Consider the following 144,179-nt stretch of genomic DNA (forward strand, 5'->3'; position numbering starts at 1 on the left):
GTGAATGCGCAACAAGGGATCTCTAACCTTCAAACTGTTTGAGGGAGAATACTCTATGATATGATTAAGAATCTCTAGCCAGAGTATGAATGAGATTTAGGAAAGTCGTTCCAAATCACATTCAAGGTAATCATATAAGCACACGAATTACATTGGATAGTAGACATGAATAAACTATCAAACCAAACAATGTGGTCAAGAGTATTGTATTAGAGAAAGACCGTATTGCATTTGTAATTCTAAACTGAATAGGTTCTCTACCTCTTCTGATTAGCTTGGGTAACCATGATATGCTGCTAGGTGTCACTCTTGGTTTGTGGAAGCCCTAAACTTGTATAAACACTAAAGGGAGAATTGAAAGTAAGTTTCAATTCACAATCGATTTGAAAGAGTTTTAATCGCCCACTGCCTCGCTAAAAGGAACCTAATGGATCGTACACCGTGTAAGGTGGAGATTGAAGAAACAATGGAGATGAGTAAGAATAATTAAATGGTTTAATTATTTATTTATGGCAAGGATTAATTAATATGTTAATTAATCAAACGAATAAGTTCGTTAAAGACCTCGGGATAGTTTTGGACCTTAAGGCCCAATGGGCTTCGAACGTCAAGCCCATTGACTTAAGTTGTATGACAATTTAATGAATAAAGATTCACAAAGGCCCAAAAGCCCAAATCCCTTATGTGGCCGGCCATGTGTGTTGAATTAGGGTTTTTGGTTCTTTAGGTCATTTAAAGAAGTGACTATATAAAGAACTTTATAGCCTAAAATTCATTAAGGGTTCTTTTGGAGAAAATTGGAGAGAACATGTCTCTCCCTTTTCTCTCTAAAGAGGCCGGCCCCCTTAGAGGGATTAGCTAGCAATCCCACTCCTCCAAGGTCACTCATTTCTTCTCCAATCTAACCTTGGTGTAGACACTTAGAGGTTCTCAATTTTGGGAACTTGGAGAACCATATTCTTCCATCCAAATCCATGGATCTAAGAAGCAAGGAATGAAGGCCCTCTCCTTGGGTGATTAGCCTTTGCTTATGCAAAGAGGAATCTACAAAGGTATAAATTTCTCAACTCACTTTGATTTGAGTTGAGTCTTGGTTCACCAATCTACTAGGCTTTGAATTTCATGGGTAATGCTTTGTTTTTGAATGCATGCAAGCATGATTCCGCCTTTTAATTGTTAAATGCATGCTATAGATGTTATTCAAATGAACATGTTTTTACAAAATCATCCTTCAAGTGGTATCAGAGCCTAGGTCTAGTAGTTGGTGAATCCTTTTGGGTTTTGTAGTTCATAGTCTTTGATTTAAAAGTTGTAATTGTTACAAGCTTTATTCTTGCTTCTTTGAATGTAAATTTTGCTAGAAAATTTGCCATCTCAAATGTTGTAGATGTAGTTCTTATAAGCATGAATATTGGAGCTAAAATTTGGTGCCATGTTTTTGGGAATTTTCGGCCAAATCCAAAGGGTGGATTTTTGGGTTCTTGTTTGACTTGTTAAAAGTGTTTTCAAGTAACTTTTGGAACCCCTATGTACCCTAGTTTGGTTATATGTTATTTCCCTAAAGTTTGAATGGTTTTGGGATGTTTTTGGAGTAAAAATGTTCATGGAAATTTTTTGGGTTTTTCATGAATGTTCTTCATTGTTCTTGACATTTTTGCCAAGAACAAAAAGTTTTGTGTTTTGATTCAAAGTTTTGATTTATTTCATAAAGTTTATGTTTTATGTTTTTCAAATGATTTAATGTGTTAGATATTTGATTAAATGGTGGTAGAAATAATGGTGAGTGTGAAAGGATTAATTCCCTTTCACACACACCACTTGCACCACTTGCTTGCTTTATGTCAAAACTCACAAATCAACACACACATCACTCTAATCCTTCTCCAAAACCGGCCCTCCCTCAAGTGGGAGTACTTTTGGGGCTTTTATGCAATTACATAAAGTTTTGATACTTTTGTGTATTTGCACTTTGGCCCAAAAGTTTACGTTTTTACGTTTAGGTCCAAAAAAGCTAAAGGACAAATTGTTTTGCTCCTTTAATGAAGTTTTTGCATTGTTTAAATTTTGGGTTCTAGTTGTAATTACATGAAGTAGTGGACTTTTGTGTTTTTACAAAGTGACCCCAAAAGTTTATGTTTTTGCAATATAGCCCAAAAGTTGTGGTTATTGCATATTGGCCCAAATTAGGTAGAGAACAAAATTGTTTTGTCTCTTTAAATGAGAATTGGATTTTCATTTCATTTAGCTCCATTTAAATCAATTTTATGGATACAAAAACCAAATGAAAATGTTGCATTCAATTTAATTAGTTAAAGTGTTAATTAATTAAAGGGTGATTATGAACCTAAGCCTACGATAATTGAGCTATGTGAAAGGCCGTTTCAAATTTGTTTGAACCATGGGAATGTGTAGATTAGATTTTGGTTGTAATTTGATTTGATCAAATGTTGTAAAAGAGCATAAGCTATTCTTTACTTTAAAGTAATTTGTTTTATGCAAATGTTGTAATGAGCATAAGCTCACCTTTACTTTGAAGTACTTCTTTCTTGCTTTATTTGATATGCATGAAAATGAAGTAGTTGGGTCCAACGCCCCTAAGACAACACGCCTTAATGTGATTAAACGTGTAACTAAAATCAATCACCATCCCTAGACCGAGATTCAACACTAGGCTCGTGTTGAATCTAAACAAAGGTTCATAATCATCCTAAGGCCCTAAGGCAACTATATAGTCCATCAATGAATGCAAACCTTATGTTAGTAGTATCATATACTCTTGCTTTAAAAACCGTTTTATAAGCATAGTGGGAGTATTATATACAACTAAAACAATCAAATGGACCAATAGTTGTAATAGGACCAAAATTGTTTTAATAAGATTAAAATGTATGTTTATATGTGATGAGGCCTAAAACCCTCAACCAAACCATTATAAAGTTGACAAGCGTGAGAGTGCTTTGAACACTCTTTCGTGGCCTTCCACCGTGGTAGGCTCCAATCGTTTATGACTTGTACACCGCCTTCACCCTATCATGGGGGAGTGCAAAGTGCATGCTTATACTCAGGAGGAGTCTATATACATACTTGATGAGGTGAGTGTAGGCAACGAGGATGGCCAACATCATATCATTGTGAGGCTATTCTTGAACCCCTTCACAAACTAAGCATGGTGGGAATGACTTAACTAAGTGCAATGGAGCCAACATCATATCATTGTGAGGTGACATTCTCTAGAGGCCAAATAAGATGGGTACTTGCAAGTGATGCAAATGAGTAAGCGTACTCTCTCATTATTATTAATGCTAGCCAACATCATATCATTGTGAGGTGGGCTTGGTAGTAGTGAGTCTCCCATACCCTACTAAGAGTTTCATCCAAAACTCTCGAATTCCAATGAGGGATATGGAATTTGCCAAAAATAGTGGGTGGTGCTATTTGATTTAAAGACCCGAATCAAATGGCTTAAAATCAATCAATTTATATTCGTTATGTATTTACTTACCATTATATTTGCAAACGCTATCCCACACTTGACAAATAAAAGCCGAATGTTTTAGTTTCCGGACTTGGTACAACAATCCCAAAGATTGTCTTAAATGGATTGTAGAAGTACCTAAGTAGTCTCATCCTCACAATCTTCCTATTGATAATGTATCATTGGAAGAACATGTTAGATAAAGTCTATCATAAAGAGGACAACACTTTTAATGTCATAATTCTTCAATTACAATTTGTTGTATGAAGAAATAAGAGTTGCTTTGAACAACCCTTAATCAATGCAAACATTAGTGCTTGTTTCTTTGTTACATGAACAAGGAACTTTAGAAGAAAGCACAAAGGCATGGACACTTAATGTGCCATGATTCTTCACTTACAAATTGTTGTATGAAGAAATGAGAGTTGCCTTGTACAACTCTTGAAAGTTTGTAATTATGTTTAGAACATAATGGTTAGTTGACAAAAATAGTCCATCAACATGGACTTATGATGATTTTGAATCATTGAGTGTTGAAGTGATAAACCACTTAACGAGACGGAAACTAGGCAAGGACTTCACCTTTGTGTCCCTATCCTAATGGTTCACTAAGTTTATTGTAAACTGTATGGTGAACAATAAACACATACTCCCCAAAATGTTTGATGTGTATAACACAATTGAAATAAGTTTCAAGAGAGATAGTCGGAGTTTAGGGACCATGACTAATGTAGTCAAAGGTGAAAGTCAAATAAAGAAGATAAAAATAACTCCAAGGGAACAAACTTTCTTTATGAAAGGATGGACATTGGAAGGGGTATTTGCAAGAAATGTCTTGCAAGTGTCAAGAACACACCTTTCGAAGGTGTTGTAAATTGTTCTTGAATAGTTCAAAATAGTTGGTTCTTCTACTTGAATGCTTGATTCCGTATTAGCAACTATGTTTTACAATCGTTGTAAAAGTGTGGCTAATAAGAAGTAGAAGATTAATGAGAGAAGAGAAAGTACTTCACATTCGAAACGTGAATAAAATATAGATCTCTGCGAAAGCAGATAGTACTTACTTCCTCATATGAACTACCAAAGAAATTGGAAAAACCAAAGATTGTCTTTACATTCCAATTTTAAGGAACTTAATTCCGTCACTATAGTAGAGATGGATGAATGTTTTGTTTGACAAAACATTGTTCTTTATTAATCAATGATTGGATTATAGTAATCTAATTGATTGTCTCTATAGTAGAGATGATATGGTAGTGTTAACTGTTTAGAATATAATGATGCTTAAAACCCAAAAGGTTGCAAGGTAGTGACTAATCCCGACTAAAGTTGTGATACCACTAAAACATAAATTACGAGTTGGTCATAGATGGATGCTTTGGATCGTTAGATCCGGATCCAATACCTTCTTGTTAAAATTGTATAGAGGCGAAATGTTCGAATCTTTATTCTTTTGGAAAGAAGAAAGAATCACAAAGTTGTTGAGGTTAATTCACTTAGATGTTAGTGGCATTTGACCACAAACATAATACTACTCATGTTGTATGATATTCACCGAAGATCACTCTCAGTTGGACTATAGTTTATTTTGAATAAACACAAGTCTGAATACTTTGCAAAAGTTTTCAAAGAATTCAAGAAATGTAAGTTGATGAGTAAGACGTCTAAAGTATTTACCTCCTTAGATTTGATCCAAGGAAAAGAAACACTTTAGATGAGTCTCCTTGAAAGATATCAAGGAAAGAAGCATCATAAGATAATAAATTTCTCCATTAAGGAGAAGAACGAACTCAAATAAGATTTAGTTCATTAGATGTTATCTATTACCCATATATAGGATATATACTTCTAAAACAATATGATTGTCAATTAGAAGATCTTCCAAATTTTACATGACTCCATAAGATGTAGTTGGAAAGAAAGACAAATCTCAAGCATGTTAAGATTTGGGGTTGTGAGCTAATAAGCAATATTTGTTTGATAACAATCTTGTGGGATATCCTTAAATTAACTTTTGGATATCGCTTCTATAAACCAATTAACAAATGTTGTTTTGTTGGGTAGTTCATTGTAATCCTACAATGTGATTTGCCTAAATGCAAATGAACGAGAGATAGAACTCAAAGAATGGGTTCTTCGAGAGACAAGAAAGTAATCAACAAATATAAACAACCTAGTTCCTATACCAAAAGCTCCAAGGTAGTCGAGAAGGATTTATAAACCGTCAAAGTTGAATGGTTTGAACTTTATGACTATGTCATAGAGTTGTACCTCTTAATTCGAAAGAAATAAGAATGAAAATCCTTATGACTACATTGAGTGTATATACGATATATACTCAAGGAAATGGTAAAGTACCATTTGACCCGAAATAATGAAACCCCCATAGCTAATTGGTAGCTTAAGGTGACTGCAATCAAAGAGAATGGTTGACTTTGAAGAAACCATCTTTGACGTAGTCTTGTTTTTCAATTAATTCGAAGATAGCTAGCTACAACTAAATGGTGATTCAATGTTTGGACATTATATGGGTTTCCGAAACCATTATTAAGATAGTCTTGATAATATATATGTCTAAAACTATGAATCACAAGACATATAAGTTGTAGAGATCCAACCATCATGAATCTAAGCAAGCTAGTGGGAACTATAAGCATCTTATGAGAAAAGGATCAAATCGTTTGATTTCTCATAAAGATGTAAATGAATCTTTTGTTTACTAGGTTTACAAAAGGTTAGTGGGAGTTAATCATGTTCCTAAAATTTAAATATATATGATATATTAATTTTGGAAATGAAAAGAATACTTCTTCTTTAAAGTTATGACTTTGAAACATTATATGAAGATAGAAAGTATATGGGAGATATAGTCTATATACATGGGATGGAAATCTATAATGATATATTTCATGATATAATTGGATTATATCAATCCCTAATAATAGACAATAGATGCTAGGAAGTTTCTCATATGATGATAAACTTCAATTAGAAGGACAGCTCTAGTGAGACTAAGAAGTTGCTCTTCTCAAAGAGAACGTACTCTTTGACTCCCAAAGAAATAATGCATAAATAGAATCCTTTATGCATACGCATAAAGGTGATTTATGTATTTCATATTGTATGAAAAACATTGATATGAGTTGTACCTAGAACGGTACAAGACGATATCAGTGCAAGCCCAGGATCAGAACCATGGCAACTGTCAAGTGAGTCCTTAAGTATTTAAGAAATACTAAAGGATAGATTCCTCAAAGAATGAGGAAGAATTAGAGTAACGTAAAGGAAGCGTAAATGTATTAGATTATGAATCTAATCCATCATTGGATGTTTCTTCATTATGAATGAAGAGATAATCAGATATCTCTTTATTATGACTAAAGAGATATTTGGATGGAAACATTAAAAGTAATGACTTTAGTATGTTCCATTATGAATGCAAAATATATATTGCCATATAGAAGCTTACAACATTATTGTTTGGATGGGAAAGTTCATTTATGACTCTCTATTCGGTTCCAACCAGAAAGTGTCTCTAGTGTACCGACACTACGACACTAATGGGGCGATAGCTCAAGCCAGGGAATCAAGGTCTCATCAAGATCCGAACTCAAATGAGAGACTAAACCACATGATTAAGAATCATGTATAATGGTGACGTCATTATTCTCAAGGTTGCTTCTATGGATAACATATAGATATCCATTGTCTAGGCCTACTATTCAGCCATTTATGAAATGACTACAGAAGAGGTATCATCACTGATGAACAAGCTGATTGGCTCTAGTGCAAGTGGGAGATTGTTGGAAATGTGCCCTAAAACCAATCATATGATGATACTTTACGGACATTTCACAAGTTAAACTAATGTAGTTTAAATATAAAGGGCAAAGATTATTGTTTTAAGCCGTCTCATATAAATGTTATATGTTTAAACGATAAGTCCAAGGAATATGTGATTGGGAGAATGCAATCTAAAGAAGTTAGATTCATGAGACCATTCTTTCGTATACATATCCTAAATGTTCCTGATCATAGGATTGCCAATTGGGCATTGACAGTCCGTTAAGATCAGTACGTGCTGTGTCTTCTCTCAATGAGAGTGACTAGTCTCGAGTCATTGGTGTGTGTGACATCAAGACAAGTACGTAGGTGCTCAATAGAGAATGAGTTCACTGAACACGATCAACGAAGAGTTCTCATATTCATGTCACATGAGAACTCATGATTGGGATAATGCAAAGTAGTCCTTTGACCTGAGGCATCATAGTTTTCTTGTGGTTAAGTCTTTGATCTTTGATTATGTCAAAAGTCACTCCAAAAGGAGGGTGTCCATGGCATAGTTGGGGTTAAGCCATTTAGCTATGGAGGCAAGTGAATGCGCAACAAGAGATCTCTAACCTTTAAACTGTTTGAGGGAGAATACTCTATGATATGATTAAGAATCTCTGGCCAGAGTATGAATGAGATTTAGGAAAGTCGTTCCAAATCACATTCAAGGTAATCATATAAGCACACGAATTACATTGGATAGTAGACATGAATAAACTATCAAACCAAACAATGTGGTCAAGAGTATTGTATTAGAGAAAGACCGTATTGCATTTGTAATCCTAAACTGAATAGGTTCTCTACCTCTTCTAATTAGCTTGGGTAACCATGATATGCTGCTAGGTGTCACTCTTGGTTTGTGGAAGCCCTAAACGTGTATAAACACTAAAGGGAGAATTGAAAGTAAGTTTCAATTCACAATCGATTTGAAAGAGTTTTAATTGCCCACTGCCTCGCTAAAAGGAACCTAACGGATCGTACACCGTGTAAGGTGGAGATTGAAGAAACAATGGAGATGAGTAAGAATAATTAAATGGTTTAATTATTTATTTATGGCAATGATTAATTAATATGTTAATTAATCAAACGAATAAGTCCGTTAAAGACCTCAGGATAGTTTTGGACCTTAAGGCCCAATGGGCTTCGAACGTCAAGCCCATTGACTTAAGTTGTATGACAATTTAATGAATAAAGATTCACAAAGGCCCAAAAGCCCAAATCCCTTATGTGGCCGGCCATGTGTGTTGAATTAGGGTTTTTGGTTCTTTAGGTCATTTAAAGAAGTGACTATATAAAGAACTTTATAACCTAAAATTCATTAAGGGTTCTTTTGGAGAAAATTGGAGAGAACATGTCTCTCCCTTTTCTCTCTAAAGAGGCCGGCCCCCTTGGAGGGATTAGCTAGCAATCCCACTCCTCCAAGGTCACTCATTTCTTCTCCAATCTAACCTTGGTGTAGACACTTAGAGGTTCTCAATTTTGGGAACTTGGAGAACCATATTCTTCCATCCAAATCCATGGATCTAAGAAGCAAGGAATGAAGGCCCTCTCCTTGGGTGATTAGCCTTTGCTTATGCAAAGAGGAATCTACAAAGGTATAAATTTCTCAACTCACTTTGATTTGAGTTGAGTCTTGGTTCACCAATCTACTAGGCTTTGAATTTCATGGGTAATGTTTTGTTTTTGAATGCATGCAAGCATGATTCCGCCTTTTAATTGTTAAATGCATGCTATAGATGTTATTCAAATGAACATGTTTTCACAAAATCATCCTTCATATACCCTATTTTTCCACAAGTGAAACATCCTCTGCTTCCTCTCTTACACTCGCCATAGTGACGGGTGTTACACATGCGACAAAACTGAACACTTGAACTGCTGGAGTTTCTTTGATTCTGAAAATGAGAACCACCAGCGGACCTGCCTTCTCTCTGAGGTGTATTGAAGTTAGAACCCCCGCTCGAGGATCCAGAGCTGTTTCCATTCCTTTTAAAATTTTGAGCCCTTCTCGGGCCAAGTGATGATCGCCCCCTGTTATTGTACCTCTGGACATTCCCGCCAACATCCTCATCGTCAGGAGCATTCTTTGAATCTTCAATCCGAAGCAAGATCTCGAAGAACTCTTGGTAAGTAGCACAGAGAGTAGAAGTTGCTATAGTACGCCATTTCTTACAAGTTCCCCTCTTAAACAAACGAAACATCTCTTGGGGATTAGCAGCAGTCTCAGGGCAATAACGAGATAAGTCTGTGAACCTTCGATGATACTCAGTGGCTGACATATTGCCCTGCCTCAGATCTGTGAACTCATTTTTCTTACTATCCAAATACTCAGGATGGACAAATCTGGTCTGAAACAACTGTTTGAAAACATCCCAATCTATAACATCTACTTCAGATAAGGATCTCCTCTCATGATCCCACCAAGATTCTGCTCCCATTCAAAAGAACCAGTTCGCTATCTCGACCCATCTCTCTAGGGAAAGATTACCCTGCTTGTGCATAACTCGAAAAGTCTTCTCCACATGATCGAACCATATCTCTGACTTCTCCAATCCCTCATTACCAAAGAAATCATTAATCTTCAGGCGAGATACAATATCCAGAGTATTCCTCGTGGTAGGATGGAGTGAAGACTGAATAGCAGTGGCGATAGCCTTACCAAACTACCCAAAGTCCGGAAAGTTATTCTCAGCTGGAAAATGTGGCTCTCTATGAGGTGGCATGGTTCTGACATAAGAAAACAAGAGTTAAAACACACTAGGAAGTGCAGGATTGTCTAAACAGATGCTTTGATACCAAACTGACACACCCCGACCTGGAAAGGTCGAAGCATGCTGGCCATCATCGTGAGGTGACATAACCATAAGGGTAAGTGATGCAAAAAGTGAATAAGATTAAAACTAATTAGAACTAAACAGTGAAAGAGTGCGCAATTCGTGGGTTGAACCCACTATAATTATTCAAAGTGTAATAGACAATGAGACTACATAAGAGTAGTCAAAGCAACCAAAGTACACTTATTACATCATAGTGATAAGTTCGCACGTCTAAAACAGAAGGAAATTTTAGAACTGCCCGGATTCCTCGAGTGCCATAAAGAGTACAACTATCTAGGTCCTGGAGGGGCGAAAAACAAAGTTCAGTGGGTCAGCAAAACAATGTTTATATGAAACCTTTATTTTCAAATATACTAACCCCTAGCCGTAAAACAAGTATAGTTTCCTTAAATATACTACTCAAGTATATAAACAATAATTCGATAACATTAAAGTAGTATAATAATCAGAAATATGCCAAGTAAATGATGTATCGAATGCCACAATAATACTCATGTGATGATCAAGTATAGCTAAGCGCTCATCTATCTAAGCTGACACACAAGTTCGAACAGATGGTTTCTGACACGAATAGGACTGGTGTAATTAATATGCTCTAGTACTACGATCACGTGAAGACTGGTGCAGAAGCACATCACATACAAGTCGGATTGACTAGTGCAATCTACCCGACATGACTGGCACCTAAACTTGGGTCCAAGGTGAGCGAACGGTGCGATGTGGACATACACGTGAAGGACTGGCCCTGGCCCTAAGACGAGTACTAACACCGGGTGCAGCAAGATGAGCATGTACAAATATGTATGAATGCCATGACAGTAATATCACAACCATATAGCAGCATTTATCACAATTTATATCACAATAATGATACTAGGCAATATAGGCATAAAGGTGAAATAAATACGCATTTATGGAAACTATAAATATGTATAGGTATAAAACAATTGCCCACTCACAAGTACGCCGCTGGGTCGTAGCCACCGAGCCTAGCTTGGCCTCGAAAATCCTCGGGATAAGTTTCCCCTATATGTGAAATAATTAAAATAGCATTAATTAAAGCACATAACGGAAACTTAAATAAAACCTCCATAGTTTGCTCAAACCTAGGCTTTAAATATATGAAATCGATTTACTCGACGACACAAACACACACGTGTGAACCACGCGCCTGCTGGAGGCCGGACGCGCCCTCATGCGTTGCCCAAAGTGGATTGCACAGCTTGCCCACACGCCCCACGAGTACACTGTACTCGCCTTCCTCGCGAAAATCTGCAATTTTTGCAAATTTTTTGCCCAACTTCCAGAGCTTCTAATGAGCTCGATTCTCAACCAAATTCACTTCTACAAAAGCCAAATTAAAGCTAGGAATGTGATCTACCGATCTCAATTCATAGAAAGTTCGAAAATAGTCCGAGTTAATCCGAAATTTGGTCTGAAAGTGGCCAAACGACCACAGTTACAAATTTTTCCAGAAGCTGAAATTTTTCTTCCTAACTTCCAGAGTTGATTTCTAACTCGTTACTTAACCAAACTCAGTGATTCAAAAGCCATTTTGAAGTTAGGAATGTAGAGAACAAGTTTGTACCTAGAAGAAGTCCAATTGTGGTCAAGGTTGACCAAAAAAATGGCTTGAAAGTGACCAAATGGTCATGGTTCTGGAATGAAAAACGCAGGTTCTCCTTCTTCTTGAGTTTTATGGGTAAAACCACACGTTGAAAACACAAACAAAGGATCAATAACAACCCATAGAAGTGAAATGAAGGTTCTAAAGGTTTCTCAAGGCTTACCTAAGCCATAAATGGCTTGAAAATCGATATGTCCAACTCGCCAAGTCGACCTTCCGAGTTGGTGAGTCAAACTCGTCCACACCAAATTTCATGGACATGGTTGTGATTAGACCTGGCATTCGTGTCGTGTTTTCCATGTTCGTGTCGTTTTCGTGTCATACCCGATATCGTAACGGGTCATGTCGTGTAATACCCGTTAAAATAAACGGGTAAAATGACCCAACCCGAAATCGATCCGATAATATTAACAGGTAATATGACCCAACCCGTTACCCGTTAAGGAAAATATATTTTAAACCAATAAATAATCAAATGAAAAACATAAAACTAAATAAGTATATACAGATCATATTGTCACATCTAAAACATAAAAACGCATTTTTCTTTTAAGTATATTTCACTTACCTAAAGTCTTTAATAGGTTTTTAATTAATGTAGAAGTGTAAAAAAATATAGAAAAAAATATATAAACGCTTGTAATGACAAGCTTTACAACTTTCATGAAGAGCTTAACTTCGAAATTCGCCACTATAATCATATAAATCATAGATCAAAATTTAACCGTTGATTGTTATTTACATTTACGCTTCATTGTTCTCATCAAATTTTGTTTTTTCAGATTTTGTTTTTTGAAAACTTGATCTACTAGAGGATGCAGGAAGATGAACGGTTTGGATCGTTGATATTATATTCAAAGTTTTACGGTTAGTGAAAATATTGCTTGATGTTTATAAAGTTTCTACAAATTATATGACATCGACTCATATTTCAGTTAACCGTAAATATCAAAACGTGATATCAAAGATCTGAACCGTTCATCTTCTTACATCCACCAGATGATCATGTTTTCAAAAAAGAAAATTTTAAAAATGAAATTCAGTAAGAAGAATAAAACGTAAATGGCAATCGACGGTTAAATATAAATTTAACGTTTATGAATTATAGTGTTGGATTTCGAAGCTGACCCCTTCATGAAAGTTGTAAAGTTTGTCACTATGAGTGAATGTATATTTTTTTTTACATTTTTTACACTTCTACAATAATTATTATTAATTTTATTAATTTTACCCTCAAATAAAAAACATTATTTGTGAAGGTTTGAAGGATTTTAAAAATCTAAACGATAATGTAAGTGTAACCATTATCTACTCATGAAGGAATAATGATGAATCACTAGTGTTTATATATTCTTTCACATTTTTCATACTTGTATGTATGTCTTTTTAGTTCTTACCGATACAATACTATATTAGTTTATTTTAATTTTGGACAACAACATGTTAAGTAAAATTTATCCTAGTAATGATAATAAGGAACTCTCATAATAAAAATAAATAATGAGTAAAACTTTTTTTTTAAATTTATATAGAATAATAATACAAAACTATATATTTAATATAGAATATATTGTATATATTAATATGGCTATTGTATTTTATAATAAATCTTTTAGTAATTAAACTTTAAAATTATCAAAATAAATGTTTTCTTAACGGGTCGAAACGGGTTACCCACGTGTTACCTGCGTGTATACCCGTTAAGAATCCGTTCTTAACGGGTCACCCGATAAGTTATCGTGTTGACTCGAAACCCGTTATTTTCATGTTGTTTTCGTGTCGTGTCAGAAACTGCCGGGTCTAGTTATGATCGTGGGACTGAGATGATCACAATGGTGTAATTTGTTTTTCACGTTTGAGTGTTTTGGTGTGGTTTTGTGATGGTTGTAGAGAGGAAGAAGAAGAAGAAGTTCGGCATGGTTGAGGGAGAAGAGAGAGAGCTGCTTTTCTGATTGGGGGGACAGAAAATAATGAAGGGATGGGATAGGTGAGAGTGAAATAATGAAGAGAGGTGCACGAGATGGGATAAAAAGGAATCCAATGGATAGGTTTTTAGATTTCCTACAATAAAAGGAAATCGAAATCTATCCGAAATAGATATTTTTACACTTTAAAATCTACACCTACCCGTACTAGTGTGTACAATTTAAATGCGATATCGAGAAATAAAAAGGAAAGCGATAAGAATAAGTCCACGTCACTTGCCAATAAGGGCATAATCGTCAATACACATACTCGGGGAGAAATTACATAGGAAAATTAGGGATGGATCGTCACAGTTGTGGGTGGATCATGATAGGTTTTGGAATATTGGTGAACGGAATGGGGTGCGTGTGGTCTCAGGTGGCGAAATTCGCCTTCTTTCCGCCATCTCCGCCGACCTACAAGATCTAGAAGGGGCAGCACGACAGCACCAACACGACGTTGTTGATGGCCGTTCTGCCTGTTAATAACTCCTTGGATGTGTTGTTGATTGACACAAAGCGGGGTGATGAGTCGATTTCTTATTATCTATTTTATCCTATTCTTAGTATATTTTGGTAATTATTTTGGTATAATTTTGATACTTTGCTTCATATTTTCAACATAGGACATTCGACTTCTTCAGGAACAAAATGTGCTCAAACAGACGAATTTTGGAGTGATTAAAATTGGAGGACGTTCTTGTGTCTCTTGGAATGTTTGTGTCAAAATTTCAGCAATTTCTATGAAGCGGTTATTTTCTGGCACTTAAATAAAGGAACAGTGCACATTGTTGGAAAGTAACGTTTTAGGGCTTAAATGCAGTTTTTGAAGCCCAAAATAATCTCAGATGGGTTCGTGGCCTTCTGGACAAGTGTTTAGAATAGTCCAAGCTTTAAATCTAGCTATTTTGGTCCAATTTTGGAGCTGATATGTGTCTAAAACGTGGCTGTGAAGGATTTTTGGCGAATTTCCAAGTTAATTTAGGATTATGTTTTCTAGTCTTATTCTAAGACCTTTTACTAGGAGGATTGAATTAGAGTAGTTTAAATAAGCCTTTTTGGCCGGCCCTAGGGTCTTCTTCTTATGCAATTTTTGGAGAGAAGATTTGGGGCAAAGCTTAGAGATTTCAAGACTTATACTTTCAAGGTGTTTTCATTCTTTTTCTATTTCAATAATGACTTTGTGATTTTTATTATGAATATGCGTAACTAATTCTTTTTGCTAGGGTGAGGCCATGATCCTTAGCAAGAATATGTAGTTTCTTTTTAATTTGCTTATGAATTTTTGCATGCAAGTTTTGAGTTGTTAATCACCGGTTAAAACTATTTAATTGTCTTAGTGATTCGCGACCATTAGGATATTTAGAAAAGTAATTTGATACAATTTTGGTGGAGAGCTGTCCCTAAAATTGACTAAGACTTCTTGTGGTTAATATGTGTAACTTGTTAAGATGAACGACACGTCTTAAGGGTTATATGATTGTTCAAAGGGTTTTTACAAAACTTAATGAGTCTTGCATGTTCACATTCGATTTGGACACCACGGACGGGTTACATATTAGATATACGTTCTATGTTGGAGGTTCCAAGCAGAATATACTCTAGGAAAATCTAACCTTCAAAATATGCATGTGTAATTCATAAGTAATTAGAAGAATTACATAGGATTGTTAGAGTGACGGCAAAACCCTAGTACTTTCTCACTTGAAATTCTAAAAATTGTTTCCTTCTCCTTCTTTAAAGTTGTAGTTTTTAAGTAATCTTTTTAAATAAATTCGTTTTTCTTAATTTAGGTCATTAGATCACCTCTTTCAAAAACTTTGTTTTAATTAATTAGTTGAGAATTGATTTCGCTTTGATCTTTTTAAATTAATCCTTGTGGGAAACGATCTTATTTGAGCCAATTATACTACAATAATTTTATTTCTCTTGCAAGTGTTTTAAGTATTTTTAACTGTTTTTGCTAAAAATCCTCACCGGGGAACAAGATTGTTGCTTTTTATTTGCAGAACCCTTAGAGCAGTTCCACCGTTGCTAAGGCACCTCTGGGCTATTCACTATTTAATCCACTCAGTGAACAGTAACTGCCCTTAATGAACAATAACTGCATTTTGCATCTCTACTCCTACATTGAATAGCTCTGACAATAGACAATAAAATATTAGTATTTTTTTTTAAATAATACAAAATAATTTTATTTGTAATTTTGGATAGAATTTTTAATCGGTCTCGTTGTATCATTTTCTATTAATTTTTTTTTCTTTTCACATGTTGCAGCACACTTCCAAAACCTTTGTTTTTTTCACATGGTGCCGATGAACCATTCCAAAACCTTTTTTTTATTATTTTTCTTCTTCTTTTCCCATGGTGCCAACGCACCATTCCGAAAGTTGTTTGTTTTTTGTTCTTTCTTTTTCAAGCTCAGCAGCTCTCTCTCACTTTGAGCTCTAGAGGCAGGGCCTCGGATTCAGACAACATCAGTAGCCAATCCGTGCAAAAATTCACAGTTTTTCCTTAGTTAAAATCTCTCTCTCTCTCCCAAAAACAAATCCCAAATCGTGCGATCTGGACGCGCGAGTGGAAGGAGGGAGATCGTGAGTGCGTGGAGGCGAAGGCATTGTGGGGTGCGGGAGCAACTGCGGCGGAGGAGGGACTGGATCTCTTCCATTTATCTGTGGGTGTATCATCAGTCTCGACGTTGCACTCCGACGAGAGTTGTTGAGTTCGAAGCCAGAGTTTTACATTTTTTAAATTTTTTATTAATATTTTAAATTTTTATTAATTTTATATTATGGCTGATGTCTTCTCAACCCACATCACATGACCTCCTGGCTCTTGGGCTGACAATTCCTGCCGGGCCTCGACTGTTCATGGGGCTGACATACGCTGGACCTTATCCCCCGGGCTATTTGGCTCTGTTCCATCCCCAGTCCGCCGGTAATACACCACGGTGGAACTGCTCTTACGCCCTCCTCACTCTGCTTTACTCGCATGACAATGCTGCTGACCTCGGCCAGCTCTATGACCTCTTTCTCCAGCTCAACCTCTCTCTGCGGGTCAATCTCATTGGGTCACTCTATCTCTCCTCTCTATCTCTCTTCTCTCTTCTCTCTCTCTCTCTCTTCTCTCTTCTCTCTCTCTCTCTTCTCTCTCTCTCTCTCTACACTTCTTTTTTCTTGTGGGGTTTTCATTGCAAACAACACTTGAATCATTTGCTTTTATTTACTGCCTTACTTTCCTGCAATCAAATCAAATCAATTTATTTATATACATTTGGTAAATAAATCTTTCTTTTGGGGTTTATATCTACAGCTATTACCTTTTTTCTTTTCTGTAGAGTCATTAATTTGTTTTCTTTGGATGGATGGAGACGCAGCAGCTTTACTTTTTTTATTTTTTTTTTATTTTTTTGGTTCTGTTGGCATTTTGTTGCTTGCCTTTCCGGCACTTCAGATATATGATGTATCAATATCATTGGGTTTCTTTCTTTTTATCTCTGAGTTAAAAAGGGAATTATTTTCTGTGATTTTTATTGATGAATTATCTGCATTTTCTTGACCAATCATCTGTGATTTTTAACCATTATTCACGAGAGTTGATGGAATTTTTTTGATGCAGGTATGACTATTCTGGCTATGGAGCCTCTACTGGCAAGGTACTACAATCGTTTTATGTGAAAATTAATTTACATGTTCCACCTTGTTATTCAAGTCATATGCCAACAGTTTGGGATTCATTTATCCTCGAGGAATCGGATATAACAATAGTTCCAAAAACAGTTCGGGATTCATTATCTTTCACGCGTGGTTTTAGCTGATACCATCATTAGTATGGCCAAATTAGCTAAATGTTGCATGGTATTACATATCTACATTCAATTATTTATATTAATGCATATATGTGAGTTGGTGGCCACAATAATTAACTATTGACATATTAGAGTGTGATTGATCTTCTGGATTTTGTTATTTTCTTTGGAAATTATGGGTTTCTGTCCTTATTATTGATCACTTTACGTGCGCGCTCACTATGTTAGTTCGGTTGTTCTAATTTTGCTTGTCATCTTATAAAATCTAGAATAACACATATTCGTTGACTCTTTTTCAGTACGAGTATTTACTTACGTTTTTTCTTCAAATGTAATCCAGCCTAGTGAAACAAATACATATGCTGACATAGAGGCAGTATATGAGTGCCTTGGGACCGAGTACGGAGTTAGCCAGGAAGATTTGATCTTGTATGGGCAGTCAGTTGGAAGTGGACCAACACCGCACTTGGCAGCTAAGTTGCCAAGGCTGCGGGGTGTAGTTCTGCATAGTGCAATTCTTTCCGGGCTAAGTTGCCATGTGAAATTCACATTCTGCCTTGACGTTTATAAGGTACGGATTATTTCTTGGGTAATAGTCTATTAACTATCGACTGTGCCATTTGTAACTTGTTATAATGATTCACTAATGTAGTGACGTCCTCATAGACTGTCAGAGCAACTCACTGAAGCTCGTTCTGTTCCTATTCTATGCTATTCGCCATTCTGATGGTGTGCAGAACTTCAATAAAATTAAGAAAGTGAAGTGCCCGGTGCTAGTAATACATGTAAGTATCTCTTGTCTTCTTGTAATGTTTAAAAATTATAATGCTCAAAGATCCCTTTCAGTTTTACCTTGTTTTTGTCAGTTCTACCTTGTTTTTGTCAGTTCTAATTGAAATTATATGAAACAAAACCATGTGAATGCATATTGTTCATATGCCTAAAACTCTAGTAAGCTAAATAGTTCTTAAATGCCTAATGAAGTTACACTTTCCTTCCACTTGAATCTCTTCATGCGTTCACACCATCATTTAATTGAAAAAGAAATTTAGTATGTATTTCCGTACCTCGCTGATCCCATGCCATTCAGCTGAGTACGGACCTTTTCTTCCCTTCAGTAAAATATGTCAATTCTTCTCTAGCATATTGTAATGTCTTCTTCCCAGAAACGCAACACTAACTGCCCTGTTTTTGGAGTTCCCGTAGCACCCTATTTGTCTGGTCAACCACTTTTCTTACTAGTGTGGGACTCTTCCTGTATCGGTTGTTCAAATTGTTTGGTATAATCTGAGCTTCTGTCTTTGTGCGACAACCCTCGATTTCAAAGGAAAGAGTGTATCTTTAAGTTGTACTTCAGATTTCTACCTCTTCCTCGTGTATGAGGCTTAATTTCCCGGTTGCAAGCCTGATTGAAGGACGTTGTATTATAAAAACGTAGCTCCTTCGGCAATGCACTGAAAATAAAAGCATGTTTGCTATCCTTCTTGGATCCAAGTATTTTTGTTTCTGAAACCAATGAGTGTTAAGTAATTCAATTAGATTCATCATTTTTTTTTTAAATTATAAATTATTTTCAAATGGAATACCAAACAACCTCTAAATAGCTTAGGTAGAGCCACCCCCAATTAGTCGATATTAAAATGTTTTTCAGTTGAGTTTGTGGACATCTTAAAATGCATTCATGTTTAGTCGTCGTTATATGGGAGATAAGATAATAGATTTGATTGGGAACCCTAAAATATTTAATACCAACAGAGCTTTGGTTGCAGATACGATGCAAGGGTCTGATACTGGCATATAGGATTGTCGTCCTGGTAATATAAAAGTATCAGAGAATGCATGGGAAGTAGAAAATTGTTGGTAGAAATTATGTGCATGGCTCTCAGCTAACTGAAGTCGCACGAAACTTTCTCCTGGGATAAATAATAAGTTGATTAGGGGTAGTGGGACAATTTGAGTGCATGTTTGTGCATCATTTAGTATGCCTTCCTGAGCAGGCATTTAGTTGGTAGGTAGCATCAATGAAACTACTATGAAAGCTACGACTTAAGGAACTTAGAAATGGAGGGTACTTGCAGTTAGGCACATCAAACATTCAGGGTTTTGGGGGGTATAAGTTGATAAAATCCGATTTCGTTATGATTTGTGAAGAATAGTATATTAAGTGCTTGATGAAATTTGAGGACTTAAAAGAAGGCAAAGTGGGGACAACAACAACAACAACCAAGCCTTATTGCATTAAGTGGGGTCAGCTATACGAATCCTACAAAGCCATTCCGCTCAGTTTTGCACCAAATCTTCCGTTAGCTCCAAGTACTCCATATCTTTTCTTATAGTCTCTTTCAAAGTATTCCTAGGTGTTCCACTACCCCTTTTGCCTTGAGCCTCCGACTCATAGTCGCATCTTCTAACCAGAGCATCTGTAGGTCTTCGGTTTACGTGTCCAAATCATCTTAACCTATTTTCTCTCGTCTTATCTTAACCTTGGGGTTTTCCAGATTAAGTCCAATTTCTGGTCTCTACACATCTGTTCATATATAATTGTTGTTGGCTCGCCATTGGTTGATTCCTTTATTTTTCTCAGCAACTATGTAGTCTCTGATCCCTGGCCATGTGTTAAATTTTCTTTATTCTTAAATTTCTTCTCTACGGATTTCCTTACATTTTCTCTTTAGAATATGCTAAAAACTCGATGAAATAACCTAGCTTCTTAAGCAATGAAAAACATGTCCAATTACTCTTCCTTTCCGTTTGCTCAATGAGAACTGTTGACTTGAGTGGAAATACTTGAAAAAGAGCTTTTCAAATCACTAGCAGATTAAACAAGCGAATTTTTGGACCTTTTGGCATCATTTGTTAGAAATGATTGACTTGGATACGTCTATTCACTATATTGAATGCATTTTGGATGACAACCTTCATATTTTGTTCAAGTTGAAGGTTACTCGGGAAGAAAAGATATCCCTGTAGGATTAAAAGGGACAACTTTTGTCTATGCGTAACCTTCAATCTGGACAAAATAAGGAAAATGTCATCCATTTCTTCCTTCAAAATGCTTTAAATATAGTGAATAGTCTTATCAAGCCAATCCTCTCTAACAAAAAAGGACAAAATTTAAGATTAGAATGGCATGCCTATTTGGGCCTTTTCTCTGTGGTTCTATTTTGATCAGAAAACTATAACTTGTTTGTCTAATCAATTATGAGTGTCCAATGAAGAAGGAGATGCTTCTATGTGTCTTACTTTATTGATAATATATAAGGAAAGTGCAGTTGGAATGATGGAACCGTAGGAAAGTAAGTGGTTGCGTACCTCATCAGAAAGGCCCGTTAAGACAACTTGGAGAGGATCCCAAGCGGGAAATATGCTGGGAAGAACTATGATACTTAAGCAAGGTCCATGAGTCTAAAAGTCACCTCCAGCTAGCTGGATTAGGCTTTGGGTTGTTACAACGTATATATTCTAGGTACACTTTGGTTAAGCAGATGAAATTATGGGAATGCAAGGGGTACGCTATCGACTTAGCATAGAGGTGCAAGCATCTGGTTTGTCCCCAAATTTGCTGAGTATTTGAAGGGTACATAGAACCAAAGCCGTTGTATCTATTAACCCGTGTTATTGCCCAACATTTAACAATGGAATCAGATTTAAGACCTGTCATCGTTTTGTGACTTTTTCCACCCTTAGTTTTTTTTTGTCCCTCCCTCATGCATTCCTCCACTGAATTTTCTTTGGTTGTTTACCATTTCTGTTTTGGCTCTCTGGTACATGTTCACAATCTTGGTACCTTTTAAAGTAAGTTTCTCACTATTTGTGTGCTGGCATGTGATTATCCGACAGTTGCTCTAACTCAAGGAAAAGGATCCTCTCCGGATCCCTTCCACCTGAGCCACCTGAGCGTAAAATCCGGGCTCTTGAAATTTGATCCAAAGGTTAAAGTTATTATAACTTTTAATGGGGCCCCCTGTTTTTAACTTTTAATGGCCCCCTGTTTTTAACTGTTGGATCAAATTTCAAGGACTTGGATTTGTGGCTCAGGAGGCTGAGATGAAAGGGATCCGAAGAGGATCCCTTTCCCTAACTCAACTAAACTTTATCTGATTTTGTTTTCTTATTATAATAACTTGAATGTGTCAAAAAAAATTCATCTACCAGGGTACAGATGATGATATCGTGAATTGGTTACATGGTAATGCGCCGTGGAAAATGGCAAGGGATCCATATGAGCCTTTGTGGATTAAAGGAGGTGGGCACTGCAACTTGGAGCTTTACCCTGATTACATCCGCCATCTTTGCAGGTTTATCCTAGGAATAGAGAACATAACCACAGAAATTCGTCTAAAAAAGATTCGACAGAATATGCATTTGCAGAAGAAAAGATCATGTGCAATTTGTGCAAGCATGTGTTGTAGAATAAAACTCTACCAACCTAAATGCCCTGAATGTTCAAGACCGAAGTGTCTAAAATTTCCTACATGCTGGAAGCCTAAGTGCATAAAATGTAGTTGGCGACCCAAATGCCCGAAATGTGCAGGACCAAGCTGCTGCTTTAGAAGCGTCACTGGCGATGCTGTGGTTGTGGTTTAAACGGGAAGCACGTTGGCTGACGGTAACAACATACAGGTTGATGGATGCTTACACCCAATCTTTTGTGCAGTTTTGTTAGAAACAGGAGCAAGTAGCTGTCAGGTTTTGATGGTACAATTAATTGTTTCTCTTGATACTGCTCTTTTTATTTTAGTTTGGAATTCAGACATTATATGAACTTACTTTCGGATCAATGGCAGAGGGTGGCAAACTCGGAACCTCTTCAAACGTCAGGGAAGTTAAGTACGACTAGACCAAAAGGTAGTTGGTTATGTGTACTTTCTTGAGAGACATTCGGTGGGTGACGAACTTAGAACCACTTGAAACGTCGGGAAATTAAGTAGATCTAGACCAAAAAGTAGTTGGTTATGTGTACTTGAGAGATATCCAGAGTTTAATATGATACATTTGTTGTAAAATAAACCAAAGAATCAAGCAATAAGCAAAAACACAATACACAAAGTTAAGAGTTCCTTCAACATAGGAGTACTTCTCTAGCAACGGAAGCTTTATTGAATTCCAACAAATACAAGAGAACTCACTAACTCAAAGTGCTCTTAAGCATTCAAACTTCTACCTCTCAAACTCCAATACAAAACCTCTCCCAAAGCCATCTATTTATGCTATTAGATGCCGTGAGTTTTACACAAAATCCCGTAGAATATAGGAAACCAAATTCTATACTAAAACTGAATCCAAACCAAACTAGGAAGTTGTACTTAATGATACCTTGTGTCCAAGATATACCAATCATACACCTTTCCTGATTCTTGTTCTAGTTTAGGCATGTTGATTTAATGCCATATCCAACAATCTTCACCTTGGTATAAAATCCATATCGAGGCATCCAACACAACAACAGTTTTCGTTGCTCCACCATTTTGCAAGATCAAACTTGCTTCAATTGCACCAAATTCAAGCAGTGCTCAAACTTGGTTGCATTAATCACCTTTGTCAACATGTCAGCTGGGTTATCTTCTATAGCAACCTTCTTGAGACGAATCTCATCTTCAGCTACCACTTCTTTCACACATACATCAATTTTCTTAATCCTTGTATGATGTACCTGATACCTGGCCAAGTAAATGGCACTTTAACTGTCATAATCTACATCCAACGTGTGTTGTTCCACACCTAAGTCTTCTAACAACCCCAGAGTCTAGATTGCTTCTTTGTAGCTTCAGCGATCGTCATGTATTCTGCTTTTGTGGTTGATAGTCAATTTATAACTAAAACGTCAACATAAAAGACTCTTTGTTTTTGGGTTTATGAAAGCTTTATGTTTTTAAACTAAACAGTAGCATAACATAAGTATATTTTGAAATCAAAAAGGAAAATAACATTTTATAATATGAAATTATGGGGTTTTGGCCGAAAGAGATTGATTATTGATTAACCAACCTCTTCAAACCCCACAAAACTTATTGGAAAGATGAATCAAATAAAAGGAATGAAAAGTCTAACCAAATAAAAGATTACTTCAACTCCTAGCACTTTTTCTCCCTCACTAGCCCTTTACAATTAACTATAAAGCTTTTTGTCTGACATTGCTATTATCGTTGATTCTCAGGAGAACTGTCTCCCTATTTGTTCAGGTTTTTGCTTCTTTTTAACTGGCTAAAAACTCAAACTAATCTTAACAATCCTGAGGCCTAACTCTAGACTCTCCACCTCCTGCTTCCATAGACTCCATAAGTTCTCCTGGAACTAACACTCAGGTGACACAAGCCAATGAGCCACCGAGCCACCAAAATTGGACACCTCCTACTTGCGAACAGTAAAAGGAGGATTCACCTAACTCCCACATGGTAACTAGATTGAGATGAAAAATCCTAGCAAATGAAAACAATATGTCTGATTTTAAATTCTTACGTGGCGGTAAGAGAGAAAAAAGTATGGAAATCACAAGCTCAATTGTACAGTCATAAGGAAATGAAAACAAACTTACCTCAGGAATTACTTGTTGGCTACTCCAATCTGACTCTATATAAGCAAAGAATTGTAGACCCAAAGACAAAATTTATCTCTTGCTTAAGCTTATGGGCTTGATCTTTCAATGCCCACTTGGGCCACGATGCCTAAAACCAACCCGAGGTTTAAAACGAACTTATTTGTTTGATTGATTAACATATTAATAATCCTAGCCATAAGCAATTAAACCATTTAGTATTTTATCATCCTTACTCAACTATGTATATCCTTCAATTATTACCTTACACAAATCATTAGGTTTCTTTTAGCAAGGTAGTGTGCAATTAGAACTCTTACTAATTGATTGTGAATTAAAACTCACTTTCAATTCTCCCTTAGTGATTATTCATCTTTAGGGCTTCCACAAACCATGAGCAACACTTAGCAGTATGTCATGGCTACCCAAACTAATCATATGAAGTTAGAGAACCTATTTAATTTGAGGTTACACAATACGGTCTTATTGTATTTCAATACTCTTGATCACATTGTTTGAGTGATAGTTAATTCATGTCTACTATCCAATGTGATTCCCTTGTCTGTATGATTACCTTGAATGTAATTTGGAATGACTTCCTTAATCTCATCCATACTCTGGTCAGAGATGCTTAATCATATCATAGAACATTCTTCCACAACAGTTTGAAGGTTAGAGATTTCTTATTGTACATTCACATGCCCACATGGTTAGCTTAACCACAACTATATTGTGGACATCCTCAAATGGAATGCCTTTAATATAGTCAAAGACTAAGGACCTAACCACATAACAACTATGATATCTCAGGTCAAATGATTACTTTGCACTATCCCAACTATGAGTTCTTATGTGACGTGAGTATGAAAACTCTTGGTTGATTGTGCTTAGTGGACACACTCTCTATTGAGCACCTACATACTTATTTTGGTGTCAGTCACACCAAATGACTCGAGACCAATCACTTTCCTGAAAGAGAATACATAGTATGTACTGATCTATTTGAATTGTCAATGTCCAATTGTTAATTCTATGATCATTAATGTTTAAGATATGTGTGTGAAAGAGAAAGGTCTCATGAATCTAATTTCTTTAGATCACATTCTCTTAATTACATATTCCTTGGACTTATCATGTAAGCATATAACATTTAATGAGAGGGCATTAAACAATAATATTTGCCCTTCTATTAAATTAGTTTAGTTTAACATGTGAAATGTCAGTCAACTATCATCTTATGATTGTTTTAAGGCATATTTCCAACAGAATAATAAAGAGTGAATCAGCATCGGCCAATTGACTATTATCTAAATCATGGTCAATTGCTCCACAAATAAAGTTAGTTGTCCAGAGCAAAAGGGCAGATCCTTAAGCAATTTAAAATAATGATTTAGGCGATTGAATTGGTTAAAGTAGAGAACAAAGGAAACGTCTTATCTATATTACAGTAACATGAATGCCAAGTTTACCTTCCAAGTATGCCCACTGTTTGCAGAATTGGCAAGAGCAAAGTCAGCATGCCCTTTTGCGAGTGAATATGATTCAATTCTCAATAGGTCATGGTCTTTGTAGTTGTTTTATGGTAGAGTTCATTGGGCGGGGGAATATGAGTTCACTCACAATGAAAGCACCAATTGTTGAAACTAAATTTGCGCACATTCACGGGTAAAGGAAAAACCCAGCAGGAATTTCCTATGATCTTTGGCAAAGGGAAAATGGTGTTGACTGGGGATGTGGTTGAATCTGAATAGGTCTGCGTGCATATCTGTGAAGGAGAATCAAACCCCTGGTGTAGTTATGAGAAAGAATGGTGTGATATGTTGTACATCGTGAACCACCCTTGACAAATAGCTTGTAGTGTGGCATTAAGGAGATGGGTTCTCGATGGACATGTCTATACATAGACAACGACGTGTATGCAAGATGAGCCTCTTTAAGGTGTAGAGAGAATATGTGTGTAATAGTCTTGTAGAGAAGATGATGAATCGTCCATTGTGATTGATTAGAGAATCTAGAGTTAAGTATCTTGATAAATACCCAGGCTAGAGTATTTATAGAGATCTTAAGAGTCTTTTTAGGGAAAGTAATCTACTTTAAATCGGGACACTTTCTAGGAGATACCCAATTCTATTAGGATTATGATTATGATTACGTGGCCTAATCCCCAAAATATAGTAATTTGACTTGAATTAGGGGTTTTCTTACTTGGGAGACAAGTAATATTCTCTATTACTTAAGTCTAGCATGCAGATTAAGGCTATCAGACTGCAAACTGCGCTACATGAGCTATAAGCATTCCGGCCATTCTTGCCACCTAAGGCGCCATGTGTCATGGACCTAGAAAATCATAGCTCACAACGTTGATTTATTTGCAATATCTCCTAAGACACGTTTGATTCTCTAAGTATTTAGGACTTGGTGCTGGAAACGAACTAAGGGAACTAAACATCTCCAAGTATTTAGGACTTGGTGCTGGATACGAAATCCGACCCACATGTCTAGATCGAAGTGTGTAGAGCGCTCAATTTTATTTACCATTTGAGGAAAAAAAACAAAAATCTTTGTTTGTTGTAAACATTGGTGGCTAACCACTAAATGATGTAATGGATGACTATATCAAGCACTTTAGAGCACTGTAGCTTAGCTGGCAACAAGGCAGCAAGCACTATCATCTGTGCCTATAAAAGGGAATGTTGAGGATGAGAGAAAATACGTAGAAGAAAGAAGTTCACGGAAGAGGAAGAGAAAAAAGAGAGGAAGAGGATATGAGATAATAGAGAGTCATCTTTGTACTCTTATTATTCCAAATTATAATGAAAACATCACTGCTATCCCAATGACGTACTTTGGTCACACTTACTGTAGAGGAATCTCGTAAATTTTGTGTCTTGTTTCATTTATTCCACTGTACACACTATCGATTTTACAACACGTTATCAGCACGAGAAGTTCTCGTCTTAGTGGAAAGCACAACGCCATAAATCCGATAAAGCATTATCTACCTTTCACCTCTGTTAGCTAAAATCTCACAGAATAAAAGGTATGTCCATTTTTCATCTCTCCCACCACGCCAGAAGCGCCCCACCGAATTCCGGTGAAAATTGAAATTTACGACCTGTAGTCGTCACGAGATAAGAAAACTCACCTGACAACTGGTTTCCAGAGATCCAGAAGAATCTCATCAGACTTGGAAACCCAAATTGCGTCGTTTTTTACGGATCTCGAGAACTCCCATGAATACTCGTTGTCTGAGATGGTGATGGCAGGACTGACTCCACACAGGCCTCCCTCTTTTGTACCTCCATAAACCCCACTATCATCTATGTTCCTGTATAGAGGTTCTTACTTCGCGATGCCATGTTCTCTAGGCCATGCAAAGAAAAACGAAGAAAACAAGGGGATGGGAAATGGTACAAGATGCGTATGAACCAAATGAGAGACCTTCTGGCTTAGCAGCTCCACCCTCTACCTTGAACTGTGAATGGTGCATGGCACCATGTGGAAAAAGAAAAAGAATAAAAAATAATAATAAAGTTGATAGTGGGAAGTTAATGGGACCATCACCATTATGAAAAGAAAGAAAAAAATATATATTTATTTATGTGAATGGTGTTGGCTTAAAATCCTTTCACAAGTTCTATTTACTTTAAAACAATTTATTTACTAGGGACGGTATTACCGCCTACTGTTTTAAGTTTTGATTTATGTGAATGGTGCTGAATTAAAACCCTTGTCACAAGCTTTATTTGACTTAAATGCAATTGATTCACTATGGCTGGAATTACTGCCTATTGCTTTAATTTAGTTATTGTACTTCTCTTTTATTACGATGAGTATATACAGGACCTGAAGTTCCTTGATCAGATTAGAACCTGCATTTTCTTGATCCTCATCATATAAAATGATTGGACCCGAAGTTCCATCATACAAAAAGATCGAGTATGAAGTCCCTTGATCCTTAAGATCAGGACATGAAGTTCCTTAATGAGTACTGTAAGTTTGAAGTGTTGCAATGCCTTAACTTAATTGTAATAAAAGCTATAAGAGTCTTAGTCTATAGATTATTAAATAAGGACTAGAAGTTCCTCATGTCCATACTCAAAATGGTTGAGTAGAAGCATTTATTAAGCGGATGAAATTGATTACTCGCACTCTGCTCATGAAAATAAAATTGTCAAGTTTTCTACATGGTAACATGTCATGATGCATTATTACTTTGGTTGAGACCAGTTGCCAACCATCAATATTTCTCAGTACAACTCATGTTTAGGCACCATCCAAACATTATACATTTACAAGTTTTTGGTTGTGTTATCTATATGCCTATTGCACTGCCACAATGTACTAAAATGAGGCATTATCGCAGATTAGGCATTGATGTTGAACACTATCTATCATTCAATATTTAGAACCCTTGACTGGGGATATGTTTACCGCATGATTTGTAGACTGTCATTTTGATAAGACAATTTTCCCGCCGTTAGGGGGAGAAAATATCGTTACAGAAGGATAATGAGAAAATATCATTCTAGAAGAATGATGAGAAAAGACCGTTCCAGAAGAACGAAGAGAATTTGTCTTACTTTGATTCACGAAGCAATCAACATGAAAATGAAGTAAGAATAATTGAATGATGCAATGATATATCAATCAAATGCCAGATGCATTTAATGATGCAACAAAAGTGATGAAATCACATATATTTACTGCAAATGTGCCTACAAGAATTGATGTCCTCGTTGGACAATATTGTGAAGCATCAAATGATTTATCTGTTGCACGCCTAAAGTGTGGCAGACCTTCAGACTCAAAAGGTTTAGTCATTTGAAAGAAAAAGAATATGGTACTACTAAACTATTACACTCCTGAAGCATAACTGCTGCATGCCAGAAGCATGATAGTCGCCGCATGGATATACGTTCCAAAAAGGACAATCCGCAGACATGGGAATGTTGATGTCTCATGCATGAAGCATGATAGACGTATAGGTTCCAATGACTCAACTCCTGGAAGTGGAGATTAAAACCCAAGCTCTATAACGCTCAAGAAGAGGTAATGATCCGCATTCTCTAAACTATGATTATCCTGGAAGAGATAGTATAATGTCCTTGAAGAGGCAATGGATATCTAAAAGAAATGAAAAGCTTTTATGCATGCGCATGCACATGAGAATATGTGAACACGGATTGATGATAACCAATGGTAATTTTGGTTTTACGAGTAACTAATAAATTCATCAATGAGCTATGTTGATATTGAGTCTCGTTCTTTTTCGTCAACAAAATTATTGGCCAAAATGGAGAAAGGCAATTCCATTACAATTTTGTAGGAACGTAGAAAAATGGACCTATATAATATAATACAAATAGCCAAAACATGTTGAACCAAGGAGGTTACATTGAGCATTTGTAATACAGTGAAATACACTCACATGATATGACACAAGGTTGTAAACAAGTTCATATGAATGAAGAATTATATATGAAGGGTTGTGAGTCACCCATATCATATCTCCATAAGTAAATCCCTCAATTATACATGGGAGCAAGTTGCGCTATATAAATTCCAAAGGAAAATGTGTCATGAAGTGAAGGAAATCCCTGAATGATTCAAATTGCTTGAAGTAAGCCCCGGAAGGGTAAAACATAAATTATGTACTCAATACCAATGGATGGTATAAATTGCCTTAGTAAGTACTATCATTATTATATTGTTGCAACATACTAAAATCTCTTGCAAGAGTCAATGACATTAAATTAGAACTCCTGAAGAGTTGATGATATTAAATTGAAACTCCCGAATAGTCTAGAAAGAATATTAAGTGTTGAGAGAAATATTGTCTCTAACTGCAAATCGAATAATATGCCAACACGAATCTTATCCATGATGTTTATGATATTAAAGAACCATATGGATTGAAGATTATGAGTTAAATACTCAAATAATGTTGACACTAAGAATAATAATTTATCTTAGTGAGGGTAAAGATAAATTGATATTTGGTCCAGAAGTACCACATCTTAGTAAAGTATATGCTTTATTGTATTTAGCACAATACATTGAATGAAATAAAGCTTATCTATTAATATCTCCTAGAAATTACAGATATGTGCATACACATGAGTTAAAACAAACAAACAGGATGAAGCCTTCACAAAGGTTGCTCATGTGAAACCTCAGTGCTCGGCAGTACCCCAGAAGGAGGAGGCACTGAAGATTGATCATGTGGCACCCTAGTACTTGGCAAAACACCAGAAGGGGAAGACATCAGTTGCTTTCGGAATTTAGCAATGAACCTCTGGTGATCACTTTGAATCTGACTTTCGAATTCCTGCAGCTGGTCGAGCTTTCTTTTCATGCTCGTCAAGTAATTATTTGCAAGCACATGTAACACTTTATTCTTGTGCTTGAGCCCTCTAATCTTGTTTAAGACTTGCCACCTCAGCCATCAATGATTCAACTTGGCGAGTTTGAGCAAGTAGGCGTTGGCCCATATTAGATATATAGCCCACACATTGAACACTGAGAGCCAATGAGTTTTGAACGGCCTTCTCATTAGACTGTTTTGAAAGGATTCTGTTATCTTTTGGAGTGAGAAGATTCCCAACTACCATAGTAGCGGTTATGTTATTCTTCATCACATAGTCCCCAATTGTAAGAGGATCATTAGACGATAAAAATGACGGGCGCCATATATTATCATGACGTTACTCGTCTATATCACTCCTAAGACTCAAATCTAAGCAAATGTTAGATGAACAAGCCATTTTCAGAAATGATGAAGGAAAAATAAGGTCAAATAAAATCTTAGAAGTGCAAGAAGGGGAAAATTTCTACAGGTAGCAACTTTTTGAGCATACTCTTGAACACGATTGATGTCTCTATAAAGGAAAAGGCAACAGAGCCATTTGTTCAGAGATCAAAGAAGCACTGCTCTCCGAATTTCAAAAGCCAGATTTTCCTAAATAAAGTTCGTTGGTATTTTTCAGACGCAATCTCAGCTTTTTCGGATATCACGTGCAACTTTGTCAAAAATCTCTGACAAAGTTGAAAACGAGTAAATCTTACTGTTCTAATTACACTACTGACAACAGTAAAGGCACAACACCACTACTTGCTATTGAAAGATCTTTATATATGTCGACCTTCGTTCTCCATAACAAGGCATACTTGCAAGAATACCTAACTCTTCCTCATCTTCGAGAATGCATCTTCAACAAAGCATATCGAAATACTCAGTTTTCTTCCTCTCCGAGAATACCTCCTCAAAACAAGTCACACCAAAATAAGAGTATCTCATATCATCAAGGTCAAAAGCAAAAGTATCTCATATCATGCTTTCTTCATGTCCTTTCCTTTGTCCTTGTTCTTACCTACAAAGACAAGGATAAAGAAAGCAATATGTCGGAACCTCCAATCAAACTTCTGGTAAGGAACTAACTGCCCGGAACCTTTGCCTGGTTGCTTACCTTGCATTGCTCTCGAGTATTCATCTTCAACTGTTAATATGATGTTGGCTATCATGGATGAGTCACTAATAAGTGATGAACCATCCAAATGCAAGGTTTGCATTCCATTCCTGCATCAGTGGACAAATACTACAAGAGAAGATGCCACACATGCATAGGGAAAAACCAGGGAAAATACCACTTATGCAAGGGGAACAGATAAGGCAAGCGAAAATGGTACATTGAAGCATGTGGAGACAAGCGCAACAAACACGTGCTGATTTATCCCCGACAAAGCCGAAGATCACTTGCCACGTGAAGCTCCTCATAGTCCAATTTCATTCAAGATCAAGCCTCGAAGGTTCTTGAAGAAATCACAAGTCTGATTCAAGATCAAGTGTCCACCACCCTTGAATAAAATTCAGCTCCAGATAAAAGGAGTAAAATTTAGACCTTTGGAGGAAGTATAGTAGAAGGACCTCCAGCCCAGTTCAAGAACAAACCTGTGGAAACTCAATAAGCACAACAAATATGGTACTACTCATCAGGGGAGCATCCAAAAACAGATCAAAATTTAAACGAGTCAATCGAAGATTTGTGGTCATCCAATGGGGAATGTTGTAAACGTTGGTGGCTGACCACTAAATGATTTAATGGATGACTATATTAACCACTTTAGAGCACTTTAGCTTAGTTGGCAGCAAGGCAGCAAGCACTATCATTTGTGCCTATAAAAGGGAATGTTGAGGATGAGAGAAAATACATAGAAGAAAGAAGTTCACGGGAGAGGAAGAGAAAAAAGGAGAGAAAGAGGAGAGGAGATAATAGAGAATCATATTTGTACTCATATTATTCTAAATTATAATGAAAACATCATCAATGTACTTCAATCATCCTGACGATGTACTTCAATCATACTAACTGTAGAAGACCTCGTAAATTTTGTGTTGTTTCATTTATTTTAGTGTACACACTATCGATTTTACATCACTGTTTTCTTTTTAGGCGTTAGATTTTAATCAAACGGCAGCCGCAATTTCTGTCGGCGCATGTGCGCGCGCACGAGAGGACAATTCAAAGAGAGAGAGATGAAACGAGCAATCTCAATCTCAAATTCGCAGCTGCGGGATCCTGATTCCTGACACCGCACCATGGCATACGAAGACAATCCGTAAGCCCCTCTCTCGCAAACTCACGATTAGGGTTAGAGTTCTCTTCGATTCCCTGCATCTAATCATCGTTATTGGTTTCAGGTACCGTGATGAAGATGGGGAGCCATTGATGGACTTCAACGACTTTGGAGCTGGTCGCGACCCGTCTCCCGAGCCCCTCCAAGATGACGTCCTAGAAGATAACGACGATTGGCCCGACCACGACCGGTCTCGGACCCCCGTCCACGAGGATCCGTCGTCGTTGAAATCGAAGCCGAGGAAGCGGTTGATCAAGAAAAGCCAAGTGGGAAAATTGCCTGTGAGCTCTGATTTGGACGATGATGACGGCAATCGGAAGAGGTTGAAGAAGGAGAAGAGGCATAAGGGGGAGAAGAAGGGGTCTAAATACCCCAGGAGATCCTCATCTGACAAGGCGGCCACCGATGGTGAGGTCAAGGAGATGTGGGAAACCATCGCCGGCGGCGACTCTGAGGTTGTCATAAATGTTTTGTTTTGTTTAATTTCGTGATAGCAATTTGTATTTAACTTATTTTATATTTGCATTTTATGCTCTGTTGCATAATTAATTGTTTATGTTGAAAAACAAAAATAAATTATTGGTTCTTGCCTTGCCATTTGAATCGAATCGCAATTTGTCAGAAAGAATCTGAATTTTCTTTGACGACGTTTTAGAATTTATAGCTGCATTATGCTTTCCATAACTATAAAGATGTATTGTTACTCTTGACTTCACTTTACTGTCGGAACTTCCTAAATGTTTTATCCTCTTCAATGGAATAGGATGATCAAGAGGGTGTCAGGAATTACGACGACGACAACTTTATAGATGACACTGGTGTGCATCCTTCTGATCGGTATGGAAGTGACAACGAACCACGTTCTCCTAGTCACCATCCTCAGGTATGTGTTTTTTTGTAGCCTACCCCACTTAGTGGGATAAGGCTTTTTTGTTGTTGTATGCCTCTTGTGCTTCTATCTATATGCTAATGAAACAATGCCACGGCATGGAATTTAAAGGCAAGATGTAGTACAGCTTCGGTTGATTGACAATGGTTCTGGTCTTCAACCTATGTCATGTCAGATACCACATGTCACAACAGATGACTTACCAATACTGTTGATTATTACTGCTTCGGCTTGATTGATTTTTCCATTTGTTTATTGTTTTAATTGTTCTAGGCTGAAGAGGGTGAGGAAGATGATGAAATTAAGGATATGTTTAAGATGGGTAAGAAAAGGAAGAAGAATGAAAAAAGTCCCGCAGAAGTAGCATTCCTTGTTGAGAAAGTCATGGCTGAGCTCGAGGTAACAGCTGAAGAGGATGCAGATTTAAATAGACAGGGGAAACCTGCCATTAATAAGCTCAAGAAGTTGCCTCTTCTTACAGACGTCCTATCAAAGTAAGCTGGCTTCATGTGATCTCCCTCACCAGACTTGCACCAAATATATTTTGCATCTGTAATAATAGACTATCTCTTTAATTTTTACTGTTTGTACAGGAAGCAGCTTCAACAAGAGTTTCTAGATCATGGAGTGTTAACTCTACTGAAGAATTGGCTTGAACCTCTTCCAGATGGAAGTTTACCGAACATAAATATACGTGCAGCAATTTTACAGATTTTGACTGATGTATACACCTCTGTTGCCATTGTTGTATTTGAAATTTTGTAAAGGTTATCAATAATAGGACCTGAATTGTTGTATCTGGTATGCAGTTCCCTATAGATCTAGAGCAGTATGATAGAAGAGAACAACTGAAAAAGAGTGGCCTTGGAAAGGTTAGATCATTATTTTTTTTTTGGAAAAGCATAGAAAGCTTGTCAATCAGTGTGACAACTTTGATTGATGTCAATCAGTGTGACAACTTCAATTGGTTTACTTTGTTCTTGGGCAGGTCATCATGTTTTTATCAAAATCTGATGAAGAAACAACTTCCAACAGAAAACTTGCAAAGGAATTGGTTGACAAATGGGTAATTTGACTCGTCCTCTATTACTTACCTTCTATGCTTCTGCATTTTTATGTTTCTGTTACAAATATGTGGCAATCACCCCCTCCCTTTCTACGAATTTATTCTTCTTAGTGACTCTGCATTAAATAGATATATATGTAGCACTAATCTGATATATCCTACTGGAAAGGGCAGTTATGTTGAATAGTTAGTCTCCTTGTCCAAGGATCATTTATAGGAGATCCCATTTCCATTATTTGTTTATATATCTCTGTCTTGAGATTCTAATTCTTTTGTCTTTCTTATTTAATGCTCAGTAAATGAAATTCGTTTGTATTGCCTCAAATGACTTTGACATTTTGTCTGTTGCACAACTGCAGAGTCGACCTATATTTAATAAAAGTACAAGGTTTGAGGATATGAGAAACGTTGACGATGAGAGAGTTCCCTTTAGAAGGCCTACAATTAAAAAGTACCGAGACTTTCTTTCGTCCAATATCTTATTGCTAATATGCATGTATACAAATACATGGTGAACTCAATATAAATTTCTCTAAATTTAGCGCATTAGTAGTTGGCTTTCTTAAATTATTATTTATATTTTATTACACAGGCCAGTGAGTAATGGCACAGGAATGGAATCTAGAGATGACGTGGATGAATTTTCAAGGTAAATTTGAGGATAGATTAGGCATACTTCATTGGTCATTCTAAATCCGGAGAGTTCAGCTTCGAAGGTGCATTTCTTTCAAATTTTAATGTTGACTTTGGTACAGGGAAAGAAAATCTGGCCAATCATCTTCTCGGCAACATGCCTCAAGACCAGAAGCGACACCAATGGACTTTTTGGTGCGCCCACAATCCAGGATTGATCCTGATGAAATTAGAGCCCGTGCTAAACAAGGGACACAAGATCAGCGCCGTATGAAGGTAGGCTTTGTTTTTCCTACTGGAAAATGTCTGAAAAAAAAAAAAAACATGAAAAAAGAATGTGATGATTAGTTGGCATCCAAGTGAGCATTATTCTGTAAATTGAGTGCTGCCAACGATTTGAAATTGAAACCTTACATGCATAAAAACTTATCATTTTAGTGGTTGAAGTTGATAGTTGAAGTTATTCATATTGCGGTGAACTCAAAAATCAATGGAGCTTGCTTCAACTGTCTCTATTTGTTTGTTGAAATTTTGGAGTTGAGCTTTTGCCCTTGTTTGAGATTTTCTTTGAGCTTAAATCTTCATTATTTAAACGGTCTAAGGATTTTTTTTACCCTCTTTGTTCGTTGGTTTATCTTCATAATTCTTAAATGACTTTCCTTGTTCTGAACTTTAATTTGCTAACCTCTATTGATACGATAATTGAAGAAAGGTTATCTTTGTTTGGCAGATGAATAGGAAGTTACAGCAGTTGAAAGCACCAAAGAAGAAGCAGCTTCAGGCCACAAAATTAAGCGTGGAGGGTCGTGGCATGGTCAAGTATTTGTGATCTTACCCAACATTCAGATATATTGGTGTACTCCGCCACTGTCCAGGGTCCAATACAATTGTGCAAATTACATTGTGCCTACATACTTATATTTCATAATATTCATGTTTCTTGCGCTTGAGGTACAAACTTGTTGATTAATCTTTTTGAACTGCCAAGTTTCTTGTTCTCTTCCTCTAAAAATGAATTAAAACTAGGATCATTTAATCATTCAATTGTAGCAAATAGACAAATGGTTAGCAAGGGTTTCACCGAATCTGTCCATTTGTTTTATACAGTTTCATGACTAAACAATCTTAGTTTTAATTTATTTTTTGTAGAGATAATTTTTACATAGTAATTTATAATATGGACGCTTCGGATCATTAACACAAAGTTGGGTGAATAAGCCATGAGGTCTTTTTAGTTCTTTCTAAATCATTGAGGAGAAGTCTTTCTGAAAGACTAATATTTGTGCTGGTGCAGCTTACTTGTTAAGCAAACAACCAGTTTAAACTATAGAATTATTTACATTAAATTCATCTAAATTACTGGAAGAGAGAATTGAACACGAGATTTCAAGTGTAAGTGATAATGTTCATTAAAACTATTGTGCAAGATTTCTTGCTAAGATTAAGGGCTCAATTTGCGTTTGCGTGTGGTGGCTGCAATCTGTGATGTCGACACAGTCAAATTCAAATCGACTCAGTCACTGTCAAGAATGAAAAACGATAAACAGAGGTGAAAGGGACCACAAGAAAGGAGTCGAAACTCGAAAGAGTCGAGTTGAGGCTCCAGGGTGGGAAAGACTCGGGAGAACGAGAAACACCACCAAAACGATCTTCAAGGTTCAGCCAAAGCTCACGAGATGAAGGTACACCGATAGTAAAAGGAATTATGTCCTCTGATAGAATGGTATTGAGCCAAATTAGAATGTTCTAATCCTTTTCATACCAGACTTCAAATTCAGGATTAGGAACACCAGTACCATTACTAAATCCATCAAGAAGAAAAGGCGGTGGACAAATCTTAGATCCATCAAGAATTCCTGTCAGTTTATACCGATGAAATTTTGAGCAAATAACGCCTTCTACACTAAGTAATTATCACGCTTGAATTTTGTAGGCACCATAATTGATATTCTGGATCGTGATTGAAGCAATTGAAGAGTTACGGTTTGCCTGCAAGAAATTCATCGGAGGAGAGGTTGGAGCAACAACTTCTAGATGTGCATGAGAAGAAGCTCAAAGATTCAAAGATCAAATCAACGATGGAGAAACAAGATCACAAAGATCACATGAGGTAAGATTGAAGAAAAGAGAAGCGTTAGCAGAGAGGCAGTTGATACTGTAGACATCGAAATTTTGGTAAATAAATGTTGACCGATAAATCAAAGTTTCAACGCTCATGTATTACATAAATTTTACACGTAGCGTGTGACTCGACGAAAAATTGAAATGAATCGGAAAAGTCATCAAACAGGACACGTGTCAACACCTGGTAGAAACGACTTATTTCATTTGGAATATTATATTCAAAATTAGGCCTTGGAAAATTCTATAAATAGAAGTCAATTTCATTCATTTCATTTGACCAATGGATATTACACCAAAACCTTGAAGCTTTGAAACTCTAAAACTCTCAAGCAAATTCTGAAGGATCGAGAAAACTCTCTTCGTTCTTCGCCAAATTCGCCTTCAAGCTCAAGCCCCGATGGCCCCTTTGAAGAACTTCCACCAATTCAAGATCAAGCCCCAAAAGCCTTGAAGATAGTGTTCATCGTTCATCATCCGTTCATCCTAAGATCAAGCCCCAATGGCCCTTTGGATCAACAAACGTCGACAAATCCACACATCCAACCGTCCTTCAAGATCAAGCCCAAAAGCCCTTGAAGATCTGTTCATCACTGTTCTTCAAGATCAAGCCCAAAAGCCCTTGAAGATCCATTCATCAACTGTTCATCAAGATCAAGCCCCAAAAGCCCTTGAAGATCCGTTCATCAACAGTTCTTCAAGATCAAGCCCCAAAAGCCTTGAAGAAAGCGTTCATTGTTCATCATTCGTTCATCCTAAGATCAAGCCCCAACGACCTTTTGGATCAATCGCACATCCACAAATCAACACCTTACGGAGATCGAATCAGAGGATCAAGTTAAGAGAGATTGTAACCCAAAATCATCAAATACAAATATTATTTTGTGCATGTTGTTCTTGTCTCTTCGTTTCAGGAAAATTTCGTGTTTACAAATTTGGCACGCCCGGTGGGACAATCTTTACCTCTCATCTCTTTCTTCGTTCAAGGAATCCAAACACGGCTCAAAGTCAATGGCATCAAGCAAAGGACAAGCCGTTCTCGCAACCACCAAGGGAAGGATCCTGAGCACTTCTGCCGTGAACGGACAATCCATTGGCGCCACAACCGCTCCTCAACATGCCACTTCAAAGTTGGTGCTGCTAAATGAGCAAGGGGAGCATCAAAGGCGCGAGTCCGTCATCAACCTGACCTCACTGGGGGCACCGAAGCATGATGTTGAGGCACACAAGATGACATCCCAAAGCAGCCAATGACGTTCTTCGTCAGCATCCTAGATGTCTAAAGCAAAGTCACGTCTATTGGTTGCACAAGTTATAACCATTGGCATTACCTCTATTGAAGAACAACTGGCTCAAATGAATGAAGCGATCGCAAGTTTAACACCGACTGTGGAAGAAAAAGACTTGCAAATCGCTGAACTTTTCAGCCGACTGGGGCCACAGGACGGCGAGAACCCCGACCCAGAGGATGATCCATTAAAGAGATGAGCTGGCGAAGAAGATGAGCCTCAAGTGGAGAAAATCGATGTGAAGCTAGAGCCAGACCAAGCAGCGGCACTCATGGGATTTCTTTCTATCCAGTAGCTGCAAGAGATGATCGCCAACACCATCAAGGCGCAGTACGAAGGGAGTTCACATACCTCCTTGTTCTACTCGAAGCCCTACTCCAAGAAGATTGATGCCCTAAAGATGCCAAGGGGTTATCAACCACCAAAGTTCATGCAGTTTGATGGAAAAGGAAACCCAAAGCAGCACGTTGCACATTTCGTCGAAACTTGCAACAACGCGGGGATGAAGGGAGACTACCTCACCAAGCAGTTTGTGCGCTCGCTGAAAGGAAACGCCTTTGAGTGGTACACAGACCTAGAGCTTGAGTCCATCAACAACTGGGAGCAATTGGAAAGAGAATTCCTTAATCGCTTTTACAGCACCCGTCGCACTGTAAGCATGTTGGAGCTGACAAGTACGAAGCAATGGAAAGATGAGCCAGTCGTGGACTACATCAACCGATGGCTCACTCTAAGTCTTAACTGCAAAGACAGACTTTCGGAGACCTTCTTGATCGAGATGTGTGTTCAAGGCATGCAGTGGGGATTACACTACATCCTTAAAGGCATCAAACCACGGACCTTTGAGGAGTTAGCCACCCGCCCCCATGACATGGAGTTGAGCATCACCCATCATGGGAAGAAAGAACTGATCGCCGACTACAAGAACGACAAAGCTTTTGGGACAAAGGTGGAGAAGGCTACGTGGAAATCCACCAAGGAAGCAATGACGATCAACACAGCTCCAGTCAAAATCTCTACACGAGGCAAGGCGATTCAAGCCGAAGCTTTTCGTAATCAAGAGATGCGTAGACGTACTTTGAATGAGCTCGAGGAGAAGACTTATCCATTCCCCGACTCTAATGTGGTTGCCATGTTGAAAGAGTTGCTTGACAAAAAGGTGATCGACCTACCTGAGTGCAGACGGCCAGAAGAAATGAATCGTACTGATAGTCCAAGGTACTGTAAATTCCACCGTTTCATCAGTTATCCAACGGAAAAATGCTTCGTACTGAAAGATCTCATCCTGAAGCTAGCACAACAAGGGAAAATCGAGCTTGACCTTGAAGACACGGTCGCGACACACACTACTACTATCGTGTTTGGATCACTCGATCCTGTGCATCTCCGAAGCATGCATGACCATTCCCGTCAATGTTCAAGTCACACAACACCTCCTACACAACCATCCCCGGGGGTAAGTAACCAAGATGCATCTACTGGTGATAAGGAAGGGTGGACATCGGTGACCTACAAAAAAATGAGGAAGCCAAGACCACAAGCCACAAGGCCAAAAGAGGAGCCTAAACCCACCCCTCGAACTTCAGTCTTCGACAGGCTGAATCATTCAAAACCTAGAATTTCGGCACTTGATCGCATCAGTGGTCGAGACCGAACTTCCATCTTCAAAAGGCTTAAGACGCCAACATTGCAAAGATCTGTCTTTGAAAGGTTATCAAAACCCAAGAAACAAAGCGGCACAACTAGATCTTCTCCGTAACGGTCGGCTGCGGACAGACTTAAAGAAACTAAGAAGCCTTCTAGAAACAGGAAGGCAACGCCAAAGGAAGAAAAGCTCAACAGTCTAGCAGGAAAAGACAATGTTCAAAGCTTGATTCCTTCAAGGATGAAGCGCCAAGCAGCTTTGGAGGTCGACACAAAAGGACCACTGAAGGTAAGGAGACGCACCATCACCTACACCAGCCAATCTTCACGCCAACAAAGCCAAGATGACCGCACTGAAGAGGAGGCCCAAGAAGACAAAGAAGACGAAATCCTGGAAGAAGACGTCACTTCCGGCTCTGTCAACTCAAAATCTTCACCTCAATCGCTGGGGGCATGCTCCAAAACCATGCCACTCCAGCCGAGTGAAGTTGAAGGATGGACTCATGTCACTCCAAAGAAACTGTACAAGAAGCATATGTCTTATCCACAAGTGCACCCATCGGAAAGAGGGCAAAGCAACTTTCGCCAACCTCCAAAGCAATGCGAAAGTGTTAAAAATGAGGAAATTTCGACACAAAGATTGACCATGCGTGATCTCTCCTTCCTCAGAAAATTATTCAGCTACTCGGTCAAGGCTCCTTGCTATAAAGATTGCAAGGAACGCCTCTCCAGGCAGCAACCATCTATTCCACAAGTTCACCAATGTGAAAGGGGGCAAAGTAGCTCCTGTCAACCTCCAGAACAATGTGAAAGTGTTGGAGATAATGAAACTTTGACACGAAGATCATCCATCCCCATCACGATGTGTGGCATCTTCCCATAAGACTTCTTCAACTACTCAGTCAAGGCTCCTTGCTATAAAGATTGCGAGGAATGACTCTCCCGGATCGCTTGACGAACAAACAAAGCTCCTTGCCCACACGAGCCTAAACTGCATGGCACAACGCTCCTTGTCTACAAGAGCCTAAACTGCAAGACACAAAGCTCCTCGCCTGCACGAGCCTAAACTGCATGGCACAACGCTCCTTGTCCTCACGAGCATAAAAGGCGACACTAAAGCTCCTGGCCCGCAAGAGCATAAACTGTGTATGGTAAAATCATCATCAAAATCACCACTAAAACCATAAAAAACAATTAAAAAAAATAAAAAAAATAATAAAAAATCCATCATTCATTTGAACTACGTTATGACTTGATCTCTTCTTTGGAGGGGTACGTAGGTAGCTCGAATGTTCAATTTTTTCGAGTTCAGTCACATCAAAATAAAAGAATAAATGTTTTATTAAAGAAGGTCAATTTTATTACAAATTTATTTGGTTAAGAAAATTGCAATTTTCTTTGTACAAAATTAAATCACAGTTTCTTCGAAAAAAAAAAGAAAAAAAAAAGAGAAATGGGCCGCCCCAGCCTTGTCTCCATCAAAGGAGGTCACAGCCCAAGCCTCCCTTCACTTCACAGGCCTGTCTCCAACTATCCTCAGGTCCAAACCATGAGCCCAACAAGCCCAGGCCCAGTTCTTCACCGCCCCCCTTAGATCCGGACCAGGCCGAGCTGCTCCACTAAGTCTGACTCTGTCATTGGTGTCTACGAAGACACGGTTTACAATCTCCACATCAATTACGCATGACCACCATATCAAAGGGCCACGAACGACTTGCCAAGGTGAAGCGGTTCAAGGAAGACCTTCTCAGTTGTTCTCGACGATTCGAACACCGACCGCACGACTTGGACCTCGACTCGATCATGAAGAGCTTCGAGGAAGCTCAAAGTCGCCAGACTTCTTCGTCCTCACTCCACCCAAACCCCACCTACTACACATGGTGTGCACACCCGGAGCAAATGGACCTCCAAGCCAGCCGCACGACCTCTTTCTTCCTCGCAGCAAGCGGGTTTTTTGGTTCGTTCCAAGAGACCTCCGTCGAAAGAGAGGTGTCGTCCGAGGAAGATACTTGGGTTTCGAGTGGGTCGACTTCGACAGCTTCCGGTGTGGCGAATGGGGTTTCGGGTATGCAGAGCGAGCTGTTGAGCTCAAAGTACTTGAAGACTATGCAGGAGCTGCTCGATGAAGTTGTGAACGTCGGGAATGGGATGAAGACTGAGCTGCCAATGAAAGGGTAATGGGCAGCAAAGTAAAGACAGCAACTGCAAGTAGTCACGAGCAGAAGTTTCCCTCATTTGTCTCAGCCATGAAAGCCACCGCAACCTCCTCCTGATTATCTCTGACAAACAAGACAGCAGTTTGATTCAAGCTAAGAACACCATGAGAGCTGCACAGAACAAAGCCTTCACCGCTGCGGGGTCGATCCCAAGCAGAAGCTGGTCACTAAGAAATTCACCGTTGAAAAAGGCACTGGAAGACCGTGAAGGATACCAGTTTCCATTTGAATCTCCTTTGTCATTGGTTGCTGCGGTAGAGCTCCAAACCCCACAACAACGTTGCCCAGCCATGTCATTTTCTCTCCCACAGCGCCATGAGCAACTTCGCCTCCTGGAATCTTCTCGCAAGCTTGCCGTCACCAGAAAAGCAGGCTGACTTCCTTCATGACCAGACAGCCACAACCTCACTGGCGCATACTCCATCTTCGTCGCCTTCGTCTAGATCTCGCCGCATATATCATCTGCGCCACTGAGCTCAAGCTTCAAATTGACACCACCACCATCTTCCATGCTCCGCTCCAGTTTCTAAGCACCATGCTCCTCCGTCTTTGCGACATACAGCCATAACGGCCTCTGGACCAACTTCACCCGCAACGGCAGCTTCATGGTGCAAGTGGTGGTGATGCAGTGCATCATCTGGGCACCCTCTCCGTTGTGCAACGCTTAAGCCCAGCGAGGAACCCAGCTCCAAAGCGTTGGCACCGTCTGTCCACATCTCCTCCATCTCTTGCCTCGTACAGCTCATCGTCCGTCTTTTCCTCTGCAAGGTTGTAAAAAATGCAGTGGCAGTGGCAAACAGCAATGGCGAAGAACTTCAATAACCGCCGTCAAACGACTAGCCGGTCATGAAGCCTCGACTGTAGCTCTCCGTCCGTGGCAAACAGCAATGGCGAAGAACTTCAATAACCGCCGTCAAACGACTAGCCGGTCATGAAGCCTCGACTGTAGCTTTCCGTCCGTGGCAAACAGCAATGGCGAAGAACTTCAATAACCGCCGTTAAACGACTAGCCAGTCATGAAGCCTCGACTGCAGCTCTCTGTCCGTCTTCGTCCTTCCTACAAATTCCTCGCCCATCATCAAAATTTATACAAAAAAAATAATATAATAAAAAATGGGATAGTGGAGCAAAGTGGTGTTGTCACCACGTGAAAAAAAAAGGGTGCATCTGGCACCATGTGCAAAAAACAAAACAAAAAAAAAACAAAAAAAAAAATAAATAAATAAGAGGAAAAGAAAAGAAAATAAAAAAAATGGATGGTGCATCTGGCACCATGTGCAATATATATATATCTTTTTAGGATAGTGTTTTGAAAACCATGAAAAATATAATAATAATAATAATGATAATTTCTTTATGCTTTTGGCACTAAGAAATATACACACACACACACACACAGAATGAAATAAGGCTCTTTTATTGATTTCTCTAAAAATTTACATAAATGTACGTTTTACATAAGTTAAAAAAAAACAAATAAAACAAATAAACAAACAAGATGGAGCTTTCCCAAAGGTTGCTTATGAGAAGTCTCAGCAGTCGGCAGAGCCCCAGATCGAAGAGGCACCAGAGGATGATTATTTAGAGCCTCAGTACTAGGCAAAACTCCAGGAGGAAGAGGCATCGAAGATTGATCATTTGGAGCTTCATTACGCGGTACATCCCCAGAAGACGAAGGCAAATGCTGTTGGAACAAACCCACAAACCTCTGATGATCAAGTAAAATCTGACCATCAAATTCCTGCATCTGGTCAATAATCTTCTTCATGTTGCTAGCATAGTTATGTGTGAGCATGTGCAACTGTTTATTCTCATGCTTGAGCCCTCTAATCTCTTGTTTGAGACTCATCATTTCAGCCACCAATGGTTCAACTTGACGGGTTCGAGCAAATAGGCGTTGGGCCATATTAGACATAGAACCTGCACACTGAACACTGAGAGCCAGAGAATCCTTAACAACTAACTCATCAAACCGTTTGGAAAGTAGTCTGTTATCTTTGGGAGTGACAAGGTTCTTGGCCACCACTGCAGCAATCATGTCATTCTTCATCACCGAATCCTCAACGGTAAGAGGACTAGTAGGGGATATGAAGGATGGGCACCATATGTTGTCTAGAGAAAGTGGGACTGCCTTTTCACCAAGGTTCAAGTCAAAACGACGGTCGGAGGGTCCAAACATTTTCAAAAGTGTTGAAGAAAGAAGAGGTCGGACAAATCAAGATCTTAGAAGTGCAAGAAGGGAGTTTCTACAAGCAAAAAATTCAAGTGTGCTTTGAAACGAACTGCGTGCCTCTATAAAAATCAGCACTCGACGGGATTTCAGAGATCGAAGAGGCGAGCTCAGAATTCGAAGAGGCCAATTCAAAAATCGAAGAGGCAAGCTCAGAAATCGGAGAGGCATCTTGCTTTTCTAGACGCGTCAGCACCCGTCACACGCAAACTCAGCTTTGCGAAAATCACGGGTAATTTGTCGAAGCGCTGATCCCAGATATCGAAGAGGCGCCAATCTTTTTCAGCCTCGTCAACACCTGTCACATGCACACTCAGCTTGGCGGAAATTACGGACAATTTGTCGAAGATTTTTGATAAAGAAGAAAGCACGTGAAGCCATACTGATCAATCACTCAATGGTTGCTGACACGAGTGAAAGAATAGTACCTTTACAGGTATTAAAGAACTTCCTATAACTGTCCACCTTCACCCTCCATAGCAAGGCAGATATACAAAACCTTTCTTCATCTCCGAGAATGCCTTCCCAACGAAGCCTCTCGAGTCACTCAGTGTTCCTTATTCCTTGGGGTACCTCTGCAAACAAATGACACCAAAGCAAAAGTATCTCATATTACCAGGGTAGAAAGAAAGAGTATCTCATATCATGTTTTCTCCCTGTCCTTTTCTTTGTCCTTATTCTTACCTACAAAGACAAAGATAAAGAAAGCAATATGCCGGAACCTCCACTCAAACTCGAGTAAGGAATCGACTACCTGGAACCTTTGCCTGGTTGCTTACCTGGCATTGCTCTCGAGTACTCGTCTTCCACTGTTGCTGTACTTCCAAAGAAGTGGCCACATCTGCCTGGAGAACAGATAAGGCAAGTGAAAATGATACCTTGCAGCATGTGGAGAGAACGTGCAGAAGAAACAAGCAGAGAAGAATGCAGCTTGCATAGTCAACTTAGCAGAAGGAGTCTGAGCTGAGGAACTCGAGAAGATGCCACATTTGCCTGGAGAACATATAAGGAAGGGAAAATGATACATTGAAGCATGTGGAGACAAGCACAACAAAGCACGTGTCGATTCATTTGCTACTTCTTCAAAATCAAAAGTATCTCATATCATCAGGGTTGCGATCACTCTGGGTGGAGGACTCGTTTTGACCCTCAAATTCTTGGGTCAACTCGCTAGGCGTTGTGGGCTGCACGTGTCGATTCACCACCCTTGAATCAAATCTAGTTCAAGAATAAGCTGTGGAAAGTCAACAATTGGAGGAATCCAGAAAATTCTCCAACCCAGTTCAAGATCAAAGCTGTGGAAAGTCAACAAGCGCAAAAACAAATACGTGCCAATTCATCCACTACCAAAGCCAAAAGATCATCTACCACATGAAGCTCCTTGTGGTCCAATTTCAACCTTCAAGATCAAGCCTCGACGACCCTTGAAGAAATTTCAAACAAAGTTCAAGAACAAGCCTCAACGGCCCTTGAAGAAATTTCCAGCCCAATTCAAGATCAAGCCCCAACGGCCCTTGGATCGACATCTACAATAAGGGACTTCAAAACGCATCTCCTACACGTGACAAGCACATGTATACGACGCGCCTTGAAGTGGGGGCATTTGTAGACATCGAAATTTTGGTAAATAAATGTTGACTGATAAATCAAAGTTTCAACGCTTATGTATTACATAAATTTTACACGTAGCATGTGACTCGACGAAAAATTGAAATGAGTCGGAAAAGTCATCAAACAGGACACGTGTCAACACTTGGTAGAAACAACTTATTTCATCTGGAATATTATATTCAAAATTAAGCCTTGGAAAATTCTATAAATAGAAGCCAATTTCATTCATTTCATTTGACCAATGGATATTACACCAAAACCTTGAAGCTTTGAAACTCTAAAGCTCTTAAGCAAATTCCGAAGGATCGAGAAAACTCTCTTCGTTCTTCGCCAAATCCGCCTCCAAGCTCAAGCCCCGATGGCCCCTTTGAAGAACTTCCACCAATTCAAGATCAAGCCCCAAAAGCCTTGAAGAAAGCGTTCATCGTTCATCATCCGTTCATCCTAAGATCAAGCCCCAATGGCCTTTTGGATCAACAAATGTCGACAAATCCACACATCCAACCATCCTTCAAGATCAAGCCCAAAAGCCCTTGAAGATCCGTTCATCACTGTTCTTCAAGATTAAGCCCAAAAGCCCTTGAAGATCCATTCATCAACTGTTCATTAAGATCAAGCCCCAAAGGCCCTTGAAGATCCGTTCATCAACAGTTCTTCAAGATCAAGCCCCAAAAGCCTTGAAGAAAGCGTTCATCGTTCATCATTTGTTCATCTTAAGATCAAGCCCCAACGGCCCTTTGGATCAATCGCACATCCACAAATCAACACCTTACGGATATCGAATCAGAGGATCAAGTTAAGAGATATTGTAACCCAAAATCATCAAATACAAATATTATTTTGTGCACGTTGTTCTTGTCTCTTTCGTTTCAGGAAAATTTTGTGTTTACAGATACCATATTAGAAAGAATACTTTGTTACTTTCCTTAATATGGAAGAAATTACATCCGAGTTTTTATACACTTTACAAATAAAGCTGAGTAACTAATCACATCTAATTAACTAGTTACAATGATTACAACCATATGACAATTGTACAATCTAACTCAGATTAATTATGTGTCCCTTTAGTAGCATCGTATTAAGTTGAAGTTTGGCGACACCGATAATTATTTCTCTAGGACGCGTGAGCGCGTGCTAAGAAGAATTAAAAATGAAGGAGAGACTTGCTCCTCGAGGATTAAGAAAGAACTCCTCTTTAAAGTATTTTGTGGCTTATTCATAGAATTTTGTGTTTATGATTGAAACTATTCCTATTGTATATTATTCTATAAAAAACACCTCTACAAAAAATAAATTAAAACTAAAATCATTTAATCATCGAATTTTATAAAAACAGATGAACATATTTGTTAAATGTATTACGAGCCGTTGATGTATTTGTTAAAATTGATTGACTAAATAATCTTAATTTTAATTAAATTATTATTTACAGAATAATTTATAAATTAAATGCAAAGCAAATTACCAGTCGTTCGAAGAATGTTGAAGTGGCACATTGTATACGGGAATTGAACTCAACATTCCCTTGAAAGCCGGACCTATCAGCTTCACCCACGTGTACACATCGACGTGCCGGCACCGGCTTCCGTTCCAGCTCCACCAGAAAAGACAACCTCACCGCATCAATAATACCTTCTGTCTCTCTCTCTCCCCCCCTCTCTTCCCCCGAATCATCGCCGCTTCCTTAGCTCCCGTTTTCGCCCCAATTCTCAATTCCTGTGCCCCGAACACCAATTTTCCTTCTATTTCCTTGAAATTCGTGTCGGGATTTTATCGGGAAAAGTAGGGTTAGGGTCGGGGAGGGACAAAAAAGATGAGCTTTCGGGATCTGGAAGCGGGTCGGGGCACCAATTATTCCCGGCGAGGAGACCTCATCAATGGCAAGCGGGACCCCACCCAAGCTGTGGCCTCCGGCATTTTCCAGATCAACACCGCCGTATCCACCTTCCAGAGGCTCGTCAACACCATCGGCACCCCCAAAGACACGCCGGATCTCCGCGAAAAGCTGTGAGTTGGTTCTTCACTTCCAATTGTCGATTGTGTATTGTTTCCTGAATTCCGTTTGACTTTTCCTGATTGCAGGCACAAGACAAGACTACATATCGGGCAATTGGTGAAGGATACTTCAGAAAAACTTAAACAAGTCAGTGAAAGAGATCATCATACCGAAGTTAATGTAAGTTTCTCTGTCACTCTCATCCCTCCTTCCTCCATCCGTCTCTCACACACACAGACACACCCAAAAGTAGCGACACATGCCTTCCAAATTCCCAAATTCATCATTTCCACATCCAATTTTATCCAAATTCCTCATTTCTGATTAAACCCTAGATCCCAAATCCAATCCCAGAAGAAATTCTAGCGTAATCAATTCCATTTCCTTGCTGTCTAGGGGGGTTTCAGGTCTGCTATCATCTTCCAGCATGCCTCGCCTTCGTCTGTCTTTCTCTTCTCTTCCTCCCAGTTGGTAAGCCTCCTAGCCAATCCGCTCCGACCGTCTGGGGTGGTATAGCAAAAGTTGGTTTGTTACCAACCAATTCCAGCACTAATTGCTAGGCCAATTAGTCTTGGAAAGCCTTGTAGATGCTCCAGAATCACCGAAACAAGTACCACAGTTATCACCCACTAAGGATTATTGTGTTTGGAATCAGGTCGAAACAAAGATAGTATTGACGTTACGAAATCTAAAATTAATGTCGGACTTTTACCCTATCAAAATATCATAACTAGGTAAAATCTGATTAGCTTACTCTAGGGAATTTCCTTATTGGCCCCTCGAAATTGATGTAGTTGATTCATTTGAAATGGTGCATTCTTGTTCTCTATTGCGGGTCGGTCTTTGAAAATCTCAAACTTTTTGGTGTGATGATCTTAGATGTCTTCAACTTAATTGTAGGCAAGCAAGAAGATTACAGATGCTAAACTTGCAAAAGATTTTCAAGCAGTGCTTAGAGAATTTCAGAAGGCTCAACGACTTGCAGCTGAGAGGGAAACAACATATGCTCCTTTTGTTCCTCAAGCAGTTCTTCCGACAAGGTAACTTTTGCCAGAGGATTTATACAATTAATTCCCGTCTTTTATTTGTGTGCACTATTTATGTGATATCTTTCAGAAGATATTTTTGTTTTGTTTAGTTTGCATTACATCTACTGTTGGAGGACCTCAATCTGAAGTTGTATGATTATTCTAAATGTTTCACGCAGTTACACCGCTAGCGAGATAGATGTAAACTCAGACAAAAGTCTGGAACAGCGTGCTCTCCTTGTGGAATCTAGAAGGTGAGTTTTACTTAATAATGATAAGGAATTCTAACTGTTTTTGCAGAAAAGGGGTCATTATTCTAAAACAACATTAAACGTAACTCCAAATCAAATGCTGAAAGGCATTAGTAGAATTTCCGTTGGAAAAGAAGAAGGAAAGACGAGGGGCAAACTATTAGGGAGAATGATAAGTCATCCAATATAGTTACTGTTAAATAGTTGTTAAAGCTAAATGTAATTGTTTTTGTTAGTAACTGTGATTAGTTTAGGTAGTTGAGGGTACTTTTGTAATTAGCCTAAGGCAGCTAAGGCTATATATATTGACACCTGTGTAACTGAATTATTCATTCAATACAATCAGGAAAACTTACTGTTGAAGTTTTCTGTTTCTATATGGTATCAGAGCCGTTCTGCTTTACAGCACCGACCTTCTCTTCTGCTCGTCATCTCGATCGTGTCTTGATCGATTCTTGCTTTCTTCTCTCTGATTCTTCACTTTTTGTTCTCGATCTCTCTTGAATCTTGTTTTCTGCAAGCTATGGCTGCTCAATCTGCGTCGCAACCGACTGGATCGTCTTCTCCGGTCATCTCTCCGGTCATCTCTCCTTCGGTTCAAAACCCTAATTCCTCTTCCAATCCGAGTCCTCTGAATTCGTATACCTCTCTGACGATTCACAACATTGGCAGTATGGTGCCGATCAAGCTGAAAAGTTCCAACTATCTGCCATGGCGAGCACTGTTTGCTCCAATTTTCAGGCGATACAAGCTTCTTAGTATTATTGACGGCACTGAGGTTTGTCCTTCGCCATTCTTGCCTGATCACTCGATGAACCCTGCCTTTGAGGATTGGTATGAAAAAGATCAAAATCTTTTGATTTGGCTTAATTCTACCCTGTCCGAAGAGATCATTCCGTTCACGGTTGGAGTTTCTTCTTCTCGTGAGCTCTGGGTAAAGCTTGAACAGCGTTTTGGTGGAGTTTCGGAAGCTCACATTCATCAATTAAGGTCCAGACTTCAATCAATTCAGAAAGGTTCTCAGTCCATTTCTGCGTATCTTCAACAAATCAAGGAAATTGCTGATTCCTTGCAAGCTGTTGGTGCTTCAGTGTCTGATCGTGACCTAATTGCTGCCACTCTACATGGATTACCTGATGAATTCGAGTCCTTTATTGACTCCATCATGCTGCGGCTCTCTTCTACATCCCTTGATGAACTCCATGGTCTCTTACTCACCAAAGAGTTGTCTATGACCCGTCGCAAGGCTGTTCTTTCATCCTCTGAGCCCTTTCAAGCATTCTCAGTGCAATCTCAGCCTCCCCTGCTTCCTACTCCATCTGCCTTTGCTGCTAAAAATCAATCATTTCATCCTGCTTCTCGATTTAACTCAAATCGTGGTAAGACATTTAGAGGTAATTTCTCCTCAAATCGCAGCAATCGCACCTTTCATAACAATAATAGGGGTAATTTCATCAACAATCGTGGCAATCGCAATTATCAAGGCTTTCACAATTATCAAGGTCCTTCCAATTTTAAAGTCCCTTGTCAGATTTGTGGATCTACCAGTCATGAGGCACTTGATTGTTTTGATCGTATGAATCTGGATATCTGTGGTAGAATTCCTCCAGCCAAACTTGCTGCTATGTGTGTGCATCATTCAGCAAAACCCTCTCAGCCTTGGTTGATTGACTCTGGAGCTACTTCTCACATCACTAATGATGTAGCTAACATCTCTTCTCCTACTCCTTACACTGGAGAAGACAAAGTATACATTGGAGATGGTAAAGGACTATCTATTCATCATATGGGTTCTTCATCTCTGCACACTCCTTATACTTCCTTTAAGCTGAGAAATGTTTTACATGTTCCTTTCATAAAACATAATCTCTTATCTGCTTATCAGTTTCTTAAGGATAATAACTGTTCATTGACTCTTGACCCTTATGGATCCACTGTCAAGGATCGCATTTCGGGGAAGATGCTTTTGCAAGGCCCTGTTAAGGATGGTTTCTATCCTCTTCACAGTTCCACCAGTTCTCCCACTTCACCTTCAGCTTTTCTCAGCATTCAAGCACCTGTCCCTGTATGGCACAAGCGCCTCGGCCATCCTTCCTCCTCAATTTTTAGAAGAGTTATATCCACTAATAATCTTCCACTGCAAGGCCAGAAGACTGTTGATTTTTTCTGCTCAGATTGTGCGCTTGCTAAAAATCACAAGCTTCCTTTTGAAGTGTCTTCTTCATCAACAACTCAGAGTCTCCAGCTTCTGCATTGTGATCTGTGGGGACCTACTGTTACATCTAATAGTGGCTTCAAGTATTACCTACTGTTTGTTGATGATTTTAGCAAATACAGTTGGTTTTTTCCATTGAAGTCTAAATCCGATGTATTTTCTACGTTTGTTACTTTCAAAACCTATGTAGAAAACTTCAGTGGAAATAAAATCAAGATTCTGCGTTCAGATTCAGGGGGTGAATTTACTAGTCATTCTCTTGCTTCATTTCTTCGTGCACATGGTATATTACATCAGTTCAGTTGTCCTCATACGCCTGAACAAAATGGCTGTGCAGAGAGAAAGCACAGACATCTTGTTGAGACAGCTCGCACATTACTTGTTGCTTCTCATGTTCCTCAGATTTTTTGGGTTGAAGCTTTCTCCACTGCAATTTACCTTATTAACAGACTTCCTATTTCTGGTCTTACAAAGTCACCTTGGGAACTTCTCTTCAATCAACCTCCAGATTACTCTAAACTGAAAGTCTTTGGTTGTCAATGTTATCCATGGCTTAAACCTTACACTCCCAGCAAATTGGATGCTAAGAGCAAAAGTTGTGTGTTTTTGGGCTATAGTCTTCAACATAAAGGCTATAGATGCCTTGATCCTCTCACCACTCGGATCTACATATCAAGACATGTTGTCTTTGATGAAACAACTTATCCCTTTAAATCACTGCCACTCAACAGTTTCACTTCAGAAACTTCATCTTCTGATTTTTCACCATCCTTGGATCTTCATTTCAGCAAACATGTCTCTCCTTCTCCTCCAGCCAATAACTCTTCAGAACGACAATGTCCTTCTGTACCTCAACCTATTACTCAGATCCCATCTTCCACAGAGCCTTCTTCCTGTACTCAGTCCGTGGATCATTCTCTCAGTTCCTCCAGTTCTGTCTCTCTCAATGACTCCTCTCTTGCACCACTACAGTCAAGGCCACCACCTATTTCTCGGAATACACATCCTATGATTACCAGATCTAAGGCTGGTCTTCACATGTCTAGAGCTTATGCAGCAACCAAACACCCACTTCCGGTTGATCTTGATTTTGTTCCTAGTACTTACTTGCAAGCCTCAAAGCATTCTCACTGGAGAGCAGCAATGCAGGATGAATATAATGCCTTAATAAACACAGGCACTTGGTCTCTTGTTCCATCTCATCCTTCTCAGAATGTTGTTGGTTGTAAATGGGTGTTTCGGATCAAGAAAAATCCTGATGGAACCATTGACAGATACAAAGCCCGTTTGGTGGCAAAGGGATTTCACCAGCAAGAAGGAGTTGATTTCCAAGAAACCTTCAGTCCTGTTGCTAAGCCCGTCACAATTCGAATTCTTCTTACACTTGCTGTCCAAGATAATTGGTTTTTAAACCAATTAGACATAAGCAATGCGTTTCTTCATGGTGATTTAAAGGAGGATGTTTATATGCAACAACCTCCTGGTTTTATTGCTCCTACCTCTCCACACTTTGTCTGCAAGTTGAAGAAATCCTTATATGGCCTCAAACAAGCCCCTCGAGCTTGGTTTGAAAAACTGTTTCAAGCTCTTCGAACACTTGGCTTTCATCAATCTCAATCTGATGCTTCTTTGTTTGTTCTTAATGGACCTCAGTTGGTCATTGTCCTAGTTTATGTGGATGACATCCTAGTCACCGGACCCAACTCTCAGCTTTGCCAACAGTTTATCCAACAGCTTAGTACTCAGTTTCCAGTGAAGGATCTTGGTCCTTTACACTATTTCTTGGGGTTGGAAGTCCACAGATCCACAAAAGGAATCTTTTTACATCAGACCAAGTACTTACTTGATCTTCTCAAGAAATCGAATATGGAGGGTGCAAAACCGTGTTGCACTCCTCTTGGCTCTCAAAAGCTGGATCATAGCGGACCTCTCTTATCCAATCCTACTGAATACCGCACTATAGTTGGTGGTTTACAATATCTCACTTGGACTCGCCCAGATCTTGCATTTGCTGTTAATCAGATATGCCAATTTATGCATGCTCCCAGAGAACAACACCTTCAAGCAGCCAAACGGGTTCTCAGGTTTCTTAAAGGATCCATCTCTCATGGTTTATGGTTCACCAAAGGTCCCATTAATCTTTCGGCATTCTCTGATGCTGACTGGGCTGGCTGCACATTTGATAGGCGGTCTACTAGTGGATATTGTGTATTTCTTGGTTCTAATCTCATCAGTTGGAGTGCAAAGAAACAAAGCACTGTTGCTCGTTCCTCTACCGAAGCTGAGTATCGTTCCTTAGCACATACTGCTGCAGAACTAACTTGGGTCTGCAAAATCCTCAAAGATCTTAAGTTCTCTCTACCTAAACTGCCTCATCTATGGTGTGATAATATTTCAGCAATCTCTTTGGCATCTAATCCTATTTTTCATGCTCGAACTAAGCATGTTGAGATTGATTACCACTACATCAGGGAGTTGGTTCTTGCCAAGCTTATCAAAGTCAGCTATGTTCGCAGTGATGACCAAGTGGCTGATCTTCACACCAAATCCTTGTCTAAAAGCAGATTCTCTTATTTGTGTTCCAAGCTTCCAATCGGAATCCTATCTGATTCCTCCTTTAGCTTGAGGGGGTGTATTAGGGAGAATGATAAGTCATCCAATATAGTTACTGTTAAATAGTTGTTAAAGCTAAATGTAATTGTTTTTGTTAGTAACTGTGATTAGTTTAGGTAGTTGAGGGTACTTTTGTAATTAGCCTAAGGCAGCTAAGGCTATATATATTGACACCTGTGTAACTGAATTATTCATTCAATACAATCAGGAAAACTTACTGTTGAAGTTTTCTGTTTCTATACAAACTAGTAGAATCGTGCATTTTCCAATAAAAGGAAATTGAATGAAATTATGTTCAATGGGAAGACGATGAGTTATGTACCATAATCTGGAGACAATCAATGAAATATAAATTAATGTTTCTTCTCCAAGTCTAGTTTTAGGTTTATGGTGGAGGGACAGAGCCTTTGGTGGGAAGTGGTGCAGTGTAATGTGGTTCATAGCAAAAGGGTATTTTATTGGTAGTCATGGGATAGGGTGTTAGAGTCTGTTATTCGTGGGGTTGCAATCCCTTTGGAACAAAGTGCAGGTCAGACCATGAGATTGAGTGAAGTGTTTGATGAGTGTTGTGGTGTTGGAGCTCAGTGTCTTGGTTCTTCTAGTCAGTGTTCTAAAAATGGGCCTAGGCGGCTACCTAGGCGCTAGGCGGTGGAGCGCCACTGGGATTTATGCCAAAGAGTTCATCAAATTGGGTGGGAGTTAGTCGGCTGCCTAGGCGGTATCTAGGCGGTCTAGGCAGTGGTAGGCAGCGGTCTAGGAGGTGGTAGGCGGCGGTCTAGGCGGACTCGTAAGAACCTCGGCGGTTCTCCATCTCATTGCGATCTGTCAAGAAGAGAGAGAGGGGCGATACATACAAACCCCATTGATCGTTCAAAGAATCCACCTCAGATTTCTTCACAAACTGCTGCTTGACCAGCGGGCCATGCCGATGTTGTTTGATCATTCAGGATTTTGGGATGAAAGTTGAGGGTTTGGAGTAACTTGTGGAAGTGGGGAAGAGGTTTGATGATGGGAGAGGCCTCTTGATTCTAAAACAGAGAGGAGAGCAAGCGGCTTCTCTTTGTCGAAAAAAGAGTGAAGGCAATGGAAACGAGGGATTGGGCAATGGAAACGAGGGGTTGAAATGAGGAATCGGAAATGAGGCTGGTTTTAATAAAAGCGAGAGAGGTATCTGGATGATTTGACTATTTTAATTAGTTGATGGAAATGAGGCATTCTTATAATAAAAGAGAGAAGACTTGTGATAAAGAAAGGGTGGGGTGGGCTAGGCTGGGACGGGCCATTTTATATGCTTTATCATCTTTTTCACTTTTGAATTGGGGTTAAAAAAAAGCCCATCTTATTAAGTAGACCTAGTTTCTGTTATAATAAATTTAGTTAAATAAATAAAAATTACAAATCAGCCTAAGCGCTAGGCCCCATTCAACCGCCCGACTAGCGCTTAGCGTTTTTTAGAACCGTGCTTCTAGTATTTTGGTCTAGAAGCTATCTTTGAAATTTTTTGCATCTCCATTGTCTGTTGGAGTGGTCTATTGTTTTTCTATTATTTAACTAGTCTTTTAGTGTTTTGAAGAACCATACAAGTCACTTGGGTCAAGGTTGTTTCAGTCTTTAATTGTCTACAATTAATACTCTCTTCTGCCAAAAGACAAAACATAAAAAACTGAACCATCTCTTTTCATGGTCATAAAACATAAGGTGGTGGAACCACCGTACCATTTCAAAACCACCCTCAAAAAGGGAATTGCATCGGCACTAACCTTGTTGATGCACAAAATCAGCAAGACTTTGGAACAACGTAAAGTGTCAGGTTTGTGGTCCTCGTTTGGTTGCTTCGGTCACCTAGTGAGGATAATATGCAAGGGATAGAGATCGGGAAGCAGACGTAATATGTACATGGTTCACCCTAAGTTTGGCTACGTCCACGGAGTAGAGGAGTTCTCATTAATAGTGAAGGGTTACACAAATACATAAGTTTAAGCATAATGACTAGTTTAAGTACAATAATGACATTAGGGATTAATTGTAGGAGAATGGTCTACTTTTATAGTTGAGGAGAGTCTCCAGCTTCTGTCCATGGTCGATGTGGGACTCTATGAGCTTTATTCTGATGTTGACATGTGTCATGCTGTGATTGGCCTCCTGATTGGAGGGAAACTCTTGTGCTTCGGCAGGGATGCTTCAGCATGAACCCCTTAGTGGGTTCTTGACGGTATGACGTTGACCGGTGCTTGGTAGTTTTGAGATTGGTCAAGTATGGTACAAACAAACCTCATTGCACCTCCATTCTTATTAGAAAAAGTTATATCCCAGAAAACATGTATTCCTTTCTTATTAGAAAGGCCATATGATAATTAGTAGTTAGGGTGGTTTATCTGAATATATGATATTGTGCCATTGGCAAAGGAAACGATGGAGGGGAGCAGTCGGTCAATTTCACTTTTTAATTAGCAAGGGAAAGAGTTTATGAAGACTTATTACATTTAAGATGGGTAAATTTGGAAAACAAAATTTAATTAATTTTAGGGATTGAATGCATAGTTTTAGGTGCAAGAAAATTGACACCTGGCGGAAAAGTGAGAAGGTGGCTAGCATTCCCCCTCCAAATTTTTTAAGACATCTGAAGATCAGAATAATCATGCCGCACACACCTTGTGTTGTTCTACATCAAACTTCCAATGCCTTTTTTCTGTCCTTAATGATACAAAAATAGTTGGCAGTGGGAGCCTTAGCATCAGCTGTCTTTGATTGTTGTTTGATTTATCTACTTCAGTTTAAAACTCTTATCAAGGTTGGATGTGCCATATATCTTTGGTTATAAGTGAGCTTTGCTGCAGACAAGAGGTCTTGCTACTGGACAATGAGATTGCTTTCAATGAGGCTATCATCGAGGAAAGAGAACAGGGAATACAAGAAATCCAGCAGCAAATTGGTGAAGTGAATGAGATTTTTAAAGATCTTGCTATACTGGTTCATGAACAAGGAACAATGATTGGTAACTTACCTTCTCCTTACTCTCTTGAAGGCACTTATACTTATCTGGCTTGTGTTTTCTTATCGGTTATATCCGCTTTGTAGATGACATTGGCTCCAATATTGAGAGTGCTCATGCTGCTACTGGGCAGGCAAAGTCCCATCTAGTGAAGGCGTCAAAGACCCAAAGATCGAATTCATCTCTGGTAATTTGTTCACATTTTTTTATATGACAGTCTACATCTAAGTGTAATTATTTATATATTTTTCAAAATGTTCGCTTCAGAGACTCTTTGGTAATTTATGTTGCTAGGTTGTTTTATGAATGATTCTTATGTTCATTCTTGCATGAACATGGGGTCCAAATTCACAGGTTAAACTGATGGTCCATGATAGTTTTCACAGCACAGCTACAACATTCTTCATTAGGCATCGACATGAATTTTCAGATCCCGTAAACACATGAAATAATGCATTTAATCCCACTTAAGAAATATTGCCGATCTCTTTCAGTTCCCTTACAAATATATTATGTAATCACTTTAAAGTTAATGTTTTTATTTTTTGCAGACTTGCTTGCTCTTGGTAATATTTGGAATTGTGCTTCTCATTGTGATAGTAGTACTTGCAGCTTAACCAGAAGAATGTGCTGAGGTATCCCTCTGCTATTTCTGCGATGCCTAACTTGAGTATGTAGTTGTATTCTAAGTTCGTATATATATGTATAGGGGTGGACCGTGGGTATCCTTCACAATTTCTGGTTGCGGTTGGGTGAGGTGTCTCTTCTGTTTTAGTAAGTTGGTGTTTGGGGCTTCTGATGGTGTTCTCTGTGTGCGTTGTTTTTTCTTCTTCATTTTTTTTAAAGTTTTAAATGATACAGTGTTCTTTTTTATTTATATATAAGAAGTTATAATTGTTTGGGTTTTCATTTATTAACGTTAAATAGTAAATTATTGATTTCGAATTGGATTTGGGGCTCGAAAAGGTATTCATACTTGATATTTGGGACCAATTTGCTCGTCGAGAAATACCGGGAGAGGAGAATACTATTACTACCAAATATGGTTCAAAGCATGAGAATTGTTGGGCATTCAAGAATTAATTGCCTCTTTTCTTGCCTCTTGAGAAAGGACAGCAATGGCACAACACGTATTTGAACTGCGGAGGCTTCGACTATTTGTCAGAAGAATCACGAAGCTACTTGCAACTTGAAACCAAATTGAATAGTTGGTTTGAAATGAGGAAATGAATGATTATAGCACAATTTGAAGGAACAAAACATGTCACCTTTTTGCCATCTTCCCACCGGCGCCCTTGATGCTGTGACCAAGATACTTCTCTCGATGTTTATCAGCCTTAATAGCATCGTCCCAACTGAATTAATTATGTGCATCAAAGGAGAAGCAGAAAGTTGGATAAATAAAAATTGAATTACAAAGCTTTCCAAGATAAGAATGCATCTACGATGTACAAGCATTATGTTCATTGACCATGTCCATGATGTACAAACAATAATGTGATTCAAATTCTCTTTTGACGAGAATTGAACCTAAGACCTCTCACTTACAAGTGAAGAGAAATACATCTAGACCATAATACTGAGTGGCGGCACCTTACTACGGTTAGATTACGCTGTATAGAATTTCTTACATTATTGCCATTTTTGGATCTTCCTATTATTGGTACCAATAATTGTAATTAATTTCTCTAACTAGTAGGTTCATTTTCCTACAACTATCAGGGTTTCTTTGTAGGTATTAATGGCTTCTTGTGCTTCAACTACCTATTACAATAAGCCTTATTCTAAAACTACTGAAATTATTTGACTCTTTAACACAAAAATCCCACTGCCGCCCAGGGATCGAGTATGTATCTGTCTATGATCATATGACCCACTTTACGTGTATCAAGGTACTTTATGATATACTATCAGCTTCATTGACCAAATCAATGTCGGACAGCTTCACTAGTCAAGGCTAGTGTCGATGTGACATGTATTATGTTTTCTTATAGGCGCAATCCCATGTCGTATAACTTCATCTTCAAGTGATGGAGCCCATCATATTTCTTCATTGGCGTAACCCAATGAAGTCGTTGAAGGAAAAGACCAATAGCGCAACACGCGCCCATTGTCTAACAATAGAGTGCCAATTCCAATGAAGGGGTGGTTTGGGAGTGAGGTGCTTAAAAAAAAGCACCCATGAAAAAAAAGCTGTGAGGGTTTTAGGTATTTGGTAAACTAAAAAAAAAGGCTTATTTTGGAAGCTGCTGTGAGAATAAGCTGAAATCAAAGGAAAAGCTGAAACAACTATTTGCTGCTTTGGAAAACTGGCTTTTTTTCAAAGCACACGGAACTATAGTGCTCCTTTAATGAAAAGACCCACACCGGACTTGTGGGCGAAGATCGAGTCAACGGCGAGGGAGGAGATCTTGACAGCGAGGGAGGGTTCAAAGGTGGTCATGTCGACGAGGATGCCTCCAGGGCGGAGTCCAGAGAGTGCGCCGGTGGTGGGGTCAAGGAGGACAGAGCGGACGTCGAATTTGGGTTATGGGTATTCTGGGTTTTCTGTCGAAATGCTTCATGTCCTTGCGAGGGTGCAATTGAAGACGGTGAGGGCGCCGACTTTGAGGGTTTTCTGGGTTGTGGGTAGAAGAATTGGAAATTTTCTGATTCGAATGAAGCTCCTAGGCGTTGGGCATCCTTTAAATCTCGGATTTCACCTCCCAGGTGTTGGGCATCTTTTAAATCTGACCTCGAAAACCCCAATTTGGGGATCTCCAAACCCTAGAAATGGTTTCCTCCGACGGGGGAAAAACCGATCTGAGAGAGAGACTTTTGTGGGTTTTCAGGTTTAAAAAAAAAACTAAAAAAAAAATCATTTTATATCCTTTTTGGTCATTTCACACAGTCACAACTGTTTTACATAAAAGTTTACCAAACACTCTACTGATTTATTTCACAACTGCTTATTCTCATAGCACAACCGCTTATTCTCACAGCAACTTTTTTTTCAAAGCACAGCAAAACCAAACCAGCCCGAAGTAGATGGCTTCACTGCAAAGCTTGGCTGTAGCCCCTGCCCCAATCTTAGCCTTGATGGCGTCCTTTGTCTTATTCAAATTCTATTTGACCATCAAACATTCTTTGAATTTTTTGAATTAAAATAATAATATCACATCCACTTCACAATTGCTATAATAGAAAAAAACATTATTGTGAATATATATTGAAGAAAAAAAAAATAAAGATACAATAAATTAGAAGAGATATGAAGCCAAACCCTAACAAAAAGTAGAAAATTATTAGAAACTAAAATCAATTAAGAGAATTTCTAAGAGAAATGAAAATTTGAAAACCATGAAAGTTTATGAACTAAAGCCGCAGCTGTACAATGCGAACAAAAATCCCACCACTGAACCCAAACATGACCAACACCATAGTTTGCCAAACAATCTGCCACCTGATTTTCTTCACTATAAATGTGAAAAAATTGAACATGCATGCATGGAAGAGAGGATGATACAACAATTTACCCAATCAACCGATAAACGTCAAGGCACCTAAGAAGATCCATTTGAAAGAAAATGAACTACTAAACAAAAATCACACTTAATCCAAAGAGAATGTCAACCTTCTCCAAAGCTATATAAACAACATGAATAATAGCTTTAAGTTTTGCATGTTGGAGATTTCGAGTGGAAATTTCCCTTCATCTCATTTGTCCCACATTGGCCAAGTTGGGAAGTTTCACACACTTTATAACATCTTATTCATCGTACAAAGTGATTGGAAAGATGGACCATTGAAAGAAAAAATGGGCTTGAACTTTGACTGACACACCCCGTCCCGAAGGAGGGTATGCTGGCCGTCACGTGAGAGTGACGTAACCAATTACACAGTTCGGAAGCTTTAAACAAAAATACAATTACTAAGATGAAACATCCGAGGGTGAGTCCTACTTTTGTGAATTCTGTCAGAACACCGCTGGATTCCTCGTGGCCACCAAAGCTCTGCTATCTAGAACCTGGAGGGGCGCAAAACAAAATTGAGTGGGTCAGTAAAACAAAGTTTTTCGAAAACATTTCATTTTAAACATTTCTAACCCCTCGCCGAAAAACCTGTATACTTTCCCAGAAAATAGAATATAAACATATATATATATACATATATCATCAAAACTCAGCCCGTCATCTATCAATATAACATCTCAGAAAGAATATGCCATGACATACCAAAATATAATAATAATGCATCAATATAAATCAGGCGAAATAATAAATCAACCGGAGACCCTACAGTGGTCCTGTACGGCTGATTCTATAGCTCAATATCCCATCCAGCCGGAGTCACCAACTGTGACCTGTACGGCCCTGCCGGAGTCACCAACTGTGACCTGTACGGCACTACACTGCACATAAGTCGGAACTACCTATAGTAGTCTGTACGACTAAGATGGTGAAATAATACGCTCTAGTGCTTCTCTCATCAATCATCTGTGCACATAATCTAAGGTCACCCACCAGTCGGAACCCCTCTAATGGTCTGTACGACTGGCATGTCTGAATCACCTCTAGTGGTCTGTACGACATCCACCTACTTGGATCCAAGGCGAGCGTGCGGTGTGGTGAATACTATAAGCACTAATACCAAGGTGCAGTTTATGAGCTCACAACGCAATCACATCATCATTCATTCATATAAACCATATAAACTCACCTGATACTCACTTGTGCGTCCACAACACCAATCCACATATATATATGCATCAATATCAATTCATATAATTTATAATATGCATCATGGCAAATGAAAACATACTTTCATATAAATTCAATTTCTGGGACAATTAATAGTATATAGGTAATACGAAAACAAAACTGCTCACTCACCTGGAGTTCGCCCAACAACTCCGTAGCACCACCATCAAAGCGTCATAACGATCAGCGCCTAGAACGATAATCGAATCAAACCTCAGAATTCATATCGATAGAATATATAACTTATATAAAACACGTCACTACGTAGTTCGATCTGGAAGATCTGCAACTCAGATTTCAAATCCATAATTTCCAGAGGTCCACAATATACCTCTAGGATACCATCCTAAAATTTCATTACCATCCAACGGTCGGATCTCCGTCAATTTCCAAAACCAAGTGACGGTTAACATTCTATTTTATGAACTTACAACTCCAATTCCGGAAGATCCGTAAATCAGATTCCCAATCCGTAAGTTCCTATAATCCTCAAATATTACGTATTACAACGTAGCAAAGTTTGGTGACGATCCAACGGTCGGATCGTCAATTCATATTTTCACCTAACCACGAATCGAAACGAACTTAGGTTCAATTACTCAATTTAAGTCCATCAAGTATTAAAACTGAACCTAGAACCTTAAACACATGCTAAGAATGACATTGGCGGCCCGTTGGCCACGCGCCGCCGCACGCGCCGCCGCGGGTGGCGGTCGGCCGCCCCGGCTCGCCGGAAAATCCAACTATTTCCAAAAATTCTCAAAAAATACAGAATTGAAGATCTAAATGAGTAGAGCAAACTGTATACCTGCGGCCAAGGCCAATTTGGCCTGGAAACACTTCAATTTCATCAAACCCGTACGAAACCCTAATTGTGGTGTTCTTCAATTCGTCTTCAATCCAACTCCGCCGCTCCAACCAACGATTGGGCATTATTCTAGGCCTCAAGGGAAGTGTATGAGTAGTGTCAATTGGAAGAAATTACTTCAGAATTGGCGGATTCCACCGTGGGTGCCCTCGGGCTCGACATGAACTTTTGTCATGAAATCACGACCAATGACCATCAAACTCGGATGGAAATGGAAGCTGGGATGACGCCATGATGATACCAAGTGAAAACTGGGTAAAAATCGCCTGAAAAATGGCCAAATTTGGCCGGAAATCCCTCTGGGGTCCGCGGGGGAAACGGGTTAACCCGGCTAGGTTCCCTCCTTTTCTTCTTCTCTCCTTTCCCTCATGTTCTCTTCCCTGATTCGTCACTCATCTTTCTCTCTCTCCTTCCCATTCGGCTTCATCTCTCAGTTTCCAGATTGGGCAGCCTCGCCCAATCCCGATTTGTCTCTGTTTCTTCCTTCCTTCCCCGACAGCTTCCCATACATACACACACAAAACCTTTCTCTCATCCCAACCATCCATTTCATTGTTCATTAAATCTAGGCCGTCCATTTTCATAAAAGAAATTCTATATTTTACTAAAATTATAAATCCTTAAAATCCCAAATTTCAAACGTTAATAACTTTTTCGATAAAACTCCAAATCACGAACTGTCTACGCCCACGCGTCCGTAGTGACGAACACTACGAGGATATGTTAAGAAAACAAATCTTAGATGGCACGACACAACGATTAATCTCAAATAATGCGCGTGCCTAAAAGGGCATTTTTGTAAAATCCTTTATTAAAACTTTAAAAATTCTTCAAATTAGGGACGGACTGCCACATTGAGTTTGGGTTTGTGTGTGTGATAATTAAATATATAAATAATATATAATTAAAATATATTTAATTGTCAAAAAATGGGCTCTAATATTAAATCTAATAATTAATTATTATTTTAAATTAATTTTGGATTTAATTAATTATTTTTTCAACAAACTCATCCTTTGGGACGAAGTTTAAGACGATGAAAGAATGCCAAAGAGCAACACACCTCTCTGAGCAAATGCCTTCCAAAAGATGCATCTCATATTCATACATGTTACAAACTGACATTTGTGCATTATATACAACCATTTGCATGACATTTAGAACACAGAAAAAACGAATTCTCTTAAAATCCCAAAACCTTCTTACTGAGAGAACCACAAAGATATTCGCCAACAGCCAAGTTTTCTGGTGCTGAAATTTTGGTTTGATCGATGAATCCTGGTGAAACAGACGTCCATTGAACTACGAGCACTAAGTAGGGACAAAATTTTGTTTCAAGGACATTGATCACTGTTTTTTTTTTTTTTTCATTTTATATTAATTTTGTCTTGTTCACTCTGCCAAATTAGTGATTTGCATTTATTATTTATTAGCATATTCAAATTTATTTCTATATATAAACTTTTCATTGATTGTTGATAACATCTGACGCCGCTCTAAGGCAATAACAATACCAAAATATCCTGCAAACCAGCCAAGACAATGACATTCTCTGGATCTATCACGAAGGAAAATAATAAAATAATTTAAAATTATAAAGCATTTATTCTTGCACATGAAGTTGTAGGTTCAACGATGTGATCATAAACATAAGAGGATTAATATTTTTGGAAGACTATAGTAGTATGTTGTTTTATAAAAAATAATGTCGTAATTGATCGTTAATTCCCTATACACAAGCTCAAACGTTGTTCAAAATCATCCCCTAATGTCCGGTCACTTATTAATTTTGCATTTTCAAATTATATGTCAAATTGTCACATGTAAATGAAATGAAAACCACTAAAGGAGAAACTGCTCCGATATACAGTAAAAAACTGCGTGAATTTGAAGAAGTTTTCTTACAAAAAATGAAGAATATTGCAAAGTGACGAATTACCTGCAGGGCCGGTTTAGAGATTTTTGAGGCTCAGGGCGACACAAAAAATGTGCCTTTACTTTATATAAGAAAATTATTTATTTTCACACGTAAGATATCGATAAAATTATACTTAGAAAATCATTTCAAACTTAATAATTTAGACTAATTTATTATCATGAGAAGGAAACAAAAAATCTTCAGGTTTACAAGTAGATAGATATGAATTTTGTTTTCCATCTAAACTTTTAAAGTGTTTTTGTATAAATCGTGAGGTGTTTTTTCTTATTTACTAACCTTGTCAATATGAGATTAAAAAAATAATGATGTTTTTGAGTCTTTAATTGATATGTATAAGTAACAAATGGGTATTAAATTAAACTTTTTGATGACACATCATTTGATTTACAAATTTGGTCAACACATTACTCTTTGTTGAAGATTAGACTTGAATTGGAACAAATGTTTAAAAATAACAACTCACATAACTACTAGCTACTAATTAAAAATAAATTAACAACCAAACAAAACTTCGTAAAAATTGAAAAGAATAAACATGCACTTAGCATTTCGAACTTAGGAACTCTCGTTAATTTTAAACAACAAAAACCATTGATTATAGGCCTGGTAAACGGGTCGTGTCTGTCGTGTTCATGTCTTTTTCGTGTAACACCTGTTATCTTAACGGGTCGTGTCGTGTCACACCTGTTATCTTAACGGGTCCTAAACAGGTCAGGTCACTTTACCCAACAGGTAAAGTGACCTAACCCGTTATAACTCATTAAGAAAAATATTTTTTTTCTTCTTAAATTTGCACATATCACACATTGCCATATAAATATTACTTCAAAACATTAAAACACATTTGTCGTTTAAGTACTACATCTACACTCGAAAATATGAGTCTAATAAACAAACATCCATACACTACTAGTCTATTACAAAATATTAAATGTGCAAGGATATGCAAATGAAAGAGTTTTTGTTTTCAAGGTTGTGAAGCCTTTCTCAAAAGTTTAAACATTGCCAATGGAATTCAAAGTTTGCATGTTATTCATTTTACAAAATCCTCAATTTTCATCAATCATCATGACATAAGATTTTGTGGTATTTACTAGTGAAAATATTTTAAATTGAAGATCAAATTTATTCATTGTATTCATATAGGGTCAAGGAGTGTAGCTGTAAAAAAATCATCAAAATCGGAGTTAAAATAACTGTTAAATCATAATTTTTCGTTTATAACCGTTGAAAAGTTTTATCCCGTTACTTGATCTTTGAATGTTTGTTTTTTGCGATTTTTGGCGTATGCAATCTTGAAGCATATACAAACAAGTTTGACGGTTGGATCGTTGAAATTAGTTTTGTAGAATACGTATCCCATCAAAACAACAGATTCACCAACACTTAGAGTTTATTTATACTTTCATTAATAGTGTAAATATTTTAAATTGAAGATCGAATTTATTCATTGTATTCATATAGGGTCAAGGAGTGTAGCTGTAAAAAATCATCAAAATCGGAGTTAAAATAATCGTTAAATCGTGATTTTTCGTTGATAACCGTCGAAAAGTTTTGTCCTGTTACTTGATCTCTGAATGTTACTTTTTTGCAATTTTTGGCGTATGCGATTTCGAAGTATATACAAACATGTCTGACGGTTGGATCGTTGAAACTAGTTTCGTAGAATGCGTATTCCATCAAAACAATAGATTCACTAAAGAGTTTATTCCTACTTTCATTAAGTATAACATATGATTTTGTGGTATCCACTAGTGTAAATATTTTAAATTGAAGATCGAGTTCATTAATTGTATTCATACAGGGTCAAGGAGTGTAGCTGCAAAAAATCATCAAAATCAGAGTTAAAATAACCGTTAAATCGTGATTTTTCATTGATAACCGTTGAAAAGTTTTGTCCCGTTACTTGATCTCTGAATGTTTATTTTTTTTTTGTGATTTTTTGCTGATGCAATCTCGAAGCATATACAAACAAGTTTGACAGTTGGATCGTTGAAATTAGTTTCGTAGAATACATATCCACTAGTGTAAATATTTGAAATTGAAGATTGAGTTCATTCATTGTATTCATATAGGGTCAAGGAGTGTAGCTGTAAAAAATCATCAAAATCGGAGTTAAAATAACCGTTAAATCATGATTTTTCGTGTATGCGATCTCGAAGTATATATAAACATGTTTGATGGTTGGATCGTTGAAACTAATTTCGTGAAATGCGTATCTCATCAAAACAATAGATTCACTAACACTTAAGAGTTTATTCATACTTTCATTAAGTATAACATAAGATTTTGTGGTATCCACTAGTGTAAATAGTTTAAATTGAAGATCGAGTTCATTCATTGTATTCGTATAGGGTCAAGGAGTGTAGCTGTAGAAAATCATCAAAATCGGAGTTAAAATAATCGTTAAATCATGATTTTTCGTTGATAACTGTCAAAAAGTTTTGTCTCTTTACTTGATCTCTGAATGTTTAATTTTTGCGATTTTTGGCGTATGCAATCTTGAAGCATATACAAACAAGTTTGACGGTTGGATCGTTGAAATTAGTTTCGTAGAATGCGTATCCCATCAAAATGATAGATTCACTAACGCTTAGAGTTTATTTATACTTTCATTAAGTATAACATAAGATTTTGTGGTATCCACTAGTGGAAATATTTTAAATTGAAGATCAAATTCAGTCATTGTATTCATATAGGGTCAATGAGTGTAGCTGTAAAAAATCATCAAAATCCGAGTTAAAATAGCCGTTAAATCATGATTTTTTGTTGATAACCGTTGAAAAGTTTGTCCCGTTACTTGATCTCTGAATGTTTGTTTTTTGCAATTTTTGATGTATGCGATCTTGAAGTATAAACAAACATATTTGACGGTTGGATCGTTGAAATTAGTTTCGTAGAATGCGTATCCCATTAAAACAATAGATTCACTAACACTTAAGAGTTTATTCATACTTTCAGTAAGTATAACATAATATTTTGTGGTATCCACTAGTGTAAATATTTTAAATTGAAGATCGAGTTCATTCATTGTATTCATATAGGGTCAAGGAGTGTAGCTGTAAAAAAATCATCAAAATCAGAGTTAAAATAATCGTTAAATCATGATTTTTCGTTGATAACCGTTGAAAAGTTTTGTCCCTTTACTTAATATCTGAATGTTTGTTTTTTACGATTTTTTGCTGATGCGATCTTGAAGCATATACAAACAAGTTTAATGGTTGGATTGTTGAAATTAGTTTCGTAGAATTCGTATCCCATCAAGTTCAATGGTGTGTGTATATATATTTATTAAGTAGATTTAAATTTATTTATTTTGTACGTATAACACTTAAGAAATTGAATGATATGTATATTTAAGCTGATCCAATGGTCACCAATTTATAATATTTAATTTAATATATATATATATATATAATTATTATAGTTTTTAGGGGTATAAAATTGTTAAATTAATATATATAATTATTATAGTATTTTTAGGGTTATCAAATTATAAAATTAATATCTTGCTTATCGTGTATTGTCACAGCCCGTTCCGAAATTCATTTATCAGTGAGGTCAAATGACAGTTTTATCCTTGGACGGGGAAATTGTAGTGTGTATGTGTGACATATTGAGACTTAGAGTTTATTGTGAGGTTTTGAGATTGGTGACCACGTGGACCACACACACACCACACTCACTCACTCCCTCTCTCTTCTTTCTCGTGTCCTCATCTCTTTCGGACTCACTCTCTCTCTCTTCTTCCTCGTACGGACCAAGCTCGAAGTGAGCTTCCCAGTCGCAGATCGAAGATTCTAAAGGCACCATTGCATTCCTCATGCCATTTCGAGTTGGTTGGTACCCATTTCAGGTAAGGATTCATTCGAAATCTCGAGAACCTGAAACTCATTTTTCATGCACTATTCATGTGGATGTAAAACCTTATGTTTCATAATATTTCAAGCTCATTGGGAGCTTTAGGAGGTCCTAAGGAAGCTCGGGGTAGTTTGTTGGAAGAGTTTGGACGTCGGAGGGCCAAGATCGAAGGTTTTCAAAGTTGATCGGATTATCGAGTTTCCTCAGGTAAAATCTAGTAGATTTCAAGGCTTAAAAATAATATAACGTGATTCTACATGTTGTTAGCTTTCCAATGGTTCAAATTTCATGAAAAATGGTTGAAAAACGAGTGAGAATAGTGGGTTTAAAGTTTTACCCAGTTTCCCCACGACCGGTGACTCGCCGGAGAAGATGACGGCATATTCCATCAGTTTGGACGGAATATGCTGACACCGTTAGTCAGATTTAATGGAATTTGTTAGGTTTTAACGGAATATTCCCTAACGGTGGTTAGGGAATCCGTTAGGTTTGGCCGCGCGTGGGGGCGTGTTTTACCGTGCCCTTGCCGGCGCGTGGGAGCTCAAAAAAAATTTCTAAAAATTTGGGGATGATCCTAAGGTTGTGTAGGTCACTTTGGTGTATTCATATACCCATTTTAAGCAATGTATGAGAAGTTATTAGCTAGTTTTGCCTATGTGCTTTAAAATAACGTTTTTATAGTTAATTCGCATATAGGGGAGACTTATCCCGAGGACGAGCGTATCCACGGGCGACTCTAGGTTTACGACCCGTCGACATACCAGTGAGTGGGCTTTTGATTTTCAGTATATATTTATATACTTTATACTTTCCTAGAAAAATGTGTTTGAATAATAATATGCCATAAATGCCATGCATATAAGTTTATAATTCATACATGAATTGGTATGTTTATATATATAAATGTGGTGCGGTGGACACTCATGTAAGCTCAGGTAAGTTGTGTTTGGTTATGTGAATTATCGATGATGTGATATGTGATTGAATAATGTTGAGCTCATAAAACTGCACCTAGGGTGATTATGATTTAGCCAGAGATATGAAGTACATGCCTGTTTATTTACGTCACCTCCCGCACTATATGCTCAAATTGGATCCAACTTAAGTGCACAATCTTGTCGTACAGACCTTATTTATGGTTTCGACTCGTAGGTGACTAGCGATTTATCGCCCGGCTATTATGAGAGAGTAAAATTGAGCATAATTATATTACACCCAATCTTGTCGTACAGACCCCTAAAAAGTGGTTCCGACTTATGTGCAGTATATTGCCGTATAGGTCATTGTAGTGACTCCGCCTAGATTGACTTTTGAGCTATGAATTCAGCCGTACAGACTACCACAGGGGTTCCGGCTAACATGTTATATTTCTATGAAATTATTCTTACCTGAATTGCTTACTCTGTTATATCTTGGCATGGCATATATTTGAATATGATTATGTGAAGCATGAATTGAATTGATATGATTTCATATATATATATGTATATGTATATGTATATGCTTATATCTTGATTCTGGGAAAATTATATATGTTTTACAGCGAGGGGTTAGATATGTTGATAAATGAAATGATTTTGTAAAACATTTGTTTTGCCCACTCATGTTTTCTGTTTTGCGCCCCTCCAAGTTTTAAGTAAGCTTGCTGTTGGTGGCTTGAAGACGTCGGTAGTTTTGACTTATCCAAATAATAGTAGGACATTTCTGGTACTGTATAACTAGTACTTGTCTTACTGGACTGCACCTAGACTTTATGCTCTGATTAGGAGTGTTTACTGTTGTAACTAACTCCAATTACTTTCTGTTTAGTAGTGCACTCTAGTAATTTGGTTTTCAATGATTCATATATTTCTTATCTTTATCGCTTCCGCACTGTGCACATAGCTACGTCACTCTCACGTGACGACCATCATGCCTTGATCTCGGTCGGGGTGTGTTATGTATCATGTCACCCACGTGTATACCCGAACCAACCCGTTATCTTAACAGGTGCTTATCGGGTTACCCGATAACGACCCAATTTGTTATTGTGTCGACCCGAACACCTGTTAATTTCGTGTCGTGTCGGGTTACCGAGTCATGTCAGGAATTGCCAGGCCTAATTGATTCTAATTAAACTTTTTGATTATTTAACCAAATTTTATATAGTTATACTCTTATGAAAATAAATTTGTAAAAATTAAAAGGTAATTAAGCACACATGGTGTTTTGAACCCAATGCCTCCTCATTAATTTCAAACAATAAAACCACTAGTTCTAGTTAAATTTCTTTGTCTTTGAACCAAATTTTATAAATTTATACTCTTATGAAAACATATATAACTATATCACCCTAATAATTTTGGTGGCCCAATTATTTTGGGCCCCGAACGGTCGCTCTACCAGCACTGGCTTGGGCCGGGCCTGATTACCTGATAGTTAGGGCTTTCATGTTTCAACCAACCAACCAACTATATCCAGTTAAAAACAATACTCATCAAAGGAACCATCAAATTCTTGCACAGCAAAACAAAATGCACATAGCATATATAGAATGTATAGAGGGCTACTTTCTGCCCTTCTTGGTCTTGCCTCTATTGTTCTTGTTCTTTATCTTCCCCTTGTTTCCAATACATTGGGAACCAGCAGCATCAGCCAACAGATTTGACTCATTTCATATGCGATTCTCCTCGCCTATAATGTGGTTTTCCATGTAATGGCAAGTTAAGATTTTCAAATAATGGGGTCATGGTATCGACCACAAAAACTTCATTAGACCATTTCTTTGAGCACCTAGTAGAAAGATGTCGATTCTTGCCAACATTTGTTAAAGGCTTATGCCAACATATGTCAACTACTATGATATGTAGAGGCTTGTCAAGAGCGGCTATAGGAAACTGTAAAGTAATGTTGAAGACTGCTAAGGCTTGCCAATTGAGGCATCGAGCATTTGATGCGTACAATAGAGTCGCACACAAGAAAAGAAAAGCGACACAGATGATAAAAGAAAAAAAAAATAGAAGAAAAAGTAAAGGGATGTTGTAATTTAGCATGATTTTTTGTTGGCATGCTGCACGTGGTGCCATAAGAGCATTTCCCTTAATAAAAAAAGGTTTCTATTTGCTTCTGAGTGGTTTTTTTATTTTTTATTGGAGGCTCCGTTGTGATAACACTGCTTTATTTTTGGATTGTATATATGTTTCAATTTACACGTATAGTTTATATTTTAAGTATTCATAGACACTTATTTACATGATATATAATAACTTTACTTAAATCCTCTTAATTCGCATAGGCTCCGGCTAGACGCTAGGTCCGAGCCACCTTACTAGTGCCTAACGTCTTCTAGAACTTTGAGTCAAACACATTACACATACAAATACACCGATGGTTTTTAAAGTTGTTGAGGTCATGGACAACCACGGACCCCATGTTGGCTCAACCACTGTGTCCCTGGTCTCACACGGTACAGAAGCAACATCAGTTTGCGGAGACTCTGGAGACTCGTTGGATTCCCAATTTTCCTCACTTATATATAGTGTGGCTGTCCCCGGCGTCACATGGCTTGTCCAATGCAGCACCAGTCTTCCCCTCCTCAGAATTGGTAGCACAAAGCGCACGACTGCAAGATCCAGATGGCGAAGCTTTTAGGACGGATGGTTTACGAAACAAATTTCTAAATACGTCATCCCTAGACCGGTTGGCCATCATGTCAACAAGGACAGCATCTGAACACAACCACCTTGAACAATTGGTCCCAAAACGTGCTATGACCAAAGGATTACCGACCTTCTTAAGAGCTGCCGCGAGCACATTCACATCTAACCTCACAGATTTGTGGCTCCTCCTGCTTTTGAGGGCATCATAGAACTCCGACGGCAGCTGTTCAGTGATATAGTTCCTCCCCAGCAAATCATGGAGTAAATCTAGACCAATACCAAAATTCACATAAACCAAGCATAACATAACGACCAATCTGAACATGAGTAGTGAATAGTAGTTCTTCCAATCTTCGATGGACATTTGAATCACAAAACGACCAATCCATTCAACCATATCCGCCGTATTGAAAATGCACTCCCGAGCCACATCAATCACAAAATGAAGGATGCCATCCAAAGATGGTCGAACATCAGCCCCCTTCAAACGTAAGCAGGTATCTTCCCCTTGGTATATAAGCCACTCGGTAAAACAAGAACTTGTAGTGATAGCATAACCCTGAAAGCAAGTCGCCCACATCAGAAGGCGCTCTACAAGGTATAGAAAGCAACCAGGTGTTATGTAATCCTTCACAGCCCTCCAGTTCACATTATAAGTTTCAGCTAAAGCTTCATGGAACCTCAACATTACAGACACCTCTTTCGGTTCTTGACTGGTGTTTCCATGTTCGACAATCCCACTGAGATTCTCGATGAACGCCTGCCATGTCAGGTTACAGTCAAGTTTTCTCACAAGCTTCTTGTACAGATCATTATTAAGCTTACCAGTCCCGAGAATGACCATTACAAGCTTCCCAACTTGCCCAAAAGATAGCTCATTCTTTTCTCTGGTAAACTCATTTATTACTTGTTTCAACACATTCTTTGAAGCATCAGTTCTTCGAAGAGAAATCATATTCTCCCTCAATGAATTCCTCCAATCCATAGGAAATACTAAAGGAACAATACTTTCAGTCGAAAATGTTACACATTTGTGCAATCGCTCGGCATCATGATACCTTAAGTTCAAACATTTTGATTGCAAAAGATACACCGAGACCTCACAGATATAGGTAAGACACCTGCTTCGATGGAACACAGACTCAACATTCTTGCTGGGAAACTTGTAGAGTTCTTCGAGCTTGTCCAAAACCTTCATGCCAACAGAGAGCAATTCTGAACTCCAATAATTCCTAGCGGCCGAAGCAAGCTGCTGAGCATCAACTGAGACCAATTCCCCTTGATTTCTAAAATATTTTTTATTCAACCCATGAACCCAATCAGCATCAGGAATCAGTAAAACATAGACTGGACTCAGATTATGATACATTCTCCAAACTCCCAAGTAATTCAAACAAAACTCTCCATAACTTTTGTATTCACTAACTTCCTGGTATTCGAGGCATCTGAGATATTCAAATATGTGAGCAATTTTATCCTTCCAAAAATTCCAGAAATAAATCAACGAGTCCACAGAAGCTTGATTTTCAGATATTTCGTTTGCTGAACACTTTATCAGACCATCAACCAACATTTCTTCCCACACATACTCATCGCCGCTTGAAGAAAGATGAGCATCCAATATTTTTTTAGCAGATAAAATTTCACCTCCAACACTCCTGTGTCTCTGGCAAGCATTCATGTGATTTTTCATCACAACCAAGTCACTCTGCTCAATTAACAAAATGTCAACCTCAGTGCAAACAAAGTCGTAAAAGCTTTCCGTCTCGTGCTTAGCACATGACTTGGCTTTTGATAAAAGCTCCTCCCTTTGTGAAAACTGCTTTACGGGCCATCCCTTGCTGCCATATGACCAAAGAGAGTTGGCAAGCACATAGAATAGAATGTGCAATGATGCCTCTCTGAACTTGCCAGCCTTTTCAAGGAAATCAGCTTGGAGTAGAATATCGCCTTTTAGTTTTGCGATTTCTGCAGCCTCAAGATAGTTTCCCAATCCTTCTTCCAACAAAAGAAGCTCATCAAGACTAGCGTGCTCCTTCAAAAAGTTTCGCATGGAAATTATAGAATGAAAAGCTCTAACAAAATTCATCATGGATCTGTTGTCTTTCAACTCGTAATAGTAAAGTGCGCATCTCTCGAGAAATGCCTGCTCAATTTCATCAGATCCTTCTCCCCTTTCAGCCACAGCAGAGTCCTTTACCGGATGCTTCTTCCAAGATTTGATGTAGTTCAGACCCATTTCAAATAGCTTTCCTTTGTCACAAACAGTGAGACACTCCGAGAAAAAATTGCCCTTAGCATACACATCAGCAGCCTCTTGATAGCATCCTGCTAGAGAAAAACATTCCCCGGCTCTTTCCAGTTCACCACATTTATCCAAATAAATCCTAGCTGCATCAGTAAAAAAGCTTTACTATGAGAATAACTTCATCAACTAGATTTAAGTCAGAACAATAAATACGAGGATTCACGTCCAACAAATTGTTAAGATTTTAGTAAGCTGATATATACAGGAATTGGATTTTAGAGGGAGCTGAAAAGACAGAGAGAGTGAGAAACCAGGTTCTTCACAACTGCAACTCTACTACACTGCAGAGAGCAACATTTCATTCATATTCATTCCTTTCTTTTACATCAGACATCATAACCGTTCAATTACATGAGCCAATGTGATTTTGACACATGGCAGAACAAAGCATATGAGCCATTGAAAAAGAGTCCTGATCTAAGACCATACACTTGGCATATGAGCACAAGTTATCACATCATAAAACAGCTACTTCATAGAACAAAGATAAAATAGATAAGTAAATCATTTACTAACTTGAAATTAGTAAGCAATTTACTTTTCAACACTCCCTTCTAAATTGTTAACTGATTTCACACCCAGTAAACTTCTCAAGTTGTTGAATCTGTCTTTGGGAAGAGCCTTGGTAAAGATGTCTGCAATTTGTTCTTCACTCTTGCAGTAAATCAGATCAATAGTACCTTCTTGAATTGCATCTCGAATAAAGTGAAACTTCCTGCCAATATGCTTGGTTCTTTGATGAAACACAGGATTCTTAGACATAGCTATAGCTGAAGTGTTGTCACAGAATAGCGATGTTGCTGCAGCTTGCTCTTCTCCAAAGTCCTTGAGCACAAACCTAAGCCAAATGGCCTGAGTCTGAAGCCCATGAGAATGCCCCACTTCCAAATGAAAAAGCATACCCTGAGGTGCTTTTCATATCCTCCTCAGATCCACTCCAGTCACTATATCAATATCCAATCAGCAAAGCAGATTTTCCATTCAAATATTCAATTCCAAAGTCAATTATTCCTTGAATGTACCTTAGGACTCGTTTAGCAGCTCCATAATGTTTCTTGGTAGGCTTGTGCATAAATCGTGCAAGTACACTAGCAGAGAACATAATATCTGGTCTAGTTGCTGTTAAATACAGAAGACTTCCAACTATTTTCCTATACTCACACTTATCTGCAGGTTCACTTCCATCTTCTCTTCTCAGTTTATCAGTTGCAACCAATGGAGTGCACACTGGTTTGCAATCTTTGAGCCCAAATTTATCCAAAAGAGTTAGAGCATATTTTTTCTGATGTATAAATATACTCCCTTCAGTTTGAGTTACCCCCATTCCAAGAAAGTGATGAAGTAAACCCAAATCTAACATCTCATATTTGCACATCATTTCAGCTTTGAATTCTTCCATCATTTCTGCATTGCTCCCTGTGTACACAATGTCATCAACATAGATTGACATGATCAAGGTACCAACACCTTCCTTGCTTCTCACATATAAAGTTGCTTCACTTGAGCTTTTGTGAAATCCACAGTGAATTAAATATGTGTCTATTTCACTGTACCAGGCCCTTGGTGTTTGTTTTAGACCATAGAGAGCCTTTCTCAGCCTATAAACCTTGTCTTCAGCCCCTTTAATCACAAAACCATCAGGTTGATCAACATATACCTCCTCATCAAGAACACCATTCAGGAAGGCTGATTTAACATCTAATTGCCACAGTTTCCAACCTTTCTGTGCAGCTAGTGCAATGAGTGTTCTAATAGTATCTAACCTTGCCACTGGAGCAAAGGTTTCATTAAAATCAATCCCTGGTTTCTGTGTGTAACCTTTGGCTACAAGTCTTGCCTTGTGTTTTTGAATGGAGCCATCAAGATTCAGCTTTGTTTTGTATATCCACTTCACACCCACAACAGGTTTACTACCAGGTCTGTCAACTAATTCCCAAGTGGAATTCTTTTCAATCATCAATATTTCTTCTGTCATAGCCTTTTTCCAAGCATCATCTTTGACTGCCTCACTGAAATCTTCAGGTTCAATGATGCTCATGTTGCATTGAGCATATACTTCACTCAAACTCTTCCATTTCTGTGGAGTATGATCATAACTTCCAGAGATTGGAACTGGAGAACCAAGTGAACCAGGTTCTTGAGATGCTTGCAAATCTCCAGTTGATTGTGATCTCAGAGGAGACTGCATTGACTGAGGTGAATCACTTGAATCTGGATCAAATTCAGATATCCTTGAGCTTCTTTCATCATTCCAAGGACTAAGAACTTGAATTGATTCATTTGTTTCCCAGTCCCATATTACTTTCTCATCAAAGATTACACTTCTTGATAGTTCAACCTTTTGAGTTCTCAAGTTGAAGATTCTATATCCTTTTTCACAATTTCTATATCCAACGAATACTCCCTTCTCACCAGTTTCCTCCAGTTTGTGTCTTTTCTATGAAGGAATGTGAATATAACACATGGAACCAAATATCTTCAAATGTTTGACACTTGGCTTCCTTCCACTAAATGCCTCAAATGGAGTTATGTTGTTCAGAGCACTTGTTGGACATCGGTTTTGCAGATACACAGCTGTGTTGACAGCTTCAGCCCAAAATTTCAAGGGAATCTTCTTTTCAATCATCATAGTTCTTGCCATTTCAATTATTGTCCTATTGTTTCTCTCTGCAACACCATTTTGTTGCGGAGAATAGGCAACAGTCAATTGCCTTTCTAATCCCATATCTTCACAGAACCTTGAAAACTCTAGAGATGTATATTCTCCACCCCTATCACTTCTGAGTTTCTTGATTTGATAGCCACTCTGTAGCTCAACCATGGATTTAAACCTTTTGAAAATGTTGAAGACTTGAGACTTGTGTTGCAAGAAAAATACCTAACACATCCTAGTGTGGTCATCAATAAATGTGAGAAAGAATTTGTTGCATCCTAGAGTAGTTATCTGCATTGGGCCGCATATATCAGAATGAATAAGTTCTAGAGGTTGTGATGCCCTCCAAACTTTTCCCTTGTCAAATGATTCCCTGTGACCCTTTCCTGTAGCACATCCGGAGCAAACATGCTCAGAGACTTGTAGTCTAGGTAAGCCCTGCACCATTTCCTTCTCTTGCAGAAGCATCAAACTAATGTAGTTTAGATGTCCATATCTTCTATGCCACAACTGAGATGACTCTTCAACAGTTGCTTTATTAGCCATGTAAGGATTAACATATTCCAAACTTAATGGAAAGCATCTGTTTCCTTTCATTGGAACACTTGCAATCAGATCTTCCATTTGTCTATCTCCATAAATATCAACCATGTAATCACCAAACACAAGCCAATGTCCATGTTCTACCATCTGCCCTACACTCAATAAGTTTTCATCCAATCCAGGTACAATCATAACTTCTTTAATATACCTAGTCACACCTTTCATCTCAATCACCAATGTGCCTTTGCCTATTGACTGCACTAAATCTCCAATGCCCATTTTAACTCTACACTTCACATTCTTATCAACATCAATAAGCAAGGATTCATGGGAGGTCATATGATTGCTACATGCACTATCTACATACCATATATTCATACTTCTTCCAATAGTAGCAGAATGGCAGGCATAAAACATGGTTGCAGATTCTGTTACCTGATTCGCATAGTTTACAAGTTTTCCAGACTTGTTTGGTTGATCACAATCCTTGATGAAATGACCGAAACGATTGCATCCATGACATTTCGGCTTCCCTTTAAACCAGCACTCACCATAGTGCAGTTTATCACAATGCTTGCATTTTCCCTTAGACTGATCAGATTTTCCTCCTTGATCATATTTGCCACCTCGATTAGCAAGATTCTGAGGTTTAGGATCCCATTTCTTTCCTTTTGATTTCCAATCCTTCTTTGGTTTAGAATTACCAAACGAGAGATTTGGTTGGGTTCCTTTCGAATTCAGATTCAGAGTACTGAAAGCTCTTTCAATGGTACTCTCAGCATGCCTATCAAGGCGTTGTGCAAACCCTCTTAATGCTGCAATCACCTCTTGTACCTCAATAGTTTCAATATCCTTAGTTTGTTCAATTACATAACAAACAGGATCAAACTCCTTAGTTAAGCTTATGAGCAATTTCTGAACTAATCGCTTTCTGGGTAAATCTTCCCCATAACCCTTCATCTGATTTACCAACTCGAGAAGACGAGTGAGATACATAGACAGAGTTTCATCATCCCTCATCCTTGTGTACTCGAAATCACGGCGTAGACCCTGCAACTTGATGGATCTCACTTGCTTATCACCATGAAATTCCTGATGTAGGATATCCCAAGCACCCTTTGAGGTCTCTTCGTTTGAGATTCTGGGAAAGATGTCATCCGAGACAGCTCCTTGGATTATACCCAGTGCCTTAGCATCCTTCATTAGCTTGTCGCGCAGAGAAACTCTCTCCGACTCTGATGAGCCTTCATCTCCAATCTTCTTATCCTTCGATTATGAAATTTCAAACCCCTTTTCAACTAAATCCTAGATTCCATGTGATTTGAAAATAGTTCTCATTCGAATCTTCCAAAATTCATAGTTGTCACCATTGAATATTGGAGCCCGAAGATCACTACCACCAGATCCAGCCATTTGAGACTTGAATCGACAAACTGAGTCGGAAATTTCACGTTGGATTTCCGAGCACAGCACTCACAGATCTTACACCCCGATTCCAGATAGAACCTGAGCTCTAGATACCATGTTAAGATTTTAGTAAGCTGATATATACAGGAATTGGATTTTAGAGGGAGCTGAAAAGACAGAGAGAGTGAGAAACCAGGTTTTTCACAACTGCAACTCTACTACACTGCAGAGAGCAACATTTCATTCATATTCATTCCTTTCTTTTACATCAGACATCATAACCGTTCAATTACATGAGCCAATGTGATTTTGACACATGGCAGAACAAAGCATATGAGCCATTGAAAAAGAGTCCTGATCTAAGACCATACACTTGGCATATGAGCACAAGTTATCACATCATAAAACAGCTACTCAATAGAACAAAGATAAAATAGATAAGTAAATCATTTACTAACTTGAAATTAGTAAGCAATTTACTTTTCAACACAAATAGTAAACCAAATTGTAACAAATAGTAAACTAAATTGTATCAGAGTGCTATCGCAATTTCACTATAATATAAATTCTGGAAAGCTAAAATTAACAGCTGTTAAAGAGTCTTACCTGCTCTTTCATACTCTCCCAAATCAATAAAACATCTAACTGCGGAATCTGCCATGCCTATAGCATCATATATCTCAGCAGCTTCCTTAAGAATGGTATTGGCCTCCGCAGGATTTGAAGTCGGCATTCGCTCAGCGATAGCTTTAAGGCCAGCAGCTTTGGACTTCCCTTCCCAATAAGTATCACCAGCTTTTTCAAAGCACTTTGTGGCCTTTTCGTAGTTATGTTCATGATAGAGCTGCAAGAAAGCAAAAATGATTTCGTAAATATTACTTAGAAAACGGTGTTACTGTTACAACATTAATAAATTATTTTAGCAGTGGGAATCTAATGACGATGATGATGATAACAAATCAAATATATTTACATGTCTACTACAACAATTATTAGTTCCTCTTGACTATTATAGAGTAAATAATGCAAACCTTAATGCCTCGTGATTTCCACGCCGCAGGACTACTAGCAGCTTGCATTGCCTGCACAAGGGAATCGTCCAGTTGTCTAACCTGTACAAGACATTTCTTCTTCCAATAGTCAAACATGGGCTTGGAGAGCTCTTCTACATTCTCGCAAAACCATAATCTTTGTCTTGTCCGAGTAACAGCAACATATAATTGTTTCAGTTCAGAGCATAAGATGTTGTGTTTAGCTTCACTGAAACTTGGAAATCGTTGTGGCAATGTAGAGTCAAGTAAATCTTGCTCCTTCATGTACTCATATATCACCCTCCATTGATTTTTTAGGGGCGATGATCCAAAAAAGTTGTACAAGAGTACATCCTGCAGACAAGACATAAACGATACGAATCAAAAGAAAGTACAAATTTAGAAACATATACAGGATCCAATGCATGAAAATATCATAATTAACAAAAGAGAGATGAAAATTGCTATCAATCACCTGGAATTCAAGCCCCTTGCATTCCAATATGGTTAGGACAAGAGCATGCTTCCCAACGATTTTCAAAATTTCTTTTTGAGCACCAACATCACGGACCAAAATAACTTGCTCAGCTCCGAAGCCAACTATGTTAGAATTATGAGTTCCACTATTTCCAAAAATTCTGATGATTGGATTTTCATCTTCTCCGGATTCAAGCAGTACTGGAGCTTCCCCATATATCAGACTGGTTTCAGGCCTTAAAATGTCAATATATAGAGGGAAAAAACAATAAAGTAGTTCAACAATGCTCTGTGATAATTTCAGAACGCCAGCATGCGTACGGAAGTTTTGAGTCAAGTGAAATGTTTCTGAGATTTGTCCCTTTTCTTTTCTTTCCTGATGCTTATTGCCTCTTGATTCCAACACAAACTTCTTGTAGAACAGATGTCTTATATCTTGGAACCTAAAATCAATTCCCCTGGCAATGGTCTGTGCCGTATCACCGGAAAAAACAAAACCCTCTTCGACATTGTTGCACATATGCTTAAACAACGCAATTTGGCTAATGGTGAGATCTTGAACTTCATCAATATAAACAAAATCCATTTGATCACCCACAAATTTTTCGTGCCTAATCCGATGGTGTAGATCAATGACAAAATCAGCCAAATCAAATTCACCATTCTTCAACTTCATTTTTTCATAAGCCTGAAATATATCGTATATTACTTCTCTCTTTTGCTTGCTTAAATTGGAATCCCGGCCATCTGACAGTTGAACATAATCCTCCCTACTGAGTTTGCCATCACCTGCTTCTATGGCTGCTAAACCACCTTTAATATGAGATATAATCTCCGTAAAGATTCTTGAAGCATCAAGCTTCTTTGTTAACTGCATACTAAAATGGGGCCAGTAAGATGAACTGAACCTCTCATAATTAACCTCCTTTGTCCTGATGAAGGTTTGCAATGCAACTGATCTTGAGCTTCTCAATTGACCGTGAGTTAGCGTTGTTGCATCAAGGAATCTTTCAAAGTATGAGTTAGTCAGTGTTCCATCCAGCATCATCAAGAACTTATGAAATGTTATTACAAGAGGGTAAGAATCGGGAGGAATATCCTGAAACGAATCCTTGATGTCCTTGAATTGAAATTCCTCCTCATCAAAATCAGCCATATCAATCAAAATTTTCTCCGTTGAATCACTTCCACCACATGCAAATCTGTAGACGTACAAAAGTTAGTAACTTAAGGTGGCCGAAGTGATGTTTGAAATTTACAAAACATTTCAAAAAAGCAGTAAAATTTTTCTTCATTGAATAATATACACACCTTTTCAAGTGTAGAACATGTTGTTTTATGGCAAAACATAGCTGAGGACTCACGGTAACAAACAGCTGGTGTAGAGTTCTCTCCTGAGTAGCCGAAGAACTCGGCTCAACCATGCTATTTGAACTTCTAACGCATCCTTTATGTGCCAAATGGTGACATCGTTCGTTTTGAAATAATTTCATGGTTAAAACAGTTGTCTTACCTGTTCCTGATCGTCCAACTATAAAGGTACTTTTACGATAAAGGATAATGTCCATTTCCTGGTCAGTTACTTCAAATGGAAGATCCAACTCTTTACCCTCACGATCAGACAGCAAGTGATTCACTACACCAGATGACAAGGCGTAAAACTTCATGAGCAACAAACTCTCGCTGACCTGTGAATTCTCAACATAACTTCTACCATCAGAAGCATCACTAACAAAATCACTATCGATTTCAGTGGCACTAAGATCCTTAAACTGAGGCACATCCAAAGAGGTCGGCCAGCACTTTGGAACTTCCAAGTTACTGATCACAAATGACAAACAAAATAAAAATTACTTCAGAATTTCAAAAGATTGAGAAAATTTTGTATCTTCCATAAAGAAAGCAATCACAATTAACAATTCAGGCACGTTCAGCCCAAAAAAAAAAAAAAAAAAAAAAAAAAAGAATGCAGAAAACATACCCCTCAAGACATTTCTCATTGCAGAGATTGATAAAGTCATCTGTATATCTCTTGAAAATCCTATCCAAACGATTTATCAATTTTGGGATGTACTCTAGAGGCAATATGTCCCAAATCCTTAACACTTGAGTGTATTCCAACTCCTTTGCAATGTCGATTGCGCAAACAACATATAGACCTCTAACTTTATATTGCCTCAAGAATGATGATGAGCCAGAAATAGTCTGGACATTTATCTTTTTAGGTCTCCATCCACCGGCAAGCTTCAGTAGAAGATTTATCACGGACTTCTTCAACTGAATCGACTTAAGTTTTCTGAACGACTCCAGAAAATTACCACTCAAAAGTACCTAAAGATAATAGATTGGGAGGAGAGAAGATCATAAAAATAAACATAGAAAATATTTAAGTAACCAGAAAGTCCAGTACAAGAATACATATTTTCGACTATAGAGATTTCTTGGAAATAAACTGGGTAAAACTAGAAAGCAACTCAATCATAAATAAAAGCCCAGAGCTTTACCTTCCATCTACAACTTCGGAAAAGTAAGCTGTCAGCATTAAGCAAATCATCAAATTGGTGAAATGCTTTCTTCGCCTCTAATATGGCCTTGGCCATATCCTTGTCTGCATCAGCATTAAAGAAACACTGCCGACTCTTGGCATCAAGCACCAAAGCCTCCCAAACAGATTCGCTACCACAAAGAGTTCTCTCATTTCCCAAAATCCAAAGGCAGTGCCTGAATTCATTAGAAGACCAGTAGTTATTTACACCCTTACCAACGAGTAAAGACGATGCAAAAGCATACAAGTTTACATAGAACCATACCGAGCCCTAGTGAGAGCAACATTAACTCTTTGTGGTTCCGATATAAAACCGAGTGAGTGATGTTGATTGGATCGCACAGTGGACATGATGATTATGTCCTCTTCACCACCCTGGAACCCATCAACTGTCTTCACCTTCACTTTAAAGCCATCACGCTTATCGTACTTCTGTCCAAGTTTTTCCTGAATTGCAGCTACTTGAGCTGCATAAGGAGATATTACACCAATACTGAGCTTCTCTTTTGAAACAACCCATCCTGTTTACAAAGGGAAATACAAGAGAAAAATTTCAGTCTTATCCAAACCAAGAAGTAATTGGCCTTTACAAAAAATATAATAAATGAGAACAAATAAACATTACAAGCATACAATCAAACATCCAGAAAATAACATAATCGAAAATATTGAATTTAGAACATGAGCATGGCTCCCTGGCTCCCTGGTTAGACATACTTTCGTACAAATTCTGCAGTATTTTCAAAGCAATTGCAACCTCTACCATGTTCTTTAGACTATGTTCGTCCTCGTCCTTCTCCTCTCTTCCATCAATTACATTAATAAAAGAATAAGGACCGAACATTGGCCCTGGAAGATAGCGTTTCTCATGGCTTCTTCTTTTAACATTTGGAGCGTCCAGGATCTGGTTATTGTAGAACCTTGAATTTGGGAAGGAACTTATTGAAGGATGCATTCTGTATTGCGTGTTCAGAAGGTGTTTAGAGTGACCCATTGAGCTCAACCTCTCGAACAAGCTTCTTCCAAAACCAGCTTTATAGGACACCTAAGGAAGAAAGAATAAGTCGAAAGAAAAATTGCTATAAGAGAAATGATTAAATAAATATAACCAAGTAAGCATCAACGTACATTGCTTTTCACCATAGCTGGTAACTGACACTTATCACCAACAAGAACGGCATGCTTCACACCTGGAAGTTGCAGGGGTATCGTTGACTCGCACTCTTTCAGTTGTGCAGCCTCATCAATAACAACAATGGTCAGTGGCTCCAATTTCACTCTATGCAGCTTAAACGAACTAGATGCAGTGCAAAATATTAAGGAAGCTCTTTGAAAACAAAACTCCATTACAGATTTTTTGTTCCTAACATCTGGGAGGTAAAGTCTTCTAATCGATTTCTGAAGAGTACGTAAAACTGAAAGGCACTCTCTTCTCTTCATGCACAGATGAAATGTGTTGTTGTCTACTGGCTCGAGCACATCTTCAACTTCTGAACGAGAGAAAAGCTCTTCCAGTGCTTCAGAATCAACATTACCTTGCAACAATAGTATTCTAAAGGAATCAACTAACCCAAAAAGCGAAATCATGTCATGGAAAATACGTGCCGAAATGTAATCTTGGCTTATATGGGTACAGAAGGTAGAAATACAACATTTTAAGGGTAATGCAGTAGACACAAATCTCTCTCTGAAAAATTCAAGAAATGATTTGCACTTGCCCTTGCTAACTTCGGTCTCTCTTCCACATCCTTTCTCTATCATTTCACCATCACCATTTTGTTTTTTCTCGTTGGCGAACTCATTTTTCAAGAAAATATGGTAATGTGAAACGCAATCCTCAAGAAGCCTAATCATGGAAGACGAGCAACTACTCCAACCTGTCACCGGCCCCAGGCACTCGAAAAGACTTTCGACACGGTGATCCAAATATATATCTTCAATATCAGAACCAACTTTGAGTCCCTCTTTATTCCCAAATAAAAGAATTTTTCCCAGAGGATAAAACCAATCATTGGAATCTGCTTTAGCCACCATCTCTACAAGATGGGAAGCTACTTCAGTTACTGCAAAATTTGTTGGGGCACAAGCAAGAGTCCTACAATTCATCCTTAACAGGGTCAACAGCAGAGTAGCGGTGGATTTAGTTTTCCCTGTCCCAGGTGGACCCCATATAAGTTGCAAAGTTGACTTGGAATCACAAAACAACATTTCAAGACAGGCCAAAACTGCCCCAGTTTGTGACTCATTCAATCCAAAAGATGAACTCTCAACTATCACCTTATCCCGAATGTCAGCATCCATTTCATATGAGGGAGGGTAGTTTTTCTGAGCCTGTTGCCAAGCATAAGATATTTAATCAAATCCAACAATAAATGACAGTGTTGAAATATAGTAACACAAATTATTCGATCAAACTGAATGTGGAATAGTGGATGGGAGAACGAGAGGGACCATAGAATCCAGAGTACACTATTGGAGTAGTACACATATACACATGACAGAAACTTTGATCGAAAGATAAAAAAGAAAGAAAAATCATCATGCTTGTATCAAAATTATTAGTGTACTATACACTGTAAAGTTACGTCTCTGAGTATTTTGTGTAGTGTGTAGAGTGCAGTACATTACATCTTGCATCATGTTTTGTTCACATACCATGAATAGGTCCCATTTCAGTGAATGCAATGCACAGAACTTAAGGTCTTACCACAGAATCAGTGCACAGAACATCCTTGATAATCTTCAGATTTCTGAACATGTGCAATGCTTCCCATATTCTGCGATTAGTGATCAAATTCACAAGTAAAACAACAAATAGTGATGGCGGAGTGCTCATGTTATCCTTGACCTCAATCCTTTTTGATGCCTTGACTTTAAACTCTTTTATTTCAGTCTCTATTTTCTCATCATTAATATCATCTTCTATTTTATTTTCGGTGATCTTAGTGACTGATACAAAAGTCCACCACCTCCCTGCCCGTCGTAAATCAGAATCAGTTTCGGGTTTCGCATCTGCTAAGACAAAAAGATCCCCAGGCAAAGTTTTGTATGGTTCCTTTCCACGTTCTCTTTGCCTGTTTTGCCACTTATCAACCATGATACTATATGTCCTTGTATCATCTAAATTGGACTCGGATTCTTCAAAAGCAATTACTTTAGCAAATGGTGCTCTGTCAATAGTTTCCATACTCGACTGCACATGTGCACGAGTTTCCTCTAATAAGGGAAATGAATAGGACCCAAAATAACGCCCAACTGAATCAAATGATTTAGGAATCTTTTCCACCTAGAAAAGTACAAGTTCAGAATAAGTTTGTTGATAAATCTACAGATGATGACATTGCATGAGGAAACTGTAGAAGCTCAAATATATTGCATTCACAGTCGTTGGAAGCGAGTGCTTTAGCCACCGCATAAATATTTACTTAACCAACTCTAGTGGTTGAGTACCACTAGCTTAAGACTGCATACTGTGAAGCATTGATATGGATACGGATACGACGATACGATAAGACACGACATGGCGATACGGAAAATCTCTAAAAAGTAAGATACAATACAATACGCTATGGATACGGCAAATAAAAATGTATATAGCAACAAAAATATACATTTTGAAACATAATTCATCATTCAAATTCAAGTACATTTGAGCTGTTAGATAAGAAAAGTTCGAAATCTAATCCTCTTTATACAATAGAAGAAGTGTGCGAGTCGTATTCATGGTTTTAATTAGAGAGAAGCTCTTTGTATTCATCAACTTTCAATTATAGATGTCTCCTATTAATTTTCTCTTCCTCATTACCTTTTTTGAAAGTGTAAATGTAACCTAAAAGCCGGATACTCGTGTCCATCATGTCAAATTCGTGTTCATCAACCAGGATACGTGTCGCATGAGTATTCGAGAGTATCGGACAAGTATCGTATCCGATCAAGTATCGGATACGGAATACGGGACCAAACAGAAGTATTCGTGCATCATGGACTGCATATTACAAGTAAACTTATATGGTAATAGAGGCTGAAGATATTACACACACGCACACACACACAAAGATAATGGGGGAAGTGAAAACCGAACGCGCGGTGTAGGGTGAACACACACAAAGTAAAGAAAAAACTTGAATTATTGCTCAAGGTAGTATAAAGTTTTAATTTTTTGGGTCTAAACATCTTAAGCATTCCCAAAGATACAAAATAAAACAAAAGCTGCAGTAGCAATCTCATCAAAATTTGAAGAAAAACAAGATAAATCTAACAAAATGAAATTTAATACTAACAGTGGAAGAAAAAACCTGGTTTATGTACAGTTTCTCATTGAAAATGTCTTCAAGTGACCAAGAAAACACAGTATCCATGAAACGGTCGGAAGCAGACATTGTCTCACTCATTCATTCACTTCCAAAACCTACTTCAATGGAGAGAAAAGTTGATAAGATCAGTTTCAGGAAAACAGAAAAAAAGGAAGTAAGCCTTTCCATACATTACAAGAAAGAGATGGAAATTATAGGGTAAACACAGAAGTATTCCCTTTTAACGTAAAAAAAGTGAAATTCGTATTCGCTGTTCACAGTTTAGCTTACAGGGGAAGTTCTTTTGAAGATTCGGTGACCATATTGAGCTTTAAAGGTTCAAACTTCACAAGGCTAATTAAAAAAAAAAAATGCGAAAGTATTCCCTTTTCTTTTATCATGAAACGGTCGGAAGTAGAGTTCCATACATTACATAGGAAACTAATGAAAATGACTTGAAAACTTTGAGTTTTAATGATAAGGACAAAATAAAGGGTAAAGTGAATAGTACCAGGATTGACTTTTTAGTGTAAAAATATGGTTTTTCGTTAAAGTGAACAGTACCGGGTGCTTTTCGTTAAAGTTCCCTTTCTTTTTAGCTTTTTAGACACTTCTGTTTAATTTTGGCTCTTGTTTTTATATTATTTTTTGGCAAAAAACAAAAAGGAGCATGTAAGAGGCTTAGTGTGCGAAAATCATTCAAGATACATGTGTAAAAATGCTCTAGTATTTTCTTTTTGTACAAGTGATGCCACCACATCTTGCTGAACTCAGGAAAGGTAGGCAAAGTCCGCCGACTTTACCTGAGATTCTTGGTCCCGCAAGACACGGAAACCTGATTCGATTAGAATCATACGAATTTCCTATATTCTTGGAGGTTCCTACGATCTAGGGATTGACATGCGTCACAAGTAATCACACTCCTAAGAGAAAACAATATTTAGTCCTAGATATCCTCTTGGATTCTTTCGGTTTAATACAAATGCACTACCCTAAAATGTTTCTCTCTCAACTAGTATAAATACCCTTATCTAGGGAATATATCTGGTAACGCAAACTAGGCATACTTTATATTCTCTCACCCATTGCTTGAGTCTTAATATATCTTACTAACTTGACAATCGGAGAGTCTTTAGCTAGTACCACATTGGTACCTTGGTTAATCACGATAGTTTTGGTTCCAATAATTGGTGCTTTCATTAAGAGCAAAACCATGTTCCCCTTACCAAATCACTCTGCCACACCATTTCTGCTAAAGATAGCTTTGTTAATGCTGACACCAACACCCTAGTAGGAAGCAATGAACTTCCTAAAGCCTCTGTCGTTCTGGGAAACAACAATTCACTTGCTAGCAGAGTTCATCCAACCATGGACCAAATATGGGAGATTTTGATGAAGATCAAAACCTCTATCAACGATCTTTAAAAGATTTCGTGGGCTTCTCAGGAGGAGAACCGTTCGAATTTTGTGACTTCAAAAGGCACATGAAAGCCCTGGAGAACGCTCACGGAACTACTTCGCAAACCCAAGTCCCTATCTTCGGACTTGGAAACCTAAATACCATAATTCCGGATGGACAATCTATAGTGATGACCCTTGTTCTGACCCCAGCGTAAATTACAGATTTGAACCCACACTGGAACGACATGATGGTGGGATTGTTAGTCATACCACTCAGGTGGGATCTGAGTTCAGCGCAATCTTGATCCCTTAGACACTGTAAGAGCTTCTTGTGTAAAGCCTAGGCATCTCGACTTCGACGATCCAAAGTCCTCTGAAGACCAAATGCGGCGTGGACCGCTGAACCGTAATAACCTTAAGACTGCTCTGATAGATGCTTGGAATCAACTCCCTAACAGGGTTGTCACCAAGGTCGCTGGAAAGCATAAAAGGGAGAACAAAGCGCCATTACTTTGAGGAGAAGATTGTAAAGCAACCACAACCTGGGGTTTAAGAAACAAGCTACAAGGAATTAAACATTGACCATAACCCCTAGTACAACAGGAATTATGTTATGTTCTAATTTCATTGAGTCGTCCAGAATCCCTTCTCGTGTTAGTTTTGCTGAATGGTCCAGAATCGTGTTCAGATGGGGTTTCGTTGAGTAATCTGGATACCCTGCTTCTTCTAGATGCCGTTAAGTGGTTCAAAATCATGTTATGTTTGGATTCCATTAAGTGATCTAGAATTCCTTCTCATGTCGATTCAGTTGAGTGGTTCGAAATCGTGTCTTGTTGGGTTTCAGTTCAGTGATTCGGATACCATGTTTCCTTTCCTTTTCTTGTGCTAATTTCGTTGAGCAGTCTGAAACAGTGTCCCGTTAGGGCTCCGTTGAGTGGTCTAGATACCCTACTTTGTCTCAATTTTTTTTTAGTGGTCTGGAGTCGAGTTTTGTTTGGGTTCCATTCAGTGGTCTAGAATCCCTTCTCGTGTCGATTCAGTTGATTGTGGTACAAAACCGTGTCCTGTTGGGGTTCCGTTGTGTGGTCCAGATACCCTGGTTCATTTCTATTCCATTGAGTGGTATGGGATTGTATTTTGTTTGGATTCCTTTGAGTGATTTGTAATTCATTCTAGTGTCAGTTCCGTTAAGTGGTCCAAAATCGTGTTTTGCTAGGGTTTTGTTAAGTGGTCTAATACCCTGTTTCGTCTGGATTCAGTTGAATGGTCCGAATCCCTTTTGCTATTCATTTCTATTGAGTTGGTTTGGAATTAAATCCCGAGAAATCTTTACGGCTCCTTTGTGTCGGTCTAGAATGTAAGAACATAGGAGTTATAGGCTTCAATTAAACTGTGTGGCTCTAACCCTAGTTTTCAACATGTTTATAAACAAAAGATTGAGAATCATTATTAATTGATTTAGAAAGGATGATGGATGTCTGTATGATTACTTCGAGATTTCCAGGTAGTTTATTTATAATTTTATAAAGTACGATTTAATAAATGATTTTGATCCAATTGGTTGATCAATGTGGTTAAAGATTAATGTTGTGCATCGTTGGTTCATGGAAATTTTATGTTGTTGATGGATTATATTGTGAACTACGAATGACTTGTTCATGTCTTAGGGCATGTAGTCAGTCTAACACAAAGGTTAGATACAACCATGATAGAAGAGAAAAGTTACTTCAATGTTGAACTATTGACTATGTTTTGACCATGCCTCGGAGGCGACCAATGATAGAGGAACGGGTACATGTTAACGTCACGTGTTGATCTTGGATGTATCTTGGGATTGAGGCAGAACATCCTATCACCAAGAGATGGAATATAGCCAAGCTCCGGTGGTATTACTAAGAACCTCCAACGAACTACACGTGGTTTGATTCTTCTTTGACATGAGTTGATATGTAGGCCATCCATCACAGATTCAACTGCAAAGAATTTCAATGATGTCCATCTACGCGTAGATATGGAGAAGTACCTCTAAAGCTTGCTTAAGTCAAGGTACGTACATTCATCAAAGATGAATCCTGATGTAAACACACATTGTATCATCTTTTCATAGAATTACACCTATAATTTGATTCTCCAAGTCTAGAGATATATAGGCACTCCAACACAGATTCAATCACATCCTTCATCAAACCTCCATTATTTTATAATTAGAATATAGTTTGATTGTTGCATGACTTTTATTTGTTTTTATCTTTTTGCTGTACAGGGAATACCCTAACATCCCACATGTCACACCACTTTGAAAACTATGCAAGAGTTCAAGAATAAAAAATTGAAAGTGTTATTGTTAAAAGAGTCTCCTATAGCTCATTATGTTATGTTCTAGTTAGTAGCTTGGGAGGCTCGAGCCATATTAAGCATGGTTATGTTAGGTGGACTGCTGAAATTAGGACATGGCTCTTATGCAACCTAAAGGTTGGGGGCTACACACTTAACCCTAAGCTTTGGCCATTCGAGGTAATAATCAGAAGGGCGATCCAAAAATCATCCGAGTAGTGGCCCTAAACTCCACCCTCATAGTACGATTAATTATATCCCGAACCAACATACTAAATTAAGTACATTTTGTAGTGATTCCGTGCCTAAAGTAGGTCTGAATAAGGCATCCAAACTAGGAAATTATTAGGGTAAATTACATAGTAGCCCCTCAGGTTTGAGGTCTATTGCAATCTTATACAACATCTTTAAAACATTTCACTTTCATACCTCAAGTACTATTTTATTTCAATTTTATACAACCGTTACATTTTCCATCCATGGATCTGTTAACTGCTGACGTGGCTGCCACATATATGCCACGTGGCTGCCAAATGTCTGCCACGTGGCAAATAAAATAATTTTTTATTTTTATATAGAAAAAAACTGTCTGCCACATATCTTTTTTTTTTTTTTCTCTTTCTTCTTCTTCTGGGTTCGGTCCCTTTTTTTTTTTTTTTTTCTTCTTCTTCTTCTTCCTCATCCTCCTCCTCCTTCTTCTCTTCTTCTTTCCTCCTTCTCCTGGGTTGCAGGGGGTTCGATCATTCTTTTTTTTTTTCTTCTTCTTCTTCTTCCTCCTTCTGGTTCGGTCCCTTCTTTTTTATTTTTTTCTTCTTCTTCTTCTTCCTCCTCCTCTTTCTTCTTCTCTTCCTCCTCTTTCTTTTTCTCTTCTTCTTCTTCCTCCTTCTTCTTCTGGGTTCGGTCCATTTTTTTTTTTCTTCTTCTTCTTCTTCCTCCTCCTCTTTCTTCTTCTCTTCTTCTTCTTCCTCCTTCTTCTTATGGGTTGCAGGGGGTTCGGTCCATTCTTTTTTTTTTTTTCTTCTTCTTCCTCCTCCTCCTCCTCTTTCTTCTTCTTCCTCCTCCTCCTCTTTCTTCTTCTCTTCTTCTTCTTCCTCCTTCTTCTGGGTTGCAGGGGGTTCGGTCCTTTTTTTTGTTTCTTCTTCTTCCAATTTCAGGTTTTTAAAAAAAAATTAAAAAATTATTTTATTTACCACGTGGCAGACATTTGGCAGCCACATGGCTTATATGTGGCAGCCACGTCAGCATTTAATAGATCCATGGATGGAAAATGTAACGGTTGTATGAAATTGAAATAAAATAGTACTTGAGGTATGAAAGTGAAAAGTTTTAAAGATGTTGTATAATATTGCAATAGACCTCAAACCTGAGGGGCTACTATATAATTTACCCAAATTATTAAGATGGAATATTATTCTGATGGTGCTCTAACTCACAAAGTAGCTTAACAAAGTCATCTAAGTGTAATTAGATTCGGAAATGCTTAGGTCCAACACATACAAGGGTCTAACAGAAGGATTCCTAAGGTGTTTCTCATCCTATGTACAAGCGACTAAATTCCTGACGAACCTTTTGTTTAAGTTTCAATAGGAATGGACATGCAATTTCGACTAGTAAGGAAACCCCTCCTCGGTTACCCATTGCACTTATTAAAATCCTCAGACCTGGAATGAGGTAGGGTGAAAGAATAAACAAAACCAAAGTCATGCTCAACTTCTCATGCAACACTTAGTTTAATCTTTTGCAAATGTTAACAATCATTACTACTTACCCAACAAGGCAATAGAAACATGTCGAACTGACATTAATATTTGAAGGACATTCCGGACAAAGATAGTCACTTTCTCATCTTAATCTGATCAATGGATGAAGGCAAGCTTTGGAGCAAGAGATTTTGCATGGGTTTAAAACCTGGTATTAGAGTAGGGTGGTACTCTGATTTCACAGTGGAAATCTTTTTAAGCACTAAATTTAGAAAATAATATTTTTTTTCTTAGTAATGTTATCATGATAGGTGGATTAATGCCTTAACCTACAAGTTTGTTTTTGACTCAGTTACTTATTAACTTTGAGTTTAGTTTACTCTGGCATGGGCGTCGATCGAAAGTGGATCCAAATCTTCATCAACGCACCCTTACTCTGGAGATCTTACCTTCCTAATCTTTGTTGATGACTAGTACATCCTTGCTCCAATCTTTGTCTTTCTGGAGATTGGTAATGTATGTGTCCCTCATATAACTGGGCCTGGATTGGAAGAAATAATGAGCACTATAGCTCTTCAGCATGGTGTACAAGGAACATAATTCTTGAATTCTGAACTCCGTCCCATACAATTTGTCCAGGAGCTCTTAGCTGGTGATGATCAGGTGAAACATCAGAGTAAGACTGCATAAGGAAAGGTTGTAGAAAATCAACACTTCCTTTGTCAAGTTTGAAATGAGGAATTTCAGACCTAAATCTATGTGCTGGGGGTGGATCCTGGTACAAGGAAGAATTCGACAGAGGGGAGAAGATGTTTTCACTGCCTTCCTACTGGATTTTGCAATTGTTCACCAGATTCTGGCGAACCTTGAAAAGTGAATCACATTCCTCCTTACTGTGAATTATGATCATCGGAGGTTTGAAGTAGCAGTTATAGATGGTTGTCGGGGCAGGTTGAACACTGGAAGATGCCATTTCTTTGACAGAAAGATAGAGAGGAAAGTCAGACAAGTTGAAGTTTGGGAGGAGTTTAGAAATTTTCCAAACAGTCAAAGGGTTTTTTTTTGCACTTAAGGGTGATTTATAAGCATGAAGAAAATGAAGGAAAAAAATATGAGGTAGTGACAAGTTTTTTCGAAATCATCTCACCCTTGAATCTGGATAGTCTCGTCTCAAGCCATGTGCATTTGAAGACGGAAATCAATCGGTAACATAAAAACATCTCCTCGTTTTTCGCATACATGCAAAGTGACATCTGTCATCATTGTTATCTCTATGGCACAACTCTAGAGATCACACGCCTGAGAACGGAATGTCTCTATTACCTCACAACGTTAGCGAGACTGGATTGCCACGTGTCCATTCGCAAGTGGAATGTTTTTTTAGATACCTCAAAAGTTCGGTCATGGACTCAACAACTTCGATCGGATTAAGCTACTCAAACGAATCAGGGATGCCACCACACCCTAATGAATTTCAAAAAGGGAGGCAAAGTCTGCCGACTTCGTAGAGATCGACTATTCTGGACTTCGCTAAGATCGACTATTCTTGTTTCGTAAGACACATAAAGTTGATCCGATTGAAGATCAGACAGGTTTCCTATAGTCTTGGAGATTCTTGCGATCTATGGATTGGTGTGTGTCGCAAGTAATCACACTCCTAAATGGGAACAATATTTAGTCTTAGATATCCTCTTGGATTCTCACAATTGAATATGAAATCATTATTTTATAAGGTTTATTTCTCGACTAGTATAAATACCCTTATCTATGGCACATCTCTGGTAAACGCAATCTACGCATGCATACTCTATATTTTCTCGCCCACTATTTAAGTCTTAATATTGCTTTCTAATTTGATAGTCGAAGAGCTTTTGGCAAGTACCCTGAGTTAATCACGATTGTTTGCTTTCTTGTAGGTGGCAAGACTTGCGTACCTACTCTGTCCGCGACCGTGCACAATTTTGGTTCAACATCTGCAACGTGACAACGAAAATAGGCCCAATGCATTTGATTTTTCCTTTCCACATATTTTTTTTGTTGGTGTTTAATTGTGAGAAGAGCTTAGATAATATGTGTAATTGTCACCGCGACATTCTGTATCAACGTCATAATGTTATGTAGACAAAACTTATTATTGTCTATGAATTTGGCATGAGACACTATAATGATAGTATTACTCGTGTAATATGAATTGCTCTCCTAATAACATTTCAATAAGCACAATATATTTAAAGGAAAACTAACGAAAAGTCCAAAAAACTTATCTTTTAATGAAAGGTCATTTTTAAAGGTATAGTGAATAGTACCAGGAAAATGTATAAATGTGGTTTTATGTTAAAAGTGAACAGTATCGGAAGTGTTTTGTTAAAACTCCCTATATTTAATTTTTTTGGTCTGACACATCGAGATTCTTCAAACAGATACGCATACATCACAATCTTTTGCTCCAAAACACATGCCCAGCTAGTCCCTAATTATACTCAGAAACTTTAATTATTTAATTGAAACTGGATGGAGCAAAGTTGATTGTATGTCATGTTTACTTGTCATGAAAAGGAACGGGAATATGAAGAAGAACAAAGCTTGTCTGCTTAAAAATAAGCAAGAGCTCCTCTTACCCAATAACAACTTGTATGAGTAAACTATATATCCTCCCATGATAATATCATAACTCTGTAGTTCTTAATAAACACGCGAATTAGAATCATATACATTCTTTTTAAATTTTTGATTGTTAATAATCTGAATGGTTCCCAATTTTCCTTGATTTTGATCAATGTTGTTTGCCTAATTATAATCCTTTTACTTATTTTTCAATGAGTATATGGCTTCACTCAAAGCTTGGCTGCGGCCGCTGCCCCAATCTTAGCCTTGATGGCTTCCTTTGTCTTGTTGAAATTTTGCAATTGATCATCAAACGACATTCTCTGAAGATGTCATGAAGAAAAATAACAAAATAATTAAGATTATAGAGTATTTACTCTTGTACCCTATGCCATATCTCGAAAATTTAATCTCAACAATTTTTTGTTAAAGTCTGATAAGATGATCAAATCGGGTTTTAGATTTGGGGACTGAGAGTTTGACAAGATGATTAATGAAGTGAGAAATGGATTTATCTGTTAAATGGGTTAACAAAATAGAGTAAAGAGGAAACATTACATACAAATATTATTATTGATTCCATATATTAAATGCATTGTTGTATTTAAGCTCACCTGTTTATCCCTTATGAATATTTAACAGGTGAATCCTAAAAACGCAGTCGACTGTCACGGGAGGTGTAGAGAAACTTTTGCAATGTAAATTAAGAGATGTTTATTTTCTTGTTACTTTTTTTTATTCGTGCACCGGGCACAAGGTTTAATTTTATGTTGACCTTGAATTTGAGGCGTGACAATAATACTAGACATTATATAACATCATGCAACATGATGCTTATTTTAAATTTTCTTTTTCTTTTTTTTTTGGTCAAACGATGAATTTTTTAGATTAGGGAGCCGACATAATTGGTGCAAGGGTAATACTCATCTCCATTACTGTGGTAGAAGGCCACTTACGATCCATATTTTAAATTGTCAATAACAACTCTTTTTCTATAGAATACGTTTGCATATAAAAGCTCAAGGTCCCCACAATCATGTGTTGTCAATGCGTTGCAATCAATGAAGTTAAGATTTAGTCTCGTTGTACCCAAAAAATTGTACTTTAAGAAAAACAATTTTTGACCCAAAAAAAAAAGAAAAGAATAAATCAATGACAGATGATAACCATATTTGAGGAAATTATAGGTGGATAACTTTAGGCAAATGTAGTGTTCTAAAAGTCCTCACCTAGAGTCGCTTACGCCTTGCCTAGACGTTAAGTGGCTGGCCACCGCCACGATTAATTTCTAGGCGTATAAAAGAAATATAAAGGGCGCCTAGATCCGCCTAGACACCCATCTAGACCGCTTAAGTCGCAATTCTCACTTAGACAAAAAATAGATAAATTATATTTTGCATTTTATATTTTTAATAAATTGTACAAGACTTGTTTAATACTTATATGAACACTTATTATACATTTGTTCCTCATGTTTTCAATATGTTCTAGCAAATTATAATTATATGTTATTCTATTTTACAATTTATGTATCATAATACAATTATGTATTTTTTTTAAAGTGTAACTAGACATTTATTTATTTGTTATATAATAAAGTTAACTAAAATTAAAAAAAAAATGCCTAAGCCCCGCCTAGACACCTAGATGCTAGGCCATGCCACCGCCCGACTAGCCTTTAATGCTTTTTAATACCTTGGGGCATCTGACATGATGGCCTAAACCAATGTGACATAGAGATATTAGAGAAAGGTTATATTACATTGTAATTCCAATTAAATAAGTATTGATGGTTATGACATACTACTTGGTGTCATTCGTGATTTGTGAGAATTAGAGTTTGTCTTAATTCACTAATCTATTGAGAAAAAAAAATGATTGTCCACTGCCTTGCTAATTAAAATATGATGGATTATACACCCATTTGAGAAATAGATTGAAGCAAAGAAATTAACAAGGATTGTTACAACCTGCCCCTAATTTTCTATGTTAAGTAGTCCTTATTCAGTCACCGATTTCTACGAATCTTTATATCAAAATCGAAGCCCTCGTCTAGCCTACGACGTTTGTCACCTCGATTCCCCCAGAAACAACTAAACAAGGAAGAAGTTCATAGCTTTGTTCACAGGGAGACTCATCAGTGTTCATTCACAAGATGTTCGTAGCTTTGTTTGCACAAACAACTAAAAAAACGTATAAAGAGCAGAAGGAAATAAAAACTAGGAAAAATCAAAAGACGTACGTACCTTCTACCTTCTCTCTCCAGATTCCTTTGCCTACAAAACGCCGGAGCACAATCGGTCTGTATATGAAGCTAAACAAAGTATGTATGCTTTTTGTTTTCCCTTTTCAAGTAAAACCGATCGACAGGAAGTTGAAATTGGCAGAAAATGAAATCAAGAGACAAGAAAACAACGAAATTGATAGAACGAAATGTTTTTTTTTTCTTTTTTTTTTCTGGTTTTCGGTTTCGATTTTTCTCTTTTAGAAGTAAATCAAAGTAGATTGATTAAGCAAAAGAAGGTTCTGTGATGAATAAAGTAAACAACACAGGCATGTGTAATTTGAATTGGAGCAAATAATGAAAACAGAAGAACCTTCTTAGCAGAAGAATATGGGACGAATGCATGAGAGAGACAACGTAGTACGATAGAGAATCCCAACGTAGTATGTAATGGGAAAAGACGAAAGTGGGGACTAATTCGGGTATTCGATTCGTTGCGCAATTGTGAAAAAGACTAATGTGAGGAATTAATCTGGCATTCGATTCCTCAACGGAATTGTAAAAAAAGATAATGTGAGAACTTATTCTGGCATTCGATTCCTCGACGGAATTGTAAAAAAGACTAATGTGAGGACTTGTTCTGGCATTTGGTTCCTCGACAGAATTAATTGTACTTGTTCTGGCATTTGGTTCCTCGACGGAATTAATTGTACTTGTTCTGGCATTTGGCTCAAAATGGCTGTATTAGTTGACGTCATTAGTTAGCACTTTGGCGTGGGAATCTACACGAACAAATTAACAGTATTTTTTGTATTATAACATTAATAGGGTGAATGTTCTGCATGAAGAAAACCTCGCATTAAGACTATGAGGTGCCAAAACCAAATTTTGTGACACCAAGTACAATATTTAGCTTCCTAAATGGTTCCTTTTCCCCAATTCTGTAGTACTAAGATTTAATCTTTTGTTGCTTCTCGAGTTCCATTTGCTTCAAAACGAATTTCAACTTTTCTTCTTCTTATAGCACTACAAAAAAAGTAGTCATTACCGACGAAGATTTTCCGACGGTCCCAAAAAACCGTCGTAAAAAGCACATTTTGCGACCATAAAATATGGGTCGTCGGTAACATGGCATGAAACAAATATTTATTACCAACGCACATAATGTCCTTGGAAAAAGTCTCAAGTTTCGTCGGAAATGCACTTTTGTTTGGTGGGAAGAATTGGCGCCAGTTGTATTAACGACGAGTAAAGTTCTTATCGGAAATAGAATAGTTATTTCCGAAGGTTTACTCATATTGACGAAATTGATTTAGTATTTTTTAGGGAAAAAAAGTCCTCTTGGTAATGTTTTTATATTTTCGAGAGTGATTAGTTGTTGTCAGAAGTAATTATATTTTTTCCGACGAAATTTTTTTCTTTGTCAGAATAAATTTTTAAGGCATGGTTTTGTGGGAATCAATTATTTACCAATGGTCACATGTGTCGTTGGAATATTCTTCAAATAAGTTTGATGCTTAATTTAAATTGAAGATCGAATTCGTTCATTGTACTCTTACAGGGTTGAGGAGTGTATTTGTAAAAAATCATCAAAATTAGAGTTATAATAACTGTTAAATCGTGAGTTTTCGGTTATAACCGTTGAAAGGTTTCGTCTTGTTACCTAATATCTGAATGTCAGTTTTTTGTGATTTTTTACGTATGCAATCTTGGAGCATATACAAACAAGTTTGACGGTTAGATTGTTGATTTGTAGAATGGGTAATCCTTCAAAACGATAGATTCAACAAACACTTGGAGTTTACTTTATACTTCTATTAAGTAGAACATAATATTTTGTGGTATCCACTCGTACAAATATTTTAAATTGAAGATCGAATTCTTTCATCATACTCTTATAGGATTGAGGAGTGTATTTGTAAAAAAATCATCAAAATCGGAGTTAAAACAACCGTTAAATCGTGAGTTTTTGTTTATAACTGTCGAAAGGTTTTGTCCCGTTACCTAATATCTGAATGTCAAGTTTTTGCGATTTTTTACGTATGCGATCTAAGAGCATATATAAACAAGTTTGACAGTTGGATCGTTGAAACTAGTTTGTAGAATGTGTATTCCTTCAAAACGATAGATTCAACAAACACTGAGTTTATTTTATACGTCCATTAAGTTGAACATAATAATTTGTGGTATCCACTAGTGCAAATATTTTAAATTGAAGATCGAATTCATTCATCGTACTCTTATAGGGTTGAGGAGTGTATTTGTAAAAAAAATCATCAAAATCGGAGTTAAAATAACCGTTAAATCGTGAGTTTTCGTTTATAACCGTCGAAGGTTTCGTCCCGTTACCTAATATTTGAATGTTAGTTTTTTGCGATTTTTTACGTATGCGATCTTGAAGCATATACAAACAAGTTTGACGTTTGGATGGTTGAAACTAATTTTGTAGAATGGGTATTCTTTCAAAAAACGATAGATTCAACAAGCACTTGGAGTTGAGGAGTGTAGAATGGGTATACTTCCATTAAGTAGAACATAATATTTTGTGGTATCGACTAGTACAAATATTTTAATTTAAGGATCAAATTTGTTCCTCGTACTCTTTTAGGGTTGAGGAGTGTATTTGTAAAAAAATCATTAAAATCGGAGTTAAAAAACCGTTAAGTCGTGAGTTTTTGTTTATAATCGTCGAAAGGTTTCGTCCTATTACCTAATATTTGAATGTAAGCTTTTTGCAATTTTTTACGTATGCGATCTTGAAGCATATACAAACAAATTTGACGGTTGGATCGTTGAAACTAGTTTTGTAGAATGGGTATTCCTTCAAAACGATAGATTCAACAAACACTTGGAGTTTATTTTATACTTCCATTAAGTAGAACATAATATTTTGTGGTATCCACTAGTGCAAATATTTTAAATTGGAGATCGAATTCGTTCATCGTACTCTTATAGGGTTCAGGAGTGTATTTGTAAAAAATCAGCAAAATCGGAGTTAAAATAACCGTTAAATCATGAGTTTTCATTTATAACCGTTGAAAGGTTTCATCCCATTGACCTCTTCACAAAAATTGTTGAACTTGATATTATGAGTGTTTGTAGATTTTTTTTTTGTACTTCTACATTAATTAAAAAAACTATTAAAAATTAGAACAAGACATACTTCTACATTAATAATCATAGGATTTAATCTCACTTACCGTGTGTTTTAGAGAGCCATCAAAATTTTGGCATGGCGCCTTTTATATTTAGCTCTCTATTTTCAAAACTTTGGCATGGCGCCCAAAAACTTAACTCTCCAACGATTATCTCTTTCTCGCAGCTTCTATGTATTTCCTCTTCAGAAACAAAACCCTAGCCTCCATCCTCCATTCTCTAGTAGCCATACGTGATGATGATAGAAACCATGAAATCCTCACATATGTTGTTTTTCAGTTTATATCTTATGAGGTCTGACATATATATTTTCAGGTCTCGCCTGGATTTGAGATTTGGAAGGAAAAAACGAGAAGGCTAAGAGGATGGTGAAGGACATGGCAACTTACTTCTCTATGACTTTGGGTGCTTTTGTGTTCTGGCAATCCATGGATGAAGTCCACGTCCGAACGAAAAGGTAAAAATCTCATCTTGCTCATGCCTATAGATGCAATTTCTCTTTTAGATTGGACTTATAATTTGGGTGATTAGCAATTTTTTTTTAAGAATTTGATTGACAAGCCAAGTAGGGCTTTTGCTGTTTGTCTTCCGAGTATGTGGGCAAGCCAAGTATCCAAGTTTTCATTTCAATTAGGGATTTTGCTTGTCGAGAGAGACTCAAAGAGAAAGGGGAATCGGAATCGGATTCAGTGTCTTAGGGTTAGGGCTTGTAGTCATTACATTGTGATCTCCGTCGCCGAGTCTGAAAGGAGAAACCCCAAAAGATATTGATTCACTTCTTGTTCCTTGCCATTTCCACAATCAAATTCTGATTCTTTATTCTCTAACTGCTATCTTATGCCTCAATTCAGCTACTTAAGGTGATTAGTGTGTATTTTTATGCATAATTAGTGCTTTGTTTTGACGATTTGGGTGTAGGGGCAAAAACATTTATTCGGTAATCCAATGCATTTTGTGTAATTTCAAGTTGATTAAGGTAGTTCTCCAATGGCTAAGAAATCTGTAGCTCAACAAAGGCTAACGAAACTCGATATCTATCTTTACATACCCAACATGATTGGTGAGTTTTTCACTTCCTAAACAGAAATGTTACTATGAAACTACATTGTCAAGTAAGCTAGAAATGGGTTTTTGTTTTGATAAATGATTTTGCGATTACTAGGAATGCAGGGTACATAAGGGTTCTTATGAACCGTTTTGCCTTTGCCCAGTGCTTCTCCAACAAGCAACTTTTCTCCGTTCTCTATTTCATAAGGTGAGGATTCATGCTTTTGAAGAATTCATTTATCTGGTGTTTGGATTTATGGATTTGGAAGAAGTGATTTGCAAATAGAGTTTAAAATATATCGTCGAAGGATTCATTTAATAATGTGTTTTCTTCTCTAAATATTTTATGCAAATAGAGTTTAAACTAGATCATTGAATGGAAACTTTCAATTCAAAGCCACAATTCAAATGCAATCTTAGTTTTTTAGCCGTATTTTGTTCGTCTTGTCTTGTTGGGTATAATATATGATTAAGTTTGCTATTCCAGCTTTGTCTGCGATGGGGTAGATGGTTGGTGTGCTCGCAAATTCAACCAAGGTATGAGATTCTGTGTATCTTGTGATATGTCTTTTTATTGGAGGAGTATGTCATTTATGCATATACACACTTGTACAAACAAATTGTTGAACTTCTATACGGATACTGAGCATAGGGTTTATCTTACAAAATGTCAACGTTTCATCAGACAACAGTAAACCATCAAACTCTAACAACTAAATTAAGCGCAGAATTGTCCAGTTCTTTGTGAACTTGTGATTTGACATATACTTCTCTGTGAACTTGTGATTTGACATATACTTCTCTGTGAACTCGTGATTTGGCATATACTTTAACTTCTCTGCGAACTTGTGATTATAGTTCAGTTTATTTGATATAGTTGTCCTTATCATCCTGAAACTGTGAAACATCATAATTGTTAAACTGTGCATATAGTTTTACTTTCCTTATTATATTTTTTAGAGTCTTTGGATTATGAGCATCCTCTGATCTTAGGGTGGTACGAGAAAAATTGAAGAACGTATTAGAGGTGTGTTTAATTTTCACTTCAACTACTCACTTGCATTATGTATGTTATAGATTGGTGGTTGATATGCTCACACCTTGAGCTAAAATTATGCAAGGCTCTTCATTATAGCTTATGTTTATTTTCTGATTTTCATTGTTTGGGTTTCTTACCAATTGACAATTATATTGTGCTTGACATAATTTTTTTTTTTGGCAGAATAAAGATAATAATTGTGGATCAATGTTCGTAGCACTACGTTCGAACTCCTTGACAGTTGGTTAAAGTGGACATGAAAAACTAGCATTATAAGACATATCATAGGATTGTAACAAGTACTTGTAAAAATTTTACTTTGATTTTTTTGTATATGTAGTTGAATATATGATTATTAATATAAAATTGAAAATATTTTTAAATTAAAAAAAATTGTATTTATATCCTTTTATTTTTGCCGACGAAGTAAGATCAACGGAAATGTATAATTCCAACGACTCTTGACCTTCACAAATATGTTTTTGTGCGTATTTTCAACAATTCTTAATTGTCGGTAATCGTAATTGCGACGAAATTGTGCACTCTTGTAATGATTGTTGGAAAATCATTTTTCGACAAAATGTTTTGGTGGTAAGAAAATCATCGCAAAAAACAAATGTCGTCGTTTGGAAGGTATATTCGACGACCATAGAAGTATTTGCGACCACATAGACATGTTGAAAATAAAATAATTTTGTTCAATTTGAAAAATCAATTCCGACGAAAATATAACTAGTAACGACAAGCTACAAGCATCGTAAATGAATCATTTTCGACGGTTGGTCGAAAAACAAGTATTTCCCATGGATCAATTTGCGACACCCAGCGAGGGCTTTTTCCCGTCGTAAATAAGTATTTGCGATGTCAAAATGCCTTTTTCGACGACATAATGACCATTGTTTTTGTAGTGTAGATCCTCGCCATGTCCTCATCGCTATGTTGAACTAATAGTTCAACCTAGGAAACACATTGGGCAACATTTGGACCTTGTATCTATTGTGAACTAAACCAAAAAAACAATCAAGCAATAAACAAATCACAAAACAATTTCAGAATTCCTCTAATATAGGAGTACCTCTAACAACGGAAGCTTTATTGATTACCAATGAATACTAGAGAACTCACAAACACACAATGTTCTCTCGTATACAAACTAATGCCTCTCAAACTCTCCTCCCATAAACCCTATCCTACAACCATCTATTTATACTAATAGATGTCGTGGGTTTTACATAATGTCCCTAGAATAGGAAACCAAATCCTATATTAAAACTGAATCCCAACCAAACTAGGAAACATACATACTGATATCTTGCATCTAAGATATCTAATCCTTCTTTGATTCTTGTTTTAGTTTAGGCATGTTGATTTAATGCCAAATCTAAAAATCTCCACCTTGGCATGAAATCTATACGAGGCATCCAACAATAGGTTTCGTTGCCCCACCATATCGCAAGATCAAAATTGCTTCAAATGCACCAAATCCAAGTAGTGCTCAAACTTGGCTGTATTAACCATCTTTGTCAACATGTCAGCTGGATTATCTTTTGTAGCAACCTTCTTGAGATGAATCTCACCTTCAACTACTACTTTTCTCACAAAATGGTATCGTACATCTATGTGCTTAGCCCTACCACCGTTGGTTGTAGTATTGATCTCTAGCATTAGGACCCTTTGCCATGGTAAACAAGTACCATGTTGTTGATCTTCTCTTGTCAAAATCACCAGCAAAATCTGAGTCCACATATCCAACTGAGAACTTATTAATTCCTTCATCACTTTTTTCAAAACAAATACCTTTGTCCCTCGTTCCACATAAATACCTTAGTATCCACTTAACAACATTCTAATGCTCCCTTTCAAGATTATGCATGAACTACTAACAATTCCAGCTGCGTGTGCAATATTAGGACGAGTACAAACCATCACATACATTAATCCTCTAACCAAATTAGCATATGGAACACCCTCCATCTTCATCTTTCGTTTTTGGGACATTGTTGACTGCTTAACTTGAAATGAGCATCCAATGGAGTTCCCACAAGCTTAGTGTTTTTTGTTACTCCAAACCTTTGTTACAACTTCTCAAGATACTACTTCAGAGACAAACACACCAAAGCTTTCTATTTATCCCTTGTGATCTCCATTCCCAATATTTTCTTGGCTTCATCGAGATCCTTCATTTCGAACTCCCTTTTCATCTATTCCTTCAACTTTTCTATCTTTGACATATTGCTTGAGGCTATGAGCATGTCATCCATATAGATTGACAAGTACACAAACAAACCAACTTTCAACTTCTTGTGATAAACACACTGATCATAGTGACTTCTTGTATAGTCTTGACACTTCATAAACTTGTCAAATCTTAAATACCACTGCCTGGGCGACTGCTTCAAACCATATAGAGATTTTCTGAGCTTACAAACCAGTCTTTTTTTTTACCTTTCTCATCGTCCATTGCATCATGCTATCTACTCTTTTCTTCACTATTTGCTGCTTCTTCAAAATTAGTGGGAATTTCAGCCTCAATTATTAGCAGTACATATCCCATGCAGGCCATGCAATCCATGTAGCTTGCAGGTAAGGATATTTCTCCTTTTCCTTTCCTTTTGGCTATGCAATCACCTTCTATCTTTAAATTCTTTTGTTTATCTTCGTGATCCCTTTCTTCATGTTCAAGTTAATCACCTTGTCTTTCTTCTTCCACAGCTTCCTCACTTGGTTGTGAATTCACTATTATTTGTTCCCCAAGCTCTACTATCTGAACATCTTCCTTCATTGAAGGTCACATCTCTGCTCACTATAATCTTGTTCAACTCGGAACATCAACCTTTGAAGCCTTTCACACCACCATTGAATCTCATAAAGACGTATTTCTTGGCTTGTGGATCCAATTTGTTTTCCTTCACGTGAAAGTAAGCATTGCATCCAAATGCTCGTAGCTTATCGTAGTCCTTAACTGGTTCTCCGGACCAAACTTCAATGGGTGTTTTTCCTCCAATGCTGCTAATGGTAAATGATTAAGTACATGACATGCATAGCTTAAAGCTTTTGCCCAAAATCTTTTGGCAGCTTAGCTTGAGATAGCATGTAACGAACTTTCTTGAGCAAGGTCCCATTTAGTCTCTCTAGAATCCCATTCTGCTGTGGAGTATGTCTAACATTGAAATGTTGAGTGATCTATTCCTTTTTACACACCTTAAAGAAAGGATCAGAGGTATATTCCCTTTCATGGTCACTTCTTAATGTCTTAATTTCCTTTCCAGTCTTGTTCTCCACTATGTTCTTCCATTCTAGGAAGTTGTCAAGAACCTCAACCTTTCGTTTCATCGTATATATATATCCATGATTTGTGAGAGTAGTCAGTCATCAATGAAAGATACAAACCATCTATTTCCACCTTAAGAAGCATTCTTTGCAGGCCCCCAAACATCATAGTGAATATAGTTTAAAATTCATTTCGTTTGATTGACTGTTAAGCCAAATTTCACCTTTGTTTGTTTGCCAAGAACACAGTGCTCATAAAACTTCACCTTTCCGGTTTTTGCTCCTTTAAAGCACCGTTGCTTGATCAATCCTTGCAATGCTTTTTCTCTTACATGTCCCAACCTCTTGTGCCATAATATAGACAAGTCACCTTTATCACTTTGCACTTCATCAGCTACCATATCCACTCCATTCTCCAAAGGTTTTCCTTATAGCATATAAAGCAAGGTATTTCGAGGCCCTTCAATTATGACAAGTGCTCCTTTAGCAGCTTTAAGCATGTTGTTATCAAGTAAAACTTGTAGCCTTGAAAACTCATTTTCCTCATGTATAGCCAGCCTTCTTTTCACATTGGGTTTGTGACATTTAAGTTAAGTTGTCACACAATCTTAGCTTAATGGGCCTAATGGACGGAGACCCATTGGGCCGTGAAACCCGAAACTAATTTAAAGCTCAACTTGACCTTTTTAATTTGATTAATTAACTTAGTAATTAATCTCAACCACATTCAATTAAACAGTTTAATTGTAATAAGGGTTTATATCACAAATGGTCCCCAAATTGACCCATCCTATCAAGATGATTCTTGAAATTAAAAATCGATCAATATAGTCCCTGAAAATGGATGTTGCAAATCAATGTGGTCATTTTGTTAGAAATTTGTCAAAAATTCTGTTATATGATGATGTGGAACATAATTGGGTCTCACAAATTTAATTAAATATTGTTATAAGAATTAAAAATAATTAAATAAAATTTTTTTATATACTTAAATCTGAGTACCATTCGTTGCACATATTCCATGTGCCAATAATACGGATTGCAAATCTGACTGCCCTTGTTCAGATACAAGACATGTGCAATTGGGCGGCTAGCCCTAGGGGCCCAAGCGAAGTAGGCAGATTTGAATAAAGTTGTTACAGATCATATAAATAAGTGTCTCTATCATCCAAAATAAGATCATATTTTCTGTAGCAATATATCTATTTCATTCTAATTTTAGAAACTTGTCCTTGGATCTCAATGGCACTCTTAGCCCTGGTTTAGTATTAAGGTGATTTTGAAAAAAGTGGCTATAAAAAAAAGTTGGGAGTTTTTTTTATGTTTGGTAAACATTTAGCTTAAGCTTTTTTTTCACAGTTTTGGATGAAAAAAGCCAAAAACACAAAGCTGCAAAACCCAGCTTTGAAAAACCAGTTTTTTTTCGCATCTGTTTTACATAAAAGTTTATCAAATACTATAATACTGTTTTTTTTTCACAAGCATTTTTACAAAAAAGTTTACCAAATACTCTGCTGCTTTATTTCACAGTTGTTTATTCTCACAGCACAGCAGAAGTAGTTTTTTTTTTCAAAACATAACAATACCAAACCAGCTTTTAGGTTCATTCATCGTAGCCATCTACCTCAGCCATCATCATTGATCACAGTTCACAGATATATAATATAATCTTTTTGTGGGCAACTTGAAAACTCAGGCCATCTCCAACCAATGGCTGGCCAGATGGCTCGTTTTACCCCTTTGGCCCTTGAAGATCCTCCAAGATATTAATATTTTAATGAACAGTACAGGGCTATATTTGCCTCCGTCTCCAACCGAGGACTAGAGGGCTAGAGGGCTCGTTTTAGCCTTGTCACAAAAAACCGTCTCCAACAGAGGGCCAGAGGGCTATAAGGCCAAACATAATTTATTATTTAAAAACTACAACTTAAAATAAAATGAAACAAATTTTGTGAAATAGAAGTTATAGGAAAAAATGGAATTTAAAAAAAATATGAAACAAATTTTGTAAAATAAAAGTTATGGGAAAAAATAGAAGTTATATGAAAAATTTTGTAAATAAAAAATAATAATAAAACTGTAAAAAAAAAAAAATATCAAATGCAATGGCTAACTCATTGAATTATTTCTCAAAGTAGTATAAAGTGGAAGAAAAACAAAGTAAAGAAAAAACTACTAACTCATTGAATTATTTCTCAAGGTAGTATAAAGTTTTAATTTTTTTGGGTCTAAACATCTTAAGCATTCCCGAAGATACAAAATAAAACAAAAGCTGCAGTAGCAATTTCATCAAAATTTGAAGAAAAACAAGATAAATCTAAAAAAAATGAAACATAATACTAAAAGTGGAAGAAAAAACCTGGTTTATGTACAGATTCTCATTGAAAGTGTCTTCAAGTGACCAAGAAAACACAGTATCCATGATACGGTCGGAAGCAGACATTGTCTCACTCATTCATTCACTTCCAAAACCTACTTCAATGGAGAGAAAAGTTGTTATGATCAGTTTCATTAGTGGCAAAGCCAGGATTTGCCGAGGGGAGGGGCGAAATTCAAAAGAGTGCAAGGTTCAATTGAAGTAGTTGCTTTCACATTGGAAAGTGCAAAGTTTTGAATCAATATTCATAACAGAAAACAGTCTCTTCACCAAAGCGGTAATATGAAAGCCATGTACAAAGCTTAAATTAGTTAAGATTAGATTCTAAAAAACGTTTAGGCGCTAGTCAGGCAGCGAACTGTGGCCTAACAGCTAGGCGCCTAGGCAAGATTTAGGTAGGAGCCTAGATGGATTTAAATAAATTTCTTTTATCGTAAAATAAACAATAAACAATATTTACATTATTTTTTTTAAAATTAATACAATATTTATAGATAATGTGAGAGTTTAAGATAAATATGATGGGGTCTTAAAAAGAGGGGGTAAAATACATACAAGGAAAAAAGAAAGAAAGAGAAATGGGTTAACAAACCACAAAAAAGGTGGGGTCAGAAGAGAAAAAAAAGAAGACAATAACCTTCTAACACCTGTCTTTATTCGAACTCTCAGTTTAACAGTATCAATGTTTAATAATATTAAATAACTAAATAACTAAAAGTTCAAAAATAAAATCAATCATCACCCCCACTGCCCATCAACAATTCAACATCAACACCAATCCTTCACCTGAGAACTCTTCATCTTTGCGAAACCTCATTTTCTCTCCTTGACTTTTTGTCTGGCTAATTACCCAGCCTATCAAACAACAAATTTCATGTAAATTTTGGTTTGAGGAAGCAAGGAATGGGGGCAGCGCTACTGCACTTTGTTCTCTGGTTGGAGGGTTGAATAAAAAAAGGATATAGAGAGAGAGACTGAAGGGAACGGGGGATAGAGACTAAAGTCTGAAGGGAGGTTAGTGAACGGCCCCTATATTTTTTTTTCTACCCAACATATACGAAACAACACCATTTCGTTTTATTTTTCAATTTTTTTACCAGGACCAAAACTATGGCGTTTTGGCCTGGAGGTTTAAAAGAAAAAATTGAATCAGCTTTACTGCGCAGGACACCAGACAACAGGAGCAGTGGCTAACTGGTCAGGTTTTCCGATGAAGGGAGGGGCTGAACCAGATCTCCATACCTGTTTTCCGGCGAGGGGAGGGGCAGCCGCAACCTCATGTCTAGTTCAGCCCCTCCCCTCGTTGAAAAACCTGACTGGTATGCCACTGCTGCTGCTATTCGGTGTCCTGCGCAGCAGAGCTGATTCAATTTTTTTTTTAATTTTAAACCTCCAGGCCAAAACGACATCGTTTTGGTCCTGGTAAAAAAATTAAAAAAAAATAAAACGAAATGGCGTCGTTTCGTATATGTTGGGTAAAAAAAAAAGGGCCGTTCACTAACTTCCCTTCAGACTTCAGTCTCTGTCCCCCATTCCCTTCAGTCTCTCTCTATGTCCTTTTTTTATTCAACCCTCCAACCAGAGAACAAAGTGCAGCAGCGCTGCCCCCCTTCCTTGCTTCCTCAAACCAAAATTTACATGAAATCAAAATTTACATGAAATTTGTTGTTTGATAGGCTGAATAATTGAACAGACAAAAAGTCGAGTAGAGAGAAAATGAGGTTTCGCGAAGATGAAGAGTTCTCAGGTGAAGGATTGGTGTTGATGTTGAATCGTTGATGGGCAGTGGGAGTGATGATTGATTTATTTTTGAACTTTTAGTTATTTAGTTATTTAATATTATTAAACATTGATACTGTTAAACTGAGAGTTAAAATAAAGACACATGTCATAAATATTAGAAAGGAGACACAAAGGAAACACAAATTTGGAGATAGTAGCTCTCTAGCCTTGGGAAAATATTAAATAGACAAGTGTTATAAGGTTATTAGACCACCTGTTGTAGTGAGTAAATTGAGTACTAACTTCAAGTATTGTCCTATCTTTTTTCTCTTTTGACCCTACCTTTTTTGTGGTTTGTTAACTCATTTCTCTGTTTATGTACGTGTTAATGCTTCACCGCCCAACATTCCGTGCCATAAAGCATTGCCAACCTTATTGTTGTTCTATAAATGAATTTGATCCAATTGGTTGATCAATGTGGTTAAAGATTAATGTTGTGCATTGTTGGTTCATGGAAATTTTATTTTATTGATGGATTATATTTTGAACTATGAATGGCTTAATCATGTCTTAGGGTACGTAGGCAGTCTAACAGAAATGTTAGATACAACCATGATATAAGAGAAAAGTTACTTCAATGTTGAACTATTGACTATGTTTTGACCATGCCTAGGTGGTGATCAATGATAGAGGAACATGTATGTGTTAATGTCATGTGTCAATCCTGGACATATCTTGAGATTGAGGCATGACATCCTATCACCAAGAGATGGAATATCACCAAGCTCTGGTGGTATTACTAAGAACCTCCAACGAACTACACGTGGTTTGATTCTTCTTTGACATAAGTTAATATGTAGGCCATCCATCACGGATTCAACTGCAAAGAATTTCAACGACGTCTGTCTACGTGTAGATATGGAAAAGTACCTCTAAAGCTTGCTTAAGTCAAGGTACGTACCTTCGTCAAAGATGAATCCTGATGTAAACACACATTGTATCATCTTTTCATAGAACTACACCTGTAATTTGATTCTCTAAGTCCGGAGTTATATAGGCAATCCAACACAGATTCAATCACACCCTTCATCAAACCCCCATTCTTTTATAATTAGAATATATTTTGATTGTCGCATGACTTTTGTTTGTACTTTCATTTTTTTTTTGCTGTACAGGGAATACCCTAACATTCCACATATCACACCACTTTGAAAACTATGCAAGAGTTCAAGTCTAAACAAAATTCAAAGTGTTATTGTTAAACGAGTCTCCTATAGCTCATTATGTTGTGTTCCAGTTAGCAACTTGGGAGCCTTGAGCTGTATTAAGCGCGGTTATGTTAGGCAGACTACTGAAATTGGGACATGACCCTTTTGCCCGGTAAACTCTACTGCACTATCTGACTTCCAAAAATTTTATGCAACCTAAGGGTTGGGGGGTTACACACTCAACCCTAGGCTTTGGCCATTCAAGGGAATAATCAAAAGGGCAATCTAAAATTCATCCGAGTAGTGGCCCTAAACTCCGCCCCCATATAACGATTACTTCTATCCCGGACCAACGTACTAAATTAAGTACATTTTGCAGCGATCTCATGCTGAAAGTAGGTTTGAATGAGGCATCCAGACTAGGAAAATATTAAGATGGAATATTATTCTGATGGAGCTCTAACTCCCAAAGTAGCTTAGCAAAGTCACTTAAGTGTAATCAGATTTGGAAACGCTTAGGTCCAACACATATAAAGGTTATACATGGGTCTAACAAAAGGATTCCTAAGGTGTTTCTAATCCCATGTACAAGCGACTAAATTCCTGACGAACTTTTTGTTTAAGGTTCACTAGGAATGGACATGCAATTTCGACTAGTAAGGAAACCCCTCCTCGATTACCTATTGCACTTATTAAAATCCTTAGACCTAGATAGGGGGCAGGGTGAAAAAATAAACAAAACCAAAGTCATGCTCAACTTCTCATGCAACACTTAGTTTAATCTTCTACAAATGTTAACAATCATTACTACTTACCCAATAAGGCAATAGAAACATGTCGGACTGACTTTAATATCTAGAGGACATTTCGGACAAAGATAGTCACTTTCTCATCTCATTCTGATCAATGCATGAAGGCAAGTTTCAGAGTAAGAGATTTTGCATGGGATTAAAACTTGGTATCAGAGTAGGTTAGTACTCTAATTTCGTAGTGGAAATCTTTTTAAGCACTAAGTTTAGAAAATAACAGTTTTTTTTGTTAGTAATATTATCATGATAGGTGGATTAATGCCTTGACCTACAAGTTTGTGTTTGACTCCATTACTTATTAACTCTGAGTTTAGTTTACTATGGCATGGGCGTCGACCCAAAGTGGATCCAAAATAAGAATCTTGGAGCAGTGCTTGATGATAAAGTCTCTCCCATGTAAGTCATTCTGCCCTGGAGTAATGAGCCAACTCCAATCACGGTGCTTTATATTTTGAACACCCTATCAATCAATTTCATGTGGCAAACGCTGACTTTTTTAATGTAGTTGTCGCACTTCAAGTCCGTTGATGACATGTTCCGCACCCTTGCTTTGGAGATCTTGTTGAGAATTAAGCTGCCTCCTAGCTTTAGAGTTATCCTGCAGAAGGTAATCCTGCAGATGAAGTCAAAAGGAAGCAGAAAAGTGTGAAGAAATGAAGACCTTACTAAAATTAGAAGGAGCTTTTTAATTTCAACGGCTAGTTTCTTCCCCTAGTTTTAGAAAGATTACAGCTGGTGTTTTATTGATGCGTAAAATAAGTTAACACACAAATTAACCCTCTTTTTGACAATTGTAGTATAGATGTAAGTAGGGTATCGTTCTAGGCCGGGGATTAGGAGGGATTGCTAATCTATTCTAAATTAATTTAAAAATATTAAACAAGACTCAAGGACACAAAACTAGGCTAAAAACTCTAATAACTCGAAACACACTTAGAATGACTCAAAATAATGAAAACAATCAAATTAGACACTAGGAACTGAAATGGACGGAAATTGAATTAAAAGACTAACAACAATGAAAACTAACTAAATAATATAATTTAATAATGGGGGGGGGTTTGGTTTTGACGAGAAGTAAATTAAACTTAAATAAATTACAGAATTGACAAAAGCATGAAAATAAGGTGAAAGGATAGGTGATGGACTAGCTAGAGGGTTCTTCTCCACACATGACACATATGCAACCTAAATTGATTTTCAGTTGTTCTTTCAATAAATTGTAAATCTCAATACTTCAGATTAACCGTGAACAACACTTTTTTAATCTTCAAGTTTTCCTTAAGTTATTGAATTGGACGGAAAAACGCATACAACAATTCAAAACATTCTTCAAAAGTCCCCTACGTGAAAAGCACAATAGAGATACAATCAAAGATCATTAAACTTTGTGAAAACTATAAGCATTGACGAGGCATTCGTAACTATGATTTGCATGAAACTTATGCCAAGAGTTTACTTAACGTGATTGTGACTAGCAACCTTCACTACTTGTGAATATAAGTTTATAACGATTAGGTGAAACTCCCTTATATTCTAGCGTCAAATTCATGCATGAAAATTAAGCGTGCACTCTTAACCAACATACACAAATTAGTTTTTATATGAACGGATAAGTAAATTGAATTCACAACTTATGAATCACAACTGGATGTAATCAAATCATATTGCAAGTATGAACATAGTTTCGAATCACCCCCTAACTAAGAGGGTTTTAGTTCCTCATACTCACAAAGCAAAGATACATAAAATTAGACATTAAAATCAAAGGAAAGAAAACACCTAAAATGCTCCAACTTGGTAGCAAGTGCATCCAAGATTCCTCCTTTCCCTTGCTTGCGGCAGATTGGGTTATGGACAGATTTTGGGTAGTTTTATGATGTAGAATGGATGGGGAATGGTATGGAAGGGTTTAGGGTGAGTGTGGAGGAGTGTTTGATGGTTGGAGGGTGGTGGAGAACTAGGCAAAGAGGGTGGAAGAAGGTGGAGTGGCTGTTATGTTTTCTAGGCACTAGAATGGTGTTTTTGGGGTGTTTTGCTTCCTAGGGTGTGTATGGACGAATTTTTGTGATAAAATGATGAATATGGGGGATTGTCCTTTGGCCAAGGGGTGAAAACATGTATTTATAGGCCCCCAAAAACCTTAGAAAATCAGGTTAGGTTAAGGATGAAATGCATGGCAATTTGTGTGTGTGGTGTGCAATGGTCCAAGGGTGAAAATGAAGTAATGATGCAAAGTGTGAAGGGTAAAATGGAGTGGTGTTGTAGCTAGGGAGCATGAATGATTGTGTACATTGCATAGAGATGGAAAGGGAGGTGAAATGTGTCAACAAATGGGTCAAAGGTGCAACAACATGTGTTGCACATGGCATTGGATTCCAAATGTGAATGATGGAGCATCAATTGGTGCATGTAATGGATGTAAATGTTGTCTAAAATCTAATGAGTGAAGGGAACAAGAGGTATCAAGCAATTGAGTGTAATAATTAAATGAATTGAAGCATGAAATTAGAAATTATGTAGGGGACAAGAGTGATCAAGCATGGCATGGAATCCAAAGGGAATTCTATGTGGTTTGCATGGCAAGGAATGCAAGTTGGGGTGACAGATTTTTGGGCTGTTTTCTTCATCTTTTGGACCATAATTCTTCATATTCTTGGCCTCTTTAGTTCTCAAATTCGTCCATCCACTTGGCCCATGCATTTGCTATCCATTCCAAGCCTGAAACATGCTCCGAAGGCCTCCAAAATGCATCTTCTTGCATACTTTGTCCATAAAATCTGAAAACACACGAAAATGACTTTAAACATTAAAATAACTAAGGAAACACGACATAAATGCACAAGAACAAGCCAACTAAGTCGCATAAATGTGCTCCTATCATTTATCTTTTAATTGTACTGAGCATTCTCATCTTCTTCCAAGTGGATGGATGATATCCTCTGATAACCATTTATGATCGGAGAGGAGTACTAGGCCTCTAGATGTAGGTTCTGGTTTTAGACCGGCTGTGAAAAAGATATAGTCTTTGTAATTTGTCTTTTGGAGATTAAGAAAAATATACAAAGTGACTTTTGCTCTTCCGTTTTCTCTCGAGCCAAAACAAACACAAAAATCTCTTCAAACGATTATTCAAGTTTGAATCTTTATCAACCAAAAACAACATGCCTGATACCATTTCAAACATGGTATCAGAGCTCCGGTTCTGATTTCGAAGAAGGGACGTGATTCTGTGAAGATACAAATCCAGAAAGGGTTAAAGGTGGTACCTTTATAACCATTTGTGCTGTGCTACCTGAGAAGATGGCTGGATCAAGCTCCTCCGGTGGTGATTTACGAACACCACAATTTAATGGCTCAAACTACGATTTTTGGGCTGTAAAAATGGAAACCATTCTCATAGCCTACGATCTATGGGATGTGGTTGAAGTTGGTCTTGCTGGACAACAAACTTCCAGAGAGGAGATCTCTGAGGAAGAAGAAGAAAGCGAGTCAGAGCACATTCCAGTTGAAAGACCAGTTATTACAAAGGAGGAAAAGATCAAGAATGCCAAGGCTCTAAGCCTCATTCAAGGAGCAATCACTGATGAACTTTTTCCCAGAATCCGAAATGAGAAGACTGCAAAGGGTGCCTGGGAAATTCTGAGAAGAGAGTTCAGAGGAGACAAAAAGGTAAGAGCTGTGAAATTACAAGCCATTAGAGCTGATTTTGAATATCTAAGAATGAATGATGTTGAATCTCTGGATGACTACCTGGCTCGGTTCTTTGAGATAGTAAATAACTTGAAATCTCTAGGAGAAGATGTAACAGAGAAAAGAATTGTTCAAAAGCTGTTGATGAGTCTAGGGAGGAGATATAAGTCCATAGTGTCAATCATTGAAGAAACAAGAGATCTGGATACTATTAGAGTTGAGGAAGTCTTAGCTTCAGTGAAAGTCTATGATAAAAGAGAAGACTTGCATGAGGAAAGAGAGAAATATACAGGTACTGAGAGAGCTTTCAGTAGCCTTAAAGTCGGAGGAAATGGAAATGGGAATGGAAGTGTCAAAGGGACTCAGTATAAGACAAACCCAAAATGGGGTCAGTATAAGAAGGGTAAGAAATGGTCTCAAAACAACTGGAATAATGGAAGTGGTAGTGGCTGGAACAACAAATTTTCTACACACAACAGGCAATCAAGTGGCAGCCAAGGAAATGTGAAACCTCAGTGTCAAGTCTGTGAGAAATACCATTTTGGTGTGTGCAGATACAAAGGAAAAGCCAAGTGTGGAAGGTGTAATCGATTTGGTCACTTAGCTAAGGATTGTGACAATGGTAAACAAGTTGCAAACTGTGCAAAGGAAGAAGATGCAGTCACATCAACCATGTTCTATGCTCGTCGTGCAAGTTCAATTGCATCAAGCAAGTCAGTGTGGTTTGTGGACAGTGCATGTAGCAACCACATGACCTCTCAAGAGTCCTTATTGATCAATCTTGATAAGTCTGTGACCTGCAAAGTAAAAATGGGTACTGGTGATCTTGTTCAAGCCACAGGAAAAAGGACATTTGTAATTGAGACAAGAAGAGGGAAAAGATACATAAATGAAGTGCTGCTAGTTCCAGGATTAGATGAAAATCTGTTAAGTGTTGGTCAAATGATGGAACACGGTTATTATGTTCTATTTGGTGGTAACATGGCTGTGATATTTGATGATAGCAATCTTGAAAATGTGGTAGCAAAGGTGGTTATGACAGGGAACAGATGCTTTCCATTGTCCTTTGAATCTATAAATGCAGTAGCTAGAAAAGTTTCAATTGAAGAAGAGTCAAGGATTTGGCATAAAAGGCTTGGTCACTTGAACTTTAACAGTCTGAAAAGGATGCAGAGAGAAGGATTGGTGCTTGGGTTGCCTGCATTATCTGAGATGAAGGAAGTTTGTGAGAGTTGTGTTTCTGGGAAGATGCATAAAGAACCATTCGATAAAGCGAAAGTGTGGAGAGCTAGTCAACCATTAGAACTGGTGTACACTGATGTTTGTGGACCAATGCAGAATGAATCTGTTGGTGGTAACAGATCTTTCATAACATTCATAGATGACTTCTCAAGAATGTGTTGGGTGTATTTTCTAAGGAACAAATCTGATGTGTTCAATGTGTTTAAGAAATTTAAAGTCTTTGTTGAACTACAAAGTGGTTTCAAGCTTAAGAAGCTGAGAAGTGACAGAGGAGGTGAATATACCTCCCATGAATTCTTGAATTTCTGTTCTAACATTGGAATGGAAAGACAATTAACAGTGGCATACTCCCCTCAGCAAAATGGAGTTGCTGAGAGAAGAAATAGAACTATTTGTGAAATGGCCAGATCAATGATGGCAGAGAAGAACATTCCTGTGGTTTTTTGGGCTGAAGCAGTTGGAACTGCAGTATACTTGCAGAATAGGTGTCCTACAATCTCAGTGAAGGGTAAAACACCATTTGAAGCTTTCATAGGGAGAAAACCAGGTGTAAAACATCTGAGAGTGTTTGGAAGTATCTGTTACAGTCACATTCCATCAATTCTCAGACAGAAATTTGATGACAAAGCAAGCAAGGGGATCTTTATGGGGTATGGCAGCTGTGAGAAAGGTTACAGGATTTATAATCTTCAAACAGAGAAGATTATTCTCTCAAGAAGTGTAGTGTTTGATGAGTATAAGACCTGGAATTGGGAAAGCAAGCAGGTTGAAGCTATCTATACGCCTCTCAACATTGGAAATGAAAACACTGAGATGATAGAAACGGAAGAACCTTCTCATGAAACTCACAGCGTTGACTCTCCAAATCCTACTCAATTAATCTCAGATGATGAACATGTTCCTGGAAGCAACATTGCCAGTACAAGTCAAGGCTCAACACCAAGCAATACACCAGTAAAGCTGAGAAGTTTGGAGGACATTTATGCAAGATGTCATATGACCATTATTGAGCCTGAAACCTATCATGAAGTTGTTGAAGACAATGCTTGGAAGGAAGCAATGAATACTGAGATTGAAACCATTGAGAAAAATGGAAATTGGGAGCTTGTGGAAAGACCTGCAGACAAACCTGTCATAGGAGTCAAATGGGTGTTCAAAACCAAACTGAATCTCGATGGATCAGTTCAAAAACACAAGGCTAGGCTTGTGGCAAAAGGGTATGCTCAGAAACCTGGTATTGACTATAATGAAACCTTTGCCCCAGTGGCAAGGTTAGATACAATTCGAACTTTGATTGCACTTGCAGCACAAAAGGGTTGGAAATTGTTCCAACTAGATGTTAAGTCAGCCTTCTTAAATGGAGTGCTTGAGGAGGAGGTTTACACTGAGCAACCCGAGGGTTTTGAAGTAAAAAATGCAAGTCACAAGGTCTATAAGTTAAAGAAGGCTCTCTATGGTTTGAAGCAGGCTCCTAGAGCCTGGTACAGTGAGATTGACACTTATCTCACAAACTGCAATTTCAAAAGAAGCATCAGTGAGGCTACCTTATACACTAGAACTGATGATGAAGGAAATATGATCATAGTCTCTATATATGTTGATGATATAGTATACACTGGAGGTAGCAATACACTGCTCAGTGAGTTTAAAAGAGACATGATGCAGAAATATGAGATGACTGACTTAGGACTTTTACATCATTTCTTGGGAATGGGAGTTCTACAAACTGAAAGAGGGGTTTTTATTCATCAAAGTAAGTATGCAAAGTCCTTACTTGCAAAGTTTGGCACGGAGGATTGTAAGTCTGTGACAATTCCCCTACCCACTGGTGAGAAACTGAAGAAAATTGATGGAAGTGAGCTGACTGATGAAGGTTTATTTAGGCAGATTGTTGGCAGTTTGTTGTATTTAACTGCAACCAGGCCTGATATAATGTATGCTGCTAGTTTGCTATCAAGATTCATGCATGGTCCCACGAAAAAACACATGGGAATAGCTAAAAGAGTTCTCAGATACATTCAAGGCACTCTCAGCTATGATATTGAATTCACAAGGGACAAGGAGGCTGTTTTGATTGGATTTTGTGACTCAGATTGGGCTGGAAGTGAAGATGACAGTAGAAGCACATCTGGATATGCATTTAGCTTTGGAAGTGGTGTTTTTTCATGGGCCTCAGTCAAGCAAAACACAGTTGCATTGTCAACTGCAGAAGCTGAATATGTCTCAGCAGCTGGAGCAACAGCTCAAGCCATTTGGCTAAGATTTGTGTTGGATGATTTTGGTGAATTGCAAGCTGATGCAACACCATTGTTCTGTGATAACATGTCAGCAATATCAATGGTCAAGAATCCAGTCTTTCACCAGAGAACCAGACACATAAACAGGAAATATCATTTTATTCGAGAAGCATTGTAGCAAGGATCCATTGATGTGAAATATTGTAGAAGTGAAGAGCAGTTGGCAGACATATTTACTAAAGCCTTGTCTAAAGATCGATTCAATTACTTGAGGATGAAGTTAGGAGTGAAGCCAGTAAGCAGCTTAGGAGAGGCTGTTGAGAATTAAGCTGCTTCCTAGCTTTAGAGTTATCCTGCAGAAGGTAATCCTGCAGATGAAGTCAAAAGGAAGCAGAAAAGTGTGAAGAAATGAAGACCTTACTAAAATTAGAAGGAGCTTTTTAATTTCAACGGCTAGTTTCTTCCCCTAGTTTTAGAAAGATTACAGCTGGTGTTTTATCTTTTAATTGTACTGAGCATTCTCATCTTCTTCCAAGTGGATGGATGATATCCTCTGATAACCATTTATGATCGGAGAGGAGTACTAGGCCTCTAGATGTAGGTTCTGGTTTTAGACCGGCTGTGAAAAAGATATAGTCTTTGTAATTTGTCTTTTGGAGATTAAGAAAAATATACAAAGTGACTTTTGCTCTTCCGTTTTCTCTCGAGCCAAAACAAACACAAAAATCTCTTCAAACGATTATTCAAGTTTGAATCTTTATCAACCAAAAACAACATGCCTGATACCATTTCAAACCGATCTTACCCTCCTAATCGTCATCGACAACTAGCACATCCTTGCTCCAATCTTTGTCTTGCTTCTGGAGATTGGTAATGTATGTGTCCCACATATAACTAGGCCTAGATTGGAAGAAATAGAGAGTTCTTGAATTCTGAACTCTGCCCCATACAATTTGTCAAGGAGCTCATAGCTGGTGATGATCAGGTGAAACGTTAGAATAAGATTGCATAAGGAAAGGTTGTAGAAAATCAACACCTCCTTTGTGAAGTCTAAAATGAGGAATTTCAGACCCAAATCTATATACTAGGGGTGGATCCTGGTACAAGGAAGAAGACAGAGGGGAGAAGACGATTTCACTGGCTTTCTACTGGATTTTGCAATTGTTCACCAAATTCTGGCAAACCGTGAAGAACAAATCACATTCCTCCTTATTGTGAATTATGATCATTGGAGGTTTGATGTAGGAGTTATAGATGGCTATCGATGCAGGTTGAACACTGGAAGATGCCATTTCATTGACAGAAAGATAGAGAGGAAAGTCAGACAAGTTCAAGTTTGGGAAGATTTTAGAAATTTTCAAAACAGTCAGAGGGATTTTTGCACTTAAGGGTGATTTATAAGCAGGAAGAAAATGAAGGAAAAAATATGAGCTATTGATAGAGGATTTTTCGAAATCAACACTTGAATCTAGATCGTCTCACCTCAAGATCTGTGCATTCGAAGACTGAAATCAATCGGCAACATAAAAGCATCTCCTTGTTTTTCGTATACACACAAAGTGACGTCTCTCATCATTATTATCTCTATGGCACAACTTTCGAGATCACTCGCCTGAGACCGGAATGTCTCTACTATCTCACAATGTTAGTGAGATTGGATTGCCACATGTCAAAGAATACTAAACATTATGTACTCTGATTTACGTTGAAAGGTGCGGTCTTTGGATAAATATCCATTCGCAAGCGGAACATCCTGTCAGATACATAGTTAGGGCATTTGTGGGACAATGAGTTTTCCGAGGCCAAAGTAAGACATGAAAATACGTATACCTCTGAATTTCGGTCATAGACTCGACAACTCCAATCGGATTAAGCTGCTCAAACAGACCAGGGATGGCACCACATCTTGCTGAACTTCGAAAAAGGAGGCGAAGTCCGCCGACTTTGCAGAGATCGACTATTCTAGACTTCGCTAAGATCCACTATTCTTGTTTCATAAGACATAGAAAGTTGAACCGATTGGGGATCAGACATGTTTCCTATATTCTTGGAGATTCTTGCAATCTATGGATTGGTGTAGGCCGTAAGTAATCACACTCCTAAAAGGGAACAATATTTAGTCTTAGATATCCTCTTGGATTCTCATAGTTTAATACGAAATCATTATTTTATAAGGTTTCTCTCTCGACTAGTATAAATACCCTTATCTATGGCACATCTCTAGTAAACGCAATCTATGCATTCAAACTCTATATTTTCTCGCCCATTATTTAAGTCTTAATATTGATTTATAATTTGACAATCGAAGAACTTTGGGCAAGTACCACACTGTTACCTTGAGTTAATCACGATTGTTTGCTTTCTTGTAGGTGGCAAGACTTGCGTACCTTCTCTGTTCGCGACGGTGCACGATTTTGGTTCAACATCCGCAACGTGACAATGACAATAGGCCCAATGCATTTGATTTTTCCTTTCCACACATTTTTTATTGGTGTTTAATCGCGAGAAGAGCTTAGATAATACATGTATATTGTTGTGAGCTGAAATAAAAAGGAACGAAGTTACCCGAAAAATGTAGAAGCCTTGAGTGGTGAATGATTCTTGGGATGAGTCGCGGACTAAGTCGCTCTCTTTAAGACGTTTTGCGGCTCTGCTCAAAGTGTGCAAGCAGTTCACAAACACCACGTCGTCCCCAGGATAAAACAGCCCAGAACCTTCTTCTTCTGATAAAGTTCTTCCTTGCACAATGGAAGAACCTTCGAACTCACACCCTCTCAATATGTTGCTTTTCAAAACTATATATATCAGAAAATATATGTATATATTTTTTTTCTTCTTCTCAATTTCATTGAACCCAAGGACTGCTATATATACTAGAGAGAAAAAGACGTTGAGAGTTGGAGAGATTAATGAGGGCTTGAAAGTAGGACAAAACAGAAAAACCACAACATAAAGTAATCGCATAGAAAAAGGGCAAAACGGTTTGAATATATATAAAGTTCTGATGCTTTTCTATGTATATGGGCTGTTTTACATGTTATATATATATTAGTCAAAACGTTTGAATATTTATTAGCATAAAGATTTAGTCAAAACGTAAAGCAAAATCAAAGTGAAAAGGACGAAACAGTTTGAATATGCTTAATAACATGATCATCTTCTCTATATAGAAAAGGAATCCCACGTTTTATATTTAAGAGGAGATAACTCCTTATCTAATTGATAAGGCCAAAATAAATTAGCTGTTATGTATATAATATTGGTAATTAAGCAAAACATAAATATATTTAAATATTTAAATAAAAACATATTTGTTCCAACATATATTGTCACCGCTGTACCAATGTCATAATGTCATGTAGACAAAAACTTATTATTGTCTTTGAATTTGGCATGAGACACTATAATGATAGTATTACTCGTGTAATATAAATTGCTCTCCTAATAACATTTCAATAAGCACAATATATTTAATTTTTTTGGTCTGACACATCGAGATTCCTCAACCAGATACACATACATCACAATCTTTTGTTCCAAAACACACGCCCAGCTAGTCCCTAATTATACTCAGAAACTTTAATTATTTAATTGAAACTCGATGGAGCAAAGTTGATTGTATGTCATGTTTACTTGTCATGAAAAGGAACGGGAATATGAAGAAGAACAAAGCTTGTTTGCTTAGAGCTCCTCTTACCCAATAACAACTTGTATGTATAAACTATCCCCCCATGATAATATCAGAACTCCGTAGTTGTTAATAAACACGCGAATTAGAATCATACACATTCTTTTTAAATTTTTTATTACAGTGTATTTACTCTTGTACCCTATGCCATATCTCGAAAATTTAATCTCAACAATTTTTTGTTAAAGACTGATAAAATGATCAAATCGGGTTTTAAATTTGGGGACTAAGAGTTTGACAAGATGATTAATGAAATGAGAATTGGGTTTTATCTGTTAAATGGGTTAACAGAATAGAGTAAAGAGGAAACATTACATACAAACATTATTATTGCTTCCATGTATTAAATGCATTGTTGTATTTAAGCTCACCCGTTCATCCCTTATGAATATTTAACAGGTGAATCCTGAAACGGTAGTCAACTGTCACTGTAGAGAAACTTTTGCAATGTTAATTAAGAGATGTTTGTTTTCTTATTACCTATTTTTATTCGTGCACCGGGCACGAGGTTTAATTTTTCGCTGACCTCAAATTCGAGTCATGACAATAATACTGGACATTATATAACATCATGCAACATGATGCTTATTTTAAATTGATTTTTTTTTTTTTGTCAAACGATGAATTTTTTAGACTCGGAAGCCGACATGAATGGTGCAAAGGCAACACTCATCTCTACCACTGTAGTAGATGGCTACTTATTATCTATATTTTAAGTTGTCAATAACAACTCTTTTTCTATATAATACGTTTGTATATAAAAGCTCAAGGTTGCCGCAATCATGTGTTGTCAATGCGTTGCAACCAATAAAGTTAACATTTAGTCTCGTTGTACCCAAAAAATTGTACTCTAAGAAAAACAATTTTTGACCAAAAAAAAAAAGACTAAAAACAAAGGAATTTTAATGAAAGGCTCATGGTACTGTTCACTTTAACAAAAAACTATATTTTTACATTAAAAAGTTATTCCTAGTACTCACTTTACCCTTTATTTTGTCCTTATCGTTAAAACTCAAAGTTTTCAAGCCATTTTCATTAGTTTTCCTTAAAAACAATGACATATGATAACCATATTTGAGGAAATCATAGGCGGATAACTTTAGGCAAATGCAGTGTTTTAAAAGTCCTCATCTAGCATTGCTTAGGTCTTGCCTAGGCGTTAAACGGCTGGCCACGACCACGATTAATTTCTAGGCATTTAATTAACTATTAATTAATGAATGATTCTTGAATTTGAATAAAAAATTGCATTTCCTTAATGATATAAGAAAATACAAATTGATACATAACCAATCAAATCAATATTTATTTTTTGAAATATCAAAATCCTTCCCAATTTCAATTATAACTGCAGTTTTGGGTAAAAGAAATAAAAAGGGCGCCTAGATCCACATAGCACCCATTTAAACCGTCTAAGTCGCAACTCTCACTTAGAAAAAAATAAATAGATAAATTATATTTTGTTGTGGTCTATTTTATCTGACAAGTTTAGGATGGCCAGTGGCAAGGAGAAAAAGAGAGAGAGATGTGTTTGTAGAATTGTAGGGGAATGTGTGTGTTGTTATCCCTCCTACATTGTGCCTTTATTTATAGTAATATAAGGAGAGAAGATATTCCTTCATCCCCAAGGAATACAAGATACAATAGGAAATGATAACTATAATCAAATCTAATATAGGATTTATACAATCACACTTAAACTAGGAATGTTTACAACACTCCCCCTTGAGTGTGTAAATACTCAAGGTAGATTTAGCATAATGCAGAAGTTGAGGAAGTCGACTAATTGACACTGATTCTAAGGAACATGCTTATTGTCAATAAGGTAGGAACTTGCATAAGTAGTACGTCTCACTAAAAAACCCTTAGGCTATGGCACAAACCTGAGTAGGGACAAAATCCATAGTCTAAGGAACAATGCATGAGAAATGAAAAAGTCAAATAAACATCTACGGGATGTCATCAAGGATATGACTAGCCTAAGGTGGGTGCCTTGTTAAAACCTAGTGTCATCAAGGATATGACTAGCCTAAGGTAGGTGCCTTGTTAAAACCTAGTTAGGTAGCAAAAACCCAGTGGAAAAAATGCTCCTAATCATAGGGGAAAAGAGTACATTAAGATCAAGCAAGTATCTACAGGATACTCCCCCTGAGTTTGACATAATTCCAAAGAGAAATAGCAAAGTTACAACTCAGAAAGTTTACGCATACCAATTCCATGAACAAGCTTCTGAAACGTCGTCTTTGGCAATGATTTGGTGAAGAGGTCGACCATATTGTCTTGTGAACAGATTCGCATGACTTCAATCTTCTGATGCTCTTGGTGTTGATGTTAAAAGAAAAATTTTGGCGCAATGTGCTTGGTGTTGTCTCCTTTGATGTAACCCTTCTTGAGCTATTCGATGCAAGTTGCGTTGTCTTCAAAGATCGTAGGAGCTTCGAATATGGCCTACTACTGCTCTCAACCAAAAGCATTCTCGAGTTGCTTCATGTAACGTGAGAATTTCAATACGATTAGACGAAGTGGCAACTAAGGTCTATTTAGTTGACCTCCAAGATATTGCGGTGCCTCAAATGGTAAAGACATAACCCATTTGAGAGCGCGCCTTGTGCGGATCAGGTAAGTATCCTGTGTCGGCATAACCAGGAAGGCGAGAATCAACTCGAGGAGCATAGGGTGCGGCACCATTCGAGGTTTCGTAAAGATAGAACAAACCCAAATCTGTAGTACCCTTAAGGTAACGAAAGATGTCTTTCACGCCAGTCCAGTGTCTACGTGTTAGTGCATTACTGTATCTTGTTAAAAGATTAAGAGTGAAGGAGATGTCGGATCTAGTGCATTGAGCTAAGTACAATAAAGCGCCTATTACACTTAGATAAGGAACTTCAGGCTCCAAAATCTCTTCATCATCCTCATTCGGACGAAAGGGATCTTGTTTTGCATCTAGCGAACGAATGACCATAGAAGTACTTGAAGACTTTGCTTTATCCTCATTAAAGCGGCGCAACACCTTCTCGGTGTAGTTCGATTGATGTACTAGGATTCCATCCTAACAATGCTCTATCTTGAGGCCGAGACAATATCGAGTCTTACCTAGATCTTTCATTTCAAATTCCAACTTCAGGTATGCGGCAGTTCTCGCGAGCTCTTCCGAAGTTCCGATAAGATTCATGTCATCGACATATACTGTAACAATCGCAAATTCGGAATGTGTGAACACACAAGGGCATAGTTCATTGTTCACATATCCCTGACTAGTCAAATACTCACTCAGACGGTTATACCACATTCTTCCGAATTATTTCAAATCGTATAGTGAAGGCCTTAGCCGAATTGAAAGCATATTCTGGGGTTTGGAAATATTTGAACCAATCAATGTAAGTCATTCAGGAACTTTCATATAAGTTTCCGTATCAAGATCCTCATAAAGATAAGCGGTTACTACGTCCATCAGCTGCATATCCAGTTTTTCGAAAACTACCAAACTGATAAGGTAGCGAAAAGTACTCACAACCATAACGGGTGAACAAGATGAGCTTTATAACGCACGATTTCGTTCTTCTCATTACGCTTCCATAAGAAAACCCACTTATAGCCAACGGGCTTCACATGTGGAGAAGTAGGAGTTACAAGTCCAAACACCTTAGGTTTCGCAAGCAAATTGAGTTCGACTTAGATTGCTTGTTTCCATTTTGACTAATTAGTTCTACATCGACATTCATCAACGGAATACGGTTCAATGTCATCGCTCAACATGATCTCAGTAATTACTGCAAATGCTAATGCATCGTCGACAATCATCACATTTCTACACCACACATCATCTAAGCTAGCATAATATACGGAAATCTCAAGATTATCGGGAGGAGGATTCGTCTCTTCAAGGACGTTTCCATAATCTAGAATTTCCTCATGAGTTGGGTAGAATGAGTAAGCGATAGTAGGATTCACGGTAGGCTCTTCAGGACCTTGTGCTATGGTTTTCCTCTTTCGGGGGTGTGAATCCTTTGAACCAAGAGGTCTTCTATGCTTTTGTGTAGGGGCAGATGATTGGTTACCCATTAATGTAAGTGGATCACCAAGATTGGCGTCTCGGGCTTCTAAGAGGGCAGTCCGTCATACATTTGGTACATCCATCTTTGCATGTGTATTTGCAACTAGAATATGTGATCTTGTCACACACGCTAGATCGGTGAAAGCATCTGGCATGCTTTGAGCTATGCTCTGAAGATCTAATATGCACTGCACTTTAGTTTCAGACTGAACGGTGCGGGAATCTAAATGAGACAAGGTGGGAGTCGTCCATGATAATTCACTTAGTGACAATTCGTGAAACGAGTGGTATACAAATCACCTATCAAAGGTTCTAAGTAACGAATAATCGAAGGAGAATCATATCTGACATAGATTCCTATCCTTTGTTGAGGCCCCATTTTTGTACATAAGGGTGGCGAGATCGGCGCATATACTGCATAACCAAAAACGCACATATGCGATATGTCGAGTTCGTATCCGGTAACCAACTGAAGGACACTAAACGGTTGTGTTGCAACAAGCCTCAGGCGGACCAACTTTGCTACGTGAAATATTGCATGGCCACAAGCAGTGATCAGGAGATTGGTACGTATGACCAACGATCGAGCAATCATTTGTAAGCGCTTAATGAAAACCTCTGCCAGGCCGTTCTGGTTATGAACATAGGGTACATGATGTTCAACTTCAACCTCAACCGACATGAAATAGTCATTAAAAGTTTTTGATGTGAATTATCTAGCATTATCCAATTGAATAGATTTGATTGAATAATCAAGGTGGTAAGCCCTGAGCTTGATAACCTGAGCCAACAGTTTGGAGAATGCAGCATTCCTTGTGGACAATAAACACACGTGTGACCAACGTGTGGAAGCGTCAACCAAAACCATAAAGTATCTAAATGGTTCGCAGGGAGGGTGAATCGATCCACAAATGTCCTCCTCAATCTGCTATAGAAAATGGGAGGATTCAAACGAATATTGTCATAAGAAGGCTTAGTAATAAGCTTTCCTATTGAACATGTTTGACATGCGATTCCTTGGATCGAACTTAAACTTCGGGTTAGTGGATGCCCATGTGAAGATTTGAGGATACGGCACATCGCTATTCATCCAAGATGTCCGAAATGATCATGCCAAAGTGTAATTTCGTGCACGGTCCCAGTAGTAGGGCCGGCCACATAGTGACATTCTATGGGGCGTATGGTTGTAGTATACAGACCACTTGGGATACGTTCCATCTTCTCTAGAATATGCTTTTGGCCATATTCGTATGACGTTATGCATAGAAATTCAACTTCGTTTTCTACGTGGGTTTCAACATGGTAATTATTATCTCTAATGTCCTTGAAACTTAATAATGTTCTTCCGGGCGTGGAGAATATAGTGCCTCAGAAATGGTCAAGATTGTACCATTAGTCAACATTATACGTGCCTTATCATATCCTTCTATTAGGTTGGATAGGCCTGAGAGGGTTGTTAGAGGTGCATTCTTAGGTATGAAGTTAGTGAAATAGATGCGTTCACGCAAAACTGTGTGCGTGGTTGCACCATCTGCCAGACAACTAATTTTTCCACTAGTCATACCTAAAATGAGAAATTAATTTGAATTGGTCATATGCATAAAAGTTTTATAAAAAAACAAATATCAATTCAAAATAATTTCGTTTATCCAAGGATTAAAAACTTAATATCCAAAACAAATCACCAACTAATAATCCAAACATAAAGGAAAATTGTTCAAAAACCAACCAAAAATGAAGGAGGGGTTCGGCCACTAGGTGGAATTCAGCCCCAATTGTCTATGTCAACTAAAAATAAGTCTATGTCTAAGATTCTAATCTTCGATAAGGGTGGTATCCTCCTAAAAATCAGAAACCACCATCTTTGTAGTCTCCGATTCGTTCACTTACATGAAGTTTGATTCAAACTTCTTACGACGAGAATGATATTCATCTACAACCTTCTTGGGAGCTCGGCAAACACGGGACCAATGGTTCTTTGAGCCACAACGATAGCACATGTCCGCATCCATGGTTTCAGGTGTTTTGCCTTTATTCTTGAAGTTTGGGGCTTTGGGGCGAGGTTTGGGCGGTTCTGGGCTTTGTTTCCTCCCTTGGATGGGCCTTGACTCTGTTGACCTTGGTGGGATGGCTTTTGGCCGCCCCTACCACACCCCATTTAGCGTTTTAGGTGTTGGTTATTGCTATAATGTGCTTCAGGCACAATAGTCACCCCAGTAGGTCGAGCCTGATGATTCTTCATCAATAGCTGGTTCTGCTTTTTAGTGAGAAGTAAAACAGAGATCAAATCTGAGAAGTTAGTGAACTTATGAGCTCTATATTGTTCCTGCATGTCAATTTTAGAAGCAGAAAAGGTCGAATAGGTTTTCTCTAGGAGATCATCTTCAATCAAAGTTTCATTGCAAAACTTGAGAAGTGATCAGATTCAACAAACTTCAGAATTATATTCATTCACAGACTTAAAGTCTTGGAAGCGCAAGTGCTACCAGTCGTGTCTTGCTTCAGGCAAGAATATGCCTTTTTGGTGACCAAAACGATCAGCCAAAGCGACCCATAGGTACCGTTTGGTACGCAGACGGGACGGAATGGGACGGGACGGGATGGAACAGGACGGGACGGGACGGAACAGGACGAAACGAATGATGTAAATATTGAAAAAGATAAGGAGAAATTTTGTCATAAAATGTTATAAATTTGTGTTCCACGGATGTGGAACGGGTCGTTCCAGGGGGAAGAGGTGGAACGAAAAATTAGCCAAATTTCATCCCATGGGACAACCCGTTCCACAGGTTTTAGGTGCACCAAACGTGGGACGGAACGGCTCGTCCTGTTCCGTCCCGTCCCATCCCACGTACCAAACAGTACCATAATGCACGTGGATCCTCCTCAGCAATATATTTAGTTTGCAGAGCGTCATGAATATGTCTTCGAATGAAGATCATAGCAGTGGCTTTTTCAGCTTTGCCAACAAGCTCGTCCGTTGCTTCTTCAATGGTAGGACGCGAGTTCTTTGCAGTGAGGTAGAGCTTCACATCTTAGACCCATTTAAGGTAGTTCCTTCCAGAGACCTCTAAAGCGGTGAAATCGAGTTTGCTCAAATTCGACATGTTCCTATCACAAAATAGATGGGCAAGATGTGGTTAGTGCAATGGAGAAACATCAATCCATTCACGTAGGAGTAGAACATACAGGTTCTAATAGACATGATTTGGTTTAATTTTGCATGAAAAACTTCGGGTTTTCATGGGTGATGTGTTTAAATGAAAAACTTCAAGTCTTCAAACAAGGCATGTTTATAAGAAACTTCAAGTTTCAAAATAATTATGAACTTTAGGTTCATATATTCCTGCAGGCAAACACAAATATATATGCAAACAAATATGCAAAAAAAAAAAAAAATATATATATATATATATATATAAATATAATTTAGGTTTACAATTATAATTGAATTTTAATTATTTGGACTTCGGGACAAATTAAAGTGTGGGTGAAAAAATATAAAACCCAAATTAATATTAAATAATCGAAGCTCGAAGCCCAAAAATATAGGCCAAAACCCTCAGGTGGGTTGAGCGATTTTTGATCCATATGTCCCAAGCCCAAAAATATAGGTTGGGGGTCACAGGTGAGCTGCAGGCTCACGGGGAGATATGGGCAAGGGGAATGGGTTGCTGCGGGCAGACCAAAATTTTTTTTTTTTCCAACACAAGCTGCTTCAGGCAAGCCTAGAAAACAAAAAACAAAGAAAAAAAAATCTTTTACACCGGTTGCTTCAGGCGAGCCCAGAAAACAAAATGGGTTTGTTTTTTCTTTTTTTTTTTTTTTTTTTTTTTTTTGCGCTGGCCAAGATGTGGTAGCCCAAAAATTTGGGGCTTAGGGTTTCAACCAGAACACCCCAGCCGGAGTTGGGTGCAGTCACCAGGGATGAAAACCAGTGTCGCCGTTGCAGGCGGCCGTGTTTGGGAAAGACGTACCTTCTACCTTCTCTCTCCAGATTCCTTTGCCTACAAAACGCCAGAGCACAATCGGTCCGTAAATGATGTTGAGCAAAGTATGTATGCCTTTTGTTTTCCCTTTTCAAGTAAAAACCTATCCACAGGAAGTTGAAATTGGCAAAAAATGAAATCAAGAGACAAGAAAACAACAAAATTGAAAGAACGAAATGTTTTTTTTTTTTTGGTTTGTTCTGGTTTTCGGTTTCGATTTTTCACTTTTAGAAGTAAAGCAAAGTAGATTAATTAAGCAAAAGAAGGTTCTGTGATGAAGAAACTAAACAACACAGGCATGTGTAATTAGAAATGGAGCAAATAGTGAAAACGGATGAAGAACTCTCTTAGCAGAAGAATATGAGTAAAAAAGATAATGTGAGAACTTATTTTGGGTAGGGGTGGGAAATTTTGCCATAAATCGATTTACCGACCGAACCATACCGGTTGGCTCATAATGGTATGGTATAGTTTTGGCATTTTTTCATAATTGGTTGGCATTTTACCGAATTGACAATTAATGTCATGGCTTTGGTAATTGATTTTATATGCCGGCGGTATGCCATGCCTACCAATATATATACATATATATTTTTTATTTTATTTTCTATTTAGATATTTTAAGTATTTTTTTCATGATTGACTCCTCAGTTTTAGGGTTTAGAAAATAAATGACTTCTTAGTTTTAGGGTTTAAAAAATACATGCTTGACTTCTCCCTACTACTATAAATCAAAATCTGATTGTCCATACTTTGTGCCGCAAGCCAATTTGAATTGGGGTGTAGCGAAATTGATGGCATGGAATGCAAATAAGGCTCACTAATATACTTAATAACCACATGGATCCCAAACTCCCATACGCGAAGCAACTTATCATCGCTGGAAGTAACAAACCTACGGTTATTGTCCACAAATGTAATCGTATTCACAGTACCCAAATGTTGATCATACTCTTGCAAACCTACGGTTATTATCCACACTTTCCTTATTTCCAAATCATCGGTTGTGCCATTTACCAACCGAACCAACCAATAATTTTGGCTGAACCAATTTTTGGCAACTGCAAGAAGACGGTTGGCTAGCAGTAATTGATTTTCGGTAATTATGTATATGTGGCTAGCATGTGGCACAAGAAATTTGGCACGTTTTGCCAACCGAACCCAGCCCTAATTCTGGCATTAGATTCCTCGACGGAATTGTAAAAAAGACTAATATTGTGAGGACTTATTCTGGCATTTGATTCCTCGACGGAATTAATTGTACTGGCTATATTTTATTTTATTTTATTACAACGATATACTTACGTTAAGGGGAGGGGAGATTTCGGCTAAAGTTATACAATAGGTAACCTAATTTGGTGTCAAATTCATCATCCATGAGATTTGAACTTAAGACTTTTTATTTACAAGTAATGAAGAAGAAGAATACCATCCGACGTAACACTGAGTGGCAATTGTATTGGCTGTATTAGCTAGGTAAGAAAATGGTTGTATTAGTTGACGTCATTAGTTAGCACTATGGCGTGGGAATCTACACCAACAAATTAACAATATTTTTTGTATTATAACATTAATAGGGTGAACGTTCTGCATGAAGAAAACCTCGCATTAAGACTACAGAGGTGCTAAAACTAAATTTTGTGACACTAAGGTACAAGATTTAGCTTCCTAAATAGCTTTTTCTTTTCTTCTTCTTTGTTTTTTTTTTTTTTCAAATTCTGTAGTACTAAGATTTAATCTTTTGTTGCTCTTCAAGTTCCATTTTGCTTCAAAAAGAATTTCAACTTTCTTCTTGTACATCCCGCCATGTCCTCATCGCTATGTTGAACTAATAGTTCAACCTAGAAAACACATTGGGCAGCATTTGGACCTTGTATCTATTGTGAACTAAACCAAAAAGCAATAAACAAAACACAAAACAATTTTAGAATTCCTCTAATATAGGAGTACCTCTCTAACAACGGAAACTTTATTGATTACCAATGAATACAAGAGAACTCACAAACACACAATGTTCTCTCGTATACAAACTAATGCCTCTCAAACTATCCTCCCATAAACCCTATCCTACAACCATCTATTTATACTAATAAATGTCGTGGGTTTTACACAAAGTCCCTAGAATATAGGAAACCAAATCCTATATTAAAACCGAATCCCAACCAAACTAGGAAACATACATACTGATATCTTGCGTCCAAGATATCCCAATCCTTCTTTGACTCTTGTTTTAGTCTAGGCATGTTGATTTAATGCCAAATCTAACAATCTCCACCTTGGCATGAAATCCATAGGAGGGATCCAACAACAGTTTTCGTTGCTCCACCATATCGCAAGATCAAACTCGCTTCAAATGCACCAAATCCAAGCAGTGCTCAAACTTGGATGCATTAACCATCTTTGTCAACATGTCAGCTGGAGTATCTTTTGTAGCAACCTTCTTGAGACAAATCTCACCTTTAGCTATCATTTCTCTCACAAAATGGTATCGTACATCATTGTGCTTAGTCCTAGCATGATATACCTGATATCTGGCCAAGTAAATGGCACTTTGGCTGTCACAATATACATCCAACTTGTGTTGTTCCACACCTAAGTCTCCTAACAACCTCAGAGCCAGATTGCTTCTTTGATAGCTTCAGCAATCGCCATCTATTATGCTTCTATAGTTGATAGTGTCACTGTGGGTTGTAGTATTGATCTCCAGCATTAGGACCCTTTGCCATAGTAAACACGTACCCAGTCGTTGATCTTCTCTTGTCAAAATCACTAGCAAAATCTAAGTCCACATATCCAACTGAGAACTTATCAACTCCTTCATCACTTCTTTAAAAAAAAAAATACCTTTATCCCTCGTTCCACATAAATATCTTAGTATCCACTTAGCAGCATTCCAATGCTCTCATCTAAGATTATGCATGAACGTACTAACAATTCCAGCTGAGTGTGTAATATCAGGACGAGTACAAACCATCGCATAAATTAATCCTCTAACCAAATTAGCATATGGAACACCTTCCATCTTCATCTTTCCTTCATCAATATTGGGACCTTGTTGATTGCTTAACTTGAAGTGAGCACCCAATGGAGTTCCCATAGGCTTAGTGTTTTTTGTTACTCCAAACTTTTGTAACAACTTCACAAGATACTAATTCAGAGAAAAACACACCAAACATTTTTATCTATCCCTTGTGATCTCCATTTCCAATATTTTCCTAGCTTCACCGAGATCCTTCATTCCAAACTCCCTTTTCATTTGTTCCTACAACTTTTCTATTTCTGGAATATTGCTTGAGGTTATGAGCATGTCGTCCACATAGATTGACAAGGACACAAAAGAACCATATTTCAACTTCTTGTGATAACCACAGTGATCATAGTGACTTCTTGTATAGTCTTGACTCTTCATAAACTTGTCAAATCTTAAATACCACTGCGTGGGCAACGGCGTCAAACCATACATAAATTTTCTGAGCTTACAAACCAATCTTTCTTTGCCTTTCTCATCGTCCATTGCTTCATGTTATCTACTCTCTTCTTCACTATTTGCTGCTTCTTCAAAATTAGTGGGAATTTAATGCAGATCAGTTTACCAGTGCATTTATTGAATCATTGGGATAAAATGAATGACTATAACTAATCAAAAGAACTTAATAACAACCATTAGTAGCTCCTAATAATAGCCAGGGTGTTTTGGACGCTTTTTGGTTGATTGGATTACTTTCTTTATATAATTTTCAGTTTTTTGCCATTTTAATTTTATTGCCTTTTTAATTTCTGAATGTAAGTTACAAAATGGTTATAAAAACCATTTCTTTCTGTAAGATGAAGGAGTTTGACATTTTTTATTAATGAAAATACTCAGAAGTGTTTCTTTGTTTTAGGTTTGTGCCTTTCTCTTTGTGAGATTGTTTTGCTTTGTTCTTCTAGTTGTCTACGTTGTAGGCTGGTATTAGAACCGAAGTTTATAGGGTTTTCAGGCCTCTCCTCGCACTAGGAGATAGTGGACCCTACCTTTTAATCGTATCTATCATTTTATTTCATTTCTATCCACTGTACCCTACATCAGTTGGTATTAGAGCCCTAATCGATTCTTGGGTTATCATGTTGCTGTTGTTTGGTTTTTACAAAATCGATAATTCAGTCGATTGGAGTTCTCTACCAATTTATGAGGAGTATTGTGGATGCAAATTTCTTCCTCATTGTTATTGGACAAGATTGCACCTACAAAACAAATAACACCTTTGGTCAAGGCCAAGAGCCTCATGCGCCCATGATGAATGGTGGGGGGGGCTTTGGTCGAAGAACCTCCGATGCCAAAGTTAGAATTTTGAGGGAAAAGTGTTTGGAGAATTTAGAGAATATAGCAAGAGAATTGGAATTGAGTTTTGGAGAGAATAAGGTAGTATTTATAGGGGTGTGGCCGACCCCTTTAGGAGGCCACTTGGTTGGTATTTTTGGTGAGGTTCATGATTTGTAGCTAATTAGGAATAATTGAATAATAAATCAATTAATTAGCTAATTAATATAATTAAAAAGGAATGATTTGGGGATTACCTTGTGGAGAGGATTTGATGAGGATGGATGACATAGGTTTATAAATAAATACCTAATTGGGCATTTTTGACTTGATTGAGGGATGATTGTCCACTGCTCATGTGTAGGAATTCAAGTGTGCCTCGAGGGTAATTTTGTCCTTTTTACCCAAAAATCCACGTGTCACCTCTTGATTATTTTTGGCTCCACAAGTATGATGACGATTACATGCTTGTGACTAAAATAGCTAATGAAATTCAATTTACTATACAAATTGAACCTCATTGTGTTGTCGATTAGGATTCTGACCTAATTTAGGATGAATGTAATGGTGATGAAGATTGGGGTTCAATGGTTGAGATTCTTGCGGTAAAATCTATTCTACACTTCTATAACTTTTATGATTTTGTTTGGGAATCATTCATTGCTTGTCTCACAACAAAATTTTATTTGGAGGAAAGAAATTTTTCACATTGTTCGAATTATGTCTACACTTTTCAAAGTCAAAAATATCAAGATGTTTGCTGGAAATTCTATGTGCACTCAAATGCAATTTATGTCATCAAGGAAAGATTAAATTCGAAACGGAACATGAGAAAGTGGAGAAGAATGAAATTATTTGGAACTTTGTACTATTTGGATATGTTGATGCCTGCTAAATTTGTGGTTCTTAGTTGGCTATTATGGCAAGTACTTGTTGGGTATCTAAAACATAGAGGAAGAACAAACAAAACTCGGGGACAAGTTTATTCAAGAAGAACAGATTATGTGTTCCATGATGGGTTTCTCTTTAAGGGGTATCAACTTTGTATACCTAAGTCTAGTTTGAGGCTGCTGACCATACAAGAGTTACATAGTGATGGCCACGTTGGAAGGGACAAAACCTTTACACTAGTGTTGTTTTTCTTATTTCTGGCCTACCATGCGCAAAGAAGTATATCGTTTTGTGGAACGATGTCGAATCTGTCAAGTTTCCAAAGGCAAGGCGACCAACGTTGGATTGTACATGCCATTACCCATTCAATCACAACCATGGGTAGACATAAGCATGGATTTTTTTTTGGGTTTGCCTCGTACTCAACATGGTGTAGACTCAATTTTTGTTGTGGGGGATCAATTTTCCAAAATGGCTTACCTTATTGCTTGCAAGAAGATACCGAATGCTTCAGAAGTTACTAAGCTATTCTTTTGTGGAGTTTACCAACTTCTTGGATTACCAAGTTTGATTGTTTCAATCATAACACCAAGTTACCAAGCCATATTCGATGTGTTCAACGTGAAACACCTCATTCCATACAGAGGGGACATCGACGATACTGGAAATGCAATTTGAGGGTGAATTTTCCCCAACCCGAAGAGGAAGATGCAGATCAGTTAGCCAATGCATTTATTGAATCATTGGGATAAAATGAATGACTATAACAAATTAGAAGAACTTAATAACAGCCATTAGTAGCTCCTAATAATAGCTAGGGTGTTTTGGACTTTTTTGGCTGATTGGATTACTTTCTTTATGTAATTTTTAGTTTTTTGTCATTTTAATTTTATTGCCTTGTTAATTTCTGAATGTAAGTTACAAAATGGTTATAAAAACCATTTCTTTATGTAAGATGAAGGAGTTGGACGTTTTTTATTAATGAAAATACTCAGAAGTGTTTCTCTGTTTTAGTTTTGTGCCTTTCTCTTTGTTAGATTGTTCTGCTTCGTTCTTCTAGTTGTCTACGTTGTAGGTTGGTACTAGAACTAAAGTTTATATGGTTTTCAGGCCTCTCCTCGCATTAGGAGATAGTGGACCCTATCTATCAATCCTATAAATTATTTTATTTCGTTTCTATCCGTTGTGCCCTCCATCAGTTGGTATTAGAGCCCTAATCGATTCTTGGGTTATCATGTTGTTGTTGTCTGGTTTTTACGAAATCAATAATTTAGTGATTGGAGTTCTCTTCAAATTTATGATGAGTATGATGAAGATTACATGGTTATGATTAAAGTAGCTAATGAAATTTAATTTACTCTGCAAATCAAAGCTCATTGTGTTGTCGATTGGGATTCTGCCTTGATTTCGGATGAATGTTATGGTGATGAAGATTGGGGTTCAATGGTTGAGGTACTTGCGGTAAAATATATTCTACACTTCTATAACTTTTATGATTTTTTTAGGGAATCATTCATTGCTTGTCACGCTACAAAATTTTACTTGGAGAAAGGAATTTTTTCACATTGTTTGAATTATGTCTACACTTTTCAAAGTAAAAAATATCAAGATGTTTCCTGGAAATTGTATGTGCACTCAAATGCAATTTATGTCATCAAGAAAACAAAAAAACCCTCGAAAAAAAAAATTTGAAAAAAAAAAATTTCGAAAAAAAAAAAAATTGCCTAGGCCTCCTCTTCTTTGGGCCTAACAACTTTCATAACAAATATATATGAAGAATGAGTTTTGGGCTACCACTTGGAAAGGAAATGCCTCATTCGTCAACTCCCTCGACCGGAGACTTGGGGGACTCCTACCATAGGCTACTGCACCTTGATACTCGGAAGTCTCACGACCACTCAGTGACTTGGATTTTTCAAGTCTGCAAACGAGAAGTTTTCCTCACTCGGGAAATTAAGGGAGCACTACCTCAACCTACATGCTTCACTCACAAAGCTTCAACATACAAGCTTCAACAAAAGGAAAAATTCAAAGAACTTAGTGAAAAAGGCCTTTGGTGTATTTAACACAATATGTTCAAATGAAGCAAAGCTTGTTTATTGATATCTCCGATAAGTTACAAATATGTACATATACATGAATCAAAATAAACAAACAAGAGGGAGCCTTCACAAAGGTTGCTCAAGAGAAGTCTCAGCAGTCGGCAGAGCCCTAGAAAGAGGAGGCACCAAAGGGTGATTATTCGGAGCCTCAGTACTAGGCAGAAACCCAGTTGATCATTTGGAGCTTCATTACGCGGTACAGCCCCAGAAGACGAAGGCAATAAATGCCTTTGGAACAAACCCACAAACCTCTGATGATTAAGTAAAATCTGACCATCAGATTCCTACAGCTGGTCGAGCTTCCACTTCATGTTTGTAGCATAGTCATGTGCGAGCCTATGCAACTGTTTATTCTCATGCTTGAGCCCTCTAATCTCCTGTTTGAGACTTATCACTTCAGCTGCCAATGATTCAACTTAGTGGGTTTGAGCAAATAGGCGTTAGGGGATAAGAATGATGGGCGTCATATGTTGTCTTGAGAAGGCATGGCTGCCTCTTTACCAAAGTTCAAGTCAAAACGACAGTCGGATGGGCCAGACATTCTCAGAAATGATGAAGGAGAAATGAGGTGCAATAAATCTCTGAAGTAAGCGGAAAATTCCTACAAGTAATAACTCTCTGATTGTACTCTTTGCACACAATTGGTGCCCTTATAAAAAAAAGGGGCAACAGGGCGGTTGGTTCAAAAATCGAAGAGGCACCACTCTCCGGATTTCGAAGAGGCACCACTTTCCTCACGCAACATCAGCTCTTTGGGTACCACAGATAACTTTGCCAAAGATCATTGACAAAGTTTAGACACATAAATTTTGAAGGTCTAGCTACCCTACTATTACCCACAAGGGTAAAGGAACAGCACCACTGCTTGATAACTAGAAAGTCCCAATGTGTGTCAACCTCTGTGCTCTGTGACAAGGCAAACTAGCAAAAATGCCCAACCGTTACTCACATTCGAGAAAACACTCCCAACAAGATTGCTTGCTCAAAAATCAAAGAGGAACCACTCTCTGAATCTCAAGAGCTAAACTCCCAACAGGATTACTTTCTCAAAAATCGAAGAGACACTGCTTTCCGAATCTCAAGAGTCAGACTCCCAACAAGATTGCTTTCTCAAAAATTGAAGAGGCACCGTTCTCTGAATCTTGAAAGCCATATCCCCGACAGGATTGCTTGTTTGAAAACCGAAGAGGCACCGCTCTCCAAACTTTGAGAGCCAGATTTCCTTGGATAAAGTTTGTCTGCAATCTTCACACGCAACATTAGCTTTCCAGATACCACAGACCACTTTTTCAAAGCGCTCTGACAAAGTTAAAACATGTGAAGCTTGCAGCTCCCACTACATTGCTATGACCAAGAAGGGTAAAGGAATAGCATTATTACTTGCTAGAAAATCGAAGAGGCACCGCCCTCCGAATCTCGAGAACCAGACTCCCAACAGGATTACTTTCTCAAAAATCGAAGAGGCACCGCTCTCCGAATCTCAAGAGCCAGACTCCCAATAGGATTGCTTTCTCAAAAATCGAAGATGCACCGCTCTTCGAATCTCGAGAGCCAGATCCTTGACAGGATTGCTTGTTCGAAAATCGAAGAGACATCGCTCTCCGAACTTTGAGAGCCAGATTTCCTTGGATAAAGCTTGTCTGCAATCTTCACACGCAACATCAGCTTTCCAGATACCACATACCACTTTTTCAAAGTGCTTTGACAAAGTTAAAACATGTGAAGCTTGCAGCTCCCACTACATTGCTACAACCAAGAAGGGTAAAGGAATAACATTACTACTTATTGTTAGGGAGACTCTTATATATGTCGACCTCTATCCTCCACGGACGGGCTGACCTGCAAAAATGCTCAACCATTCTTATATTTGAGAGGGCACTCCCAACGAAGCCTCTCGAAATACTCAGCTTTCTTCCCCCTAATAATACTTATGCAAACCAGCCACACCAGAGCAAGAGTATCTCATATCATCAGGGTCAAAAGCAAGAGTATCCCATATCATGCTTTTTCCTTGTCTTTTCCTTTGCCCTTGTTCTTACCTGCAAGACAAGAAGAAAGAGAGCAATCAATCATCACTTGGAATCAAACTTCCAGTCAGGAACTGACTGCCTAGAACCCTTTGCCTAATTACTTACTTGGCATTGCTGTCGAGTACTCATCTTTAACATCTTATGCTTCTAGAAAAGATACCATATCTGCTTGAGGAACATATAAGGTAAGTGAGAAGGATACAAGGAAGCATGTGGAGACAAGCGCAACAGAACACATGCCGATTCATCTATTACTTCGTCAACAGCAAAAGTATCCCATATCATCAAGGTCGAACGTACTATTGATTTGATGGACTTGTTTTGACCCTCAAATTCTTCAGTCGGCCTTATACTCTGGAGGAAACCAGAAAACCCTTCAGCCCAGTCCAAGAATAAGCCTGTGGAAAGTTACTTCTTCAAAAGCAAAAGTATCTTATATCATCTCTTCTTCATTTGCTTCCCCTTATCCTTGTTACTGTTTACGACACAATGGGAAGGAGAACAATCATCCGGAAGTTGATGTTGAACCTCCGATCCAGGTTGCTTGCTTGGAAGTTTGATTGCTTACCTTGTCTGTTACCTCCTTCGGCAAATCTCCTCGCTCGGCGACTTGGAGTACTCCTACTATAGAGGTTTGTATCGCACTTGACCAAGCTCGAAACTACAAGTACACTTCAAGTGAAATTGATACATTACCTTATGCATCTTCATCGGTTAAAGATAACACCCTTGGATGGAGGAAAAGTACTTCCAGAGAAAATGCCACATCTACATATGAGACAGATAAGGCAAGTGAAAATGATACCACACTTCGGTACTTAGAAGTTTCATGATTACTCAATGGCTTGGATCTTGCAAGTTCCCAACCGATGAGCTTCCCTTACTCGGGAACTTAGAGGAGCACTGTTTGTACCATACTTGACCAATCCCAAAACTACTGAGCATCGGTCAACGTTATACCGTCAACATCAGAAGCCAATCACAACACGACATGTGTCAATGTCATAATGAAACTAGAAACTCTCTTCTATAAATAGAGTTCATTCTCTCACAATATTTCCTAATGTCATTTATACTAAATCATTCACTAGTACTCACAAAAGGAGAGCTTGAACCTATGTACTTGTGTAAACCCTTCACAATTAATGAGAACTCTTCTACTCCGTGGACATAGCCAATCTGGGTGAACCACATACATCTTGTGTTTGCTTCCCTGTCTCTATCCATTTACATACTTATCCACACTAGTGACCGGAGCAATCTAGCGAAGGTCACAAACTTAACACTTTCTGTTGTACCAAAGTCCTCGCTGATTTTGTGCATCAACAATATCTATTTCATTATAATTTTAGAAACTTGTCCTTGGATCTCAGTGGCACTCTTAGGTTCATTCATCGTAGCCATCTACGTCAACCATCATCATTTATCACAGTTCACAGATACATAATATAATCTTTTGGTGTGCAACTTGAAAACTCACTCAACCTGTTAATCGACATCTAATTCAAATTATTCAATTATTCAATCACTAAAAGTCTGAAACAGGACCTACAACATTAACCTCGTAAGCAAGTGGTGATTTCTGGACTAGAAATAACAGAATTGAAATGATTCAATCACCAGTTTTAGATGCAACGTGAGAGTTGTGGATGCGAGTCTTGGAGCGTAGCGATTCAATCACCCTTCCAAATTAAAGAATTCAAATCACCTAATGCAAATGTGAGAGTTGCAGATGCGAGTCTCATAGCGCAGCGACCGCAAGAGTTGCAAATGCCTACAATTCTTATTTTAGAAGTAATAATCTTCAGACAACAATTTTCAAAAGCAGCATGCAGATTGCTTTTAAAAGTTGCTTAAAAAAAATGAAGTTGAGCCTTTAATTAAAATTTTCAATTTCTGCAATATCCTCATTAGTCTTTAAAATGACATTATTTATCCTTCTATACACATTTTCTCTCATGCAGAACAAAGTGAGGTGTCCTAAGCTCTCTCTACAGAACCCCCCACCCCTCGTACAAAAAAAAAACTCACCACATATCACTACTCCAATCACCATCTCCACAATTAGCGAAGAAGAGCTTAGGGACGTGCTTTTCCATGGACTCCGGGCTCTATCTTTCTTTTATTTTTATTTCTATGTGTAACTAAGTTATTTTCTAAGGTTCATGATGAAGTCATGACATGAATATTTGTGCATTACTTTGTTAATTATTATTCGATTATATGCCATGTTAGATTCTTAATCTTTGAGCATATTTTATTCCAGATTCGGATTTCTAATGACGGATCACCTTTAGGAATTTTGTATCTAGATATTTAGATAAATATATGAGGATGACCAATCAATTAGGTTTATTGGAATTAAGATTAAGAAGAGTAGACAAAACTAGTGAGGATGACCAATGTTGATGCACAAAATCAGTGGGGACTTTGGTACAACAGAAAGTGTCAAGTTTGTGACCTTCCCTAGTTCCTCCGGTCACTAGTGTGGATAAGTATACAAATGGATAGAGATAGAGAAGCAAACACAAGATGTACGTGGTTCACCCAGATTGGCTACGTCCACGGAGTAAAGGAGTTCTCATTAATTGTGAAGGATTTACACAAGTACATAGGTTCAAGCTCTCCTTTAGTGAGTACTAGTGAATGATTTAGTACAAATAACATTAGGAAATATTGTGAGAGAATGATCTCTATTTAAAGAAGAGAGTTTCTAGTTTCATTCTGACATTGACACATGTCGTGTTGTGATTGGCTTCTGATGTTAACACGTGTCGCGCTATGATTGGCTTCTGATGTCGACATGTGTCGCGCTGTGATTGGCCTTCTGGTTTGAGGGAAACTCTTCTGGGTCCTTAACGGTATAACGTTGACCGGTGCTCAGTAGTTTCAGGATTGATCAAGTATGTAAACAGTGCTCCCCTAAGTTCCCGAGTGAGGGAAGCTCCTCGGCTGGGGACTTGCAAGATCCAAGCCATTGAGTAATCACAAAACTTCTAAGTACCGAAGTGTGGTATCATTTTCACTTGCCTTATCTGTCTCATATGTAGATGTGGCATCTTCTCTGGAAGTACTTTTCCTCCATCTAGGGGTAGTATTTTTAAACGATGAAGATGCATAAGGTAATGTATCAATTTCACTTGAAGCTTACTTGTAGTTTCGGGCATGGTCAAGTGCGATACAAACCCTATAGTAGGAGTCCCCCAAGTCGACGAGCTAGGAGATTTGCCGAATGAGGTAACAGACAAGG

At 37.7% G+C, this 144,179-nt stretch overlaps 5 protein-coding genes, 1 long non-coding RNA gene and 1 pseudogene across 8 annotated transcripts; 4 read left to right on the top strand and 3 right to left on the bottom strand.

Annotated features, from left to right (window-relative positions):
* Window positions 1-9,045: 9,045 nt before the first annotated feature.
* On the bottom strand, window positions 9,046-9,744 carry LOC139193125 (uncharacterized). The gene has a single exon (XM_070816095.1). It carries the CDS (start codon window positions 9,742-9,744, stop codon window positions 9,046-9,048), a length of 699 nt encoding a protein of 232 aa, XP_070672196.1.
* A 4,348-nt stretch (window positions 9,745-14,092) lies between these two features.
* On the top strand, window positions 14,093-22,323 carry LOC103439091 (uncharacterized; annotated as a pseudogene).
* Window positions 22,324-32,286: 9,963 nt separating this feature from the next.
* Window positions 32,287-36,289, top strand: LOC103439096 (protein IWS1 homolog 1-like). Its single transcript, XM_008377648.4, has 11 exons — window positions 32,287-32,696; window positions 32,779-33,169; window positions 33,478-33,597; window positions 33,877-34,097; window positions 34,197-34,326; window positions 34,413-34,475; window positions 34,592-34,669; window positions 35,029-35,120; window positions 35,262-35,318; window positions 35,425-35,578; window positions 36,033-36,289. The coding sequence occupies exons 1-11, from the start codon at window positions 32,677-32,679 to the stop codon at window positions 36,129-36,131; spliced, it is 1,425 nt and encodes a 474-aa protein (XP_008375870.2). The 5' UTR covers window positions 32,287-32,676; the 3' UTR covers window positions 36,132-36,289.
* Window positions 36,290-47,886: 11,597 nt separating this feature from the next.
* On the top strand, window positions 47,887-58,420 carry LOC103403671 (syntaxin-22-like). The gene is made up of 8 exons (XM_008342513.3): window positions 47,887-48,423; window positions 48,499-48,592; window positions 49,313-49,452; window positions 49,620-49,694; window positions 57,357-57,514; window positions 57,598-57,698; window positions 58,063-58,146; window positions 58,221-58,420. Exons 1-7 carry the CDS (start codon window positions 48,230-48,232, stop codon window positions 58,126-58,128), a joined length of 828 nt encoding a protein of 275 aa, XP_008340735.1. The 5' UTR covers window positions 47,887-48,229; the 3' UTR covers window positions 58,129-58,146; window positions 58,221-58,420.
* A 2,808-nt stretch (window positions 58,421-61,228) lies between these two features.
* LOC139192925 (uncharacterized) lies at window positions 61,229-63,578 on the bottom strand. Its single transcript, XR_011577482.1, has 3 exons — window positions 63,059-63,578; window positions 62,383-62,440; window positions 61,229-61,517 (listed from the first exon to the last, which is right to left on the bottom strand). It is a non-coding gene; the product is annotated as an uncharacterized lncRNA (long non-coding RNA).
* Window positions 63,579-72,058: 8,480 nt separating this feature from the next.
* On the bottom strand, window positions 72,059-98,408 carry LOC103444234 (uncharacterized). Its single transcript, XM_070814941.1, has 13 exons — window positions 98,098-98,408; window positions 87,816-87,928; window positions 86,228-86,806; window positions 84,649-85,851; window positions 84,238-84,565; window positions 83,786-84,041; window positions 83,480-83,696; window positions 82,957-83,306; window positions 82,287-82,796; window positions 80,974-82,177; window positions 80,499-80,852; window positions 80,074-80,311; window positions 72,059-74,947 (listed from the first exon to the last, which is right to left on the bottom strand). Exons 2-13 carry the CDS (start codon window positions 87,909-87,911, stop codon window positions 72,423-72,425), a joined length of 7,860 nt encoding a protein of 2,619 aa, XP_070671042.1. The 5' UTR covers window positions 87,912-87,928; window positions 98,098-98,408; the 3' UTR covers window positions 72,059-72,422.
* A 2,865-nt stretch (window positions 98,409-101,273) lies between these two features.
* On the top strand, window positions 101,274-103,787 carry LOC103403672 (probable CDP-diacylglycerol--inositol 3-phosphatidyltransferase 2). Of its 3 annotated transcripts, XR_003769772.2 has the most exons (5): window positions 101,348-101,688; window positions 102,150-102,291; window positions 102,394-102,486; window positions 102,766-102,815; window positions 103,501-103,787. XR_003769772.2 is itself a non-coding variant. In XM_017323478.3 (4 exons), the coding sequence occupies exons 1-4, from the start codon at window positions 101,597-101,599 to the stop codon at window positions 103,503-103,505; spliced, it is 240 nt and encodes a 79-aa protein (XP_017178967.1). In that variant the 5' UTR covers window positions 101,274-101,596; the 3' UTR covers window positions 103,506-103,787. The 3 variants fall into 3 exon arrangements, 1 of the variants encoding a protein (XP_017178967.1); XM_017323478.3 differs by lacking the exon at window positions 102,150-102,291 and having other exon boundaries at window positions 101,274-101,688; XR_003769773.2 differs by lacking the exon at window positions 101,348-101,688 and having other exon boundaries at window positions 102,402-102,486.
* Window positions 103,788-144,179: the final 40,392 nt, after the last annotated feature.

The sequence above is a fragment of the Malus domestica genome, chromosome 16 (assembly GCF_042453785.1).
Source record: "Malus domestica chromosome 16, GDT2T_hap1".
Classification (NCBI taxonomy): domain Eukaryota; kingdom Viridiplantae; phylum Streptophyta; class Magnoliopsida; order Rosales; family Rosaceae; genus Malus; species Malus domestica.

Bases quoted from the DNA above. Each gene is read 5' to 3' on its own strand.
- LOC139193125 (XM_070816095.1), bottom strand. From the start codon at position 9,744: ATGGGAGCAGAATCTTGGTGGGATCATGAGAGGAGATCCTTATCTGAA.
- LOC103439096 (XM_008377648.4), top strand. From the start codon at position 32,677: ATGGCATACGAAGACAATCC. The intron at 33,598-33,876 runs GTATGTGTTTTT...TAATTGTTCTAG, and splicing joins CTCCTAGTCACCATCCTCAG to GCTGAAGAGGGTGAGGAAGA. The intron at 34,098-34,196 runs GTAAGCTGGCTT...CTGTTTGTACAG, and splicing joins CTTACAGACGTCCTATCAAA to GAAGCAGCTTCAACAAGAGT.
- LOC103403671 (XM_008342513.3), top strand. From the start codon at position 48,230: ATGAGCTTTCGGGATCTGGAAGCGGGTCGGGGCACCAATTATTCCCGG. The intron at 49,453-49,619 runs GTAACTTTTGCC...TGTTTCACGCAG, and splicing joins CAAGCAGTTCTTCCGACAAG to TTACACCGCTAGCGAGATAG. The intron at 57,515-57,597 runs GTAACTTACCTT...TCCGCTTTGTAG, and splicing joins TGAACAAGGAACAATGATTG to ATGACATTGGCTCCAATATT.
- LOC103444234 (XM_070814941.1), bottom strand. From the start codon at position 87,911: ATGAGTGAGACAATGTCTGCTTCCGACCGTTTCATGGATACTGTGTTT. The intron at 85,852-86,227 runs GTAAGACCTTAA...GCTTGGCAACAG, and splicing joins TTCTGTGCACTGATTCTGTG to GCTCAGAAAAACTACCCTCC. The intron at 74,948-80,073 runs GTAAGACTCTTT...TTACTGATGCAG, and splicing joins GGGAGAGTATGAAAGAGCAG to CTAGGATTTATTTGGATAAA.
- LOC103403672 (XM_017323478.3), top strand. From the start codon at position 101,597: ATGGTGAAGGACATGGCAACTTACTTCTCTATGACTTTGGGTGCTTTT. The intron at 101,689-102,393 runs GTAAAAATCTCA...TGCGATTACTAG, and splicing joins GTCCACGTCCGAACGAAAAG to GAATGCAGGGTACATAAGGG. The intron at 102,487-102,765 runs GTGAGGATTCAT...TTGCTATTCCAG, and splicing joins TCCGTTCTCTATTTCATAAG to CTTTGTCTGCGATGGGGTAG.